The 144,179-nt window shown below is 40.7% G+C and overlaps 1 protein-coding gene across 2 annotated transcripts; it reads left to right on the top strand.

Annotated features, from left to right (window-relative positions):
- Positions 1 to 4,081: 4,081 nt before the first annotated feature.
- NRP1 (neuropilin 1) lies at positions 4,082 to 118,149 on the top strand. Of its 2 annotated transcripts, none has more exons than XM_071428688.1 (18): positions 4,082 to 4,240; positions 4,423 to 4,872; positions 8,112 to 8,286; positions 50,630 to 50,811; positions 55,275 to 55,502; positions 63,079 to 63,234; positions 65,959 to 66,125; positions 84,231 to 84,386; positions 87,078 to 87,222; positions 88,661 to 88,992; positions 93,483 to 93,627; positions 96,493 to 96,597; positions 99,565 to 99,624; positions 106,777 to 106,908; positions 110,663 to 110,934; positions 111,421 to 111,514; positions 113,086 to 113,145; positions 114,393 to 118,149. In XM_071428688.1, the coding sequence occupies exons 2-18, from the start codon at positions 4,806 to 4,808 to the stop codon at positions 114,683 to 114,685; spliced, it is 2,769 nt and encodes a 922-aa protein (XP_071284789.1). In that variant the 5' UTR covers positions 4,082 to 4,240; positions 4,423 to 4,805; the 3' UTR covers positions 114,686 to 118,149. The 2 variants fall into 2 exon arrangements, with proteins under 2 accessions (XP_071284789.1, XP_071284790.1); XM_071428689.1 differs by having other exon boundaries at positions 96,493 to 96,576.
- The last annotated feature ends 26,030 nt before the right edge of the window (positions 118,150 to 144,179 follow it).

Raw genomic sequence — 144,179 nt, forward strand, 5'->3', positions numbered from 1 at the left:
GCTTTGGTTCAGTACAGTAAGCAACAGGAAGCCAAGTAGTGATTCATATGGCCAAAACAACAGAAGAGGAGATGACACAGAAGCCTAGTTTTGGAGAGATTCTTGGGGAAGATAAGTGGAGGGAAGAAAAAAGGAAAACATTAGAGAAAAGGATATAAATGAGCACCAGACTGTATATGAAGATATTAGTAGACATAGTCATAAAGTAAATATATTTATATTCTGCACTAAATACTCATAGGAAGTCTCTATTTTCAGGCTTTTAATATTATGGATGAGTTTAATTTGTTGTGTTTCTTTTTCAAAATAATACCAAATAAAGGTGTCTTCAGCCATTGATTAATCATTTGCCAAACTTAGTTTTTAATTAAAAGTGCTGTGTGAGTACATAAAGGAATAAACATCAAAGTTGCTCTGTTCTGCTATTGTTAAAATGGAAAAAAATGGTTTTTTCCTTTGGAATTTTGAGTTTTATATTACATTATTTAGCCCAAGGCAAATATTTTTTTATGGCTGAATTATAAACTTCTTGAGAAACAGGTTTATAACAGAAGTGCAGACAATCTTCAAAAAAGCATTATAAACACCAAGTCAAATTATGAAGCAAAGATGGGCCTGAACCCAAACCCCAAAGCTAGCCACTCCATTAACTTTTACATACATTGGATTCAGATTCAGTCTTTGTAACACTAACTCATCCTTGCCATAAAATCCCATTACTGATGTGAAAATGGAGAGCTGAACAAATGTGTAAGCAGTTGCAGGATCAGGACCTAAAATTCCGTGACTAAAATGTGAGAAGTGGATTATAAAAAGAGACTTCTGAATGTTTCATTTGATGCCAGTTTATATTCAAGATTATTAAAGATTAAACATTTTCAGGTAAATATATGTAAACCAAGGATAGAATGTCTTTACTCATCATTCCAGGGCAATTCATACATAGGAGAAAACTGTGCTTATATAGAGAGAAAAAGATGGGTGGAAAAATTAGACTGGTGTCATTCATGTTATGATAGGGAAGGACATTAATGTACCAGACTCTGGTATATTTGCTAGGCCTTGAGACATCAACAGGAAAAAAAAAATAATAAAGCCCCACTGTAGAATCCAAAATGCCCCCACAGTGCTGAGGAAGGGCAGAAATCCTTTTCTATGGGCCATGGTAGCCCCAACAGAGGCCATTCCTGTTCAGCTCTCTTTGCAGCCTGCTGCACATCTCTCTCTGCAAGAGGAGGAAACACTGATATTTGAGACATAAGCATGTTGAAATAAACCTTGGGATATGGATTAGTGATTACTGGCTAGGCTCAGGTGATAAAAAGCAACTTTCATCATTATCTTACAATTTATCACATTGTACCATCTTCCCTAATGTACATGTTCTGCATTTAAGTGTTTTCTTCCAGAGAAAGGAATTTCTTTAAAATACACTAGCTACTAAAAGCTATGTCTCCATCTGCAAAAAATCAACTTATTAATCAGATAGGGAAAAAAACTGATGAAACACAATGGTTGGTTGGTTATTGGTTGGTTGGTTGGTTGGTTGGTTGGTTGGTTGGTTGGTTGGTTTGGAGCATCTTTACAGTGTACAGCTGGCAATGAATATTTCCTTTCTGCAGATTCCTAGAAATCACCTGACAGACAATGCTAATCCCAAAGCAATAGGGACATCACTGTCATGCAGTAAGTGTATTTTTTGATGCACATGCTTTCTGAGTAACTGTCACTTAGAGAATTAATCTTGGTTTCTAGAACAGGTTTTAAAACAAACATGTATGTATGTATATATTTCTGCAAACCCTTAGTAAGCAACCATCAGCAGGTAATTTCTGTTTTCAAAAATAGATTTGCTTTATTGTAAAAGCTATATTGTTGCTCAAACAGTCAAACTATGATCAGGTCAGAACCCATTTATCTCAAGGACTGTCCAGCAGAGTGAGTTTTAATAATCAGAAAGCACTGTTAACTCTCCCCTTCCCCCGTGTTCTGGGAATGCCTCTAAAAGAAAAAAAAAATAAAGGGGGCTTAATGTGCTACCCATAAAATATACATCCCAATCAATCAGGAAAATGCATAAGTATTGCAAATGATGATCCAGAGACTGCCTAAAGACAGGGAAATGAGACTGAACCCAATAACTCAATCTGACTAGTTCCAGCCTGCCTGTTTCTAGCCCGCCTGCAGACACAGGCATGGGCAGAAGCAGGGTCATGGGCAGGGGCAGAAGCAGAAGCCAACAAAGGAAAGAATTAGGTGTACAGAAAGTATAACAGGATCAAACTGCATTTGAGTGCACAATATTAGGGAACTGTAATCACGGAACAGAAGGGGAATGTCTGGAAAAAACTCAGAGAGTAGTGGTGAGAGAGTGCGCAGTATGAAACCAACAGACAGATTTCCTACAGACTTAATCTCCAGACTTCAGCTGACCTTAAACTCAGGGCTTCAAAAGGGCAGCGAGGGAGAGTGAGAGTAGAAATCTCAGACTCAGGGCTAGAGACAAAGGGATGGAGGAGGCTGGATTTGTGTGTGGTTTCTGTACACAGATGTAACACATTTGTAGTTAATCTGTGTGGCTGCAGACTGACAACTATGTTTGAAAACTATTTCAAACAAGGCTATATCTTCAGAGTGGACAGGGGTTTACTGCCATGGCTACACTTGGAGGATGACCCTGTCCTCAGTAAAATCCAGCTCTTTTCCCACGGCATCCTTCAGAAAAACTCCTTCTGGAGTAGGTATTCTCTCAGGCCTCTTTCCTGATGAAGCATTAACAGAGTTTGCCTTGATGGTGCACAAGTAACAAATTGTTTTCGAACTGCCCTGGGACATGACAGAGGCTGACATCCACCCCTGGCTGCAGGTAATTTTCTGAGCACAGACCCACCTTTGGGAACCATTGAACACTGTGTTTCAGCTTTCAGCCTTGGAGCTCTCCCTCTAACCCCTACCTCAGCAACTGGATTGCCCTCACACAGAGGGTGTGCAAAGTACTCCACATAAAAAAGCATTTGGGTTCAGCAAGGCGATCACTCCCCAGGTGCAGGGACAGCCTGTAAGGCAGGGGAATAGGGCAAGGAAGAGACAAAGCCCATAGGTGGTGAGCACCAGACCGTGCAGCCAAAGCAGCAGGATTCAGAGCCTGGTATGTCCCCGCTTTGTTGCACTCCTCTGCTGCCTGTGGTGGTGGTGGGGAGAATGCTCAGGAGGAGACACACACTCCCCAGTGGGGATTTCATGCTGCACAGCCTCCTTCGGGAGAAGAGCTGGCCCTGGGGGACCCCAGTAGCTCCTCAGCCCCTCAAGAGGCTTCATGAGAGACAGACAGAGTGAGGGGGGCAAAGCTGCAACAGGAGCTGAGAGAGACGGGAATGACAGCAAGAGTGGGTGAGAAGGGAGGTGGGAAAAGAGTGGGAAAAGGGTGGGAAGAGAGGGGATTCAGGGAGGCAGATATGCAGTGGCCAGATGAGCCTGACACCTGGGGGTACTCTGACAGGGGTCCTGGCAGCTCACCCCACATCAGCGCAGCCTGCTTTCCCTAGGACGAGAAGGGACGGTGGTGTCCCAGTGGGGAAAGGGCAGGGACTTCGAGGGACACGCACTCTCGCATGAAACAAAAAAGGAGTGTTGGAAGGGGGAGAAGGTGGCGGAGGAGGCAAAGGTGGCAGAGGGGATGGCCCAGGAAGGGACGGGGCAGAGTTCCCGCGGGGTACCGAGCCGGGAGGCGGACAGGGATGGGTGTGTGTGTGCGTGTGTGTGTGTGGGGCCGGGGCGACGGGGGCGGCCGGGCAGGGCACGGCAGGACACGGCGGGGCAGGGCCGGGCAGGGGCGGCGGGCGCAGGTGGTGCCGCCGCCCGCATCGGCTCTACCTGCAGTGCCGGGGGCCGCCGCCTCCCGCCCCCCTCTGCTCCGCTCCGTGCGTTCCCCTCGCCTGTCCCCGCCTCGGCTGAGCGCCAGAGCTGGGGCTTGCCGTGTTTGTTTGTTCGTTCGTTCTTCCGCGCTGCCGATGTCTTGGGGGGCTGAGAGGAGGAGGAGGAGGAGAAGGAGGAGGGCGGGGAGGGGGAGGGGACTGGGGCTTGGGAGACGGCGGTTCCTCGGCCTCTCTTATTGCCGCTGAGTTGCGCTCCTCTTCTCTCAGGCTGCGAGCAGGAGCCGCCCGGGCGCTTCCCACTTCCCCGGCCGGCCGGCAGTGCCTGCTGGGCAGCGCGCTCGCTCGCTCGCCTCCCGCCGGGGCAGGTGAGTGCGGGGCACGCCGGGCACCGCCGGGCACCGCCGCCCCGGGGCTCCCGGGCTCCGGCCCCGCGGGAGCCGCGGCCGCTGGAGAGCGGGGCAGGCAGCGGGGACGCAGTTTGCCAAACTCCAGCGCCAGGCTGGTCCCCGCTCACGGCCTCTTTACCTTCCTTATATCCCCTCCGCAGAGCACCCTCGCCCAGCAGAGCGCTCCCGAGGTGTCGGCAGCCGCCAGTATTTTTTATCTGTCTTGTCTGTGTGTTTGTTGGGTTTTGTTTTTGTTATTTTTTCCCCTCGTTTTTATTTGGCTTTCTAGTCTCGCTGGGAATGGCAAGGGCAGCGGCGCCTGGAGAAGGAACAAGTGTGGTTAAAGGGAGAGGGAGCCGGAGCTAAATGACAGGATGCGGGCGGCTTGAGGCACAGAGAGAAGCCAGCCTCCTTCTGTCCCCGAGACTGCCCCTGCGGACCGTGCTTTCTGCTCCTCACTCCGGCTGGAGGATTTAAGGAAGAGTTGTGCGTGGAAGGCATTTTTATTTTTTTTTTCCTCCTTTCCCTGCTGTCGGAAGGGAAAATGGATTGGGGACTTCTCCTACACTGTGCAGCCCTCACCTTCACCCTCGCCAGGGCTCTGCGGAGCGGTGAGTGTCACGGGGACGGCGGCTCTCCTCAGCTCGGGCAGATGCGGGGCCGGGCTCCGGGGCTGCGGGCGCGGGGGGCGGGCGGCGGTGCCCGGCGGGCCGTGGGACCGGCACCGGCATAAACCCGGCTGGGGGGAACTTTCTGCCCGAGGAGGGATGCGGCTCAGTCCTCGTCTGAGGATCGCCCTCCCCGACATTGCTTTCCGACTTTATTTTCTGCTTTTTGGGGTTATTGTATAAAGCAGGCTGCTCATTCTCACTAGATCAGGACAGCCAATTATCTTAATAGCGTCCCGTCCCATAGGCAATTAAACGTCTCTCCTTCGATATCTGAAAGATAATGAATGCTTTAAAGGGAAAGCTCTCTTCCCCGCCCGCCCTTTCTGTTTTCCAAAGCGTAAAATTTTAGCTCATGCCTCCTACCAGCTGTGTGTGTACCTGCGAATAGTCTGCACACGGAGGACTCTCTAGAGTACCTCTTTCCCAAGTCTGCAGTTTACGTGCAACTTACACTGTGCCAAGAGGGGAGCTGAGCTTCTCTGTGAAGGCTCGAGACTTCCTTCCAGGAGGAGAAAATCCCATAACAAATGAGTGATGCGTCTAGTTTACTGTCAGGCAACCCTTGAAAACACAACTAATTAAAAGCAGGGTGCTCCTCCTTCCCCGAACAATGCCAGGGCACTGTGAATATTTCACTGCATGATGCATTTTTAAAGATGGTCTAATTGTGGGACTGCTTGACGTTTAGCTCTTGCACATGAAACAGCTCATGTGAATCTTCCTTTCCTGAGAAATCCCGAGCAATTATTATTAACTAATTATCAAATATTTACTTTTGCCTGACTGGGTTTTCAATCAAAGTAATTAAAAGAAGAGAGCACCCTCCACTTACACTGGTATATTGTTTTAATAAGGGACTGCAAGTGGAGTGTCAAGCGAGAGTATTAAAATCACATGTTTTATGATGGAAGTTAATCTCTTTCCCAATATGTTTTGAGGAGGCTGCTTAGTTTAATCAGGAGCTTCCTCCTGCAGTGCTGTGGCACAGGAGCAAAGGTGCTGGAGGGGTGCCCCAAGCCTGGTGTGGGGATGCTCCCAGAGGTGCACTTTGCTCATCCCCCCAGCCCAGCTCGGGGTGTGGGCAGCTGCCTCCCACATAGACCCACACTGCCACCCTGTACCTCTGAGGGACAGAAGGGGGCCACCCCCATGCTCTTGTTGCTCATTTCTTCCTGTGCAGAGGAGGAGAAGAAGTTGCTGGGCAGAAGCCTCCACCACGAGTGGTTGATGTGGTGGTCCTGCTGGAGTCACCAAGGCCATTAACCTCCTCTGCAGCCTACCAGACCTACTAATGCCACCGTCACCTACATGCAGTATTAGTGTCCACTAAATTAATTCATTAACCTTATTTGGAACTAATGGTCCAAAGTCATTAGAAACTGCTCTTCTTAATCAAGTGTGAGGGAGATTGCACAGAGCCAAGGAGTCTAGCAGACCGCATTATCTTATTACACTGTCACTTTCCCAGAAGTCGCAGATTAAGGAGCGCTGGTGGTAGTGAGTCCACCTCAGCGTCCTCTGAAGTGACTCTGTCAAGTGACTAGAAGCAGCACTGCTTTATTTCAGGCATTTAACAGATGCCAGACCCTGCCATGATGTTTGCAGGACTGGAGTGGGCTTAATGAGACAAGACCGCTTTCCGAGTATGCTTACACAGGGAGGAAAAGGCAAGATTCCCTGAGAGCCCCAGACAGCGGATTAGCAAGATCACCAGTGACAGCTTTTGAACTTTAAGCACCAATGCCTTTTGTTCTGGTCAGAGGAAAACAGCCTGTTTTGCAAAGGCACGGCAGAAATATAATAAGATAGCCTTTCCCAGCAGCATGCTTGGCAGTATCTGGGATTTGACCATACATCTGAGTACCTATCAACCCCTTCCCTCCTAATTTATGGCAAATAATTTCTATAAAGAGTGTTGCTTTATGCATTTTTGATGTGCACTTCCTCATTCATTTCCATTTGACCTGTTTTTTCCTACAATAAAATCCTGTATATTTATAAATTCATGCTGAGAGCAAGGATTGCCATTTTGCTTTCACAGGGAATGTATTAGATAGAGCACTGCAGACTGTATATACCATTATTGAGATGTAGTGATATATAGTCTTGCTTTAGTGGGGACATTCTTCCTGTCCATAGTTTACTGTCTTGTTTTATTGCTCAAAATTCAACAACCAACACTTGGAGAAAGTTTTTCCTACCTGAAGGTGCACAGAAAGAAATCCATAGTAGTAAAAAAAGTGATAACACAAACCTGCACTGGACAGTGAAGTGAGTGACTGTGTAGGTTGGATGTTTTTGTCCCTTTTTTTTTTCCTATAAAGCTTAAAATGCAACCCTGACAATGCTGACCCAAAGGAGCAACTGTCACACTTTGTGATTCTAGAAACTTTTGCAACTATTTTGCTATTAGAAATAAATCTTTGTTGTTGTTCAGGGGAGGAAGGAATGAAGGGAAGAGGAAGGGAGGTTGTTCTGCTCCATTACTTTGATGCAGTCTCCAAGCATGAACAAACGTCCTTGAAAGAGTAAATAGCGGATGATTTCTGCTTCACTAGAGCTACTTTGTTCTCTTCTATCCTGGGTTTGAAGAGCACAGATAGTTTCAACCTGCCTAGATTTATGGACTGATAAAACAAAGGGAGGGTGTCCTGTGAATGAGCTTGGATCCACCAATAGAATCCCAATGGTCAGTGACACAGACCAGACTTATCCCATAGCTGGGCAGGGGGTCAAATGGCATCTCTTAACATCTCCTCCCAGCCTTTCTTGAAACTTCATACTTAAGAAGAGTACAGTTTTTGGAGTTAATTGTGTCCCATGTACCCTTCTCAGCCAACATTAACGCAGTTATGCAGGGGCAAGGCCTTAACACTGTAAGGGGTACTGTTGGAGTGGAGGACTTTTTAAAAGGATACTGTTTAGTAATGGGAGTGCCTTCTGCTGTCTGCTGCCTTTACAGCCACCGGATTTAAGGAATGGGGTACGGGAGGGAGTCCTCTTCCTCCGGTAGATAGTAGCCCAGATGCCCTTAGAAGCAGAAGAATGCTAAGTTAGCCTGAAGAAGGCTGCGGCCGCGCAGCTTTCCCACGGCAGTCTGCCGGGTCCGCTGCTGCGGGCTGTGCCCGGATGCTTGCCGGGGGCACTGAGACCAGCCCATGTGTTCCCTTCCCCCGCAGACAAGTGTGGCGACACGATCAAAATTTTAAGCCCCGGGTACCTGACGTCTCCCGGCTACCCGCAGTCCTACCACCCCAGCCAGAAGTGCGAGTGGCTGATCCAGGCGCCGGAGCCCTACCAGCGCATCATGATCAACTTCAACCCGCACTTCGACCTGGAGGACCGCGACTGCAAGTGAGTGAGAGCGCGGGAGGGAGCGCTGCGGAGCGCCACGGCGACACCTGCCGGCCGCCGCGGGCAGCGCCAGGGGCAGCTCCGCGGGCAGCTCCGGGCCGGCGGCGAGCGGGGCAGGGAGCTCTGAATGTGTGTCCGTGTGGGCCTGTGTGCGTGTGTGTCTGTGGGTGTTAAAAATGTCTTCACATCTTTCTGAGGTTTGTAAGCTGCTCTGAGTTGCGCCCGCCCGGTGCGCTGCGAGCGGGGGGCGGTGGTGATGCGCGGAGTGGGGGTGCGGTTGTGGTGAGGCACCGTTTGCTGGCCCGTTTGTTTTTGTAACTCTCTTGTTTGAGTTGGAGTTTGAAAAAGGAGCTCTTTTTCCTTTTTTACCCCCACGACTACAAGCAGCCCATGGAATAGACAGGCCGTTTATAAATTGGCAAATCTTCCTATTGCAGAGTTAGTCTGGCAATTACCCTCACCCTTCAAGGGGCGGTGGACTGGAGCACTGATAGTCGTATTTCCTTCTTTCTCCCTTTGCTGCTGATTTATAGCCAGTAGCTTTTCTTTCCCCTCCTCCTGCTCTCCTGTAGTGCCCTGAGAGGAGAAAGGAGGGAGCTGAGCTTCCTTTGTCCCCTGTCCTCGCATTCCCTTTGACCACCCATTCCAAAAGAGAGAAGGAGAATCGGAACCTCCCAGAAGCTGTTCTCCACTTTTCCCCAAATCTGTAAATCTCACAGCTTGCACAAGGCAACATATGGTCAGATCATTCCCCTCTTCAACATGCCCTCTGAATTCAGCCAGCTTGTTGCATGAAGAAAATATTTTAGTGATTCATTATTTAAATATTTCTGGACTGGACTATCATAGTTACTTAAATATTTCTTGTGTATCATAATTTTTTATCCCCTACTGATAACTGCAAGAGAGTTGCTGTTGATTAATGCTACCAGTCAAGATTTTCTCTGCCTGTCAGAAAGATTAAACTCAATAGCCAGTGGTGTTTGGTATTTCACGGTAGTATTCAGGATTTGGTCCCATAAAATGATGTTCAGTTTATCAGGAGTGCTTGTGATAGACCATGAGATGAGAGTGTTGGACTTAGGGAAAGAGAGCAAGTGTATCAAGCACTTAATTTTTACTATGCATATCTTTGTCCTATTATTTAATAACTCGATTACTTAGATCACAATTATTGTTTTTTCTTAAAATGAAGTTTTTAGTGATGCATTGTGGTACTTAGTTGCTTTTTTATGATATTTTATAACCACTTACAGATCAGCATTTCAGTGCCATAGTTGAGTGATAATGCAGAAGAACCCTGTGCTCATAAAACGAAACTTTGTGAAAATGAGTTTTTACTGTGGTGTTGGAGCTGCAGCTCATATTCACACCATATGTTCACACGCTGACTTCCCATTCTTTAATTTTTAATGTCTTGTACTCAGGCAATGGTTCACTTCTCTGTGTCTTCTTGATATAGGTTTTGCTTTCATTCTGTGGAATGCTGCTAATGCTTTACAATATTTGTCACTCTTTGCCTCTTATAGAGAAATTAAGAAATCAAATCAAGCATATTTCAGTGTCAAATCCTTTTTCTCCATTGCTAGAATGCATGTTTTTCCAACTCTGTAAAACCAACATGGTCTTTGGCAGCAGTAAAATGGTGTACAGCCTACAATTATTTGAAGAACAATTAATCTTTGTGGCACAGTGTTGTGTTAAACAGTGCTAGACTGAGCTGAACTGGGTCCAGGGAAAGGACTGACTCCCTCCCTCTGCTGCTTCCTTCTTCAGTGTTCATTGTCCACTCTCCCTGCTGCATTATTTCTGCCCCTGAAATGGAGCCCAAAGCAGTAATGAGATGGTAGTGGGTGGAAGGAAGTCTCTCAACAGGGTTGTTTGCATTGTGTTTGCAGTGTATGATGGTGATGACTTTACCATTATTTTGTCTGTGCTGAAACGCTAATTTTCTAGGCTATGCTAAATTACTCAGCTGCTACTTCATTTATATTGAAAATTGCTCTTTTTAACTTGAGAGGGATTGTATTTGTGGGGAAAAAAACAACAAAAAAAAAACCACCAAAACCTTAGGACCAGAGCAATTATTTCAGCAACAGGAATTTGTCAACAGTCTCTCTGGTCTGAAATTTCAGCATCTACTTACAAAATTCACATTCCTTGTACTGAATATTGAATACAACGGGTGATTAATGCAATAAATGTATCACGAGATTTTTTTGGTTTTCAGCTAAGTACATTTTGTTTCTCTAATATGCTTAGCTTATTAGAAACCCAGTTTGCAATCTAGAAATGTGTAATTTAGGTTACAGTCTAGTTTATTGAAAGGTTTAGCACTGGAAATTAATAACCACTTAAATATGAAATGCAGATAGAAAATGGGAGATAAGGGAATTCATGTCTGGGAACAAAAAATGTCCCATACAATTAGAGTAGACTAGAGAAGATTAGCTTGCTGGCCTAGCTCCCAAAATCCTCTTTATAATGCTGTTCATTGCAACTTGGACCTTAGTTAGCATTGAAAACAACTTTAATAACAGGGACCCCCTGAGCCCAGGAAGGGAGACATTTTGACTTTGGAAAGGTTACCTTCTTGTTCCGTAGTGCCAATAAGAAAATCAAGAGGCTTTACCTAACTTTAAAAAATATTGCTCTATATAGAGGGCTAGATGTATTGAAATGTAAAACTGGTGAAAGGTTGATTCTCTGGGGAGAATCAAAAGCAGCACATTTAAGCACTAGCTGTTACTGAATGCTGTTCCCAGTTAGTCTCTTTGTATATTAGGGTTTGGAATTAATTTAAGAATATGCCCTTGATTTACCTACTTATTATGCTATGCTTTAATGAATAAGTATTTCTCAAATGACTGCTAATAAAATTCATATATGTATGTTTTTCTGACAATCAGAACCATTTGAGTTGTTTTAAATTTCAAGTAAACATGGTGAAAATTCCTTTTTCTCTGGAAGCATTCCAAAGGACTCAACTTTCACAGTATTGAAGAATAAAGACAGGCAAATAATTAAAAATATGTTCACACAAGCTGGGTTCATCTAATAAAGAATCTTCTAGACAGGACTACTGTACCAGCATTATGGAAATACTGGGTTTCGACAGGAAGCACACAAACATGTTGACCACAGATTGTTATCAAGGACATATATAATGAAGAAATTCACAGTGTCTTTAAACATTTAGCTTTAATGAGCGTTATGCCTCCTCTTCAAGAAGCCAAGAAACAGAAATTATGGTTGTACTTTAAGAGAAAAGTAGTTTTTGTTTGCCATTTTGCCTTTTCTCAAGCAAGTCCCAAAAATAAGCATGCATTCTTGGAGTCAGGAACATGGTTAAAATGAATAGAAGAGACAAAACATATGGCCACATATTAGTTAAAATGCTCCAGTGTTTGTTGCATGTGGTAAATGCTTTTCAGCACTTAGTGCAAGCTGTACAAGTCTCGTGTTGCTGAAGTATCCTACTGTGTAAATGTGGCCATCTTGAATCTAGTAAAACTTTATACCTAGATAATAAACAAGAATGTCACTGATACAGTACTTTGAATTTATGGAACTTTTCCGGTTTCCCAGCAATGCACACTATCAGCATGATAATTTATAATGGTTTGTGACAAATGTTGCTGAGCAAAGAGGTGTGTGGTTACATTCAGATCAGATGTCATTATCTAGGGAGCAATAAAAATTTCACAGACACTAGGTTAAAAACATTAAGAAAATGAATGTGAAGCTTCAGAAGAAAAGGGCTTAAGAAAGGTGGAGGGTTGGGTAGAAAAAGCCCAACAGTGGTTTTCTTACTGACAAATTATTAACTTTGTTGCCAGACTTGACTGTATTGTTTTACAAGGTTTTCAGAGATATGCCACACAGCACTATTATTATAACGGCCATCATTTATAAATGTAGTAAATAAATATAATTCTTGCTTAACACTTGTGGATTATATACAACAGTGCTGTCAAATCTCTCAGAATGGAAAAATTGTCCATTTTGGAAACATTCAAGTTATAGGAGAGATGTCATAAATAATTACTCTTCATATTGCATTTACTAGGGGTTAGTTACGTGCATGAGAGCAGAGCTGTACAGAAATTGCAGTCAGTTATAGAATACAGAGAAAAAAAATCTATGTTTGTTTATATAGAAGAAAATGCCTCCTCCAGATCCTTGGGTAAGGAAGAAAGCCTAGGTATTCAGACCTATGGAGTGAAAGTATAGCTCCACATAACTCCCATAGACCTAATGATGTTAGAAATTCATTCATCCAGTTTACTTCTAAATAATGTCAATGGATTTATGCTACAAATCTGTAGGTATAACAAACTCAGGCTGGTAAAATAAACAGGAGCAAGGGAAGTCATGGCTCGGCCTTCCTTTAGTTTCTGCAAAGTTTAAGCTTTCATTTGCTTTTGTCTAAATCCTGGTTCCTGTTCTTCCATGCAGCAAGGTCTGCTTTGTGCAGGCGTCGTGCCTCGTGTCGGTTCCTTTTGTGCAGGGTTGGTTCAAGCCCTTTGGGCTGAGCTGATGGGAGTAAGAGTGCCCATGTCCTTGCTGCCCAGCTGCAGAACCACCAGGAGTGATCCTGCTGGGCTGCCACTGAGCCTGTCAGAAGGCTTCTGCCATCAGCTGCACACAGCAGCTGCTTCTTGACTGCCCCAGGGGCACCTGGAGCCCACACAGCCCTGAGCTGCTCCCACAAACTGCCCCAAAGTGTTCTGGGCTCAGTGCAGCCCCACTGGCCGTGGGAGCAGTGGGAGCTCTGCCCTCCACTCCCACCGAGCTGCCTCCCATCATTCACGGTGACTGTGGGGAAGGGCTCAGCGCAGGCCCCGTAGGGTGGTTAATGACTGTATTGGTTATTTGGATAGAAAATGTCAGTCAGAGCTTCCTAATTCCCTCTGCCTGGCCACCATGGGGCTGCAGGCACAGTGCAGCTGACAAGGCAGGGTGAGCAGCACAGGAGCAGAGTTGCTCAGGTCTGGGGAAGGCAGGGGTTGTGTTTGTCCACCACGGAGCAGAGAGGTCTGAAGGAGCCAAGGTCTTTTGCTTAGGTTTCCAACAGAAATATGGCTTCACTGGCTTGGCACTATCAGCTAAGCATCAGCACTGGCCTTTGAGCGAATTTCAGCAGGACAAGGTATCCAGGAGACATGGGAATGCCCCCTCCTCACTGCTGAGGGCAGCTGGAAGGATGCCTGCCCTCCCCTGCTTGCTCTGGACTGGATTCACTAATCCACCCAGCCCAAGGTGTGGAGTCAGCCACCGTGGGCTGCACTGCCCAGGCAGAGGTGGGCAGGGACCTGGGCATCTCTCTGTCAAAGCCAGAGTGGGATGTGGGCACTGACACACTGGCAAGGCCATACCTGTGCTGAAGAGGCAGCATCTTATCCTTTTTGTCTCCCTCAAAAATCTGTCCCTAAGAGCTGTTTGGGGTTACCAAGAGAAGCACTAAAGTTGGAAGTACTAAAGGGATGAAGTGGGCCATCCTTCATTCTATTCCTAAAACAAGAAACAAGTGGGTTTGGCTTAGTTTGAGAAGAGTTGTTGCAGTAGATTGGGGGCCATGTGGTATCTCATGTTCTGGGTGTACTTTGAGGGCATTTCTCTGCTATGTGTATTAAGCACATGAAAAGATTTCTCAGGGAGCACTCGGCTAGACCCAGACAGTCCTTCTGGAGACCACTGCTGTTTGGTACCCTCCATATGGCTGCAGGAAAGGTTCCTGTCAAGGAAAGGAATCAGATCAGACCCTGTGCAGGAGCAAGGAAGCAAGAAACTCTTGTACCCCAAAAATTTTTTTAACTTGAAGATTTTGCATTATGAAAGTACATATAATATCTCTTTGCCACAAGATTCCACATGTATTTGCACACAGAGAAGCAAATACTTAAAGATGAATATGCTGTTATTTTATTGTAGGGACTAAATAAGAATTAAAAGAATTTGGAAATCATATTATTTTCTGATTATACAGTGTAATGAAACAATTCCTTTGGTTTTTATCCAAGCATTTAACTCTTGTGAGAATCTCTATTGTCAAACTGTTTAACAATTTGTTCTTTTAGAGTAATGGTTTTAGTTTGAGTTTTCTCAGGAAAAGGTATTAGGAAATCCATGACCAAAGTGCCTGGTCATAGCTAGAGAGTCTTGCAGGACTGTGTTCAGGGCTGAGGGGTGGGTTGCAGAGCCCATTATTGCACTCTGTGTATGGCTGCATCCCCTGTCACAGAAAAGTCTTGACTTGGGTCTCAGTACAGCAGCACATTAAAACTATAAAACCATATACATGGTTTTTTATTTATACATCATATATGGATGTATATATGAAACATATGTATATATGATATAAACATCATATATGGATTTTTGTATTACTCTGAACACTTAACTCTGAGGGGAATTCTGTCTAGATGTGCTACAACCAGATGCCCTTCAGACAGGAAAAATTTGAGGGTCAAATGTGGATTCCCTTAAGCCTAATCCTTCATCCTTTCTGTGAACAGAGATAAACAAATTCAGAACAAAGGTCTAAGTCCTTTCTAAATTGAAACCCAGAGTTGTTGGAATTAGCTCTGTGAAACTCTCAATATGTTTTCAGTCAACCCCACACTGCTCCTCTCTCCACCCTCCTCTCCTTGGCTAATCTAATTGGAACAAAAAACTATGTGTTTCTGTTAGTTTCTTAGTTTCTTAATCATAGTTTATTGAAAGCTATAACATTGGATCATAATTTGATAATTATGATATAGAGATCTTTTTACAGCTAATGTGAACCCAAATTAAATTATTCTCTTTTGCAGTATTTCCAAGGAATGAAATTATGTCTGAAAACTAGATATACATGCACTCACATGTATATGTCTAGGCTTATATATCACACCAAACTGCTTGGATACAGGCATATTTTATGTGCACCTCTTTAGGGCTGTGCATATATGCCTGTATTTATGTATATGTTATAGATTTCTTAGTTTATGTAGAAGTTCCTAAAGTAAATCTACTAATTAAAGCCCTAATACCCATCTTAAGGCTGATAATTAGGTATAAAGAGAAAAAGACACAGGATTAGTGTTCAGATCATGTTCCAAATGCCTCTTAATTGGGTGTTTGTAATCAATCCTGATTGCAAGAGGCAGTGGTTTGGCAGAATAAAGAATGAAAAAGGCTTAGCCCTACTATTCTCTTGTTAGTTGACTTGGCCATAGTATTTTAGGACAGGATCCAGTGTTTAACAAGGTAATTTTGTCAGCCTTAGCAATCCCTATAAAACATCTAAAAATATTTTCTAATGATTTTTTTCAAGCTAATAACTCTCTCAAGCTAGAGAGTTATTTTTATCCATAATCTTAAAAATTGTTTTTGAGTGAACCGCAGGAAAGACTTTGTTCTCCTGGCCTCTATCCACCACTGGCTTTGGAAATCATGTCTGAGTTCACTGTGGGTTTTTCATTGTATTGACCTTGGTACTTTTCTCACCAAGCCACAGTTTTCCATCATAAAACCACACAGCTTGGTATAATGATTATTTCTTTATCCTGAGTAACCAAACAATTTTTTAAACAGGGTGACAGATTTCCCTCTTGCACTGTGGGAAGCAAGCACCTGGCCATTTCCAAATAGACTTTTAATTAACTTCCTGAAGGAGATTTGAGAGAAGTTTAATAAGTCACCTGCCAACTTTTTGGGAGCATAGGTCATTTGCTTTTCTGTAGGAATTCACAAAAATGTGAGAATAACTCCCTTCCCAAGTCCTAAACTTCCATGGAGGAAATTGATTTTCATGGGCAGTATCAAAGGTTTTTAAAAGTGTAACCTCAGAAATTGAATTTCTGATTGTTTCTCATGCACAAGGTACTGTGAAACTCTGTGATCTGCAGATCTGGTTATGAACTGTGTGAACTTTATAATAATTTATTTAAACATTATCAGATTGTGCATATTTAGACTCATCTTGAAGGTTAATATCATTACAAGGGTTTTATGTAATGCTATAAAATGAAGAATTCAGATGGCTCAAAAAGACCATTGAGAAAATATCTCCATATATGTAAGAGACACCCATTTAATGTGATTTCATCCAGAAGAAACTATGCACATCCCAGAAGCGCAATAACCAGCTGTTGTTCAGGAGAAACTGGGCAGTTGTCTGCTGCCTTCCACACTGACATGGAGCTGCAGTGGCCACACATCCCATGCCTTCCCTAAATACAGATGGGCTGAGCCTCAAGCTGAGTGAGCTTGGCTTAATCCCTTCCCTACACTCCCAGCACTGGGGCCCTGTTGCACATTTGTGCTCTGGGCTGCTCTGTGCCCCCACGTGAACACAGAGCCCATCAGAGCTGTGGTGTGCCCACTGCAGGTGGGGCAGGACTGAGCTCACATCTCAGCCCTGTGCTGGGGCCATGCCATTCTTTGAAAAAGTTATATTGGTAGTCTTTTTCCTTTTGTTTTTTTTTTCTTGCAACACTCTGTATTCAATTGAAACTTGGTAACCTAGAGAAAACTAGAAGTCTGTTCACACCAGAGTGATTATTCTGCCTCGAGCTTTGAGAACTGCTCCCTCAAAGCCAAAGTTTTGCTCATTCACATAAACAGTCACACTGAAGTCAATTAAAACCACAGACTCACTTGAGCAGGGCTAATGAGTAGGACATACATTTCTGGCACTACACAAATTAATAATCGCTTCTTAACAGTGGTTTTCAGATGTTTCCAGAGTAATTTACAACACAGTAGAAGATTCAGCCTCATACTTCATAGATCATGATAAATAGGTTATTAGCTCTTCTCCAGCTCCTAGGTCTTACTAGGGAAACAAGTTCCTAAGTGCATGAGTAACAATCAAAGTTTGTCTTCTTATGCCAATCTGTCATTAAGCCAGACAACTTCTACTGACTTTCTTCTGATGTATTCATCTGTAACAAGGAAAGCAGATCAGCAATTTAGAAAAGGTTTAGTTTGATCACCATGTAGAAATGCAGGCTACACTGCCTATTTCCATAGCAATCACACCACTTTGCCAGATGCAAAATGAGAGGCTTATATCCTTCATGCTAAAAGCCCTTCTTAGAGGAAATCCTAGGCTGTCGCTTCATTTGAGTAGCTTTAGCTAAGTCTAGAAAAATATGCAAAGGTAGCTCTTAAATGAAAACTCTTTTTTTTCATGTTTCAAAGTCATCTTTATAATCTCTTTTGGAGACAGAGGCATAAGATATATTAACATGGAAGGCATATGTTCTGATTGCTGAGTGTTTTTTGACATTCCCAGAAAACCCCTGGGACTTTGTGTCACAGTTCTGTAAACTTTATCTATTTGTATATTCATATCTGGGCCTAAATCCAAAACTTCTTTACATGCATTACAGCAGACAGTTTAGGTTTGTCTCCTTGTGCTCCAGATGGCAAGCAGTTAAATCAGGTACACATTTTAACCACTCCACACAGTCTAATGCTCTAATGCATTTCAAAAGTTTTCCAATGCATTCTTATAGCACATAGACTATAAAATGTACGTGTATAAAATAGATACAGGACTACATTGAGCTGTGAAGCAAGTGAAGACAGCTCCACTGATGCCAGTAGAGCTGCACCTGCTAATAGCTCAAACAAAATACCATAAGTATATCTTATTATGTTCCTTACTGGTTTCCATTTTCATTTATTCTCCACAGCTATACTAGATGACGGCCTTCCAACAGTATAATAGTCATCTTTATCTCATTTCTCTGACATCATTTTCAAGCTCCTTATTACTGTTGAATAGTGTAGCTAATAGTGTCCAAATTGCTTCTCATTCTTCTCATTATAGTAAGTCATTATTCAAGAAACCATCCTTTCCCACACAAATAGCTCTCTCCCAAACTAAACTTGAAACTTACCTCCAAGCACCAGTCTTATATTTGCCAATTAGACTCCTTCTACTGGCTATTACATGTATACTTTGCACATTTTTACACTTTTTTTACTAACTGTACCTGTGTACTCCTTGGAATTTTAATCTTTGTCTTCTAAGCCTAGTCTTCATGCACTGATTTTTGGACCAATTTAATTATTTCAATTAAGGCTTTGTTTGTGTATACTTAAAACAATTCAGCATGCACTGGGGGATGCATATATTCTAGTATAAAGGTGTCTAATGTCAGTATTTTCACAGAATAAACCTTGCTAATGTCAGCAGCTTTCAACAAAGACTGCTTTATCTAGAGAGGTTTCTAAACTGGTGAAGCTATAGTGCCTGTAAAAACAATGTACAAACCTACTTTTGTGTGACATAACTAGTCACCAAGGCTAGTAGAGGATTTGGGATCCCATATTAGCTACATTTATCAGCAAAAGTTAATTGGATCGCCTTAGTGACTGCAAGCTGCAAATTGCAATGTGAATGTAGATGTGCATATGAGGGCCTTCCTGACACATCCATTTTCTCCCAGCTTTTAGTCTTCAAACAAAAGCTTAGCCAAAGTGTCCAAGCTAAGCAGTTCCTCTGCCTGCTGTAACTTATGCTTTCCAGGAAGGGTTTTTTTGAGCTTGTGTTACTAGGCAGCTACATAAATTACTGTGGTGTGACCTTCAAGCACCTGACTTACTCCATGGAAATTATCCATATGCACACTCTCACCCTGTGATCTTCTATATGACGTGCAAGTTTCTTAGTTGTTCCTCCCCCACACCTGAAATTAAAAAGTAAAAACATGCTCATAGATGTTAAGCACTGCTCATCTGATGCTCTGAAATCAAGCTCTGACTACTCTGAAAATAAATATCTGATCCCCAGGTAACTTTTGCATGTCCTCATATGCTCAGCATAGAAAAGAAAATAAATCTTTCCTTTCAACATCCCAGCTTCAGCTCTTTCCCATCTGAGAGACACCAGATAATTTTTATTTAAATATGTAAAGAAAGCAACCTGTTTTTCATGGACTATATTCCTAATTTGTTTAAAGATCATTCTACTGAACTTAGTAGAACCCCGGTGATTTATATCATCTGAGTGAGGAGCTGACTCTACACTTCCACAGCTCCCTAGAAATTCTCAGAAGAAAGGTCAGTATTGTAGCTGAACAAATGTTAACTCAGAGTGAAGGCAGTTAAAGTTTTGCCATTCATCTGTATTGCACTTTAATACTTAGAACGAATGGGTAGGAGCTTCTTAAAAGTAGATGAAATAAAGACAAAAGTAATTCTATATGTGTGCAAAACTCTCTTTCCACTAACATCTTTAAAGAAATGTACGGGATTGGATGCTGTGGTTCTGTGACTCTTTACAGTGATAACTCTCTCCTACTGCTTGATCTTGGGACAGTCAATCATCATCTTTGTGCTTCTGCTTCCTTAGAGAGCGTAATATTTCTCTGGTTTTCAAATATCTGAGGATGTGCTTATTAGTGTTTGCAAAACCCTTAGAGACTGCTGGTGGAAATGTAAAGCAGTATAATAGTAATTTTCCATTGTTTTGTGTTGTTCATCTTCTAACTGTTAATTTTTTTTAACAATATACTGCAGTGTAAAAATGCATGTGGCAATCTTCTAACGTTCAGAAAGAAGTGTTATCCAAACAAAAATAAAGAATAGCACTCATGCTCACAAGAGACACATTATCTGTGATGAGGAGAATCTGTAACAGACATGGCACTAAGTCAAAGCTGTGCAGCAAACAGCATCCAAATGCAAGCAATTTCAGACGTGTGCATATTGCCAGTACAAAACCAGGCCATTCTGCAAATGCAGAGTCCCCCAAGGAGCAGTGAACCTCGCAGCAGCAGCACTAATGGCTGTCTTCTCATGTGTAGCAGGGGAGAGCAGCACTTTAGAGCCGCCTTGGGCAGCTGTTGAGTTATTCATTCTTAACTTACTTCTATAAAGCTGTTATTGGGTGGAAGCAGATGACACAGAAGATTTTGGACCTGTTCTGTCTGCTGTGAGGGGAGCATTCCCCATTCTTGCACACAGGGTGAAATTCTGACTTTTTCCAAGTCAATGACAAAATTTTTCCCCAGTCTTGCTTGGACTGAAAAAAAATTATTTTAGGCCCCAAAAAACCCTTTTTTGAAGAGCACTTCAGTGGTGCCAGTGTCTCTTGTAGGATTTTTCTCAGTTTGGACATTATTTTTCTTTCAATGCACATTATTCAAAGGCATTTGTACTGGTGGAACAATAATGAAATGAAATCAAAAAACAACCAACCACAAACAAAGCCAAGAAACACCCCACAACCATTTTCTGTTGTTAGAGTACATGTAATGCACGAGGTACTGTGCTGGTCATCTGCCTTGTTTCTTAACCTCCTTTCAGAACATTTTAGGCTGGTTTATGATTTGCTTGTTCCACCTGATGCCTTGTCCTTCCTTCTCTCCTCTCTACAGCTGATGTGAAAACTCAGACTCTCCTCAGTAAAACACAGCCGTTCCCTTTATCAGTTTTGTCCACTCCAAATTTTGGACATCATAAGTCAGGCCTCAAAAAATTGCGAAACTTTATAAAAGTCCTCGAATCTCAAAATCTACTGCTGGTTCCTGTTTCATTTTTTATCAAATATATTTTGGGTGCTTTTCTCTGCCATAAATGAGAAGTTTGGCAATACCACAATATCAACAGCTGATGCTTTGAAATATGCAACCAAATTCCATGCTACTCATGCTAAAAATAATGAGAGCTGGTAATGTTAGATTCTTCCTAAAGTCACAACTTCCTGATGCTTTTGCTGTTCTCAGTCATAGCCCTGAAACTCCCACTGAAGGGAAGATTTATAGAAGAAAAACAGAACCAAAGGGAAATTGAATTGTTAATTTATATTGATTTCATTGCATGACTATGTTTCTTCACCTGATGATCTATTTTTGATCACTGTATGATCAAAATTTGCAGAAATCAAAACTCATCCCAGAAAGAAAATACCTCTGAGCCTACCATCCTTTTCTCTGAGAACACATGAAATAGCATTAGGAGTTGAACTGTTATGGTGACCACCATATATTTGCTTGGCTTAAAAACCAGATTACACCAATGAGAAAAAATTTGATTGAAAGCCATTAAATACCAGGACATGACTTTTGGCTCAGGAAGAACCTGATCTGCAAATTGCTGTCATGGTTGGTACAAAGATAACACTGGCTGCTTCAGGATCCTTTCCCTGTGCCACAGCTGTCCTCTGCCAGTCCTGCTTTCCATAAATGAGGTGCACTGACACAAGAAACTTGTCTCTGCCACGTTCTTTTATGTGTTGTGCAGGCTTATGTTTGCAGGGGATTGTTCTCATTCAGATATTACACAAAAATATGGTGCAAAGCAGCTTACACTGACATAAAGGGGCCCATCCTGTGCTTAACTGTACCATTTTTTTATCAGCATGTTTCTAGTGAAGTAAATGAAGTTGTGGCCAACCACTTTGTGTTTCCTTAATGGTTTGGATCCTTCCCTGCTGCAGTTACAATAACTGCAGTGGGTCTAATCTGATGTGCACAAGCTGAGAAGTGGATGCATAGCTCTAAACTCAGGGGCTGTTCTGAAGACAAAACCAATTTTTGAAACGTTTTCATAAACTCAAGGAAATCTTAATGTCTTTATTCTGTTATTGCTTTACAATAATAATCCCAAACTGGCCTGGGAGCCATTACTCAGTGAGCACTGGCCCCTTGGAAGGTTTCAACTTGTCAAGTTTAGCCATTTTTTGAATGCACAGAGGAAGTCATTAAGGCACATCAGGCTGCTGATTGCTATTAAACTCTGCAGAGACTTCTGTGCAAAAATCAATGCCATAACAGGGCTACAAGAATCTAAGAGGTGGGAAAAGCATTTCTTTACCCTCTGGTAACTCAAAATGGACTAATAGACTTTGTGAAACTTCAAAAAAAAAATATCACCCATAAGCTAGGGGCCAAATGTAAACCTCTGTGACAAAATAATACAGCTCAGAAAGCTCCAAACATGTGAAAATGGTTTTATAATGGAACTGTCACTGCTGTAACCTCAATTGTATGTTTCTGTGCTGGGGAAATCTTACACATCTGCACATCTACACATGCACGTGCTTATTTATTGCATCCCAGGGAACACCTTTTTTTGCTGTATTGCCACTGAGGAACCTGGAGGGAAAATGCTTTTTTAGCAAGGTATGATCTTAGATAGCTGTTGGCAGGAAAGTACTACAAAAATTTTGCAGATGAGTTCCATCCCAGCATCAGAGAAAGTGTTATTTAGATGACTGTCTAGTTTTGACTTGGGCCTGAGGGGGGGGAACTTCACTGAAAAATACAACACGGTTGCAACAATTGCTAACAGTTGAAGACTTTTGTAGAAAATATCTTTATCATGGGAAAAACTAGTTTAAAGCACATTAGGAAGTTTTATTGTAAACATGTATTGTATAGACCTGGCAAAGTCCATTGTCTGAATCTGGAATGTCTTAAATTCCAATTGTTCAGTTCTCTTCCCCCACAAAGCAAAAGGGAAGCATTCAATTCAATTTTTGTCATGAATTTCATTTGAATTTTGATGATAAAATGATGAAAGGTTTATTCAATTTGAATTTTTTTATTATTAATCTTATATGAAAATAAAATTTTACTGAGTTGCATTAGATTTGTTTACCCTATCCCAGGACTATTTGGATTAGAAGGGTCTAGGAGGTCATTCAACTTACTAATCAAAGAAATTGCATTTTATTTAATGCAAAAGATAAAATGAAGCAATCCATGTAAACCAAATGTTTGTTTCCATAAAAACAAAGATCTAATTATAGTGTTTCAGAACATTTATTTCACTGACTATCCCAACCTTTCTGCTTAAGTCAATACTAGTTTGTCACTAGCTCTGCTTATTAGTTTTAAAATTTTAGATTGAACGTTTTTATTAAAAATAAGGCTCCCTTCTGTTTTTCTTTTTTAAAATACATGTAAGTGTCATGGAGGGTTGGCCTTCCCTAGGAGGGGAGGGCTGAGGGGTAGGGCCACAAGCATGTCCCTACCCAGTGATTGCAGGGCCCTGCTGGGTCATGGTCTGTCCCCTCAGCTAAGCCCTAAAAAGACTTTTTTAAAGAAAGAGCATGAAGATGAAACACTTCAGTGTTAAGGCTCAGGGCAGGCAGGACTTAGGACCAAAATACCCAATAGCTTTGGTCCAGGTGGAGGCAGGTTTTTCCCAAAGCTCATCAGGGCTGCAGCTATCAGACAATTTCCACTCTGTACCAAGGAATCACCACTGTACCTCCGCCCGTGGCAAGAGCATGCAGTCATGGCTGCAGCCAGCATGGCAAACCCTCCCAAAGTATCTGGAACCAAGACTGAGATCTGGAGAAAAGGATCAAAAATAGACTTTCTCTTAAGGACTGTATCAAGCACAGTCAATGGAAAAGCTTTTAGCAAAGGAGTTGTTAAAGGCTGTTGTAGTGTGTATGGTCTGGACCAGCTGCAGTGAGGGGGCAGATTGTGGACCATTGCCCCAGCATGGTGCTTGGGAAGGAGGCTCCTATATTCTCATTATAGCAGGGGAAAATCCACTTTTCTCGCATGGATAATTTAGAAGTTATGAATCAGCCTGTTGTTTTTATTTCAGCAGAGTACAGACAAGAGTTGTGCAAAATGAGGCTGCTGCCTGTCTGTCAGGCAGCTGTAGTTTTTTACCCTGCAGCTTCTTTTAATGTGCATTCTTGGCAAATTCTGAAGAGAAGCAGTCACAACTGTGCACTCAGACGTTAGAGCAGATCTCATTCCCTTGCCATTGAGCCAGGACTTCACTCATGCATCGTCCCTGTCTGACGCAGGCATTGAGCACCCTGACCCAGTAACCAGAAAACTGAATTGGTGTCTAAGTTAAAAGGCACTCTAAAAATATGCTCTTGAATCATCTGTTTTTGAAACGAGATTAATATTTTCTTGCAGTGTATCTGCTTTTCCCAGGTGTTAAATAGACTGTTTGCTGTCTGCTGTATTTAGGATTTTTTTAAGTAGCTGTTAAAGGCTATTCCAGACTAGCTCTACAGGGTTTTAAGGCATGAGAGACAGTTACCTGCAGAAAAGTGCCCATCTCTCTCAAATAATTAGCAATTATCTGTCAAAAAAGCTTCTGAGCTGACTACAGTGAGAAAAATACTTTTCATCTTTGGCTTTTCTGACTCTCTCCTTCCCTCTCCTCTTCGCCTCCCTCCCACCTTTCCCCTAGCATTTTTTTGAGCAGCCTTTTCCAAAGGAAACACTGATGAAAGTACCTTTCAGTGCCTGAGCAGTTCCCTCGGACACCTCCTCCCTGTCCACCCCCGAGATTGCAAGGGACATCTGCCTTTATACACACCATGTCAGCATCCTGCAGAGACATTTTATGTTTGTTGTTTCTCCAAAATAAATAAGAGCAGCACAGACGATGCAAACTGGCTGTAGATGTCCCATTACTAATAACACAGCTACATTGGTAATTGCTAATAATGATGCAGTCTTTCAGCATGGGAACACTCTCCTAGCTGCAGCGTGGATAGGGCCTGAATAGAGCAACACAGATAGTAACATTATTGCATATTTCTTTGTAGAAGAAGTTGAAATTTTGGTGTGGGAAATCAAGAAACAACATTCCTACATTTTGTTCCAATTATTTTTTTAATATTAGCAGCACAGGCATGCTTTATCTGTGAACTGTGTCAGTGCCACCTAAGGAAACACCAGGAAGAGTCTGCAAAGTGAGGAGAAGCAATTGTTTCCACTTAGCAAAGGAAGCACTTAGATGCTATTTGACAGAATTGCATTTGCCTTCTTTGGCAAGGATGACCCATTTTGATCACACGCAACAGCCAAGCAGCATCCCATTTGCAGTAAATCAGACTTTAAACATTTCTGTAGCTCCTAGACTGATTCTGGAGTCTTGTCTCACGTACCAGAGCTCCCACATCTGTACCTCAGTTGTCCGGGAGTGCTTCACTGCATTTTGCAGGCCACAAACAGCAGGAACACATGGTTTGTGGGCCAACTCCTGGGTTTCAGCTTCCTTTGATGCCTGCAAACTACGTGCTCCTCTGGGAATGCCTGACATCCTCCCTGCTTACGTGCACAACCACTCCAGCACCCTAGCGAGTCCCAGCCAGTGGCAGCACACTGTGCTGCTTTGGCCCGACTGCAGCACGTTTCCTTTGGAAGGTGTTTGGAGAGCTGTGGCAGCATGTCAAAGATAAGAGAGGCAGGAATTGGTTGTATTTGCCAAGTGCCTGCCTTTGTTGGCTCTGTCCACGAGAGCAGCCACTCTCACTTTTGAACTCTCCGATCTTGCTGCAGGTTCAGCCACAAAAACTGCTAGCTCACCCAGACCTGCAGTGTCAGGAGCAGAGTTGTCCTTCCTGCAAGATTAGGTCATATCATTATATCAAAGTCCTATTATGCCATTTTACACCATGTGGATGCAAAGCCAGCCAAGTTTCAAGTCCCAAGCACAGGTGTCTAGTAACTGTATGCTGCACACATGAAAATTAGAGCCATAAGCCAAACTTAGAAGCTAAATTTCCTGTCTTTCCCCAATGTAACACCTTTCTCATCCACAGTTATAACTGCATTTCCAACTTAGATTTCAGAAGAGTGCTGCTAATGTTTGAAACTATCCTACCTGTTGTTCCTTTGCAACTTTTTCTTTTCATCTGGCAATTCAAAACTGCTCTTAATGAGGCCCTTTTAAACAGCTGGGAAACAATGATCTCCAAAGAGGCTTTTTCCTGGCAAAAGGAGTGCTGCCCAGTATTAATTTCATTGTAGAGGGAACATGTAGCAGAAAACAGTGTTGGCACATGGGCAGGAAATAAACAGGGTATTTTGCTGCAGAGTTGTTGTGCAGAAGAAAGTGCAAGGCATAAGCAGGAATGATAAGCAAGTGTCATTCAAAAATAATCATGAGGAAAATGATGAAAAAGCATCAAAATCCACATAATTTCACCTAATTCATCTTCCAAAAAAATGTGTGTGTCATCTAATCTGGGTATGTGGGTTTTTTCTGTGGCTTATGGAGCAAAAATAAATCCCACCTTAAGACCGATCACCAGGATAAATCATTCTTTCCAGGTGCCTTTATCTCTCTCCCCAGACTACCAAGGGATAACTAGCTCAGAGTATCTCTCTGGGTTTTAGACAACTATTATAAGGTGAAATAAATTCCACCCCAAATCCTCACAAATGGCTGCCCTAAGTGGACAGGAAAGCTGGCAGTCTTAGATAGCTGCTGGAATTCATTTCTGTCATGGCAGACACAGAGCTGATTGCCAAGGTTGGTACAATATTGCCCATGCTGATGAGGAAAAAAAAAAAGTTACTACTGTTTTGAAATTTTTTGTTGTGTCACAGGCTTAATGCACTACAAGTGGCATAATTGGCTTACAAGTGAAAATTAAAACAGAAAATGAGCACAAGACCTTTAAGTTCTGCTCTTATGAAAGTCAACTTTTCTTCAAGAACTGAAAGAGTTGTGTTGCACTGTGTCACACGTTGATGATAGCGTCAGATTGTGTTTGCTTAGGCAGTGCTGCCTGCAGCACCCCTGGCTTGGCTCAAAGCCTGTGGGAGTCTGGGTGGGACAGGCTGACAGACCTGTGCTCGCTGGGCTGTGGCATTCAGTCACTCCTGCAGAGCACGGGCACTGCAGGAGCACAGGGGCCAGCAGTTAGAGATCTTCTGTATCTTTTAGCAAAGATACTTGGTACAGGACACAGTGATATGAGCAATATCCCTGGAGTGGAAGGGAATGGAAAGAAAAATACTGGAATGTAAGTGCACACAACAAAGGCTGTCTAATTCAACAAATGTCATTAATTCATTTAGACTTCCTCATTCTTCTCTCAGCACACGCTCAGTCCTGTTTAACATATGCTTGAATCCTGCTTAATATAACATAGCCAACTTACAATTAAGCATATGCTTAGTATGTGCCTGAATTAAGGCCCAAAATATTCCTGCTCTAACACATGGACAAGACTGTTTCCATTAAGATGGAGCACTGCACGCTAGGATTTGTGATCAGTACAGACCACACCACATGGACGATGAAGCACTATGAAATGCTTCTGTTCAGAAGACTGTTCATGTGCATCCATTCGGGTCTGAGCTCAAAACTCTTTTTTAATCAGGGTCAAAGCAATGACTGTCTTAGACCAATTTATGAAGCCCAAATCTTGAAGTTCCTGTTGCTTTCAAAATTCCCACAGGCTTGAAACATGTAAACTGGATGCAGTTTACATGATGGACTCCTGGCATATGGTCAGGGCAGTGTCCTTAAGTTTGTGATGTTTTGCTAAACTGTAGTAAGAGGTTCTGTTTAAAATTCAGGAAAAACAGAGGACACTGCATTTTCACTTACAGTCTGATTTGTTGTCTCTACCCCATGTAACTGAAGTAGGGTGGACTGGAACACCAATAGGTTAAGCAGTAATGACGCCAGTAATTTCTTTTGCTGAGGCTTCAGTCTGGCTAGGGACACAATGTTAATCTGGGGCTGTTTCTCTTTTTCCTTAAATAATATTTTTATTGAGCAAGAAGCGGATGTCAGAATGGCCTTTTGATCAGCTAAAAACAACAGTGTCCCTAAGGGAATCTTTCCTGTTTACTGTATGCTGCTGCATTTGAAAAATGCTAGCCTACAGTAGAGCAAGACTCCTTAACATACAAGAAGCAGGGCAAAACAGGATGAGGCCAAAATGGGAACTGTATATCACAGGAACTTGGAAAGACAGGAAGTTACAAAAGAAGTAGAAATTCTTGATTAAAAGTATAATTGTACCAGCTTGTGCAAGAGGATAATGACTTTCAAATGTCAGCCTTTGTGCCTGTTCATAATGATAAAGCTATTAAACCATATGTACTGTTCTTAATTCCATTTCTCATGGCAAGTCATTTAGGATCTATAACTATTCTGTCCACTAAAATCCAGAGTATTTATTCAGTTGTGTATTTAAACAGTAGATTAAAAGGCATGCTACCTAAAGCAGAGCCAGCCAGGACTGCTGCACAGTAGTTTAAACTGCATTGGAGATTCTGTTATAAGACTCTATTTTCAAGAGTTTAAATATCAGCCGTAAAAATTCACTCCCAGGATTAAAGTCAGCCAATGAGTGAATATTTAAAGACAAATTATTAAAATAAAAAAGCATAATTTTTACACTTTAGAAGTTTCATGTGTAAAAAAGATTAAGCTTTTCAAACATTTTTCGTAGATCTGTGACTGAAAAGTAAATCTACTTCAAAAATTTCCTCTGTAGGAAATTAGCCCTTAAAGCAGACAGTGGTTTTGTTATTTCACAAAATCAGTCCTAGCAGAAATAGTCACAAAAGTTACACTATTGAGTTTGGTCCAGCTCTGGCTTGCAGATGGAAAAACTTCGTTTGTATCAGTGAGAATTAGATCAAGGCTAACTTCCTCCTCAGGAAGTTGAAGTCTGGAAGAAAAACTAAGAGCTCAGTTTTACAACCACTGTGCTTGTTAAAATTGTCACCTATAATAACAGCAAAGTTACCTCCAAAGGGAGGAAGACAAACTCTGTGCTGGTGTCACCAAGGGTGCCTCAGCCTCACCCGCATTTCAGTCAAAGTGTCAGTGCTCCTGATCCCAGGCTGTGGGATGGTGCTGCTTCCAGACCAAAGCTGCTGATAACAGCTTCTATAATTGTAGGCACACAAAAACAGGAAAGCTATAGAATAAATTGCCATTATGAGATGGTTCAGTGTTTTTGGTGAGGAGATATTATTGGCAAATTCTGCAGCAGCTTCTGCAAATCTTACCCAGCAGGTGATATTTATGGACTGTTTACAAGATTTTCACATATGGTGTTTTAAAGAGGTTTGTAACTTTTATGCTCATCCATCCAGTTCATTTATTTTGCAAGAATCCTGCTCCAAAGGTCAGCTATGTTCTGTCTGTCTCAGCAACTCCAGGCCTAGGGAAAAATGCTGAATGTAATCTCAGCATGAAGAAGTTATACAAATGTGCTTTTAAACATGGTAGAGATGGTTTTGTGTCTTGTTCTCATATATCTCAGACTTTGTGTCTCTTGGCTTTACACATCATTTAGATGAGAACACTGTTTAGCACCTCTTTCACATTCAAATGATGTATTTGTGCTCTTTTGTGTGGAAATGTCTGTATATTTTCAACACTTCTCAGTTCATGTGAAAGCAGACAGGAATAAACCAAGGAGACAAAGATTATGTCAAAGTGGCTGAATAATACTGAAATGATCATGATGTATCTATTCTTCTTTTCAAAATCTTCAGAATAAACCCTTCTTTCCATTTCCAGCTTTCAAGCAGTGGAAGGAAATTTATTTCCAACCCCTTCCAGCCTGACACTCTGCTCTTGGTGTTGGGTTCCCAGCTCTGACTCTTCTCCTCTGCTCCAGCTGATTCATGCTTGGAGGCCAAACCCTAATACTGGCTTTTCCTCCTTACCTGACAGCAGAACAGAATACCTTCTCTTTTTTTACTGTTTCTTATCTATATAACTGAATAGATCCCAAGCTTAGTAATAAATTGCAGGTGAATTTATGCAAATGCAGCTGCTCTCATCTGATTGATTCATTTTGCAAGCAAAAAGCATGCTTGCACACAGGGAAGTCACAGCTTTGTTATGTATATCTAAAAGTCACTGTAGCTGGGAGGTATTAAGTACCTCGAAGTTATATTTCCTGTATGTCTTGCTTTAACCTGGCAGGTAGCTAAACACCACACAGCTGCTCGTTTGGTCCTCCCCCCACCCAGTGGGATGGGGGAGAGAATGTGGGGAAAAAAAGAGTAAAATTAATGAGTTGAGCTAAAGACAGTTTAATGGGAGAGAAATGGATGGGAAAATACTAATAACAATAACAGTAATAATAATGCACAAAACAAGTGCTGCACATTGCAGTGGCTCACCATCCACTGACCAATGCCCAGGCAAGTGCATGCAGCCACTCGCCAACTTTCACTCTAGTTTATAAACTGAGCATGGCACTGTATGGTCTGGAATATCCTTTTGGTCAGGTGTCCCAGCTGTGTCTCTTCCCAGTTCTTGTACCCCCAGCCTACTCCCTTGTCAGGTGATGTGAGAAGCTGAAAGTAAGTAAACACTGTGTAAACACTGCTCAGGAACAACTGAAAGATCGCTGTTATCAATATAATTTTTAGCTTAAATTCAAAATAAAGCACTGTACTACCCACTAGGAAGAACATTGACTCTATTATAGTCAAAGCTGGGACACTATAGAAGACCAGTTATAAAAATTAAACCAATACTTGAATAGTTGAATCTCTCATTCACAAAAGCAATATGATTACAGTGAAACTATTATTTGTATAATGTTTGATTTATGATATATGTGTATAATCAATTGCAAATTATGTGCTTTTCAAACATCTGCTGCAGTTTATTGTGAGTCTATTAGAGGATATCTAATATCCAGTAAGAAATGATGTGTAAGAAATCCATTACCTTTTTTCTGTCAGGAGAGCCCTGTAATTCAAACAGAGGCTGTCTATCTTCTTTTTTTATATCAGCCTTTTGGATGTGAGGATCTGAGGCTTTCTGCTGAACTGTCATGAAAATACATTCATGATGTTGTCATGTCTGCCATAATAAGCCTGTTTTTTGACCAAGGGGCAAAGCAGCTGTACAGTATGAGAAAACTGCCACAGCTTTAAAGCAGGTATTAGTTCAAAGTCATGGAAGAATGTTCTTAGAAAAATAAAATCCATGTCTTCAAGTCAAAATCACAAAATTCTTATTTTCATCAGCTACCTGGTAACATCACAAGCGCTATTTCTTTTAGGAATACAACTCAGGAGTACAGATTCCCTTTGCTTTTAGGAGTCTGGCATACCTGCTTCAGAAGCAAGTTATCTGGTTGCCCATAGGTTACACAGGGAGGTTTGCACTTTCTGGTCTTATGTGAGTTTTGTCAAACCACCACAGTTTATGAATTCCACATTCTTCACTCAAGGAATTCCACAATTCAGCTGCAAGGTATAAAAGCAGCTATTAAATAAACCTACTGCTACATGTTTATAGGTGCACTAGGAGGACTTGCCTTGAGCTAGACCTCAGCGGGTTAAATTGCCTCCACTTAAACTAATGGAGTTAACAACTTTGGTGGAGCTGTAGTGGCGGGACAGGACAGGATGCACATCCTGCAAGCAGGACCAGAAAAGCTCTGTGAGAAAGACTTGAACATATTTTCCAAGTGCAGATTTCATATTGCTCTTTAAGAGCTGAGATTCTCCACTCAGGAACATCTCTTCCCTTCCTGACAGCATCACCTTTGTGCTGCTATGCCCTCTGCTACCAAAAGTCTGAAGAGTCTGGCTAGATGCCAGAGAGGAGAGTGTGGTTGCAGAGTGCAGATTTTTTGGGTTCCCTGTTGGGTAAGGTGTCTGTCATGGTGCTCTGCCCAGGGCAGTTGTTGCGTGTCTCTGTTGGGGGTCCTGGTCTCAGACACACTGAGCGTGTTTTTCCTTTTTGTTTTCTTCTCAGCCTGGAAAAAAGTTCTGTTCTCTCTGTGGGAATTTAACTTACGTAGAGACTGTGGGATTGGGACTGCAGCTTACTCTGTTATACCTAATTAACCCTGGGAATTCATTTCCACAACAGAGAACTAGGCCAAGTATATAGGTAGCTTTACAAAAGAAAATTAGGGATTTTCAATGAAGACATGGAATATCCACAATTACATTTCATATGATACAAAATAATTAAGGGATATAAGCCATAATGGTTCATGGCACAATCCAAGTTCTAACAGATGGGGATATGATAAAATTTACCCATGGGAAAGTGATTTTGTAATTGTAGAGGTGGGTGTATTCCAGTTACTTCTGTATTTATTTTACATGAATGTTTATATTTGTATAAACATTAAGGAAAAGCATCATTCTCTAACCTCTGGGTATTTTTACCATTTCTTTAAAATACAGAAGTAATTGCTGCATACTTCTTACAGTATAAAAGGAAAAAAATTAAAACTCTTGGTTTTCCCACCCACACATTTCTCTTCACTTCATATATCCCAGCCCTCAGATTGCCCCTCCCTCTGCAAAAGCCTGGGAAAAGATTCACAAGCACATGTGAAAAATGATAGTTTCACATGGCTGTAGTAGGTTCACATCCTTATTATGTAAATGAGTGGTTTTGGTTTGGGCGTCTCTTTTGTGGTTTTTATGCAGATGGTTAAATGCTTAAAGACTGTGGGCCAAATTGTTCCTACTGGAATTTCACTGGCTTTGGCTAAACTACACCAGGAATCGAAATGGGCCATGGAACCAAAATCTATTTTTGCATATAATGAAATAGTCAAATGGGTAATGGGATTGCTGCACAGTAGCAGAAAGGAAGAAGCAGCCATGAGGAGACTTCCCTTTGTCTGTTTGGTAACTAATGAAGTACCTGGAGAACAACAGATCTGAGAAGCTTCACTTTGCTCCTGTGATCTGCACTTCCTCCAGCCAGGTAAGCACAGAGCTGTGTGTGCTGGAGACTGATTAATTAGCCCAAGCCAGTTGTAAAATCGTTAGGAAACAAGTGGTGTCTGTTTTCTTCTGCACAGGATGCCAAGAGATGTATTTAAAGTGTGAGAGTCAAAGGTCAGTTTGACATCATGTACTCTAAGAGCCCTTGCTTAGATCCCTGTTTCATGTTAGAAATGCTGTCTTCAAGCCGTGAAGTTATTCTACTTGATAAGAGAAGGAGTAGGATTAATCTGCAGCAAGGAAAATTTAGGTTAAATATTATGAAAAATGTTGTAACTGTGAGATCACTTAAACAAAGTAGCAGGCTGTCAGGGGAGACAGTCAAGGCTGGAAGTGACACTTTTCTATCAGTGCTGGTTGGGAGAATAATTAATAAGCATTTCTCTGTGAAGGGGGAGTGGCACCCAGCTCCCCCAGAGGCTTCTGCCAAACCAAAGGAGCCGACGGATCTCACAGATATGCTTGGAGCTAATGCTTATGTACAGATAAAATAGAGCTTTCTGAAAGGACTTTTACAACCTCTTCTCAGCTTGTGTTACATGTTCTAAATGTAAATTGAATGCAAATGCTTTGAGCTGTTTGCCACAAAGCAATTTACAATCTCCTACGCTAAATCTGAGCCACTGGAAATATAAGGGTCTGTAGTAATGCTTCATATAATTCTTTAGAAACGAATTGGGTTACAACAGAAAAAAGGTCTGCTCCCAGTCGCTATGATTTCTCATGCCTATTTCTTTTTTTTTTTTACAAAATTCTTGTTATAATTCAATGTCTCTAAGTTTTTAAGCAATGTCTTCCTCTATCGAAGTTAATGATCATGCTGACATTGCATTCAGTGAGAAAATGCCTAAATTAGATGCGTAGCTCAAGTTCTAAACATTCTGCTAAGTTTTTTATCCTCAAATTGTTCAGGCTTATCTCCTCTCACTGAACCAGTGATAATAAGGTATCTTTCTTTCTGTCTTTGTTCTGGAAAGATAAAATTTGTCGTTTCCTAGCATTCTATCCAAGTGCAGCAAATTGCAAAGCAAACCCCTCTACATGATTTTGGGGATTCAGTGAGTATTATGTTGATTTTCAAAATCAGATTAATCTCAGTCCCTAATTTGTGCCAACAAAATTGTCAAATCTTCTTAACAAAGGGCCTAAGAATTATTGCCTTGAATAATAACAGAAAATCTGAACTTGGCAGTTTTATAGATTGGCCCGTGTCTAAAAACCTTTAGTAAGGGTTGTTCTCCACCATCTCCAGTGGAGTAGTGTTTCATAAAAGCAAACATTCATTTTGTCCACTAACAGGGATTTTGGCAAAGTGAAGGGGGGCATAGGCAACATGGTGTTTAATCCATAGCTTTCTGTCTACTGCACCCTACAGAGCCACAACCCAGGCAACCAGAAGAAAAAGATCAAAAGGCTTTAAAAATGTCAGGCAACAGGATCTCATTTAAATTATTAGGTGAGATGCCCTCTTGGGTTTGACAATAGCAAAACATACCACATAGCCTGTTTTCTTCTCTCCCTTTATGCTGATTTTGACAGGCTGGTGCAATTGCATGTAGAAATTGTATTTCTGCTCTCCAGCAGAAATACTGGACACCATTTGAAAATGTGCTTTTGTATAACAGTGTAATATACAAAGGTATTTGAGTCATGCAGAAACTGGGGGATTTGTAACAGGTTCTTAACCCATATTGACTGAAATAAAACTTATTTGACAAAAAATAACCCAGAAACCTGCCTTAGGTGAAGCTGATAAGCACTTGGGTAACACAGAAGGGCTTATCTGTAATTCTGTTAAGTGATTCAAGTTTTAGAATTGAGCATTTCTAATTCACATACATATGCTAAAAGGCCTTTTTGAGTTTTCAACAATTGAAATTGTTAAGACCATATAAGCAGAGATTTTTTTTCTTGTTATTTGGATTGGCTTTATTGCTGAAAGATAGATACAGTTCCAACCTGATGTCATACTGCGGAACATTAAAACCTTTTTCCCAAGCTCTGTGTGTAACCTCTGTGCTGCTAAATCCTTGTGCATGAATAGTCTCACTGACGTCAGCAAAAGCAGGGCTGCACAGTCTAATTCTTAAAATAAGTCATGTTCATATAAATTCTTGCTGCTGTCGTTTTTATCTCAGATTTTGTATGGTAGAGCATATGGCCTGAATATGAGACTGGCTGAATATTAAAATTCTCTAGCTTAGTGAGTAATTCATGTTTCTAAATCGTACGAGTAGCGGATAGTACCAATTTAAAAAGCTCCAATCAGTCAAGACTTATGTGCTTAGCATGAAAGAAGTACAAATAAAAGGTCATCAATATACACATGATTAATGATCACACTTAAAAGCAGTTTGAACCATGTCTCCTAATCGTGGATTTGCATGTCTGTGTGTCTGTCTGTATGAAGGATGGGCTGAAAAAAAGAGGAAAAAGATCTCAGCACTGTTCTGTGCTCCTTACTTATGTCAATGCCTTTGTGATTCTTTACAGAATAATACAGATATTGCAGATTTAGGAAAACAAAACAGGCTATTTTTAGGATTCAATTAATATGAAACCGTGTTCACTTACCTTATAGTAACTCCCTGATTTTCTTCTCACAATTACGTTGGCTTAATGCAGATGGGCAGGAGACTGCAAAATTGAACAGAGCAGGACTTGCATCCCTAAGGATTAAAGGCATTGGGAGACAAAATGCATGTTGAGGAGGAGCAAGCTTCTGGGTGCAAAGGGTGCTGGTCATACTGGGTGAAAGGCATGTCACATTCAGAATGCCTGCCATAGCAAAGTGTTTGCTAATGTGCTCTCATCCTCTCGTGTTGCCCCAGGTACCTAAGACAATTCCTACATGGCAAATGAAGGGAGAGTAATTTATAACGTGACAGACTCATGCTAAGGCTGGCAGGGAATATCGTTAACCTCACAAGTCTTGATGTGACTGAAGAGGCTCGAGATCTGTATGGGAGACAAGTCTGAAAATTAACAGCCTCATTAATCAAATCACAATGTTTTGACAACTTCATGGTGTGTATGCAATCTATCCTGTATACAATTTAGCTAAGGCTTTTATGCAACAAGAGGTTTTTTGCAATAACTTTATGTGAAAAGACTCCACCTCACAGCAAAATTACTGGATTATCAGAGTAAAAAAGCATAATAAGATGAGATTCAAATAGAAAATTCTGCCAGGATTATGAAGGGGGTAGCACACCTCCTTTTTTCCTACTCTAATTTACTGACAGCAGTATCATCATCATCATCATCACTTATTTAGATAGTCTGGGGGAAAGCTGGCCAACCTCTCACACCTGAGCTCAGCTACTGGAAATACTCCTCTTCAAAGCAGAAATCCTTTGAATCCACTTGCCCAATGTGTTTAGTCAAGAGTGAAACAAGAGTGGATAACCTGCTGGGGCACCCTACCATGACGTGCCAGAGCACGTCCTTCAGATAACCAGTTCTCCAAAGCAACAGGTCACTTAGGGTAACTCAAAGTAACTCTGTGTCTCCCAGTTGTCAAACACCCATTTTCTGCTGAAGTACAGACTGTGCCCCAAATCCTTTGTTTTTCAGGCTCCTTGTAAGTACCTACCCTAAGGAGCTTAGGGATACATGGTTGCCTCTTCTGCACCTAGGGATTTATGTAGGGGGCTTATTAATACTTCTGAGTATTAATTGTCTAAATCCCTGCACATCTAGGCAAGGCTACATCAATGATTATTTCTGGGTTATAAAGAAGTTTTTTTGCTTGCTATAATGGGCTTCATAGAAGAAGGTTTGATGTAGTGTCAAGAGTAGCAAAACACTCTATGAATGTTTTGGAATTGAGAGTCAAAAAATACACAATATTTTAGGTCTCTTTGTTCTTGTTATTGTCCATCTTCAAGGGTAAAAATTTGAAATCACAGCTAAAAAGGGTTAGAATGAAGAGCTGTCAACTAAATATATCTATTTACAAGAGATGTATTGAATCACAAAATTAATGCCAATGTCACTAGTACTGTGGCCATCTCTGTTCATCCTGTGCCTTCAAAGTCTTTCAGGGAAATATCAATATCTGATTTTCCAGTCCAGAAAGCTGTGGCACAGGGAAGTTAGCTGACACTTGGCATCACTGAATAGCCATGGCAGATGTAAAGAGCTTGCTTTCAGCCTTCCAGTCCAGTGTCTGCCCACTTTCACCCATCAGCTCCTCTGTCCCTAAATGACCTAACTAAGCCCCATCGTACTGAGGGTGATCTAGGCTCACATTTGCATCTTAAAATACCAACTCTCTCTCCAATCTCACAGCTTTATGGCCCTGCTAACTACTGTGTGAACGGAACAGAGCTGTAACAAACCAGAAAGCCTACAGCTGACTGAACAGGCAACCCCTGGGCAGCCCAATTCCTTTCCAATGCTCCTGCTTTCCCAGGCAGTGGCTCTGATGAAAGCAGAACGACTCCCAGCTTCCAGCCTGCTGCAGGTTGGGTATTTGCATCTGCACTGCAGTCAAAGCATGACTGCAGCATCCACAGCGGTGCCAGACTCTGGCCCAGTCAGTGGCAGAGCTGTGGTGGCACAGGATTTATTGTTCCTGCTGGGGACATTCAGCACTGAGCAGAGTCCATGACATTATAAGTACCTCAGCCAGTTAAATAAAAACAGTTCAGACATGTGTTGTAATCACATCTCCAAATGCAAGGATTGCAGTTTTTGGTAGAGTTTATCACTGCTCTGAGCAGCACCATTAACAAGGAATACTGTGATTTTCCCAGAGCACAGGGCCGTGTAGAAACCTTAGGTTCTTTCCAGCTGACATATCCTTTTGTTGCTGGCATGACACATGTTTCCATGATCCTTATCCTTGTGGGGAAAAAAGAGGTAATCCTTCATCACTTTGTCTATTATCCATCTGCTAGTTCTGATTTTTGTTGATTCCCAAGTGGAATTTTTACAGGGGGAAGGGACTAAGGTTTGAAATTTTTCTCAAAGTTGTCTGGCTGGAGTGGTTCCTATAGTAGCCATGCAGCAATCATGTAAGGACAGAGGACACTTTGTGGTATCTGTTTGAGGAGTAACATGCAGTAGTTGAGGAAAAGCTGAAAAACGGGATGTTATATGCCAAATATGTGAAAATTCAATTCAGTGGAGCTGATTCAGGAATCTGTTCATCACAGAGTGTTGGTGCCATGAGTCAGGCAGGATTGTGCCACTTACAGTGGTTTGTAAGTCTCCTAACATCCCTTTGTTCAGGGAGAAAGAGGGACTGGCTTTACAGTGCCCGCGAGACCAAATCCGGGTTAAAGCTAATGAGGAACGTGTACAATTAATTTGTTGACAGGCTTTTCTGCATGTTTCAGGGAAGAGGGGGTTTATTACCATTTCCCCCCATAGTAAAAAACAGGATCCTGAATCTTGAAAATGGTTACAGTATAACAAAATGAGGTTATGTTACACCGTAAAATTTTAAAGGGGGACTAGCAGGGACACCTAGACTCGGCAGCATGAAACCCATGAGCTGTTCAGACAAGAAGGGTTTGTATTTAAAAACTATGAAAATAATGTTTCAGTCTGAGATAAAAACAAGTGGTTTTGACACAAAGGTTGAGACTTTTCCAGCTACAGACCCTCCCCTACCAGGTACCAACAGTTTCATTCAGAGTCGGGGCTGAACAGGATGCATTTACCACCTGGCTCAAAGCTGGGTGTGCTGTTGGTTATTTGGGTACTGAGAGAGCAAACCCACAGGTTCCTCTTTCATTGCTACCCTGCAAGGTGACGGGGTCTGGAGTACTGCTGGCCAGGGAAGGCAGCTCCAGAGGGGCACTGTGTGCCCTGTGTGCAGCACCCTGGGGTCTGCACCCCCTCAGACACAGCACAGGGAGGGTTTGCAACAGAAGGATGGAGGCTGTGCTGCCAAAAGGAGTCCCTGAGTCCCTCTGTACAAGTCAACCCTCTCCGTCAGCCTGCTCAGAGCGCTCAGAGTGAGGAAAGGGATGGTGTATTATCTCATTTCCTTCCCAGACTTCCTACTACTGTTTTGGGCAATTTATACCTTTAAGAATGCATAAGGCAAACAAACCTTGTTCTCCCCAGTGTGTGAAAGCCTGTCTTTTGCATTATTAAACCATAAAGGAAAGCCTGGCGTTATCTCGCACAGATTCTCTGCACGTACGAGAGGATCCGGCCCAAACACATTTCACGGCTTGTCTGTCTGAGTTAGTGTGCTGCTTGCCAGGAGTGAAGGAGAGGAAAGAATCAATGCTTAATACCACAGAGTCTTACACAGGTTGCTCTTGGATGTGCTTATCACCACTAAGTAGACAAACAAAAGTAAAACCATTTATAAATACCTACTGAAAGTGTAAAGTAAACAAAAGCCATCAAAACAGTATTTTATCCATTTAATTGCAGTGTTTCCCTCAGCTGTATAATGGTTTATTGCCTTTCAAGGCTTATTTATTGTAATTAATTAAAGAAGACTAAGAACACCACTCCCTTATGGATTACAAAAGGAAAGAAGATGCAATGCCATTTTTGTTTGCAATTCATTGAGTTACTTGCAGATCCACTTGGTCTGCCAAGTAATACATTATTATAGCCCCATGTCACGCTGTCCATTTCTCTAAGTAGAAAGCAAGGGCAGAAACCTGACCCATGAAATGCAGAAAACATATCAACATCATAATCCATACTTTCTTGGACCCAGTAACAGCTCTTTCCTGAAGAGTGTCTTTTTCCTGATTACAGCTGTCAAAGCAGCCTGTACAAGGATGGGAGAGTGGTTCTAGGAGAACATTACTTCTGACCTCAAAAGAAGCAATTTTTTTGGGAGTGTGCTACTCCTGACTTAGGTTTTACATTGCCCTGATTTCAAGGCAGGGGTCATCTCACAGCCATGCCGCTCCAAAATAGATCCAGCATCCACTGAGTGTGAGCCCAAATGCTCAGCAGACTTAAGAGAGAGTGCAGCTCAAGAAGTTGCACTGATGAGGGAGGAAAAGGAAGTGGAAAGAAGACAAACTCAGTCCCATTTAATGAATATTTCCTTGACATTTGTGCAGCTCCCGCTGGGGGTTTGAGCTGGCATGCATGTATTCAGTATGGTCCCAATTACTGAAGCCCATGAGCTGTGTATGTGTTTGTGTTGTGTGTATGTCCATTACCCTGCTTGCTTTCCAAAGTATTAAGTACCAGAAGAAAACAATGGAAAACAAATTTTTCAGCAAACCCTTGTGAATTCTGATAGGTTTTCCACTTAGTTTTCCATTTTAAATTAGTGTAGGGCAATGCACCTCAGATGCAATGCCACTAAACCCTGTAAATCTGTACCAGAGATGATGCTGATCTGCTGTGCACATTTTCCTTCCTGTAAGTCATTATCACATGCCTCTCTTTCTAAGACATTTTTATGAAAGGTGAATCACTGGGGTGGGTTTTTTTGCATGGCTGGTTTGCCCCACATTCCAGCTATAACAATGCAGTTTCACTGGGCACTGGGTCATATGGCTGACCTCAGCTAACAAGCTGTTCCTGTTTTTAGGCTACTGGGAATGTTTATTGGCCACTGTTTTCCTCTTTTCTAAAGACATAGTTATTTCTTAAGACCCATATAAATCATAAGGTCACAAAACACATAAAAACTGTGACATTCTCTGTGATACAGGATAAAAATTAACTAAATTCAGGCTTAGCAGCTTTAAACATCTATGGTATATTTTAGCATAAGATAAATACATTTATTTAAGTTATATATACTTTTCAGTTCTAGGATACCCACAATAAAATGGCAATAAAGTTGCTCAATGGGACAAACTTTTCTATCCTGGTGTTTCAAATTGGTATGCTTTAACTGTGAGCTCTATTACAAAAACTGTAAATCTGAAACACTTTAAATAGTGATCTGTTTGCAATAAACATTAAGTAATCATACTTTATAAGAAAATTATAATTCTGAGGGTAATATTGAATTTCCTAATGCAGATTTCAAGAGCAGAATCTCAGAGAGAGGTTGCACTCATGTTGGATTGACACACTGATGTGTGCAAAATCAGACTACACCTGTAAGGACATGCATAAGTCATGCATTATCCACAGGGGTTTTATTTATAATGTCTCTACTGAAGTTAGACAACAAATTAATAGAAAAGCATTGGTTGGCAATTACTATAGTTTAAATTTACACAGACACTCTGCTTCCCAGCTCTCATCTGCTTTAGTGGTTTTGAAATGAACGCCTTCCAGGCTGAAAAGTTTCTTAGGCTGTTCTCTGGCTGAGAGAGAACTTTAGGAAAAAACATCTGAAATTATTCAGGTCTTTTCTTGTATAAAGAATACAAAAATATACACAGAGAAACACACACACATATGTGCATACACGTCCCACTTGCAAAACAGAAGACAAGCCACGGGACTTTTTCAGGCAGCTCTTCAACCACACTTAGTCAGATCAGAAGTCTGGAATTTGAAAGCACCATCCTTAAGTAAATGTTCCTTGCACTGCTCTTAGGAAATATCATTCAGATTTCACAAAGCCAGGGCTCCTTTAAAGTTGCCAACCCTAGGTATTACTCATGTGCTTAAGGGTTGTTTGTTAAAGTGGCAATGTACACAACCAAATGATTTTGTGCTGAGATAACGGCTCGCCAGGAAACTTGCAGACATTGCAAGTGGGTTGATCTCTGAACTACAAATGTTTGTTATTCAGCTTTGTGTGCCTCCTGTGCCAGAGAGCACTCCTAGATGTTATGGCCAGGCACTTTGCCTTCCCAAGTTTGTATTATTAGAAAGAAGTAAGGAGATGGTTTTCATCTACATGTTACAATAGTCTGCCAAAGATCTTCTCAGCATTATGGGAATGTTTACCTAATAATGCCACGTATCTCACACACTTAAGGACTCTGTTTTCAATACAGAAAAAAGTTTGAAAGTTTGGATCTCCTTTATGTAGTTCAAACTCAGTTTTTCTTCAGTGATAGCTCAAGAGAGTCTGACCCTCCTTTCCCCAGTAAAAATCCACAGGAAAAACTCTAATAACTGCACATGATGAAACACTGACAAGCCAAAAAGTTTCAAATGCAAAGCTGGACATTTTCCAATAACTCCACTTGTTTGTACATATGCCTAATCGTGTGGCTATATACAGGTTTGAGATACAGTCTCAGCAAAAAATCAATCCAATCATTTACATGTGTCACCCTTTCAGGCAAGGAAGACCCACAGCAGTCATTTATATCACTACAGACTAAGTATGTGAAGACACTAACCCCACAGTGGATTTTCCACTTGGCCCAAGGTCTGCCCACAGGGCATGTGATGCAGAAATCACAAGAAAAGGAACAACGCTGAGAAATATTGAACTCCAAGTGCCTAAAACTGCATCCTTAATATTCCCTAATGTAGTTCCTAACTGGAAGTAAATGAAAATGCCCATCATTTTACTGTATTTACAGAACTTCAGGACATAGTTGCTATGGAAGAGAATTGCTATAACTTCTGATCTAAAGCTGATATGTATGTCTGTAATTTCCTTTCTCCTTTAGCCTCTTTTAGTTTCATTAATTACAGGTATTGGTCAGAGAGGTTGTAGACAGCCCACAAGGGACAAATATCTGAGTTTCCCAAGTGTGGAACTTATTTTATGTTCTGAACTTTCACAGTTTCATGAAAAGCTAACATCTACCTTATACTTTTAAAAGTTGAGTTCCTAAGGTTGTGATTAATATACTACATAGATTCCCCAAAGGATAATTACAAATTAATCAGTGGTTCAAACTCCCAAATGGAGTTTTATAAGGTTGCCATAACTTTAAAGCGTTTCTTTCCTCCTTTCATGGAAAGAAAAAGGAGTCACAACCGATTCTGATCTCCATTTGATACAGCTCTTTCTCTGTTCTTTCAGCGTTCGAGGAAGCAAACCCAAGGCTTCTCTAACTTACCAATTAGGCAGGCTTTTAGTGAATTCAGCAGTACATGCACAGAGCACTCATCCAACCACAAATCATTAAACTTGTTAGGCACATGAAAACAATGTTTGATGGATATAGAGGTGTACAGTGAGTGCAAGTGTGTATATATGCATGAGTCTCTGTATGCAAGTTATTTAGTCTAGTTCTCCTACAGAAATGTATTTGTGATTCTGTGTGAGACTTTGCAGCCCCTTCTTCCAGTCATTCTATAGCTTAGGAAAACTTCCAAGTTTCAAGCCTCTGTTAAGAAGCTTTATTTGAAACCCACAGAAGCCACTAGGAATCTTTCCATTATTTCAGGAGAAGCTAGACTGGGCTCTTATGCTCAAAACACAGTATATGGCTATCTCAGCTTTGTTCCTTGCTGTTTGCAAAATTCCTGTAAGACTGCTGGCACTCAGTCTCTCTCTCCTGTCTCCACATATGTAAAATGAGAATGACAACTTTACCTCAGAGGAATGTCGCAAAGCTTCACTTATAAACAGATTGGCATACTTGGATGAAGTTGCTGTACTAACAAGAAGTTTTCTGATTGATGGGCATCTCTTGGGAGGTCATAGAAACAAAAACAAAACCATATAGTCAATTTTTTTGAATTTTTTTTTTTTTTTTGCTTTAAAGAGCCTATTCTTATGCATGATGGCTGTTTGTGCCATCTTTCTTGTTTCTCTTATCACCTAGAATATCTTTCCAAATCTAACCGTGTCAAATTAGTGGCTAAATGCTAATCTAAGCTTAAGCATAACCCTCGCACCTGAAACATCCACATGAAAAGCTTGAGGTACAGTGAGTAATAAGAAAGTTAGTTTTTAAAAAATGTAACTATTTTTCCAGTCTCTAAAACCCTTAGCTGTCTCAACATAGATAAAGTAACTATTAAACAACCAGTAAAAATTAGACTGCATTTCATTTTGTGAAGAACACTGGAAAGTTGGCAAGAGGTAAGATTTTGCAGTGAAATAGGGAAGTGAACAAGTTGTAAATGACTCTAATATCTTCCAGATGGCATATTTTACTTGGGAACTGAGTTTAAAGTAATTAGAGGCATGTGAAATTCCTATAAATACTAAACTTCACCAGTTTGACACTAGAAAGCTCCTTCCTCTCTGAAGTCTTTAAACTGCTAAGTGTTTCTTTTTCCCCCACTTAAAGTGGAAGTCAAGCATTTGTAAATTTGTCTTATTTGACAGACAGAAACCTTTTCCGTGAAAAGATAGCATTTTTCTGTGCCAGAAAGTTATGAACTGAAGTTTCTCACTGAAGAGGTTTAAAATTGAAAGTTTCTTCCCAGAAGAGGTTTTCATTTTTATATACTGGGATCATTATATTATAATTTATTACAGTGTGTGGCAAGCAGTGAAATCAGTGGAATTTACTGTAACTTCAAGATCAGTCTTTTCATTGGTGAAATGCTTTTTGCAAATAGATGTGCTGAAGACCTTAGCAGATGAATTTTGCTTTTACTTCCCTTAGGACATTGTAATGCTAAAATTTCAAAACCCAATCCATAACCTCTGGTTCTTCTTCATTTTCTGCATGACAATGTTACATGCATTCCAAAAGTGAATCCTGGTGTTCTCATTTCTGTTAAAGGATTTTCCAGATTTTATTTGATATTAATAGAATAGAACCAAGTAAACACAAGGTAAAATATTCTGTCACCACTTGCACCCTCTTTAGCCATATGTCAGTGTAAACCGACTTAGATCCATTGGTATAAAGGGCCTAATCTCATTTGCAGCAGATAAAGATCTGGCTATTGTTCTCACTGGAGCTGTACAGATAAAAGTGCAGATACAATCTTGCTTATTTGGTTCAGATCTTCAGTTCTGCCAGTCCCAGGTACTCAAAAAACATGAGCCAAAATGCAAGCATTTTGATGAAGGATACTCAGATTTTAAAATAGTAATGATTATTTTTGTTACTTCTGGATTTTAAAATGTTATTGGTTAAGATATGAGGCTTTTCAGATTCCTTTGTTCAGCAGAGAATTAAAAGCTTAATTTTAAATGAAAGTGCAAATCCCAATGCATTCAATTATTCTAGAAACCAGTGTAATAACAAGAGTGCTGCTAACATTGGTTAGAATTTAACTGTTGCAGTGGGTAACTGTAGATCTTCATTGATGTCTTTGTTACATCTTTTCTCTTTTTCACTGCCTCATTGTCTTGCACTAAAATAGACCCTCAGTAGTTCATTCTTAATGGAAACCCACCGTCAGTTAATGGCATTAGTAAATTACTGAACAGTGGCCAAATCCCAATGGCCTTATTCCCAGAAATCTCTTAGGTTGACAGGACCTTTGTATGAATAACTCCAGTGAATTTTGGCCCTGGGTGAACACCATAAAAACACCAGCTCACAAAAGACCAATGGAAACAAAGGCCCCCCAAACTGACAGTACATTACAAATCATTAATCGATTGCAAATTGTGCATTTAAATATCCAGCACTTTAAAGAACTCTGGGATTTAGATGATCTGTTGTCTCCCTCAGGGGGCTGCATCTGCACCATGAATCCAGTACAGGCAAAATCAGTTTAAAAGCTCCTGCCATGGGCACTGACTCCCACTTTCCCTTCTCATGGAGCTTGCACTGCCTGGTTCATCCTAATTCAACAGTGTGCATGTCCATCCTTGGAGAAATATCTGCTGGGCATTTTAATAGACTTGAAGAAAAAAGGGGAGGGAGGGAGGGAGGGAGGAAGGACACAGTGGGGTGGGGCTTAAAAAGGGAAAAAACCCTGCAGTTCCCTTGTCACCCGGTGATCAGGGAACACTTGTGCCCTGCTTAGACTTGTTAAGGACACAGCAGTCACCCAGGATCCTCTGAGGGCTGCATGCTGCTTTCCCTTCCATCAAGGTGTCTTGTCAGGCCCACGTGTGAGGAATTATTTCCCCTTGGTGTAGACACCTGCCCTGACAGTCCCAGCTAGAGGGAAGGCTGATGCATCTTCACACAATGGGTCAGTGCCCCAGGGCCCACGAGATGGGTTTACCTTACAGGAGGCCCTGGAGACTGCTCAGGCTGCACAGAGGAGGCTCAGATGAAGAGAAATGCAACAGATGCTGAGGTTACAGACAGAAAATCAGCCCATTCGGGGCTATGCCTAATTTTTTATTTTTTATAGCATGTACTTCTTTTTTCTTTTTGCTAATAAACTGGGATTAAGGCTGGTGTCCCTCGAGTGCCTGCAGCTTTTAAGCTTTTAGCTCTGGGATACAGATTGCCTTGTGCCACAAACACTGCAGTAAATCCCACACCTCTAACCCTCAGTAACTAATGGGGCACAAAGCCACAGTGCAGAACAACTTGAAGCTCTTTATTTAGATTTCTCCTTGCGATGCCTTCTGTTCGACTAAAGTGGAGACTTGTGAGGAATAAAAAAAAATCTTTATAAAATAAAGGCAAAAGAAAGATACGTACTAAGAAGAAAATTTTCAGAACCAAAGATAGTCTGACCAAGGTGGATAATTCATGTCAGGGAGAAATTTAGCAGCTTGGTTGGATGTGGAATTAGAGTGAACAAATAAAGAAACACTTGGGAAATTTTTTCATCCTAACAGGTGAATAGCCAAAGTATTCATAACAACTATGTAGATCACAGTAGGCTGCAGAAAAATATGGTATACTTGGATGTAAATTATAGTTTTATATATTTCACTGACTGTTTCATAAGATTAAATGGCAGATATTTAGATTTCAGCTGAGTTCTGCCTATTTCTTGAAAAGGAATTTTTTAAGGAAAAAGGCAGGAGATCTCACTGCCCTGGTAATAGGCAAATGTGTAGAAGCAGAATGTAGCTTGGCAGAATGGCTGGCTTCAGGAGCAGGCAGGGCTTTCCAGCACTTCCAGCACCTCACTTTCTGCAGTACAACATGCAATGGTGCAGTTCAGGGTCTCCAGCATGTTCAGAACTGAACCCCTATGTAAGCACTGTTACCACTTACTAGAAACTGGTACTAGAAAATTCACCAAAATTTGAATTCTGCAGCTCTTTATGTTTTTCACTGCCCAGGGCTCATTTTATAGGTATTGTTTGGCTTTTTCCCTAAAACCATACCTTAGACTTTCCGAAAAAGAACAAGTTCTTTGCAATTCCTTAAAGACTTTGTAGAGGAATTCTAGATTCCCTTATCTTTCCACTGGAAATGTCTCCCAGTCATGGCTTTACTAAACCATAAAATTAGGGCTAACTAGTATGGCCTGTGCAGGCAGCAGCTGGGAGGAGCAGGAAGTGTGTGTGAGCTCTTGCACAGCTATTTATCAGTCTCCCACCCAAAAGCCTTGCACACTACAGAGGGTGCAAACAGAACTGGGATATCTGCAAAGACCCAGGCAAGCAAAAAGGGAATGCCTTTTGCACCGTGGCAAAGCAGCTCCATGAACACATTCACCGACTGTCCTCTCTTCTGGGCAGGCATCTCCTATTTTCACATCTGAACTCACGCTCGAGTCTTTCACCCGAAACTGCACTCAGTGGCTAGCACCATGTTTATATTTACATCTCTCTGCCATAAGCCCTAAAGGACTATAAAATTACAAGAAATATTTGCCACACCATTGACAGCAGTAACTGAGTGAAGAATTGCCAAATGGGAAATCCAAATTTGCAAACTCAGTATTCTGGGCTGGGTGCCAAGTCTGTCTGGGTGCTGCGGAGGTGACACATTCAGTCTTCTCACAGGGATGCCAACGTGCCAACTGTATCCCTGGCACAGCATCTTCTGACAAACTTATGGAAAAGAACTGCTACCAAGTCCAGAGGGACATGCAAGCTGCTTTCTGAGCTTCCTTGGCAGCAACTCCATTCCCAAGTTGTGACTGTACTTTCTCCTATTTACAAGACCAGTTGTTTGTGATATGCTGTGGTCTCTGGTAGGCTTTTGAAAAGTGCAAAAATGACAGCAGGATGTTGGTTTCCAAGTATAAACTAGTAAAATCCAGAGTAATTTTATTTCTCTAAGAAAAAAATAATATAGCTACTCATTTACTGCAGCCCAGTTATCATATGTTGCCACCAGTGTGGGAGAATCCAAATCCATTTGTTAACTGCCAAAAGTAAAACATGATCATTAGAATATGAAGGTTGTGGGACTGATCTCTAAAGCTTCCTCTTTCCAAATTGTTCTTCTTACCCTTTGTCTCACAGCTAAACTTCTTCACTGTCTGTCAGTAATTTTTCAAAATGAAAGAAAAAAAATTGAAAAATCCTCCAATCTTCCATGGGGCTGCATGACCTCTAACTTGCAAAAATCCATTAGAAGAAAGCCTTTTAGTAACCAAATTGTGTCATTTACAACTGCACAGCAGCCAGGAAGAGCACCATAAATTACGATTCTGTCACTACAGCAGACAATGGAAAGTGTGGGCAGGCTATTGCTATAAAGGAGGAAAACTAGGAGAGTGATAGAATTTAATTTAAATAGGGGGGTTTTGCCTAATTTACTTCATATAATAGCAAAATTGGTACTTACAGGTTACTTATTTTTTGGCTGTATATGGAAGCAAGACTATAGTAAGACTATATAACATTGTTTGTTTTCAAGGTGTACCAGAATAAAAGCACCAAATCCAAGCCTTTTGAATTTTTATCTCCTTTATATATGAAGCAAAAAAGAATGTAAAATTTGCTTAGCATTTTTATTTAATTTTTTTTCACACCATTTGAAAATTTGTCTACTGTTGAATCTTGAGCAAAGAATGGTGCCTGGGAAAATGGTGAAATAATGTCACCATGGGGTAAATGGAGCAAAGACTGTCACTGAGATGCTGTGGGTTTATGTGGTTACTCTTTCTTTTTAACAAGCAGCTGATTATTTGGAGAAAGGTTGCCTTGTTAAAAATTCTCAGCATACTTTTTTTTCCCAAAATATAAAAATTAGTAGCATGTATCCCAGAGTACTTTCAATGGTTTTTGCAGGGAACCTAGAGATGGCATTTTTAAAGATATTTCTGAGAAGGGAAAATAAAAAACAAACCAGACAAAACCCCAAAAATTCTGAAGTCTCTTTACAGCTCTTCTCCTTACTTTCAAATCTTGTTATACACATATCATAAAGACATTATAGAAAGAAAAAAAGTCTAATTTTAAAAAATACAGGCTACTTAAGTATCTGTAAAATTATCTCAGAAATGCATATTTCCGCTTTGTATTTCCACCAGTCTGCACTGGGACAGTGAAGCTAGTGAGCTGAGCAATTGCTACTAGAAAAACCAAATACATAAGAAGAAATGCAGTTAGCACAATATTTCACATATGTTAATGCTTACAGTTCCATCAGTGTCAGCTTTATTTTCTATTTGATATACACCAAAGCTGGCACACAATTTTAACTGATGAGGTAATGTCATTTTTAATTTAAGGAGCCTTAAGCTGTCCACTTTAACTAGTGATATCATCTTTGCAGCTGTCTCACAGGACTTCATGTAAACATAAGTAATGTGCCCTGGATGGTTTGGAGCAGAGTTGTTAAAAATGACATTGGTCATCATGAAGACATTTTTTTTTCCTTTGATCTCTTTAAAAATGCCAGACACACTTTATTGTCCTGTCATTTTTAGCTCTTCCTTGTATATTAATATGCTTGGAACATTTCAGTAAGCATAACAGTAGAATATAAAGGTCTAAACAAATTAATGGCAACATTTTAATGTCAGTCGTAGTAAGATAATGAAAAGTAAATGAGATTGTCTGGCTAACAGCAACTTGTTAAATGAAAGGGCAGCGTGGCTGAGACTCAGAGGCAGCAGCAAGGAAAAGCCTTTTGCTGCTGCCTGAAAGAGTCACAGTTCACAACCCAAGCTCCAAAAGCCACCACTTTCTAGGAGAAGATAAAACTGCTTCTACAGATTGGGTCTGATCCTCCTTCCTGTCTGTGGTCAAGTGAAATCATCTGCTAATAAAACTTAAGAACAGACCTGTCTCTGCACCTGCAGTTCTCCTTTCATTCTCAGTTGTATTCCTTGGGCTGGTTTAGCATCCCCAGCCTGCTGGGCTTGCTCTCCTCAGCCCTTGAACACCAAATCTGTCAGAGCAGACACTGCACATTGGCATCTCTGGTGACAGGGCTGAGGAGACCTAAAGTGTTGCTCACAGGCAAACTTTTACTAGCAATCATTATTTGGTTATTACATGCTTTTCTTTATACAGTCTTAGGTTTGATGTAAATCATCACTGAGATTTTTAGCCCAGTCTGTCTAGTAATCACATGCTGTACAAATATAAATGTAGTAACGTGCACTTCTTGATTCAAATACCTAAGCAAAGGTGATTTGTATTGAAACAATTTTTGTCTGAGAAAAGCCAAGTGCTGTGACTGACTTGTGGATTTTGTGATGTGCTCCAAACTATTTGTCCAGATAATAAGGAAAAGAACAGATTTTTCTACCACTGATCTGCAGCATCATGGAGTTTTGAGCAAAATCTAATGTTTAGGGATTTATTTATTATTCTGTGGACATATGTTTGGAGCACAGCATATGGAAATCAAAGCATTGTTCATAAAGAGCTACAGCCAAGAAGACATTTTTGAATTCATAACAGAACTTCACAGTTTGAAAAGAATGCTATGCATTATGTATTGATAACAACACTACACAGACAAAGGAACACAATTTAATAATACAGAATTGTGCTCGTGAGATTTCCTTTTTTTTTTTTTTGTTAATTGGTTACTTTAGCTGACATTGTCTGCAAGCATAATGGACACCATTCTTCCTAATAGTTCCATGTTGCCAGATGATGTCTACAGACATAATGTAGTCCATTTTAATTATTTCATTTTGCTTACATCTTTCAGCATAATGCATTTTCCAAGCAAGCTAGCATTTTTCTTGATTATCTATGTTGTGTTATGGTTTCTAAATTAATTAGGTCTCCTTCTTTCCTGGAAGTTAAAAGTTTCTTCCTTCCATTTATCTACCAGGTATGATTATGTTGAAGTGATTGATGGAGATAATGCTGAAGGACGCTTATGGGGAAAGTACTGTGGAAAAATTGCTCCCCCTCCTGTAGTGTCTACAGGACCATATCTTTTTATTAAATTTGTTTCTGACTATGAGACACATGGAGCAGGATTTTCTATCCGTTATGAAGTTTTCAAAAGAGGTAAGAAACTATTCATTTTTACATTGTTCATTCTGATTTTTACTTGCATCAGAAAGTTCACCTTAATTCTTTGGAATGGGGAAAATGCATGAAAATGCTTGAAAGGGAAAATCTTATTACTCCAGTCATTCCAAGGTGGGGTGTGTGTTCAGTGGGTATAAATCATCACGAGTCCAGTGGGTCAGCTGCGTCTGAGGGTTGACTCCTCTGCATGAAATATGGTAGTTTTCGTCAGCTGTTTGTTCCAACCATCTTAAAACCATTAGCTTTATTGCTTTCCTTTTTTTTTTTTTTAATAATTGCTGTATGATTTACAATGTTACTGCCTCAACAGCACTGCAACCTTCTGAGTCCCTGGGTTATTTTGGTTAGTGTTTTGCTCTGCGCTCCCAAGAGATGGCTGCGGGCTCGGAAAGGACCCGAGTACACGTGGGCAGCAGATGATGTTGCTGCTGCTTTCACAAATCATGTTTGGGAGGTAAAAGGGAGAAGCAGCTCACACTGATCAGGCATGACCTGCTGGATGCTCGTGCCAGGAATTAGTGCCAGTGAGCACAATTAGCTTCATGAGGCACAGAGAAACAGAGAGTGCAGGATTAACCAGACAGAGAGACACTCCCTCTTTTATAACACTCTTCCTGAGTCAATAGCTAGAAGGGCTGTAAGGTCACTCTTTTTGGCATACATCTTCTCTATAGCTGGATGGAGAGTAATAATTCATATATTCCATTCCTGGAGAATACAGGACCAAAACTCATCATGTATGAAAAGACAATAACATTCATTTTCTAGGAAAAAAATTTGACTTCAACATCAATGTTTAGGGTCATATTCACAAAAGCAGCTCAAAACTTCAAATTTCCAATGCACACCACTCCCAGTCGGTGCCCCATTTTCAGAACCAGTCCAAGTCCCTTTTATGCACCTAAACCAGAGCCAGATTTTTAGCTGTGTTCAGCACACACTCTTGGTGGCAGCTGTACTGTTAATGAGGAGAAACACAGTAGTGAAGTCTCTTTTCTATTGCTATTGCTGCTCTGCACAGTGCTAATTGGGGCCACAGACCTCTTGTTCACCATCTTCCCTGTCTGTAAATCCACTCTTGACTCCCAGAAATTCTTTTGCTGACCTCCAGGGTCACATTTTTTGAAAGAATTCAGCATCCAAATGACACCAAGCTTTCCTGAAAAAATATCTCTATTTATTTTGATATCCTTTGGAGCCTAAACTCTTGAAAATGTGTTCTGACGTTTCTCAGTGCTTATATATGCAGTACCATCTTTCATGAAGAACAAGGCTGAAACACAAGAGGAAGTGAAAGAATGATCTGTGAAACAATCTATTTTAGTAACTGAACCCTTTCAAGAAAAAAATTTTTATTTATTTCCTGACAGTGTAGTGACAACTCAGAACTCTGACAGGAACATTGTGTTTATTTCCTTGTGTGGTCATTTACATGCCTCAAAGATGCACATTTACCATGTTAAGATGGCATTATGAATGTGATTTTACACACATGGAAGTCAGGAAATGCAAAATTATGGCTCCCAGAGCAACTTTAACTCCAGTTCATTCCACATAAACTGTATATTAAGGCAGGACAGTTATCACCATGCAGTGTTAGAAAATGCCATGTGTACACAAAGGATACAAATTATCATTGCTGTGGGAACACAGCCCTATTTAACTTCTGAAAAAATGCATATATGCTGTACCAGTTTTGCATTTTAATATCTGTGCCAAATAAATCAGTTCACCCTTTTGCATAGGTGAAAGGTGAAGCTCAGCTGCTCACACCAGACAAGTATGTCTGGTTTAGCATATTCACAACTTAGCTCATCATTTCCCAGGTATGGGCTCGGGAAGAATGATCCCAAGCCCAAGGTCCTGTGGTGCTGAGCTGAAGGCTGAGCTTCATTCCAGCACACAATCTATTTTTGCCCATTACTCTTTACTTCTCATTCAGCTCCGTAGCCAGAGAGACACTGAAGAAGTTGTAAAACTAAAACAGGACTAAAACATTTTGCCCAACACTTAGCCCACATGAAATTTGCATCATTTTGGCTTGGGCAGACATTCTATTTTAGGGCGCACGAGTGACGTATTCACTAGGAAAGGATCTACACAGTTCACATTCAACATTCCTAACTTTAGTCAACTAAATTTATGGTGTAAACTGAGAGAAAAGAAAGTGTCGACCAAGAAGGCAAATGATTTTTTGGCTCAGTGACACCCACAGATAGCAGATTAAATTATCCCCAATGTCATCTCTTTTTCTTTGCTCTCTCTGTTGCCTCCTCTCTGTATTTCCTTCAGTTCATATTTCTTCCTTTGTTTCATGCACATGTACACATGTAGTTTCTCCACCTCAGAAGTATCTACTTTTGGTATCTCCACTGGAACCTTTTCTGCCAGTTTTCCATGCACATTGTCCCATGGAGTTCCTCGTAGCCTCAGTATTGATATAATTCCTGCAGCTGCTTCACAGTGTCAGTAAAGGGTCAAAATCTTTGGAGGGCATTTTAGTGAGAAAGCACCCCTGAAAACAGTTTCTGTTTCTTGCACCAGATTGATTCAAACATGTTTAAAATAAAGCAAGCTGGCATCGAGATACTATGTGTAAGAGCCTGACGAGTGAACACACTCGGAGCCAGGATCTGGCTGTATTTAATAAACCAATAATGATCCTGGCTTACATTTTATATTGCATCTTTTATTGGATTCCAAGAGGAGTACAGAGCAGTTTATACTATGAATGGCATAGCAAAGCTATTTTATCCTGGAACAGCAGCTACTGGTGGGAGTGAAGAGCAACAACCAGAATATAACCCTCCCCTGCATGACAAGGAGACAAGGGAATGACAGGGAGAGAAGAGGAATATTCAACTAATGTGTAAGGGGGTGATTTAATTATAGGCAAAATGTAATTTCCCAAATTGGAATGGGTCAGGTTACATGAGCATCAATATCCACATCTTCCAAAATATGCCATGAAGTGTTCTGAATATTGATGTGATAGTTCAAGAATTTCCTCTCAGTGTCTGTTGAAGGGCAAGGATACCTGAACTGAGTAAATTCATTCAGACCTCTCTCTTGAGTGCTGAATTTAGCTGGGAGGTGGCCAGATCTGTGGGGGGTAATATGTTTGGCACATTCACAATGAAAACATTTTCTATAGTGAAATAAGAGTATTCATATATGCAACAAGCCAGACTGTTTTCCTTCAATGATCTGTGTTAGGCATTGGAAATCCTCTAAGGCTCCTGACTACAGTCTCTAAGGATGCTGGGCATCCTCATCCAGATTGGGGCCTCACACACGCCACCCTCCAGCACAGACCTGCCTGCTGCAACCAAGCTCTGCTCTCTGTGTCCTTCCTCTGCTCCATGTCTAAGGACCTTCATTTGAGTCATGCTACTCAAACTCCCCAGGCCAGCTGATATCCACCAATGCCCCAAGTCCTGTAAATCACTCTATTAAATCTGGAGTGTCAAAAGGCAGACCTTGTGGGAAGATGTGTGGGCAGTGCCTGCAGCTGACTTCTGAGTACATCTGCAGGTGTGGGATCCACAGAGAGGATTCCTGAGGGACCTGAATAAAGGAGAAATGAGATCTATCAACAAGAGAGGTATTCCAGTTTGTCCCAGTACTCACAAAGGCAAATCCAGTGACCTGGCCTTTTATACCCTCAAATCTTCACTACCAGTTTCCTGCTCCACCAAGAGCACTGTTTGGAGCATCCCATTATGCCATGGTGGGAACATCAGGGAAAGCTGGTGTGTCAACACTGACATTAGGTGACTTCTAGCAACACTGCCTGTAATCACACAGTTTATCATGCCCACACTAACAGCAACATTTTACTGGTGCACCTGTGTCAACACCACTCAGAATGAGTCACTCACCCTCAGTACATGTACGAATTACCTTTCACATTTAGTTTGTCAAGGAGGCATAGGTCACATCTGGCAGAGTTACTGAGTCAGTGCTCCAGGAATCTGAAACCACTACTCCCTCTACTGAATTCACTCACCCGCTTTTGTAAAAAGTTCTATTTCACCAATAAAAGCCTGTCAGCCATAAGATTTAAAGATTTGAGCTTGAAGGGGCTATAATTATTTCTCTAGGGCTCTGTCGAGATTTCTGCAGCTTACACTTTCATTGTTCCCACATGACTTTGTATTTGTCATAATTTTTTCTAGAGCTGGTACAAGTTTTCATATTGTTCCATACAAATTGAAAATTGAAGATCAGACAGTATATGTGGATTGGGCTTTAAATGACTGACTATCAATAATAGGAACAAGCTGGCTGAATGATTAATGCGGCGATTAAAATGAGGTGTTTCATTGAAAAGCCACCTTTGCTGCTGGAGAGACAATACAACCTAATTTGTTTTCCAGCTAACTGCTTTGCTTAGTAGCACAGTGTTAACCCCGTTGATTTTTCACCTTCTCCTACAGGACCTGAATGTTCCAGAAACTTTACTTCATCAAGTGGAGTGATAAAGTCCCCTGGATTCCCTGAAAAATATCCCAATAGCCTTGAATGCACTTACATTATCTTTGCACCAAAGATGTCAGAGATTGTACTGGAATTTGAAAGCTTTGAGCTAGAACCTGATTCAAATACTCCAGGGGGAGCATTCTGTCGCTATGACCGATTGGAAATCTGGGATGGATTCCCCGATGGTAAGAGAAAAATGGACTGTAATATGCATAACCATTACTATGTAGTGGCGTGCAGAAGGCATAGTCCCATTTTTTAAACTGTCATGCTAGAGAGATCCTTGCTTGATTTATGTGAAGTGAGTTGAATTAAAAAGAAATGGAGAAAATGCTCTGTAAATTCATTCAGTAAAGCATATCATAGTGTGAATGATTTTTTTTTTAATGAAATATGTTCAGTTTTAACAGTTGGCTTAGCAGAAACATCTGTGTTCAGTGGTAATATGTGATGAACCTCCTACACTAAAATAAATTAATGTGAAGTCTTATACTGAGTCCTCAAATTTTCACAGCTAACCCAAGTGTATAGTCCAGACATTTCCAACAAATTTAAGAAACTGGACTTCAGGTACTGACCCTCTGACTTGCAGAGGAATTGTGTTACAGACCAGCTGCCAAAGCAGAGAATCTTTTTGCCAGAGAAAATGTGGTGTCCGTGCAGTTGAAATCATAGTGACTAAACAATTACCCAGGTCAGTAAACAGTCACTGAGTTATTCATTCAGGTGACTTCAGTGACTGGGCACTGCAGGGTTCCTCCATTATAGTGATCTCTCTTCCAACACTTTAAGCAAATCCAAAGGTTTTATCTTAATTTGTTAACTTATAATCTCTGATTAGATGGCCTCATTTGTCAGGGTGGGTGTGTTGGGTACCCTTGTGGAATGTCTCTGCCATCTCAGTAATTTTCCATTTAGTTGTTGACCACACTTGACCTTGTGCACATTCACTAAGTGCATAGCTAGATATTAGCTAACCCTATGGAGCCAGAGAGCCCTCATTTCACCTTCTGCCCAACCCCACAGCCCTGTTTTACACTGAGTCTGACAAATAAAATAGCTACATGATTTCTCTATGATTTTCATGTACAATCTTGGGTCTGCAAGATCCAAATCTCCCCTAGGCAGGGCAGCCATGTATCAACTCTCCAAGGGCCCGGAGCCAAAGGCTGCAGCTCCAGCCTATAAGGCATTGTTCAAGCTGAATGCCCAGCCTTTAGGGTGCCCAAATGCCTATATGAGCTGTGTGGAAACAGCTATGTAAAGCTGATTATTAGTGATGCCTTTTTCACTGTTTCTGTGTTTGGCATAAGCTGATAAAGAGAAGCATCTTGAAACTGTCCTTTTTCTTCTTAATTTTTAATTTGTAGCAAAATTCAGTGACTGAAGATTTATGTTGTTTGTATAGGGCACTAATTACAACTATTTCAGTTTTCCACTAGTGTGATAACCCATATTAATAGATTTTTTCGGTGTGTTTTATGAACAGCAGTGGCAGTTTCTACAAACTGCTAATCCTACATTAATATTTGATTTAAATGAAAACATAACTTAAGGAATACACTTTAATAATGCATTAAAACTTGACTGTTTTCCTAAATAAATCCCCAATATAATTTTGCTTAAAGCTTCCATTGATGCTGCAGGAAATATATGTCTTTTAGCATATATTTGTGCTTTTCTCTTCATATTTTATGCTTAATGGGTTTATCATGGCTCTTTTCAGTCCACCTCAATAAGGAGTGAAGAAAGATCCATAACAGTAGCTAAAAGACTATTTAGTATTTAATGCTTCAATTAGAAAAACAATATTTTAATAGTACAATAATGATGTCTGGAACGTTTAATAATAGGTTTATTTGTATATAGGCCAAATCTGTCCTGTAGAGCTTGCATTTAAACTGATATTTGAAAAGATGATCCAGTAAATCAATTTATGTGTAATATAACCAAAAAGAAATGCATTATTGTCAATGTAGAGGGTTTCAAAGCAGTAATTTCCTGGTTCAAAAAAGTGGCTGAGCCATACTGAAGACCAATTATCAACAGGCATTATCAGCCTTCTGCAAACTGTCTCACAAACTCTCTGCACTGAAAATGATCCTGACATCCACTAAGGGTACTTGCATGTTTACTTGTAAATATTCAACAGAAATTGTAGGCTGGAAAAAATGTTTTCTTTGATATAAACTGTTGGAGGTTGCAGCAAAAATGTTGTAGGAAAAATGTTTGCTGCATCATTTCACTGTAGGATGATCCTCAGCCAGCAGTCAGTCTCTCTTGTTTAACTTAACACTACAAAGAAAGAGGGAATGTGATTGCTTTTCTATAAATGCATGTCAGGATGAATCCCTAGGAGGGAGAACTATTTCAGCTGAAGAGCAAAGCTGGCACAGGAAACCACTGGTACAACCTGGCCATGAACTGAAGATAGAGAATGTCTGTATGCTGGAGAATATGTAGAGAGAGTATCTGGGGAAAAATAAATCTAACTTGTATCCACATGAAAATAGTAAATTTCTGCACAGTGGTAAATTATACAGTATGGCTCCCTTTGATGGAGGGAGACTCACCCAGGGTGAGTCTTTGAGCCATTTGTCCATTTCCCTTTAGCCTGTGCAAAAGTATTCTGCAGTAACTGCCATTTCCCTTTAGCCTGTGCAAAAGTATTCTGCATTAACTGATATTAACTAATATGCTTGTGTGCACTTCTAATTTGCTGGTGTACTCCCTTGCACAGTTTTAGCACACATCAATTTGCACTTTCCCAAGAAATTCCTAAGCATGATTTGGAGGACAGTGAAAGCCAGGGATCATTCTCAACAGGCAAGCTGGACATGGCCAGCCAGTAAGAGCCCCACAGGGGCAGGTTGTGTCACTCTCTTGGCCTGGTCCCAGGAGCAGTCCCTGTGACTGGCTGCAGGTCCAGAGGGTGTCCCCTGGCCCACTCTGTTTAGTGATATATCCATAGAAAAGGAAGTTATTTTTCTTTGTTGTAATGCATTGCTGCTCACATGCCCAGTTGTGTTAAAGCTGCTATTGCATTGATAGAAATGTGACAGCGTTTTTTTAATGTATGAAAAAAATGTTTATCCCTCAGTTCACATCCCCTGCTCCACAGCATCACAGCTGTGGTTTCCTGGAATGATGGCAGTATTGTAATAGGAGAGAGAGAACTATTTGGAAAATAGTTGTTGTCTCAACTACAGCAGAATTAGGTGGACAGCCCCCTGAACATGCATCTCTGGAAAATAGGCATGAGCATTTATTTGAGCCAGGCACAGCTATCCCTCTGTTCCCAGCAGGGAACAGCATCCCACCCTGTCCTGTCTCAACATCTACTTTAGGACATAGTTAGAAGAACTCTGGAGTGTCTTGTCTCATTGACTATAATGAAAGCTATGAATCCCTAAGTCAGATGTCAACTTCAGATGCCTAAGTTAGAGCAGATGAAACCCAACATAAGTAGAAAATGTTTTCACTATAGAATTTATTAAGCTATAGTCCCTAGAGAACAGCAGGAAATAAATTTGCTGTTTTATACAGCTGTGATTATTTTTTCTTTCCTTCTCCCCCAAAAAAAGCGAAAAAGTAAAGAAGAGAAATGTTCTTTTAAAGAAATTTTCACAATGATGTTTAAAAGGATATGTCAAAGTCAGTAAGCTTACATTTACATTTTACTTCTACATAATTTCTATTTCACTGATGGAAAACAATTTTCTGTTAGAGAATTTGACAGCAACTGTAACAGTCATTCAAAAAGACATAAATCCTGAAATGCTCTGTCACAATCATGGAGTCCTCAGCCTACCTGGCTGTCCTTTCAGTGAATTGAAGCTGGCAAGTGCTGAGTATTTGCTACTTGATTCTACAAAATGCGTGCTTATCTTTGAAGCATGTGAAGTTAGATTGCCTTCAAAAGGAATTCACCAAGGACCCTTCCAGGACTGAAGTTAAACAGTGGTGTAAGTGTTTTGCTGTTTCAAGAGGGGAATGCTAGGCATTCAGGAATGTCTCAAACCTGGCATTTTGTTTCGTGAAAAAAACCCTGTTGAGGAATATCTGAGAACTACAGGTGCTTGTTGCAAATATTGTACAGAAAAGGGACCTTGGTTTGAAAGAGATAACAGGTGGATTTAGAGCAGGAGAGTGAGTAGATCTCAGAACAGAAAGATATGATTTTGCATGAATAAACTAGATACCAAAAATATCTTTGCCCAAGGCACAGATATATCTCAGCCAGCATCTGCTGAGAACACTCCATTGATGACTTTGAAGAAAAATAGCCCACTCAAGAGGAGGCCTAGCTTTAGTGATGAATTGCACATATTCATCATGCAGCTCTCTTTGAAGCTCTATAGGCTGTCTACTAGAGCTCAAACGTAATTTAAAGAAGTTTACATATGGTTTGAGAACCACAGCCTAAGCATTGCTGCTTCAGTCAATACCACAAGAGCTTCCACTGAATTACAGAGCAAAGCAGAATGCTTTACTGCAGTCATTAACATCAGTGCAAATGAAGGTTGCTATTAATCTAAGTGTGTTTCTCCTGTTGTGGTTGCTTTCTACACTCTTGTGAGAAACCATTAAGATCTAAGAGCATACACAAGCTCAGTGTGGTTGACTACTGGAATGTGAGGATGGAATTAATTTTTTGGCTGTTTCTTCTTCAGCATCCTAAATTGTGTGCAACTATTTTTCAATAAAAATCACAGTGATGTGAAAATACTGTCCACAACATACAAGGAAGCTTATAAAAAACAACTTTGAAATTAAATACATGGCTAGTTAACATAACATTTGTTTTACTGTTTTAGAAGTCTGATACACCTTTTTTCCTTGCTTTTGGGTTTTTTTTGGGGGGGTTCTTAAACCTAATTCCAAAAGCTAATATTTCAGCTAGATAGGTAAAAGTGTATTTCAGTAATATTCAGAATTTCCTCATATCAATATTCTTTGTGCAGAAGGGCAAACAATGGTAAAGAAAAGAAGAACCAGTTAGGATAAGGTTTCTGTTTAGTCTTAAACCACCAGCCACTTACTATATATTCTGCACTCCGATCTGTAAACCTTCCAAAATACTTATTAAGACTAATCAAGGATTTATCCCAGCTATAGAATTAGATTCTGCATTTTGGGAAATGCATGCAAACTAGATTTCTTAGTTGTCCCTCCATCTGTTAACCAGAAAGTTACTCAGATTTCCACTGTATAATGCTGTGTCAGTGAAAAGAGGAGCCAAGGTCTCAGAAGTTGCTACAGCATGGGCAGCCAGATGAGGTGGCTGGCTCACTGCAATGCCTTTGTTCTGCAGGGAGTGTAGAAGCATCCATGAGTGAGGACATAATCCAAGTGACATTTGGAGTAGCCCTTACTGAGGGGGGCTGTCACAGCAACAGGAGGGTCCACAGTTAGAGGCTGGCCTCGTGACTTTTCAGCACCTTTTGCCCCAGAATTCCCATTTAGAACTCTATACAGTCTAATATGAAATCCCATCTCATTTCCTAAGGAATTGTCAGGGAGATGGTAAAACATAACCAGTGGCATAGTCCACCTAAACAGACAGCAGTCTCACCCTCCGAATGATTCCTCAGATGGGTTTCCTGCACAGCATTTGTTTGATGTGGTGACACATGAAATATTTGGTAATTTATTGTCATTCAAAAGTTTTCAAGGCTTAAATGGAAAAAAAGGATGGAAGGGAGGAACTTTGTGTTAGCTATTTATGGAAGAAGGAGAATTTCTATTTCATCCAGTTGTGCTCAGATCAATATCGTATTAGCTCAGCAGGCTAAGGTTTACACGTTGCACAAAAAAATTCAATACCTCTTTGTGTCATATTCTGCACTTTTTTGGCACTTGCATCCACATAGCTGGCAAAGGGAATAGTACTGTGATGGCAGGGCCAATCTCTTGAAGACTCAAATGCATAATCACTAAATATGTCTTAAAAATTATAAACCAGTGAGTCATGGGGAATCTTGAAGCCTGTCTGCTTTAAACAAAGTTCTCTTCTGTTTGTCCTTTCAAAGAGGCTTCCCTGCAGGAAATGGGAGGAGGGAGGCTCAGAGCACCATAACATGGTAGCCTTATCCTCCTTACATTCTTGCAGCTCAGAACACCATCAGCAGCTATAATCTTGAAAGCCATTCTGAGAAAGAGCAGGATCAGAGCTGTTTGCACACAGAAAATGCAAAAGAAAACAAAAGCAAACACAAAACCAGAAACCTGCAGCACCTGGAATGTGGGGGCATTATTTTATGTTTTTAAAAAGCCATTAATGGTAATAGTCTAAACAAATTTCTCTCTCTGAAAAATAAAATCATGAAGCTTTAATGATTTCTGGGATGAGGAAGAATTCAATTCATATCCTCTATAGGATGTTTCATTCTATCAATGCTTCATGGAACAACCTTAGTGGAAAAAGTCTGAATTGGCAGGTATTTCAAATGCCATGGGATTGCCAAGGCAACAGAAGAGTTACTGTGGCCAGAATATGGATAGAAAAGCACAGGCTGGCAACAAGAGCTATAACATCTGAGCTCCCTCTTTCTGGCAACTCTAGGGCCTTACAGAAATGTGTAGCTTACATAAGTAAGTATTAAGTTATTCCAAGCTGGAGCTGTTTTACTTGTTGGAAAATGCCAATAAAGGACTAGAAAATTATGTTAGCTGCAGATTTTCTTTGAACTGTGAATAATTAGGATATCTAAACATTTTACATTTTAAACTGAAAGTGTAATGGACTTCCTAGAGAAATGACAAGGTGTTAATTTAAGCCTGGAAAGCCAGTGGTGTAAGCATTAGAATGACGCCTCATGATTATTTTCATGATTGGCTCCATGGGTGGGTTTTAGCATTATCTTCTCTTATTGTTTGTAAGCACAGATGTACCACCATTCCACAGCCTAGGGACCTATCTGTAGGGAATGCTCAAGTGCTAGAAGGCCACATATGTTGGTTGTGAATTGAGTAGCTTAATTAAGGAAAAAGATTATCTCACTGCCCAGGAAATGTTGAAAAATACCAAAATCTGGTTTATACAGTATTAACATGAAGAGAGATCATGTAACTGTGTATGTGTGTGTATTCTGTGACATGAAGATATACTTAAGAAATTCTTGCTCTTTTGAAAGGATTAAGATTTCACTCTCAAATTCTTTTTCAATATTCCTTAATATTGATGATATGGGCAAGAGAGCTATGGGGTTTTGAAAGCCTAAATAAAGGGGGATGAAGAGTCATTGGTCATAGCCTCAATATGAGTCAAAAATGTTTTTTCAAAGTTTGAAATGAAATTAACAGATCATCTGCTCTATAGAGCATAAAACCTGGAAGGCACTGTTTGAACTCCTAGTACACAGCATCTTGTGTACTAGGTTGGCAAATCAGGCCATTCAGTTGCTCTTGTCATAAATTGGTGGTTCAATCACACTTTGGAAAATACTTGTGGTGCTTTGTATGAGTAGTTTTGTGCATCACTGCCCTCTCTGCACACTTTGAAGGACATTTTTCTAAATCCTGGGTCTGTACATTTTCAGAGGTTCATGGAGTGCTATCCAGAGCATTTTAGAAGTATGATTGCCAGGGTAGGATAAACAATTTATTGTTCATCGCTGAATTATTGATGGCATTGTTATTTTGAGCTGTTACAGAGGCTGACCGTTTCCTGCTGAGGGACTGTCCTTGGGAGGATATTGTAGTGGCACCTATTGTCAGAGCAGCCCTGGCAGTTTACTATTGTGTCCTGTTTCTTTGCAGTTGGCCCACACATCGGGCGTTATTGTGGGCAAAACAACCCAGGACGTGTCCGCTCTTCAACGGGGATCCTTTCAATGGTATTCTACACTGACAGTGCAATAGCGAAGGAGGGCTTCTCAGCAAACTACAGTGTGTCACAGAGCAGTGTCTCAGAAGGTCAGTATTTATCTATCCCGCAGAGCTTCTTGGAAAATGCTCTCTGTTATGTCTTCTTGCACACCAGGTGTTGTCTGAAGCTTTAAAGAAACCTTAAATAAATAAGAGGGTAGAGAAAGATTGGTTCTGTTTTCCTTTTCTTCTTCTTTTTTTTTTTTTAAAGAACAGCTGCCCTTTGAAAAGAAGTGCAAGAAGCAGAATTCTCCTTACAGTTTTATTCCACTGTATTGCCAGGAAGTTGGGATAATTATTGTGAAAAACTGTGCTGACCAAGGAAACGCAGGAATGCAGAGCAATTGAACACTTGCATTAAAACAATGAAACATGAACAATGAATGCACTATCCAAAGCCTTCTTTTATTACATGGAATAAGCTTTGATGATCGATTTCTTGAATAAAAAGAACCCATTTAATATATGTGCTCTTGTTAAACCATTTCATAAGCTAGCTAAGCTTTGTTCTGTGTTTTGTATTTTTTTCTCAGTTGACTCCTTTTCATGCTTACCCTTTGGACAGAGAATGAAATGAAGTGAGGGAAACAGGAAAATAACACGCTGTGTTACACCATGTCCTTGCAGATTTCATTGCTTTCCTCAGTGATAAAACAAACACTTTATATCAAACTCCCTCTCCTTTCTGTGTCTTTACTGAGTTTTGAGCAGATTCATACAGATTTGATGTACTTGTTTAATGAAAAAAGGGACAAAAGAAAAATGAGTAAACTGAAAATTTAGCCGTAACTCCCCATCTCTCCTCCACTCCATGCTTTTTTAACAGCTTTCTTACACACATGTAGGCAGGAAGAGGGAATGGGGACTCACAGCCTCTGTGGATGGAAAGCATTGTACCTTCAGCTAGTTTGGTTTCTCCTTATGTAGGTGCTGCTCCCATCCCTTCATAACCAGCACAAACAATTTGTGTTCCCCATGTCCCCCTCCTCCACAGTCACCCTACCCAGGCTGTAGATGCACCATCACTCTGAAATCAGAATTAATAATATCTGCTATGCCAAGATGCCTTCAGCTCTTAACCACAGGACAGCAGAACAGAAGTTGGTGTGTATGAAAACCCTTTTGGATGACAAGAGGAAGCATTTTATATGCTGCAGACTTAGACAGAGAAGCAAATTCTCTCGTTTAATTTCAGCCACCCTTACTCTTTGTGTTGTCTGGTCACCTCCAGAGGACAGCCCAACCTCATTATCCCAGGCATGTGAGGTGTCCCCAGGAGCTACTTGTCCCTCTCAGTAGACTACAGGGAAATCCAATGTGTCTGGATCAAATCAGACACTTTTTATGTATTTTGATATTACTCCCCCTATCATGTTTTGCATTCTCTGTAGTGCCTTATGGCTTTCCTGTAGGTTTCATGCAGAAGTTCCTTTCCTTTGAGTCTTGCCCTGCTGTAGTTCAGCTTCAGTACTTCACCATGTACATAATACATTGAAGCAGCACAGAACTGGAAGAGAGGGTCCTATTCCACAGGAAATGCTGTTGGTATGATTGAGTTATGGGAAACCCCATCTACAGCTCCTGTAAAATACTCTGAGAATGTTACCAAATGTAAATTTTTGGATCTCTGATAAAAGATTTAAGTTGTTTTTTGGGTTTTTTTCCCACAATACTTTAATTTTCATTGAAAACACAAAACTTTGTATATTTAAAGCTCAATTTTCCAGCTCATGGCTGTTGAAGCTTTCAGCTCAGCACCCACCCCTATTAGAGACACATCAGCTCCAGAGAAGGTGCAATAAAAAGGAGCATATATCCAACATATATCCAACTCAATTTCACAGAGTTATGTTAGCTTAATTTCTAATAAAGGAATTAATTCTATTTTATAGTGTGAAGTCCTTGAACAGAAGCATGGGCACATGGGGTTTTTTCTCTTGCCCTTGTACTGGGGTGACCTTGTACTGACATGAAGGCCCAGGAGCACGTGGGTGTGAGGATCTGTCTGAAGCTCATGGCTTCTCTTCCCTTAGTAGGGGTTGGAGCCTTTATTTTTAAAGACTGAGAGAAGAATTGAGTCACTCTGCCCTACCAACCTTTGAACTCACCATAGTGATTAGGAAGTCAATTGATTCTAAATTAGCTTGGTAATTTTTGTGTAAACAAAAAGAGGTTGAATGGAGATGATCAACTCATTTACAATGCACCACATTACAGAAGAGCTGGTAATTTCCTTAGGTCAATAATTTTGTGGCCTGAATTCAAATTTTGTTGATCTATTTCATTCCAGTGTCCAGAATCCAAAGAGAATGGATAAAATTTTAATAAATGTTTTAAGCATTTTATATTTTTTGTACTGAAGTAAATAGTTTTAAAATCAAATTATTTCATAAAATAGTCTAATTTATCTTTTCTGGGTTTTTGCATAATTTTGAGGTGAACATAGATTGTTCTATATTATGAATCCACAGGAGTGTCTGTGCTAGCCTAGGATAGACAGTTCTATTGTCCTGCACTGAAATGGCCACAATACTGGGCTAAAATATTTGTATAGCATTATTATTGCAGGAATTGCCATGGCAACTCAAATGGCAGTATTAAGAATGACACCATAAGCCCAACACTGCCTCACTTAAAGTTGCTAAAGTATTCAAAGTCACATAACAATAAATTCTTTAGATATTCATATTCAAAGCAGGTAAATGTTCTTATTATTCAAAGTCTAAATCAAAAAGCTGACCATAATAATGATGGTAATTTATTTTTCTTCAGATTTCCAGTGCATGGAACCACTAGGCATGGAGTCAGGAGAGATTCACTCTGATCAAATCACTGTCTCCTCCCAGTACAGCGCTATCTGGTCTTCAGAAAGGGCCCGGCTAAATTACCCTGAGAATGGATGGACCCCGGGGGAAGATTCCATCAGAGAATGGATCCAGGTAAAAAGATAACATTTTAAAGATGTTATTAATAATACTCTGTGGAGTTTATTGGATGTGAAGAATGCAAAAGAAAGAAAAAAAATAATAACACAGTGAAGTACTTCTACATAATTTAAGAATTGTTGCAAGGGAATAACTCATATTCCCCATTAGACAGACAAAAAAAGACTTACTCCCAAAGGCATAGAAAAAGAAAAGGTCAGGAAGATTAATTCTTCTACTTCCCACATCTATTGTTTTTTCAGTCTTCTGGGCACAAATAACAGAGATTTTGGTTTAGTGGAAAAGTCAATATTAGTTTAACATGCACTTAAAGAGGAATGTCCCAGTAAACTGAGCATGTGCTATGTCTCTAGCTGATTACAGTTAAGCATTAATACAATGTGGTGTTTTCATGCACTCAGATTTCACCTCAGAAGACCTATGTCCCTTCTAGAATGTGTTACTCACAGAATGAGCTCAATGGTCTCTGTCTGGTGGCTATTCTTCCACATCCTTAAACACAACATTCATTACCAAGATGGGCTGCCCTGGCTTTGCTCTGCTAGCACAGGAGAAATCCTGCAAACATTTGTTACCATGAAGAGACTCCTTGAGTTCAGTCAGTCTCTTTGGACTTGTTTGTTAAATATTATCAGGTACATAGCTGAATGGTACATAACTCTTGAACAGGTTCAGATTATTCATATCAATTACTGTGTACAAAAAACTATACGAGCAGGGAAGTATTAATATAATTATGTGAAAAACCATTGATTTTCCTCAATTTTAAGTTGACTTACAATACTTACCTGAAACCTAGAATATATTTCTGTTGGCAAAAGCTAAGAAAAATGCTTAAGCATATTATATTACTAATATTGAAAACTTTTTCATAGATTTGAGACATTCCTCCTACTTCTGTTATTTTCTATAGGAAATTACTAACTGACATATGAAAACAATGCCTTATTAGCCTTTCATACAAGTGTTCACACTGATGTTTCCTGTGAGGTTTGATGTCTGCAAGAAAGCTCAAAAACCTGTTGAGTAATAGTTAGAAAAGGGAAGAAAGAGGGGGAAGTCTTTCATTTCTGATCCCTGGCACACAACAGGCCTCTCAGGTGTCCTGCTTGGGGGCCCCTGTGCATCCTGAGCTCCTGGCAATTGAGTACAATGGACCTAATCAGACTTCAGAGGGGCAAAAAAAAATATCTGTTGATACTTTTTCATTATTTAGGAATAAACACTAAAATCTCCTCAACCTTATCTAAGTGCAAGGCTTGTTATTAATCATTGCCACTTGCAAGCCATGGAATGCACATGGAAAAAGGGTGGAATGCATTGGAATCAAATTCCATGTGTTTCATCTGGACGCAGGGCCGCCACTTTTCCTTTGTTTCCTTCTTTTCTGCTGTCACTTGCACATTTATGACCAGATAATCAAAACAAGAGAGTTAGTCAAATCTCATTCATGTGTTCTGTGTGCTTATTAACTTTATTAAGTTATGATAACTACGTACCTATATATTGCCTATATATCTATATATCTTAATCCTTTCACTTAGAACTAGATCTTTCTGAGAAAAAGTTTCAAAGGACTTCTTTTGACCATAAACTTCTTTAATAACAGACACATAACAGAATTCAGACTACTCCAGGTTTTATGCTTAAAGCAGCTCAGGGTACCTCAGGCCCCCTGCACATGAATTTCTCAGCCTCCTTTTCCTCCTGCCATAAACCAGGGTGCTCAGGGGCTGAAAAAACCACTGAGCATAATGTTTAGCAGCTTTTTGCTGCATTCAGCTACCACATCTGCCCAGAAGCTGGTGGTTATTTGCATGCTGTGCTGCTCATGCCACAGTTCTCATCTTCTTCACCCAGCTCCTGGTCTGGAAAGAGCAGCAGGAGCTATTTCCCTGAGCAGTCCCTTGGACATCTCGTTTGCTCCCAGGGCCCATGTGGAGGGACCAGCATCCCCAAGGCAGATTTCATCACAGAGCAATTAGGCTGTAGCTGTGTCCTGTTGGCAGGAATGAGCCTACAAGTTCTTGCTTGAAGATTCACTGTGTTGAGTAGAGATGCTTAACACTTGCTGCAGAGCACAACCTGTGCAGCAGAAGGAACTGAGCTAGTGCAGAGATTCAGTATATCATCCCCTTTTACAAGGTACAACAACTTAACTCATCTTGGGCTCTGATAATTCTTATTTGGCTCTGATTATGCTTATTTTATTGTGGTTTAGTTCTACACTGACATTGATAATTCAAACTTCCAACTGTTTCCTAATGCTTTCCTGTTAATTGACCATCTTGTGATGAGTGCTAAGGGCTTTGGACTCCCAGAAACCTCAATAAGCAGGTCCTTGTGCCAATGAACCTCCATCTTCTACAAAGTCTTGATGCCACTGGCAGTAAGTGCATGTTGTGAATTTGTGTCTGGATAAAATATTGAAGTCCCATGTTTCCTCTGTACAAATATCCCTGGGAACAGATGTTCATCTCCATAAGAGCTTACAGACAAACAACCAAGGACATGTAACTGATAAAGTACTCTGAAATTATCCATAGGAAAAAAAATTGTAATATTTTATAAAAAGCAGGAAGGCACTTGTATGTGAAGGACTGAGGTCACTTTGTTCTGCTTTGTTGTGCATGCTATTGTAAACTAGTCATTTATGTGAAGTATTTGCTTTTGTGCAGTGCAGCATAAATGGATTTTTGCTGCACAGTGCAGAACTCTAGAAGATATTCAACAGCAAAAAAACAAAGCTGAAGGATACAGCATTTCTGAACTTAGAACTTTCAAAGTGAAGATTTCTGCCTATATGCCCTTGTCTAGGAGACAGAAGTTTTGTGTGTATCAGTTAACCATTAATTTTTACATAATTGCAGGTTTCCATACCTACACAAACACTGCAGCTGGTTAAATAGAGATATCTGTCTTTGAGCTGCTAACGTGCATATGCAACTAGGGCATCTATATGAGCTGTGTACAGTCATACATGGGCAGAACAGCTTGAAAATTCAGCTCCAAATATTAATCTCCTCAGTGTGTTGGGGTTTCTTTGTATAGGGGAAATATTATAGTTCTCCTTTCTCTTCCTTTTGCCTCTCCCTTCAAGGTTAATGTTTTTGTTAAGACAAAAGAAACAGAAAACCTCGTTGAGTATCAACCAAAGGAGATTGGTATCTAGAGGACGTCTGGAGGGCATGAGATATTATTGTCTCCTTTGAGCTGTTGAAATCTTTTGGACCATTTTGATGAAAATAATTAGGAAAATAGTGTTGGCTTGTTATTAGTAATGGGTTTGCATGAGTTCCATCTGTGGACCTGAATCCTATCATTTGTGGAAAAACTAGATTGCTCCTTTGTGGCTGACAGATATGAACTCCTGAGTCCATCTGAGTTCCACCTGCTTACAGGGCTCTGTTACGTGAAAGTTGCCTTTCCCTTCCTTTCCTTAGTTGTTTGAAAATCAATTTCAAAGCTTAGATTCAAAATAACCATAGTACAGTCGCACCGCAAGTCTGCCCAGCACTTTCTCCATTTTATTTTTACCCTCAAACACACTTTGAAAATTGCTCAACTAACATGAGCTTTGGAGTGATTCCTTAATCAGAAACAGAGTCACTCTAGATTGAATTTCTTCTTTAAAAACACATTAATAAGTCTGTGAATTTTCCAATATGAATGGAATAAAGATATGCATGAGGGAACAAGGGCTGCCAAAAATATGTGTGAAGGTAGTTTATTGTTATATGGGATGTTATTAGCATCCCAACCTTATGCCCAGCCTACTTGTTTATTGCACTTATGTTTCACACACTTGACTGCCCTTCAGTTTGAAACAGCATAATTTAGAATAAAAAATAAAACCAGACCTTTAATTTAATCATGAACAGGGAACTGCCATTGCAATGTAAGTCATTGTCCCTCATTAATGTATCCTTTCACAGGAAAAATAGTATAGTGTTTCCATTTCTGTAATCTGAACAACAAACATGTTAGTAGGTATCAATTACCAGCCAGTTTCAGTACTTAGAACCAGTAAGAAGGCCCATGCAAGGGTTTCACATCTGGTTTTAGTGAAATTGTTCCTGTCTGTGGTATTTAAAATTTAAAGAACTCCTGTTATTGTGCAATTGGGAATCCTAGGGGAGTACAATGTTAATGAAATCCATAATGCACAAGGATTTTATGATTGCATTTTCAAGGCATTCCTTCAAAAGGGACAAGTGATGCCTGCCATGGCAGCAGTAATTGTGTTTTTACAGAGTAGATTTAATGTTCACGTTTAAGAAAGCAGTTACATTTACACTTCTCTGAAAAAATAACATGCAAAATCTTTATTCTAGGGGTCTTTTTGCATCTTATTTCTCAGTCCTTTGAGAAGGAGCCGCAGGCCATTGTGCCTGGCAGGACCTTGTGTCTCGGGGATGCCCCGATGGACTGCGGCCAGCAGCCCCAGGGCAGGAGCAGGGGGAGCTCCAGAGGAGCCCCCACAGGGACACTTGAAACCCACGTGTGTGGCTTTGAGGGGAGACTGATTGCCTATTACCAGGGTCACTGGGAGCCTGGGCTGCCATCAATCCTCATCGCGGGGTGGGTTTGCAAACCTACAAGGAGCAACACCTTCTGGGTACTTTTACTGCAGGATCTGTATGTTTTCTATCAAAATGTTTCTTCTAATGCATATAACACAAATCTTTGTGCTCCCACCAAGCTGAATGGCAGTTTCTGGGTGGCACAATTTTTCTCTTATCCTGTAACAGTGAGTGAGACCTCCACTTTGCCCAGAGACTAAAATGTGTTCGTTAATAACATGAGATGTTCAGTTCACGTTATGTCTGGGGTAGGAGAAAACCATAAATGCAGCTTTAAGAATCCTGGTATCAGATCAAAACTTTGCAGCCATAAACCAAAAAGCACTAGCCTGATATAAGCACTCTCTGCCAGTTCAAACTTGTTCAAAAACATTAACAGACAAAAACATGTTCAAAAACATTAACAGGGTGTTAACGTAAGTGGACAGTATGCTCTGGATTGAGCATTATCTGTCATTCTGCAGCTGTCATGGGGCCTTACACTAAGATGAACTCCTTATTGTGTGTTCTGGCTAATATGACACAAATCCAGCCAAACCAGCCCAAATTTATACTGCTGGGTTTTTCAGCAGGACACAGACCTGATACCACATATGAACCTGCAAACTCAGGGGTTGGCACAGGGAGCACCAGGCTCCCTCTGGCCTCTGCCTGCCAGTCCCTATCTCACTGCCCACCCAGCCTTTGGCACCTACAACCCCTGCAGTAATCGAGACCTCTAGACCAGACAGCCCTGGAGCATCAGCTGATCTGGTGCAAAATTCTCCCTCTGCATCTTTCAGCATTCAGGAGTCTGGAGAAAGGCCAGAGAGGTAACAATAGGTCTCCTCAAAAAACAATAGGTCTCCTCAAAGGAGATCCCCCTTTCCTTCACTGATTGAAATATCAGTTGTTTATTTAACACTAACTCTGCTGTGCAAGGAAAATATACTCCCATTGATTTAAAGCATTTTCTGTATACACTACTTCATCAGAATTGAGAGGGACCTCTGAGATGGAATTTACCTTCCACATTTGTCTTCATTCCTTTACTTTTTAACCTACATTCTTCATTATTTGCTCCTTTGTAAGTGTAACCCAGGGAGCATGCATCACTGATGTGAACTGGTATATAGATTAATACTGATTTATTTCCATATCACTTCTGAAAATAATTGCAGTTCATCATTTGGTGTCTTGACCTTTCATCTGTGTCATAGCTGATTTCCTTATCAGATATTCACTTAAAAACATAGTCAGTATTTATATTTGCTGCTGCACAGCACATTCATTTCATTAACAGGTTTATTCTTACATCAGGCAGATGTTTAGGCTGACTTTGCCCAGCAAGTTTATCTAAATACTTCACATAAAAAGCCATGGATGCGCTGGTCAACAGTGCCTGTTATTTTTATTATGATTTCTGTTTCTTTTGGAGTTTGGTGCAGAAGTGAAGTGCAGCATATTACTGTATAGAATAGCCTGAAAACTGGGAAATCTCAGCCTCCCAGTTTTCCTGGCCTTTGAAGGACAACCTAAGAGCTGGAGTTCAAGGCTTTGTGGTGGGGCTTGCCCATCATTAGGGAGCACACTGACATTAAAGCACAAAAACTGTCAGTCCTTTGTCTTCTCTGCCACTTTAGATTATAAGTCATGAATTTAGTTCATGTCATTTTACTGTTCATAACTGCACTCCAGAAATCACAAAAAGCAGAGTTAGCTTTGTGTTGAAAAGTGTTACAGTTATCTTAGCGGTCTTAACATGCTTTGCACATGGGCAAAGAATGACAAAAGAATATTCCTTTCTGGAAATCACAGCCAGCACAGACTGTGACACAGCACAGAACCGGGGTTAATTGACCCAGCAGGATACATTCATACCTTTATTTACTGTGACATGGGAATAAATGGTAGAGTTTCACAAAGGCAAGTACTGAAATTAAACTAGAGGGAGAGTGAGAAATAAAAGGGCCCTACAAAGTATGAAGGTTTTTTGATTATTCAAAGTGCTTTAAGAGCTATTTTAGTACCAGAAAGTTCCCAGCCATAGATTTATCACTCTGGGGAGGCTGGAGAGATGCTCAGAGAACTGTGCAAAACCATTGGCAGCCTTATTGCTCTGGTAGTGCAGGTGCAAAATGCAGTTTAGAAGAAAATCCTCTCTACCTCCCTCTGAAATGTTTCAACATCAGGCCTAATACAGAGGGGAGTCCTGTGTGGCTTCAAGCAATCCTGAGTGCAACATATGGAGGAGCAGCAGAAGCAGAGCCCCTCTGAGCCCCCACTGCCAGCCTAATCATTAAAATAGTTTCATTTTTTCCAGGGGATCCACTGTGCAGAGATCTGAGTAGTTTGTATGTAGCTCTGTAATTACCTGTGCATCTACTTCCCAGGCCAGCCCTACATCCCCTCAATGGCTGTCAGACAGATGGCCCTTTAGAGCTGAGATAGCAAATTAAAAATGTGTCCACCAAAAGCACTGATTCAGCAACTACTGAAATAATTTTGTACATTTATCTCAGTTTCACTAGTTGGTTCCAGGAGGGAAAGAAATTAAAATCTTTAAATCTAAACTAAAACTAGTTTTAAACTAACCACCACTGGCTTGTTTCATTTAATTTTTGGGTTTTTTTCCATCACATCTTGTTCTTCTTTATTTCACAGAAATTAAATCCACTTTGTACAAAGTGGTTCTTCTCTCTCTCTCTTTTGTTTTTGTTTTTATTTTTCCCATTCACCAGGTTCAGATGTTTGGCTTGACTCAAAATACTTGTTCTATTTTGCTGGCTTTTCAGCTGCCATCACACCAAGAAATCAGTGGTTTGTGCCATTCTGCTGGGTAGGGGAGCTCTCTGCTCTCTCCCAGATGGTTTGCAGACCCTGTGGGGGCTGAGGCAGCTTTGCCCACTCGGTACCAAACAGCACATCTTAAGCAAAACCCCAGCCAGGACCTTGTGCAGATGTGAAGGAAGGCATCTCAGAGGGAGATTTTTCTGAGTCTGGCAGAAATAAATTAATCTACGAGACTAGGCAGGTGTCAGAGTAGGGTGAGGTAAAGCTCAGGGCTAGAAGTTAAGTGACTAAGGGCAGTGGCTGGAAACAGAGCCTTGGCTAGGAGCACACAGCTGAGGTGTGTTCTAATAAGCAGAGTTATTACTGAGCTAAAGGTCTCTGCTCTCGTGGGGCCCACCCTGGGCTGGAGATGAGAGTGTGCTGCTGAGTGCTTTGCAGAGAAGATTATGCATTTTTATTCACTCTTTCCACACCTGCACAGTAGTATGAAGCTGTAGAGTTGATGAGTCCTATGGGCCCTTCCCCATCCCAGCATCCAGGCTCCAGATTTTCTGTTGCTGAGCTATTATTTACCTCTCCTGCCCTTGTGTCATCCTGCTTTTCTGTCCCAGTTCAATTCTGTTCTGCCCATTAGGTGACATTTTCACAGCAGTAGCAAAATAGGTAGAGTGAAAGGATAAATGAGATTTCTTCCAAGTGGTAAATACCTGCCCTTCAGAAAGCAATTTGTCTTCTTGCCCCCGCAGAAATAAAAGAAAAAAAAAAGTATCTTTCAAAAAGGAAACACTTAATTTCATTTTGTCTTTGTCTCTAATGTTTTCATTTAAGGTTTCAAAAAAAAGTCTTTTGAAAGGCATCAGAATAACCTCCAAAGCTGAGTGATAAACAAAAGCTGCTAGCAGAGAAAATGCAGTTTACCAAACATTGAGCTGAGATTCAGTTTTCAGGCACAACTGGCTTCTCATCAGGGAAGTACTGTTTACACATAACTTCAGCAACCAGCTGTACCTGTGGAGTCTGGTCTTTCTCTTCATTGCAGCGTTCTGTGTTGAACACTTCAGGCTAAACTCATTTCTGGTGTTGATCCTCTTGAAGATGATGAAAGGATCCATGTGTCCCATCACATATCAGACCAGGATATGTTTTAACTGGTTGTATTTAAGTTACAGATTATTGCACTAAAGTGTCTTTCAGCCATAACAGGAGCAGGTTTTTCTCCAATGCAAATGCCATTAACTTCAGGTGATGGACTGAAAGGTTAACATAGCACAGAATAATTTTTAAATGTTCTTACCAGGCCTTAAAAATTAGCTGTCCATAGGAGGGTTCCCCCCTTTCATGATATGCTTTACTAAGAAAATACATCCTGTGTTTATTTTTAAAAGCCACAGCTCTTAAAAATCAATAGTTTTTCTCTTTACATAACTGCAGACAGAGTAACTTTTAGATAGGTAGAGTGGGGATACAAAAACCAGGCGCCATTATCTGGCCAAAGAAACCCTGTAAATAAAATCTTCCTGCCTAAATTTTGGGCATGCTTTGCTGAGGGAAGGACAGAGCTGGGGGTAGCCAGTCTCTCAGGTTTGCTTTAGCACTTGGGGGAAGTTGTCTTGGTAGTCAGTGACCTGTGCATCCCTTCTGCTGCCCCACTTCCTCCTCTGGCACAGGACAAGAGCTCCACTCTCAGCAGTGAGTTTTCCAAGTCACAGCCTCAGAAGTATTTAATCTACATGTGTGCATTTCCTCAGAGCTGTGAGGAACATACCAGAAAAGTGAAATAATCTTTGCATGTGCAGTCTGTCTCTCATTTTTCACCAAACATTTACAGCACCCTCACCACACAGTCTAACTGTAGCTACCTGACATTTTTCTAGAAGGTAGTAGAAACTCATATTGTAAAAAAGCAGTGACTTGCTTGGTGACCCAGCAGTAAATTAAAATCATCATATACAATGTGTATGAAATAGAAAATCGAATTTTGATGCGACAAAACTGACAGTTCCATTTAACAGAGAATAAATGAATCCAGACTCCTGTGGATGAATGACTGATTTAAAGAGACTGTGCCGATTTTCCAAGATGAGAAAGCTGATCAAAAGAAAATACATGTATTTCCATGTGACACAGGTTGTACACCTATTCCAGTGAAATTAGACTTAAAAAGTATTATATCACAGACACTGGCACTTTTTCCTCATTTTGCTGTGATTTTTTATAGAAAACACGAAGCCTGAACTCTCAAAAATATCTGAGTGTAGTAAATTCCAGTTATTTCAGTGGAACTGACAGTGAACACAGTGATTGCACAGTCAGATCTATCTATGCCATCAAGGTGTGCTGTCTGAGACAGGAGAGATTTAATTGTGCCTAGCATATCATCCCTTGCTTAGCAGCTTCCTACCATTAGCACAGGTATGCTGTGAAACAGGAAGGAGAACTTATTAATGTGTGTTTACACATGTAGTATTGTACTTGTACTCAAAATAGCACAATTATACATCAAGCCCTTCTGCCTGTACCTCCTGACAGCAGCTGGCACAAAAAACCAAAAGAACTTAATAGGCAAAATTCAATTTTTTCCGCCCAAAGTCTGGTTATTCGCATGTGAAGAAGGCTGAATGAGAAGCTTTGGATTACTTGTTTCCCATTTGTGTATTAGTTGCTCAGTACACTTAGGGGAAAGAAAGTCCTACAATTATGTCCTTCTCTCAGAAAAGAGTGGTTCTGCAAGTATTGCTATAGAGTTTCCCTTTTCTATAGTTTCTAACACAAACCAGGGAAGGTCACATTCAAACTGCACTAAATAGTTGTCTTCATTCCAGATCAGAGGATTAAGCTCAGGTTTAAAATTAAATGTAAATTACAAATAAGTATTCAGAAAACGTTAATTAAAAGTATTACGTTCCTGACTCATTTATTGCTCAGCAAGAGTTCCTAAGTATCTTAGCTGGAGAAAGGGGCCATTCACATTCCTCCTTTTTTTTGACCAAGTCATTGTACATGTCTTAGGTTATCCATTTGCAAGTTAATGTAGTGCTGAAGCAAAGGTTTTCATTTTAAAGAAGTAATATTTCACAGCAAGATATGCTCCTGCAAGATGTAAAACAATCTTTTTCTAAAGCACTGGGAGTTAATCAGCCTTTCTCTCCATTGCTACAGAGAGGATTTGAATGGCACAAGATGCTGATTGCTTAGATCCCAGAGTCTATAGAAAACCCAATACGATTACATTTTCCACCCTTTGTTATCAGAGTTTATTGTATCTTGGCGTCCAGGTTTTAAATAGTGTTCCAGTAAGAAAAATAAATTAGGAAAAAGGTATTTTCTGAGTCTTCTGAATAACGACGGCGCTGCATCAAAGCCCCACATCAATGTGTGAGATGGAGCTTGCAAATGAGTGCCAGGGGGGTGGTTCCGAGTCCCTGCGTGTGCCCTGGCTGCGTCTCACCCTCGCGGCGAGCCCGGCTCTGCCGGGAGTGGCTCCTGCCCGCCTCTGCCCGGCTGCGAGTGCCCAGCCCCGCTGGCACACGGGGCTGTCACACCCCACTGTCACACGGGGCTCTGTGCCCCAGCCCCGCTGGCACACGGGGCTGTCACACCCCACTGGCACACCGGGCTCTGTGCCCCAGCCCCCTGGCACACGGGGCTCTGTGCCCCAGCCCCGCTGGCACACCGGGCTGTCACACCCCACTGTCACACGGGGCTCTGTGCCCCAGCCCCACTGTCACACCCCACTGTCACACGGGGCTCTGTGCCCCAGCCCCGCTGGCACACGGGGCTCTGTGCCCCAGCTCCGCTGGCACACCGGGCTCTGTGCCCCAGCCCCGCTGTCACACCGGGCTGTCACACCCCACTGTCACACCGGGCTCTGTGCCCCAGCCCCCTGGCACACGGGGCTCTGTGCCCCAGCTCCGCTGGCACACCGGGCTCTGTGCCCCAGCCCCCTGGCACACCGGGCTCTGTGCCCCAGCCCCGCTGGCACACGGGGCTGTCACACCCCACTGTCACACCGGGCTCTGTCCCCCAGCCCCACTGTCACACCACGCTCCTGTGCCCCAGCCCCGCTGTCACACCCCGCTGTCACACCGAGCTCAGTGTCCCAGCCCCGCTGTCACACCCCGCTGTCACACCGGGCTCTGCCCGCACCCCAGCCCCGCTGTCACACCGAGCTCAGTGCCCCAGCCCCGCTGTCACACCCCGCTGTCACACCCCGCTGTCACACCCCGCTGTCACACCGGGCTCTGCCCGCACCCCAGCCCCGCTGTCACACCGGGCTCAGTGCCCCTGTCCCGCTGTCACACCCCGCTGTCACACCCCGCTGTCACACCCCGCTGTCACACCCCGCTGTCACACCCCGCTGTCACACCGCGCTCCTGCCGCCGGCAGCGCCGCTCCCGGCCCCCTCGCAGCATTTCTCTTTCCCATTTGATCTTTATGGTTCCCATACTGGAGCGATTTGGTTTGCTGAATTCTGGAAATGGCTCCAGTTAAAATGGTAGTGTATTAACCTGCTGTACTGAGTCTCTTTTGTTTCTCTTTACCAGAGTGCTGCTTGCCAATTTTTATGACTACAGCAGATTTTACTATTCAAACAAAACCAGATGGAACACCAGTTCAAAGAACATGTCAGAATTAAATATTTCTTTTTTAATTAGTTGCTTCTGATTTATGCAAAAAAAAAAATTAACATAAGAGTGGGAGAATGTGCCATGAATCCAGATGCAACACAGCCCACACAAGCATTATCTTTTCTCTGTCAGAGACACAGAAGCTTTATTCTTTTCTTGTCTTTTCTTTTTTCCTTTATGTTTCTGGATTTCATTTTTCTTAGGCTTTCTGCATCTTTTCCTTCTTGAACCAGCTTCATAATGATGACTTAGGTTCTCTTATGTTTATCAGTCATACTTTTTCACCATTATCCTAAATTTTCTCCTATAGAAACTGCCTGATCTTCTTCTGAGAAAAGTTGCTGTACTCAATTCTGTGACCACAGCATCAGTAGCTCAGCTTGATAGCATCTTTTGACTCTATTCTTTGTTTTCAGGTGGGGGGAATCTTTACACTTACGTTTTTTCTTCTGCAGAAAGGGATTTGAGCAGAAGGTGAAGATTATGAGAAATATATATTTCAACTGCTAAAGAAAGGTTCATTTCCCTTTTGCTGCCAAGAATTCCTGTGTCTTTGGCTTGAATGTTTTCTCATCTCTTCTTCCGTGCTTCCCCATTTTGCCAAGTCACATAAGCATCAGTTCAGTAAAACATGCTGACTGGGGACAGTTGTTAGGCACAACTGTTGTTTGCCAAGTCACTGCTTTCCCTTTTGGGGCTTTCAGGATGTTGCTGTCAAGGTCAATGAGAAAGACTTCAGTCTCTTAAGGACAGATCTTAATAAGAGCAATATTTTCTCCCCACCTTCTTTCTGGAGCTGCTGCAAGTATCACTGAGAGTTTTACACAAAGATTTGAGGTAGTTTATAAGATTAACTATTTTCACTTAAATCCAGGATGAATATTTACAACCTGTCATTAATCAAGGAGTTGTGCTCTTGTAATGACTACTCATGTCAAGAGAATGAAGACTTTTGGAAGTAATTTTCCAACCAAATTAATTAGACTATTTTCAGAATTTCTACTGGAGCCTGTCCCATTCCTACTTAGCATTACAATCTAAGAAATTAAAGAATTAAGTCATAGTTGTGTATACCTCATGAGAAAGCATGATTGGCCAAATCAACAGCAGTGTTAAGAAAGTAGATCAACTCTTGCTTAATTAAATATTTGACAGAACAGTGAAGCGTCACAGCAGTTAATCTGACCCAGAGCACTGTATGCTATCTAGGGAAATGACACGGTTCTCTAAAAATATTTGCTTTGGTATGTTGTGTCAAGTGATGGATTGTACAGCTTTTCAAGCCACAAGAGATGCCCACAACAAAAAGCTTCCTGTTGTTAATCAAACTCCAGCACTCAGTGCTTTATTTTCTCAGGCTGTTGAACTCCTACAGTAGGAGTGCTAAAAGCTGGCAAAACTGCTCCCTTGCTACAGCTCCCTCAATGACTGTATTTTATTTAACAAGGCAGATTTTCATCCTGAAGATAAGGTCTTCCATACTACAACCCAGTTATGTATGATGACAGGAAGAAGCAATATTAATTTCAAGCTGTGTGTGTTGTGTGTCATTCTTTATCCAGCAGTTTGCTCAGATTTGCTACGTGATGCATTGTGCAAAGCTAAATGTTATTTTTTTCCTTCTCCTTAACTGGTCTCAAGTAAAATGCATATGCCAGCCCTTGCATATGTTTGTCTTAAAAATGTGTCACCCACCTGCATTTTTTGGAGACAGTGCTACAGCAATAAGAATATTTCTCCTGGATGCTAGGAGACGTAGAATAAATAGAGAGGAAGTAATTCATATGTAGAAACAGCTAGTGCCTTGCAATATGCTTCTGTAGGAAATAAATTGATTTTAGAAATAGGAACAAGTGAGGCTTTTTTGAAAAAAAAACATGAACATTTCTCTCCTGGAAGAAAAAAAATACACACTCAAGATGCTCCTCATTTTTTGTAAGGTAGGGGCCCATTCCTATAGGCAAGTCTGCTCCCAGACTTGCACTTTCAAATAAAGATGTTCACATTGCAGTGCAGGCAACTATCAAAGGCTGTGTTTTTGGATAAGGCCCTTAGGCATCATTTTCCAAGAGAGATATGCTTCTTAAACTGAATGAAAGTGAAAATTTGAAAAAAAGAAAAAGAACTTGAAACATGCTGCTGTTAGTCAAAGCTGAAAGTCTGGTCATGGAAACAAAATGTGAAGATTTCAGGTTTGGAGACAGCTGCCTATCTCAGATCACAGCCATAAGGCTTGCAATAACTTACAAAATCGCTTGCATTTTCTAAAATAAATACCAGATGTTTGTTTATCATATGTGCAGAACGTTAAATGTCAAATAATTGCAGGGAAATGCATTTGATGTTCATCTTCAAAAGTACTGTATTTCAACACCATATCTCTTCACAGTCACTCTAACATGAAACACAAGTTCTTGAAACAAAAAGGACAAGAATGCCAAAACAAAAAGCTAGTTATTAAAGAGTTATATTACAATCATATCTGGAGTAGCCTGCATCTGAGAAAAATGGGTTACCTCTGGTCACATTAACACTTGGAGACTTCTTTGGAGAGGACATACTGTGTTGACTGAAACTTATACAGAGAGGTGGACTCTAGACATAAGCTTCAAGATGAAAAAGACTTCCTGTCTGGTGGCACAGCTGTTCCAGAGCTATTACCCTCTGCACTGATTCCTCTGGGAAAAATACAGAAGACCTGTGTCTTATCACATCTACACTTTGGTACCTTCAGCTTCCAGTTGTTACCAGCAATTGATATGGTTGCACTTCAATTCTGAACAGTCCCAGTGACTTTTAGAATCTGTTTTATGGGCAACTTTTTGCATTTTATAGAAAGCAAACTTCCAAAAACCATTGGAACAAAAGCAAAATGCATCACAAAGTGATTAATGGGGGGGAGCTTAACAGCCCATTAAAATGTGTCATGCAGTTTCTACATTATTCATTTCTATCACCTTACTTAGAGAAGATTGTCACATTTAGAGCTTAATTTGCAAACATACCTAGGCACCACAGAGGGGTGCACAGTGTTGCAATTCTGTTTGCATGCACCTGGAGAGGGGCAGCTCCCCTCTGGAGGCCATGGCAAAGAACTGTCAAAGGGAAGTAAATGCCTTAAACCCTACCTCTCTCCTGGACTTTTTCACTGACAGAGTTAGTACTAAAAATTCTGAGATTCTTCTGCTTCTCTGTTGTTTTATCTCATCTTTCGTGTTTGCACTGCTTCTTTCTCACAAAACACCAATGGAGAAATGTTGTTCTTCTTTCCTTTATCAGCTTGTGAGCAAACACCCCCTGGCATGCAGCAGGTCTGGGGTCACAGCTTGCTTTTGCAAGGGGTTTAAAGCTGTGCTGAACACTCGAGCTGTCAGACTCCAGGCACTCCAGGAGAGGACTACTGCTGACATAGTTCCAGTTTTCAAGAGCACACAAAGATTTGCTGACCTGGAGAGAAAGCACATCCATGTGAAGAGATGTGCTGCCTTGTAACAAGGAGAGCCCTCCTTCCTCCAGTAATGTCTTCCTCAGTTACTGGAGCCAGGAGTGCTAATGAGGTTACCTTTCCTTACTTACTTAAAGGCAATAAATCAGAAGTCCTCTCAGAATCTCCCTCTCTCCCACTGAGAGAGTTCTGCCAGGTTCTAGGCATGAAAGTACATGTCCATATCCATTGTGTGTTTGGGACTTAATCCTGGGCAGTAAGATGGATGCTGTATGATATTCAGTGCCCTGGAGTTAAGAAGGTGTATTAAATCCCTGAATTTGGGACCAGGCAAAATTTGGGGGCCTGAAGTTTTCTGACAGGACAAGCCTGAGGCCTGAATGATCAGTGACTGGTAGCAATTGATAAGTCAGGCATCAAATATCAAATATTCCTAAGCCACCGATGTTAAATTTTAACTTGATTTCAAATACCTAGAACTCTTGCAAAAGGCCATTGCTTGACTTTATTCACAATGAAGTACTTACTGTATATTTAAAAGGCTCTACTAGAATAATTTCAAATCAGTTGGAATGGTACAGGCTTGGGACCCTAATCATTTCAAAACTGAAGAGCTGTTTCAAATTGTAAGAGAGGCAGATCATTTAAATAACTTAGCTCTGTGCTCCCTCAGACTTCCAGATTTTCAAGTGCACTTCAGCCTGGAAGTGAATGTGGTATTGGACATAACTCAGTGCAGCACACTTTACAATCAGTAGAGTACAGCTTGGAGAGCATTTGAAGTTAAGCTGAGATTGCTCAGAGCAATGATGCCCAGATTCCCCCATTAACTTTCAGATTGCAACAATCTAACATCTGAGACTCTCCAGTTACTTTAAATCACTTGATTGTTTTTGTGAGGTGGTGCTGGGATTTTATTTTTTTTTTTTAAGACTGAATTTTTTTTATCACGCAGAAACAAAATGTTGTAGTAATTCACCCCTAAAGACAAGGGCTAAAATGTTACATATAGACTTTATGAGCCTAACAAACTGGGGCAGGGGCTTTGCCCTGAAAGCCAGTTCTATCTGTCACACACAAGGCTGCTATTCTTGTGCTGGAGGACTCCAAAATGCCTTGCATATGACATGGGCACTGAGAGAGTGACACTTTGTCCTCAATAGCACTTCCTTCAGCCTTTTGAGAGAGAATGCACAGCATGTTGATTTAACTGCTCCAGTGCCTTTGGATATATGACATACATCCAGGAAAAAGGATGCCTGTGGGACACAGGACGCATATATTCTGCATCCTACGTACTTTGGAAATAATGAGAAAGACTGGGACATTCATGGGGCCATTCACTTGAGAAGGGTTAATTCAACCTATTATCCTACTAAACTCTGGACAACTGAAGTTAGGGGGAAAAATTACACTGATTAATATTTTGTGAATAGAGTCATTTTATACTGAAATTAAATTACCTGCTAAAGGTTCTCACTACAGACAAAGAGAGTGAAGAGTTTGAGCAGAGTTTTAATTGGTTTGTTGTTATGGCTAAAAAAGGCTGTAAGGAAATGGCAGAGGTATCAAAACAGTGGTCACCAACATGACTGTGAGAAAGTTTTTTTCCCAGTTTCAGCTATTTGGCAGCTGGACTTGTGCACTGGGATGAGTTCTGTTGCCAGCAGAACTGAGTAGCCAGCTACTTGAGTAGCTGTATTCCTGCACCCCACGTCATTCTCCCAAATATGCTGATACTTCTTGGATGCCAATTGATGAACTAGATAAGGAAAAGACCTGGATGAAAAATAAATAATGGGGGAGAGCAAGGTTAACCTAAATCACTTGTCCATTTGTAGTGGACAATGTAGCTCCTTGAGAGGAGGAGAGAGAAGAGTGAAGAAGAGAGATGACCTCTAATGCACATTCATGTGCATTTCTCCAGCAAGTTCAAAATGACATTGTTTTCTATTGATAGAACTTCATGGCATTTGACAGTTGGAACAGAATTACTACACCTGTGCTAAAGCTTCTTTCTGTTTTCCCCAAATACATCATGCAGTACTAGCAACTAATTTGCCTTTTTCTCAACAAAATCACACAGTGATTTGTAATTATCTTGTGACCAACTAATATACACCAGGATTCTTTTCTTCTCTTCTATTTGCAAGTAACGATCTTCTGGGTTTTAGCAGAATTCTTGTTATCATTCGATAAGTGCAACTTTGACATTATCCTAGTAAATTCTACCCCATTTCTACTGCCACAGTGTTGGCAGCACCTTGCAGTTGAGTGTCCTTAGGGAATTTCATTAGCATCTATGCAAGTGCTTAATGAAAGTATTAAGTAAGGTTGTTCAGCAGACTGGTCCTCGAGGAATTTCTTTAGTAGCTCCTCTGCAGTCTGGTGGTTCCCACTTGCACTGGTGGTGTCTCTGGTTTCTCCCTCACAGAGGAAAGAGAATTCTCTGGTGTGTGAAGAACATTCCTGGCTAATTAGGCAAATTTTCCTGAATTCTGTGATGACACCGTTTACAAAAGAGGAGATTATGTCTATGTTAATGTCCACAATATTTGGCAGTTTGCTTTATATAAAATCCTTGTTATTTTTGTAAGGCAGGGTGAGCCATTGCTACAATGTTGTTATGCTCTGAACTAGTCCTCACATTTCAAATTATTCTCTACCACAGGTAGACCTGGGCCTTCTCCGCTTTGTTTCTGGAATTGGGACCCAAGGAGCCATCTCAAAAGAAACAAAGAAAGAATATTATCTGAAAACATATCGTGTGGATGTCAGCTCCAATGGAGAGGACTGGATTACACTGAAGGAGGGAAACAAGCCTGTTGTAAGTATTTTTTTTCTTTTTTTGTCCCTCTTCAGCTGAGAAATAGTCTGTTGAACTGTTTAGTTGTTACTATCTGTTTAAAAAGGAGGAATAAGGTTTAGTCAGGTTGATCCACACTATTTCCCAAATCCAAAAGCCAGCTTGTGTCTCAGTAGTAATGGGACACAGAAATTGTTTATGCAAAGCCTAGAGCAGCTGAAAATGGTGTAAGGTGATGCCCTATGTATTGAACTCACCATAATACATTGAGTCATTTTGTGTCTTTTTCCTGGACTGTTCTGCTATTTCCCTGTTTCTCAGAGATTTTCTATGTGACCTTGAGAAAAACATTATGCAGAACTTTTCAAAAAATGTGTCTGTCTGTTATGTGCAGTGAAGCTCTGGATATGCAATAAGTCAGTGCCTCGGCTCCCTGTGCATGGCCATGCAGCACTGCTAGCAGATGATTAGTGGTTTGTTAGACTTCCAAGTATCTCAGCGATGGGGGTCATGCAGACAGATGATTAGGCACATCTTTCCATCCTTATAGATTTTTATCACCTTTCCATTTATCAGCAGATTTGCTCTCTGTGACCTCCCAATGAAACAGCTTTAGACACTCATAAGAAAAATTGTCATTATCCGCTACCATGAGCATAAAGCTCATTACTGAGAAGTCAGTTGTGCTCCAGCTCGCACATGAATAGCCCCAGTGAGGCTGTGCCTCCCTCCCCACCTCTCTCAGGATGTGCCTGAGAGCAGCATCCCCAGAGGCTGCCAGGGGCTGATGCAATTGGAATCGTTTTGTGGTACCTCCCTTCAAAACAGCTTTTTTGTGGCCCCTCTGTAAAGACACAGAAGAGCTGTACAATATCAAAGTCTATCAGTGTAACCCTATCTAGCTCTAAATATTTGGTTACTGGTTTGTCCCTGACTCATCTGTAAGGGCTATGCCAAGTCCACTACATTTATCTAATCAACATGGTAGCAGTGTTTAACAAATACGGCTTGCTTTTTTTGAAATCCTTTGGAAAACAATAAAAAATGAATACTGAAAGCTTCTCTCTGACAGGTATTATCCTGGTTTTACTGGAAGTTCTGAAAGTCAGATGATACTATGTGGGCACTGTACAGTGATGTATATAAAGATACAATAATTGACTTGCCCAAAGTCACAAGAGGGGCCGGTGCAGTGACTGGTATGAGACACAGAGTTTCCTCACTCTGGATTCTGTAATCTGAACAAATGCTTCTTTCAAAATCAGACCATGCCTGATTTTCATTACCAGCTTCAATTTGTAAACTCCCCAAAAGTGTACTTTACATGAGTTTCTCTTGCACATGCCGTCTTTAATTAGTGAGAACATTTCCTAAACCTGTGTCACTTGTACAAAGGGTTCATTAAAAAAATCGGTTTTCTAAAATGGCAGTATTTTGCTGTTGATCAAGACAAGAAAAACATATGCACCAGTCTCCCTCCCAGATATTTTAATTCAAATGAAAAGTTTGCAGCTGCAGGTCTCAAGGCAGCCATACACCAATGTTGCACTAACTACATATAAGAATCTGTGTACTTTTGAGAAAAGACTCCTTTTCTCTGTCAGATGCAAACTTTGAGAAAACTACAGCAGGTCCTCACAGAAAAAAAAAAGTTACAGGAAGGAAATGCAGTTCCATTAAAAATCTCTTACTAGATATGAAACTCTGATATTATATACTTGATCTGTAACTGAGCCTTATGAGTTGACAGCTGTGTGCTGTTGGCCTCCTTTCCAAATTAATGCAGCTACTGTAAGGAACAAACAGGAAAGTAGGACAGTGTGTGTAAGAAATGGGAGGATCTCCCATAAAAGGAGAGGGGTCTGCATCCATGGAAAACAACAGGAAATTGGTCCCCTCTACGTGAGGAAGAAGCAGGAAGCTGAATCACCTTCTTTGGACTGGAACATTGCAAGGTTTTGGCTGGGCTAGGAAAGAGTGTGTCTGCAGGATCCTCAACATGAAAGCACAGCACAGTCATGTGCTTCTGGTGGAAGTCTCATTGTTCATCTAATTTGACTGCCAGCCTCGGGGGATGCAGGGAAAATCTTGGAGCCTGCTATACAGATTTTAAATAGACTTCAATCTCAATATGCAAGGAGAAAGAAATTCTGAGACTTTGTTGAAAAGGATTTGAAAACAGGGTGTTAACAAAGCAAAGTTTGCACAATACACCTTAAAAATCTTAAGCCCAAGGTCAGCAAAATAATATCTATTTTTATCATAACCATATAGGATTTTTATATGGTCTAATTAAAATCCAAATCTTTAATTTGAGCCTGAGTTTCTTAAACTTTCTGTATTATTTGATGAGTGTACAAGAAAGAGAACTGCTCTAGTGGGGCATTGGGGGATTCTTCCAGGACACAGGAGTTGTTGGGTGACGAAGACCAGGGTTTGTCATTCCTGCATGTAGATCTGGGCATTAGGAACAACTTTTTTAGTATCATTGAACACCTTACATCTTCGTTTTTCCTCCCCAAGGAAAGCAAACTTGTCTGCAAAAGTTGTGTTAGGAGATTAATGAAATAGTTTCCCATGCAAGTCTTTTGTCTCAGCCCCCATAACCAACCCTGGTTAGACCTCATATCAAAACTGTCTGTAAAACACAGAACTGTAAACACCAGTTAAGAGAAAGCCTAACAAATATATACTTTTTCTTTCCACACAAAGGTGTTTCAAGGGAATAGCAATCCCACTGATGTTGTTTACAGAGCTTTTGCCAAACCAGTTTTAACACGGTTTGTGAGAATTAGACCTGTGTCTTGGGAAAATGGAGTTTCACTGAGATTTGAAGTGTATGGCTGCAAGATAACAGGTAGGTCTTGGGAAAGATTATAAAATATGGGGAATTTATTGTGCCTATACTGTGGGATTTATTTTTATGAGTAAAATTAATGAACATGATTTCCACCACGATCTGAATGTAGAAATGTTTAAAAAAAAGATAATAAAACACCACAAACCAAACATCCAGTGTTATCTGAATATTTTTATGATGTTCTATTTTAGTTTTAATTACTTTTATTGCAATCACTTTACTACTTCATGCAAAATTCCAGAGATACACAGTTATTTTGCAAATTCCCATGTCATTTTTTCCCTTCTAACCCTCCAGTCCCTCTCTCTTATGTCTGCTATTCATAGGTAGTTCTGAGCAGGTTTCTCAAGGAACAAACACGCATTACACATGACTAGGTTTAAAAGGATTGCAAGGTACAAGCACTTAGATCTGCAGCCTGTGCAAATAATGGTGGCTGTAGTCAAGTTCCCAGTCATGATCAGTATGGCAAAGTAATTCCTTTATATCACACAGTTACCTGTCAAAAATTTTTAGAAATATCTTTTTTACAGTTTTAGGGTTTCTGTAATTTCTACACAGTGGAAGTGCCTTTATCTGTAAAGTAGAAATACAACTTACAGTTGAAAGAAAATTATAATGATTTATTAGACTTTAGAAAGCTAATTTTTCTAGCACATTTTTTGCACTTAGTACAGTTCAATGGCACTAATTTTTAATATTTAGGGATTTTTTTTTCTTTTAAAGTATTTCTTTAGTTTGAAAATGTTTCTTAGAACTGGTTTCCATACAGAAGGAAAATATGTTTACTGATTACTTTGTTAGAGAATTCCAAGCCATTCGATAAAATCTTTTCAGATTAGATGTAGGTAATCAGATCTACTGTTTCATTCTATATTAGAATTCTTAATTTCTTGTGAGCAGGTACTTCTAATTTATTTTTTATCTAGGTTAATAAAAGAAGCAACTATTTAGCTTCTGTGTCACCTGAAAAAGTCTGAGAGACAAAAAAATGCATTAGGAAAATCTCAAGTGCAACAGTAAATTATATTTTAATGTATGAAGATTTCCATTTTCAATGTAACCAAAATTAGGTAATCTGGAACCAGGTTTTGGCTGGTTTTGTAAGTTTTCTCTGAGGAAATATTCACAAATTCAGATGGCCCTCCACTCTTTTAGCAAGAAGAATAGAAAACAAGAATAGAATAGGATTTTCTGATCCTTTTGGTTCCCACCAAGCCAAAAATACTTGTGGTATTTTGGTACTTCCTGCTAAAACTAGGATGTGCAAGTTTGAACAAATGAAATTTCTATACAAATCAAATAGATTACTTTGAATATAAGAAATAAATAAGTAATTAGCTATGATAGTTGAATTGACCAACATGTCCTGTTTCTGTTTTGGCACTTGTTCAGAACAACTATTTAATTTATTTGGATTTTTTTTTCTCTGTAGATTATCCTTGTTCTGGGATGCTGGGTATGGTGTCTGGCCTTATTCCTGACTCTCAGATCACTGCATCTACCCAAGTGGATCGAAACTGGATCCCAGAAAATGCCCGCCTGATAACGAGCCGTTCAGGCTGGGCGCTGCCCCCAACCACCCATCCGTATGCAAATGAATGGCTTCAGATCGACCTCGGTGAGGAAAAGATAGTGAGGGGCATCATTGTCCAAGGAGGCAAGCACCGAGAAAACAAAGTGTTCATGAAAAAATTCAAAATTGGCTACAGCAACAATGGATCGGATTGGAAAATGATCATGGATTCCAGCAAGAAAAAGATAAAGGTAAGGACAAAAACTGCACTGAAGAAAAGTTTGCATTACATTTCTACACATCTCTGTCTGACCTTAGGAAGGGCACACAGCTGGGGTGAAGCCAAGTAGGAGAACTCCAAGGGCAGCAGCCCTGAAGGAATGCTGTGGGAGCTGTCCCATGCCTGAGGGCAAGAGCTGGCCTTAGGACATTTACCTCTCTGGCAGCAAGTTTTGCTGATTCAACATTTAGTTCAGGCTTGACTCCTGGCAACATGGGTGCCTCTCTGGCTCACCATTTACTGCAAAATCCCATGCAAAGGGATTTTAAAGTCTACTCTAAAAAGCTGAACTCTAAAACTGAGAGTGAACAAACTTATTTGAGACAAATTTATTTGAATTCCTTTTTGTTTGCTTCTTTCTGTTAGAGCTATAGAATGAGAATGGTGCTACTCAGCTCAATGGGGTACCTCAACTGTGTTTCTCAACTGCCTGTAGATTGCTTTGAGAGTTTCACAGGGTCTCTGTAATGATCTGATCCAAGTCCCTCCAAAAGACAGTGATGAAATTTTGGTCATGTTATCTCAAGTGAGAAGTACTATTGTACGCTCACAAGGGAAGCATCTTGGAGGATGCTTGGGAATCCATTTCCAAAGGAGGGCCAAATGAATTGCTGGGTTAGATTCCGAGGAAAAGAAAATAATTGTGGCCCAGAAGAGTTTCTGGGAATGTATCTGTTTTGATTTGGTTTTGGATGTATGCATTTCAGGACCTAAATTACACTGGGGATTTAGCTTATTTACACCAAGTCCCATTGAAGTCTTCCATCCCATTTTGCTATCTCTGCTCACAAAGTGCAGCTTTGCCTCAAAAGGCGCAACTCTTTCTTAGTCTTCCTACCCAGTTCCTTGAGGAAATGAGTAGGCATGCAGCCCTGCTCACAAATTGGTGCTGTAGTACTGAGATGACCAGGGAATCATATACCAAAACGTGCCCTCAAAAGGCAAATTGTTGTGGTGCTTGGCAGATGGGATCCTGGGAATTGCTCCATATCTCATCTGTGTTAGTTTGAAAATTAGATGTAAAAGCTGTTTTGCTGTATAGACTCATCCATTGGAGGAACCTGTGTTTCCTTAAAGGAAAAGCTGAGTGGGCCCATGGATGTAGCTTTTCCAAGCACATTTGGTAAATATTGGACTTCATTCTCTCCTGTTTTAATCTCACTGAATATGTCTGCATTTTCTCACTTTTCATCATTTGTTTGGGGGATTAAAACTAAATGGATTCAGCCTTTGCAGTCATCTCCTTTCTCTTGTTACCATGAGTTTTGACTTCATCATAAAGTGTGAAGGGAGTGTAAATCAACAATGGGATCTTACCATTTTCTTTCTAAAATAGATGTTGTTTTGACATGTACTTCTACACTGTGGCTCAACGAGGGAAAAAAATAATGCCATATGCTTTCGAAGCAGCGCGCCGTCTGCTGCATGGCTTTCTGTTTTCTAATACAGGCACTTGCCATCATTGTCAGAAGTTAGCAGTTTGACAAGAAAACTAGTGTGCTAACTAATGCACTGAGCCCATCCTCAGTTTTCATCACCACCAGAAATTAACTTTCAAGATTAATGGAACAGAGAGGGCTGGACTTCAAATCTCTTGTGGCATAATTATAATCCTTCCTAAAAATTCATTATATTTAATAAACTTTATTCCAAAGCAAAAGTCTTCTTTAAAGAGAATAGGATAAATCCCATGATTTTGGAGCCTGAGGAATTTAAAATGTTAATACTGGAATGTAGTGTTTTTAACTGTAAGTAGAGCTGGATGGGACAGGATGCTATAATGAGTCACAGCAGGAACATGGATTAGAAACAGCCCTGTTATATGAAATGAAACACATCGTTTCACTTGGTTAAAGTTGTGACTTTCAATAAACAAACAACTGCATTTCAGAGAAGAAAGAGCAGTGACAGGCTAAACATAACCACAGAATGTGTCCAAAGGGTGAAACATCACCTTGTTTCTTAACATGATCTTGTCATTCATGCCTGCAGCTGCTTTCACAAAGACTGCCATAACTCCTTCCTCTTTGGCTGACCCAATTTCAGCTGGTTTTGAGTGTGCAAAATGTTTCCCCCTTTGAGTGCTTTAGCTCAAGCACTCAAAGGAGTGAAAATCACAAATCATCAAATAACCATGCAGAACTCCATTTCAAGATCCAATTTGTATTTCTTGTCCATGGGCTTGCTTACTCACGCTTACTCCATAAAGTAATTTTTCTCTTTCATGGTTCTTTTCCTCCTTCCACTTTTTATGGGGGTAGGATGAGTTGCTTTGTGGGGGTTTTTTGCTGTTGTTTTTAAAATTCCTCTCATAATTTCTGGTACAAGAAACTTCAGAACACCCTGCCATTTGGAACATCCTTTTAAAATTTTTCTGCAATGTTTATTTTGATTTTAAAATAAGTTAGGCAGATTTTTTTTCTGCTCACAATTTTAGTTCCTCTTTTGTTTAACTATTATTTATTATATCTTATCTTTGTCATGGAGTGCAGCAATTTGTGACATAGCTTATATAAAGGACACTCACAAGTGAAGTTTTGCTGTACACTCCTCTCTCCTCTCCCACAAAGAGTATCAGTATGTGTTTTAAATGAACAGTCAAAATTGAATCACAGGCAGCTCTGCTCTACAAAGGACAGTGATTCAATGTAATTCTAGATGCCTATTGAATCCTAATGTCTATGTGTCAGTACTCCATAGTGATGTCTTTTATAAATCAGTTTTCATTATTATATGTTGCTATTAAGACTACTATTAAAAAAGGGAGCAAGGATTCCTCAGATACGTGTCTGTCTACTTTTTACACATAAAATGGCATTCATTCTTTTTCATATAGTAGGTAGCTTTTCTGATCATTTGCACTATATTGTTATTCAAATATAATAATATGTAATTCCATGTCAATTAGATCTGACAGGCCCTCTACACATGAATTTGTGACAACTGTCTTCCAAGCACTGACAGTACACTGGGTCAGCCAGTGCCCCTTGAAGCCACCTTGGAGGTGCAATTTCCCTAGGAAGGAGGAGAAGCGGCATTGATGTTAAAATTTTTTTGTTTTTAGTTTAGTTCTTCACAGTCTCCCATCACCATTGGATTTTGCAACTGGCACTCTGTAAACAGTGGCTGGAAGGATTGTGATCATAATGCAGAGGTGTACAGTAAAAACAAGGACGGCTTTTAGAACTGCACTGAAAGTACAAGAGGCAATCGGGATTACCTGTGCTGGCTTTCTGCCTTAGGAATTCAGCCAGCTTTTCCCATGGCCTCTGTTTTCTCTGCTACAGGTGAATAGAAGGAGTTCATTGCAGGTTGGGTTTTGTTCTCATCCAAAATGAAGGGCAGCTGACGGCTTCTTCCTGAAGAATGATTCCGGTTTCACAGCAATATCTTAGAAGTATCTTATGGTAGCATTCCTAATCTTAAATTTGAACTGCAGTTCAGAGATGTTTTTTAGAGTTTTGCCATTTCACTAATTCATGGAAAATGTGAAAATACTTTTACTTCATTGTTATATGCATTTCCATATTTTGTGCTTTAAAGGCTTTTGTACATTATATTCTGAAGGCAATTTTTGCTATGAAATAGGCATTTTTTGCTTTTTGCCTATCTTGGGCTATAAAGCTTTCATGCCAAGGACCATTTCTTTGTTCAGTTGATTCCTTCTAAGGACTGCTCATCTACATGGAGGCACTTGAGGCGTTGCTGAAAGTCCAAATTATAATGTGTTCTATTTGCAAAAGATTAGTGAAAAGGAGAAACTGAAGGTATCAAAGAAATGCCATTGAGAGTTGTATTATGTCTGAAGAGCCCAAAGTGCGATTCAGAGATGAGATTTTTTGTCTGAAACATACATTTGCTGACCTGCCTTGCCTGTTGGATTATATTGCAGTTTTTCAGGAAGCAGCTTTTTTCTCTTTCTTCTAATTCTTCTTCAATAGCCAGCTCACTGGAAGAACTCTTGCAGCCACTGCTCCTGAAGTTTAATTTATGCCTTTTGAAATAGCTACAACTTGTGAAGCTCTGTCACTGGGGGAAATCAGATTGAAATTTTCTCTTGAATACTTGGATTATTATTGTAACCACTTAAAAGGTGACAGGATCTTCACCTCAGCCATTTTTTACCCTGAGAAGTGTTGGAAATGTCACCCAGTTAAACCTCAGATCAGAGCGTCATTTAAAAACATGTCTCATTAAACACTCAGCTCTTGTTATGACCCTGATGGATTAGTTGCTACTGAGTTTATGAAAAATGAAATGCATTACTTTTCCGAGAAGCTTTAACAATGTATTTTCCATTCTCATTTAGGATAGGAATGCCTGACACTTACTAAGCCGTTAGAATATGGCCTACGGCTCACCTAATTCAAAGGCTGCAGAATGAAGGAAAAAAGATGAGTGTGGAAAATGGACTCTTCTTTTCTTTCTTTTTTAACAAGTAGCATTTGTCATGCTTTGCAGACTTTTGAAGGCAACACCAACTACGACACGCCTGAGCTGCGGACTTTTGAACCCGTATCGACACGATTCATACGTGTCTACCCTGAGAGAGCCACGCACGGGGGACTGGGGCTGCGAATGGAGCTGCTGGGCTGTGAACTTGAAGGTAATTGCTCTGCTAGAAATGAATGCACTTTATTATTTTCATAAATACATTCTCTACTTGGTCTGCTGCTGAAGACTGCTGTGTCTGCACAGGCAGCACATCGGACTCTCACTTCCATGACTGCCATTAGTGCTGGTTCTTGGCCTATTCAGCTCCTCTCTGCTACATTTAAATGCACCCAAGGCACAATTATTATTCTTTTTCCCGTTCCTTTGTTGAATCACAGTGATATTCTCCACATGGTTTTCCATCCCCTTAAGCATCCTTATGATTATACTTTTGAGAATCATAGAGCTATTAGGAGAGAATAAAGACAGGAACTTAAATTTTATGTTACCATGATACAACCCTGGAGGAGATGTTTTCTGAGAATGCAGAGGGAGCTTTGCACTAAATATAGTAATTACATCCCTCTATCCTTCAAAGGGCCTGAAAGTCACACCACAAACAATGGTAGGCAAAGATCACTTGACTGGACAGTGTCTGTGGTGTTAGTTTTGGGGGCTAAAGGGGGCCTCTTTGTGCTTTACTAAGCTTTAATTTTGCAAGAATATGTAGAAGATGAAAGAGCAGGAAAAGCAAAGTTTAGACATTTGTCCTTGGACTTTGACATGAAGTCCGCTTTGATTTTTGTTATATAAACATAATTATTTAACTTCATAGATAACTACAGATAACACTATATGAATTTAACAATTTTATCTGGTGGATGATGACACAGTGGTGAGGCTTATAAACCACACAGCTTAAAAATACAGAAAAATAAACCATATTATTTGGGGTTTCATATGACACCTCTTATAGAAGCAGCTGAACCCAAGATGAATGGAAACAACTGCTTTACCTCCATTTCTTTCTCACCATTTCTCCCCCAAGAGGGAAGTGTGGGAGGCATTTGCTGTGAGAACTGATGAGTTCTGTGTTGTTTTTTTTAGTTTAGTGATTGAGTTAGTATGATTTTACTTGGCCCGGAAAGTGGGGAGGCTGGAAATACTTCTTAGTTCCCGCAGGAAGTCCTCATTTCCTGTGGGAATACTTAGTTCCTGCAAACTATTGTGCTACTTGCTCAGAAAAAAGAAAACCCAGCACCTGCCTTATGTAAACTCACAACCTCTGGGCAAGGCCCTTCAGCCACAGGGCTCCTGTAGCCACGCAGCCATCCAGGAGTGAGTCTTGGACCACCTCACAAGAATATATTGCTCAGTGAGATGGAGGACCCTTTGCTTTTAGGCAAACTGTAACAGCAAGGACATTTTTGTTTTTCCACTGGGACACGTCTTTTCACATTTTTTCTTTCTGCTATGGTATACTTTTGATGTATGCTCACCTGTAGGTCACCCATGGACAGGCGAGGTCAGTTCCCATTTGCCTGTGGGAGAAGCACAATAATTCTTAATGTTGTATAATTGCACCTTAAGGAGGGAGTTGAATGAAGTCACTTGAGATTTACTGAGAAAGAAAAGAGTTGAGATGAGAAAAGAAGCATGGAAGTTGGCACAGAGAGGAGTAGAAATCAGCTCTCCAGCAGTAATGAGCAAGGGCAAGGTTTGTGTGCTTGAAGCATCCCAGGGGGGCATACATGAAATGATGGCAGAGATGTAGGCAAGCTTGAGGCTATACAGGGACACAAAGATCAAGATAAGAAACTTAACTGGATGTAGAAAGCTAGAGGGATCCCCCAGAGGGGATTTTTATAGCAATGTGGGTAACAAATGTTCTGCATAATTCATAATAGGTACAGAACTGTTTCTTTAACTAGGGATAGATTGAACCTGTAAAGCATAGGTCAGGGTCCTAAAGAGGCATGTTTTATCCCATAATACAGCTACTTGAAAAACTACCACCTCTCCTGACATTTTCAAGCCAAGAAGTCAGTGTATGTGATCTTCTGTGGCCAATGGATGCTGAGGGCAGTAGAAGGGAAAAGAAGAATCTGCAAAAGACATACATTATTGCATAGCCTATAATGAGTGAAAAAGATTGCTGATGAAAATAACAGTAAGTGAGAAGAGACAAAAGCCTGGATCACATTCCAGGAATGCTTAACTGAAGACAGGGCACTATATGTGTGGCATGAAACACAAACGTAGCACCAAGTCTCTGTGTTCTGGTTTTCCAGATGTGGTGTGCTTTGCAGATTCTGGGCTATGTGTTTTCTGGCATCTTACACAAACCTGAAGCTTTTAACTGTAATAACAAAGTTCAGACATTTACTGGTTAGGCAGCAGCTACCGGAAAGTCATCACCAGTAAGAAGCAAGCAGGTGGCCAGGAGGGATGACTGACATCACTGATGTCTTATTTATTTATAACTTCAACAGAAAACAAAAGAAACACCTTCCATGTGTCCTCATTGAGCACAAAATGATTCCACATCACACTGGCTTCCTGCTGCTGTTACCAGAACCGTGCTCAGACATTTCCTCCCTTATGTGTGCTCTGCAGAGAGGTTTCTTCAGCAAAGCATTGGGTGCTAGGGAAGTACCACCTTGAGTATGCACCCCCCCTGCTCCTCTGCACAGGCCCACTCCCTGGGACTTTGCAGAGCAATAAAATTATGGGGTCTCTACCCCACACACAACCTCCAGGACTCTCATTCTGCCTTGCCAGGCTTTCAGTATTCCTTGATAGGAACAACAAACACCCAGTGAATAGATAGTCTGGGGCTTTGCTGCCCAGCTCTGCTCAGCCCTTCAGTGCAGGAGGCAGAGCAGATACTCCCCACTCCAAAGAAGTACTAAGCAACCTGCAAAGTAGAGTTGCTTCAATCCTCAGACACAACACATGGTGCTCATCAGGATGTTACTCCCAGCTGCAGGATGGTTCTCCAGTTCGTGTTTTAACTGAACAATGGATTTTGTTTCAGCTCCAACCGCTGTCCCTACCGTTTCGGAAGGCAAGCCCGTGGATGAGTGTGATGATGACCAGGCAAACTGTCACAGTGGCACAGGTGATGACTACCAACTGACAGGTGCAGAAACCATCCTCATTCCATTGCAGCTTCATTGTAGCTCATATCCATCACCAGCTTAATGTTTGCGCTGATTTAACCACTCAATATTAATGGACATTAGTATGCAGTTTGTATTGTTAGTGCTGTCAAAACATGGGCATCTGCCTTTTATATATGACAATACTTTTGATTGTTTTCTCAGCTATGTAATTTTTGAAGAAAATAATAGTGACTACATGGAAGAGAGGGCAACTTTTTGAGTGGTAATTGTGTCTAATCAAATAGTCTAATCAAATATTCTAATCAAACTTTCTCTTACTAAGAAGAAAAGCTGGACAATACTCTTGAGATTTATTATCTGAGATTGAAGAACTCGGAATATTGCTTGGTTTACACATAAGTTTCCTACCTAAAACCTAGTATAGGACTCAAATCTCATTCCCAAATCTTTCCTAGACAGAAACAAAACAGATTTGTTTCATCAGAGTGCACTGCCACATACTCACACTGCCAGAAATATTTCCATGAGCTTCCCTGCCGATACAGCATTACAGCCACAGAGGGGCTGATGTTCTCCAAGCTGCTATCACCAGCAGAAAAGTAGGAGGGGGAGATGTAACATAAACTGCATCTGAAATAGAGGAAGCTTGCTAGGTTTCATATCCTCACACTTCTGCACAGAATCATTAGTTCTTCTAAGGCAGCTGACACTGCACCTCTATGCTTTTGATCTCTTCTTGGAGGTCACTTGTTCCACAAATCTCTGTGTCTGTTTGATTAGATCTATACATCTGCAGTAATTGAGGTTGTTTTTAGATGCAGTGACACAATTTATTTCATCACTGCTCCCTGATGTGCTTATCTAATAAATGTTTATTGCTTCTTATATCCATGACATAAAATAGCATTAAAATCTGGCAATAGCTGTCCAAGAGGTCATTGGGTGAGCTTAGGTAAGAGATTGGCTTTTTGGAATGAGCCAAGTAGAACATCAGGCAGCAGATACAAATGAAAGTGAAATTTCAATATCAAACCCTTTCTGAGCTTGCCAATATTTCCTGTAATTGCACACTGCAAATCATATATTGAAAAACAATTCTTGAGTGGAAAAGACAGTGCATGGTCACTGTCACTGCTTTTCAAATCAGTGTCTCAGATTAACCTTATTCTTTTTGAAAACAGCCATGAAGGGAGTCTGATAAAATAGTCTGTATTGTGTTAAGGTAGCTCAGAAAGCTTTCAATGTTACTAAATAATGTAATTTATTTATTTATTATTCAGAAAAGAAAGAGGCAGGTCAGGGAACACTAGAGCTTCCTGCAGAGCTCTACATCATCTTGCAAAGCCCAATAGGTAGAGACAAATTGCACATAGAGGAGGCTCTGTCAGGGAAAGCAGACAGATCTATGCAAGCACCTTCCATGTTCATAGTCTCTGCACTTCAAGGAGCTCAGGACTCCATCCCACATGTCCCTTAGGGAACGTTTATTGAGCAGAAAAAAAACCTTCTGGCAGTTTCTGCTGGTTGTGCTTAGGGGGCAATTTATAATCTCTAAGACAAGGGAACAGCTGCCAGCCTTCCTGAGCACCATCTCTTCTAAGGAACTGAATGTTTTTCAGTATTAATATTGAAAATTACTGCATTGCCCTCCTACAAAAGTGCAGACACTGAAGTACAATTTATTTTTACAACACCTAGAAACCCTAGGCAGTGCATGCCCAGTTGTTCTGGACATTGGAGAAATGCTGCATTCTATATATGGTTTTACTTATAAATGCACCGAGCAAAATGCACAGAACTGATTTTACCAATAAATTAATTGTAAACATTCTTTTCTTCCTGCAAACTGCATAGGAGGCAGGTGTGTAGGTCTTGTGGCCCATTAAGGATAGCAGGGCAGTGCAGAGGGGATTTCATGAGTGCCTTGCCCTCTCTTTCCTGTTCCCAGTGCAAGCGTGGTGCCACTGCAGAGTCGCTGCCCTGACAGCACTTGCACATATGTGAGTGCCACAGTGAGGCCTCCCTTGCAATTAACTCTAATTGTGCTGTAGGCCAAATTCCTTCCTGCTCTATTTGGACCCCATACAGAGCTACTCTATTTGTGTGGTATATAGCATTTCCCATCAGATCATTCTCACAAGTATAAAGCTGAGACAGCTTGGGCATTTATTCTCATTGGAAGTCATCATAGTCATCCTTTCTATAATGCTTTAAGCACTTGCTTGCTGGAGAAAAGAAAAACAGGAGTCATTGACTGGTAATCAGCACCCCACCGTGCATTTATAATTGTACTAATTTCCTTTTTGTTTCCTTATGAATATGAGGCTTGCTTTAAAAAGTCAAGTATTATAAAAATATCAATTAGTAAGCTTAGGAGAAGGCCATGTCCTCACTCACCTCTTGTTTATCTGCTTGAAGAAAAGGACAAAGGGGAAGTCCTTAATTCTTCCTTCTCTTTGAGACAGAGGTGAAAACTACCTTAGACTAGATCCTAAAGTCTGACAATTTCCATGCACCTCTCCTGTGAGCTGGTCTCACAACACAGCTATGAAACAACTTACAGGGAGGCCCAGTTTTACCTCACATCCCTGGTATGAGAAACAGCAGGTCATGGGTAAATGAACAAAATAGTGACTCTTAGGAGGTGTCATGAAGACCAGCTGCTCACTTCCCATGTGATTTGGAGCAAATCAGTGTCTATAAATCAAGGACAGTCACAGGGACATGTTGTGGATAATTTAGTTGGTGTTTGCAAGGACTCCAAAGATACACAGCTTTATTTAATGAAGAGTTCTTGTGGGGCTTTTTTGATAAAGAAAACCAGACTTTTAATGTCATATTTTCATGCTTAAGGTCGCATACTCAGTTACCTACATGCCTAATAAAGACAGTAATATTTCAGGTTTATATATAGGTTATTCCTAATGACTGCTGTGTCCTTTGTTGTGTCACATGTATCATGATACGCATAATTTCTTTTCCAGGTGGGACTACAGTGCTGAATACAGAAAAGCCAACAGTAATTGACAATACATTACAACCAGGTAAAAAAAATTTTCTTATTAAAACCACAATAAATTCCATACCCAAATTTCATGCCAGAGACAAAATAATGAATTGCAGCACTTCCTGACTTACCATTCCTTGAAGTCTCTGAAGTAAAGAAGCATCTGGTCTCTTAGCTCTGTACAGTAAATATTTTATTCCTTTCATCCACATGTAGATACAGCAGAGAACAAGATTTCCTTCTGCATCAGCAAATGCCAAGTGCTGACAAAATTAAACTAACTTAATCACACAGTGCACTGTTTAAATGTGGCATGTCAGTGACACAAAGTGTGTTTGCAAACTCCAGGAAAACAAAAACAGCCACACAGACCCACTCACTATTTATATTCATGGTTTTACAAAACTAAGACAAGTAAAGTTTGCCAGTTTTTTCCATCAGGGAACTGGTAGTTCTACAATATTGTTTTCTAGCAAGTTTTCTTGAAATGGGATTACATAAACTGCTACCATGAACTTGAAAAGGGAAAACCAAGTTGTCACTGGCAGCAGGTCCTTGTTACTTAATACAATAGCTAGAAGCTTTTAAATTCCTTAGTTTGCTGCTTCCTCAGCTTTCATACCATTTTTTTAATATCCTGTACAATTTACTGGGAGTGGGGGAGAGGATGGATTTGGGCAGAAAACCCAAACTCCAAAAACTATAAGCACTGGTTAAAAATCCTTTGCACCAATGATTGTGGAGCGGTAAAGAGGTCAGTTTTCAGTTACTCCCATTTCCTCCATTAAAGCACAGTCAGGCACAGTCTTGCAAGTGATTTATTAACAGGGTGGGTAAATGTTTATCATTGTTTCCTCAACCATGTGACACAATCCACTCTTGCTTCAAGTGAAAGAAAGGGACTAATAATGTAAAAAAATTCCTAAAGGACACTTATGGTGTTGATCTGATTAAGAAATAGAGCTGACTTAGCTCAGACTTTGTTCCCACTCTCGGCCTCTGCATTCAGATATTGCAGAGGCCAATGCTTTTACTCTCCTCAAAATTTGTCTCCAGGGTCACCCAATTGGCTAAGTCAGCATACACTATTTTTACCTCTGCCCTGCTTTATGAGCAGAGGCAAATCGTGGAGCACCAGTGCAATGAGAAACACAACAGTGAGCCAGTCCCCCCTGTTGGGACACCTACACCCTGCTCTTCACAGTCAGTGCTGCTGAAGGGCTGGATGGCTGCTGCTGACCTCACAGTTCTGCAAAGGGGCTGGGGATGCAGAGTGAGAAAAGATTCTGTGCTGTGGATTTACAGCAAAGCATTTTAATTTTTATGTCTGAAATTATCTGTTAGGTTTCTATTTTGATGACATTAAGGATTTTTTACAGTTTTTGAACGATCTTGCATTTAAACAAATTGCAAATTGAGACGGTGCTTCTGTGCAGTGCAGTTTCACTCCCTCCCCAGCAGGGCCAGCTGCTCTGCAGGTTGTGTTCGATCCCCTTGGCTTGGGCGGGACTCTCCAGTAACAGACACTGTTACTACCAGAGATTAAGATATCCTCGTTTTCTCTCCTTACTTCCCTCCTGCACCACCTTTGCTTTCTCTGGGATGTGCCATGTTTTTTCTCTATTAAAGGAGTTTCTGAGGCTCTGTTCAGAGCATGCCAGTGTTACTTCCCTGCATTGTGCTCGTAGGAACCATTTCCTTCCGGGGAATAAGGGACGAGTTCACATCCCGAACTCCAGGCTGCCACATGGCAGCACATTACAAAGATCATAGATAGAGATCAGCCAGACGCTAATAAATAAGAATAAGGTTTCCAAAATTTCCAGCTTAAGATATAAAGGTTTCCAGCTGCCTCATAATCCCTCACTGAAAACCAGCCAAAAACTCCCAAAAACGGGCAGACAGAAATTTCCCTCAGCATGGGGAAGCCCCTCCTGGCCTGGAGGTGGTATAAAGATTTCCCTCTGCCGAAGGGACATGGCTGGACCCGAGTGCCACAGTGAAACACAAGGAGAAGGGGCCGTGCAGCTGGGAGCAAGTCTGGCCTGTCAGCCACAAATAACACAGTTTAAACTGCCCTTGAAGTTCCAGGGCTGCTTGGGGGCCCCTGGCCCTCTGCTGCCTGAGGATAAGTGCACTCTTTCAGCTCTTCTCAGGATGAACAAGGTAGGAATTTAACACATCAAGGACTGAGCCTTCAGCTTTGGCCTTAATTCCCTTTAAGGCTTGGTTTACCTTAAGATGCTAACGCACCATGAGGTAAATGATGAGCTCCAAGCCAAGGAGCTATTCCAGATCAGTTGCAGTTTGCCAGCTCCAGTGGGTGACCCTGCACCAGGGACATGGTGCCAGTGGTGGCCACAGCAGCTTGTGCCACAGTGCCTGGGGACAGAGACCGAGCAGCCCTCTCTGCAGCAGCAGCAGCAGCAGCACATGCCATGGCACAGGTACTCTGCACTAGGTGCCAGCAGCACGTTCTGCTGTCCTTCTGCCTGCATTCCAGCCTGCAAATATCCCTAATCTCGTTATCCCAGACTAATGTGCTTGTGTGTGTCAAAGCCTGAGATTATCCTACTCCAACCAGCTTTCATACACTATGGAAACAGTTAAGAGCAAATAGCTGGAAAGCCTCTGTATGTAAACAAACGGTTCCATCAAGGAGACGTTTACATTTCATTTCAAGGGGACTCAATTGAAATAAAATAAAAAGAATCGTGATTTCAAGCTGCTAAAAATGTTTAAAGGTTTGGATTTTTATTTTTTATTTAAGAGAGGATCTACTTTCCTCCTCAAACTTAAAAAGATGTCTTTCACAAATCCATCTGTCAAGGTAAATACCTCCGTTCTCAACCCTAAGACTTTCTAACATCTAGTCGTTTTTGAGCACATATTTTTAAATTCTAAAGGACTATTTGAAATGCTTGTCTCTTAGCTATTTACATACAGAGCAAGCTGTTAATTTACATTACGTGCTCTCAGTGTGTAATCTGAGTCCTTTGTAAAGAAGACTGTTCTGAGAAGTACCTTGTTTTTCACACATGTAATAGCTATGTCAGAAAAAAATATAACTAAAAAATCTTGAAGTTAAAATCTCTGCTAAAAATAATCTAAAGGTAGAATAGGTCTGATTCTCATTTATGCTGGAGCAACTTTGTATCAGTAAAGGGATATTAAGGCCGTTAAATTATCATTTACTATCATTTAAGGTAATTCTGTGCTGCCAGCATAAATGGTATAAAAATGCAAATACAAATCAGACCAAATATACCACTTTGAAGTGGTCCAAATTATGTGTGTAATTTCCTATTTTAATGTTGATTTACCCTTTGGCAAGAGCATCTTAGAGTGCATTTTCATATCATTTTCAATGCCATCATGCTTCTTCTTGCCTCTTGTTGAAGGAGTTATAAAAATATGTCAAAGTCTGTGGGCCACAAAAGATTAATGGACTCGCAAGAAACTCACTCAACTGGATTTTCAAATTACTTTCTTGTTCATGTGCAGTAATGGTCCCAGCTGTGAGCAAGATGTGGTCAAAAAGTACAGCTGTTGGTTATTCTTTGAGAGGATAAATCTGTTTTAATTCAGTATCACGTACCCTACATTTTGAAGAAGGCATATGGGATTTTGTCACACCTCCCTCTCAAATTCTCATCTGAGCTGCTGCTATTTGATGACATAATAGCTGGTTTGCTTTGTCCTCTCCATACACACAAACCCAGAGATCAATCACCTATTGGCAGGAGAATTATCCTAGCATGGGAACGGGCCAGCAATGCAGAGGGAGCCCAACAATTGCTACTCGTCCCCAGTTTCCTTCCTTCCACCAGAGCTGCCAAGCTATAGCCCAAGGACAAAGAAGAGGACAGATTGCCTGCAGCTTGCTGTGAGCTACTGTATCAGCCCCCCGGGACCTTTAATAGAAGGGCTGAACTAGCCTGCCTTTTCTGGGGCAGATCCATTGTCCATACTGAACCATAATGAACCTATCCTGATGCTACAAGTGTCCATTATTAATTGGCTAGCAGGCCTATTTTTCCTTTTTTATGAGTCCCTGGGAGAAGCACTGGAAGAGACATAAGAATAGGCAATAAGAGATGGCATGTTTAAGAAGCTCGTAAAATAAGAGCACTCTGAAATGCCTTGCCATTGACCTTCAATCCCGTTGCTATGATTGTCTAAGGAACATAGTAACACAATAACTTCTGAGAAAACAACAGGAACCTAGCAAGAAACAGCTAACTGTGTGCAGGTTACTGGTCAAATTCTCCTCAGTTTCAGTGGATTCTACTTCTGCGTGGAAAACAAGTTCATTTTTATGCTACACCATGCTGTCTCTGAGTCTGAAGCCAAGGAACACAGGCATGGCCAAAGCATATCAGACTTAGGCTCTTTGCCAATTTCCTGGACTATATATTTCAAATGAAAGTGGAAGAAAGTATTTATTAGATGGAGCTGTGAAATTTAGCTCTGTTTTGAAACTCTCCTTCTGATCCCAGTGTTCAGAACTGTCATCAGAGCATGAAGTAAAAGGCTTTTGTCACTTCCTGGACTTTAGAATGAACTATTAAATTCTGGATGTTTTCCTTGTCCATGTCAATATCCAGTTCTCTTTGAATTGTGTTCAATCTTAGCAGCATTCAATGGAGCAAGTACCACTCACATCATATGAGGATTTTTTTCCTTTGATCCACCTTGAGCTTCACTGGGTATCTCACATTACTTAGGCTGTGAAATGGAGAAACCAGAATATTGTTCTGTTCTGAGTCTCTGGATTCATCATTCATTTACATACTTCTCCTATGTATTCTGCTATTTATTTTTTTTCAGAGTTGAACAATACCAGTCCTGTCTTTGTCCCCTGTGCTCATTTCTGCTGTGTGGTATCTTCAGATGGATGTGATCTATCTACCACTGTTCTCCTTTCTTGTGGTTTGAATACCACACAGGCTATCAGTACTTTGCTTGATATAATCCTTTGGGACTAATAAGATTAATTTTGTTCCACATTTTCTAAAATCTTTTCTAAAGTTCTGTCTCATGGCTCTGATGTTAAAGCCATGCAATATAGCTCTCCCTGGGCCTCCTTGACAATGAAAGGCTATTTGTCACAATCTTAAAACTCTTTAGTTCATTGCAATGTCATTCTCTTTCCTTTAAAACCCCCCTTGATTTTCAGATGTCCCCTTTTGGGTAAGATGTCTTTGATCATGGCCCCATTGTCTAGAAAAAAATACCTAATGCGCTGACGAAAGAGACAGAATTCCAGGATTGCCTTTCTGCACTCATGTGTGCATAGACTGAGTTCTGCTGCTTCAACATTTTGAGCCCAAAGAGAGGTTATTCACCACAATCTGCTTTTTTCCTAGAAAGGGCTAGGGTGCTCCAGGAAACATCTTTCCTCCACATTGAATTCCTGTGCAATTCCAGACATTATCTGTTGAATTCATTTGTTCCCAGCTAGGATGCTGCATTCGTGACAATGTGGAGTAGACCCCTCTGGAGGCCAGCAGGAGACAGGGGGGAGGCAGGCGGGGTGGGGAGGATGAAAGGAAGGAGTGAAGAATGAGGGCTCAGTGCAGAGAGACACCACAGCACAGCCAAGGGAGGCACTGACAGGCAGAGCAGAGGGGCAGGAGCTGCCACAGGCTCAGATGTCTCTGCTGACAGAAGGAAATTTTCTAGGGGCCAGAGGGGAGAGGGCACGGTGGCCACAATGCAGGAATCCAGTGAGTTGAGAAAAAACTGTGTCTGGGAGCAAGGGCCTGCCAAACAAGGACACAGCAGGCAAGGAGAGAATGATAGATGAACCCTTTTTATATCCATTCTGTCTCAGCCTACTCACCTGAGGTTTTGTGTTGTTAAAATTATTATTTTAGTTTACCTTCCATTAAAATCTGGGTTGTGAGTTCAAAAGCCTAACCAGCCTTCCCTGGCAGCTCAGTACATGCAGGAGGTCTTTGCCTCTTTAGACTGGAAGAGCTCCACCTCAAAGGTATGGCCAACTGCAGGTCTCAACACACTTCCCAAATTTCTCATTATTTTCCCACAATAAACAAGCACATTCTAAGAGTCGCATTATCTTTCCTGGCTTTTTTTATTAATAATGGGCAAAAAACACAATTCTTCCCTCAGAGCTGATATTGATGGAAGCATAGAGTCCTTTGTTCTTAGTTCATACTTGCACAAAGCATCTCATTAAAGTAAACCTAAGTTATTCCTTTAATAAGGCGTGAGTCATGCCTGAGAAAATACTCCAAGATTTGGTCACATTGCTCTTGGGAGAGTATTGCTCTACTGGGAGTTGTCACTGCTCAAGGTGAGATAAAAGTTCATATCAAGGGGGTAGGAACCAAATGCTCAAAAGATTTCAAACTGCTTCTGAAAATAAGAAATGCAAAGGATTTATATGCTATCTTTGTATAATCTTTCAATTGAAATTCCTAGTTCTATTGAAGAAAATAAGCTACTATGTATTAAACCTTTGGGCAGAATTGAAAAGAAGCTGAAAACAAGATATGATCTCATCCTGACCATAATACCAGACTTCCCTTATTTTATGCAGAGCTTGTTTTGAAGCTTATTTTGAGTTCATTTGGCAATCAGCCACATTTGTCCCTTTTCCCTCTCAATTTGTCCATTTCAATGCTGCCATCTTGTGGGCCTACTTAACTGTCTGGAAGATGCTGAAAAAGTTCCTTATTGAAGCCAAGAACTGTAGACTTCACCAGAAATCCTTTCCTGCCAAGGACATTCCATTAATGTTTCTGGTTGTTCTTATTTTTTTTCCAAATCTCATTGAGAGTTGCAAATTGTGGCACCATTACAGTGCAGAGATATTGATAACCAGAAAATACATCTGATAAGTAAGCCAGAGCTTTCTTTATGAGTGTTTTGTGCTGCAACGTGGTTATCAGATAATGTGGGCAAATCAGAAGAATTAATCTAACCACAGAAAAAAAAATCCCATCATAGGGATCATAAAGAGACAAGAAGCAACCACATCTTTTGCAAAAAGTAGTGATTTTTCAAGTTTCCCAAGAGGGCTGTTCTTGCTGTGGCTTCCCAGAGTCTCGGGAAGGAATGGTTCTGCTAACAGTCAAATGTGTGCATTTGTTTTGAAGTACAAATTCCAAATTATGCGATTAATAACCACATTTCATCCCCTCTTTTCTATCTTCCTTTGCAGAGCCACCACTATACAACTGTGGCTTTGGCTGGGGGTCCCAAAAGACTTTGTGCCACTGGGAGCACGACAGCCAGGTGGATTTGAGGTGGGCAATCCTGACCAGCAAAACCGGGCCGATTCAAGACCACTCAGGTAATCATGAGTTCATGATGTAGCCATTTCACACTTGATGAGATTGTTCTGTTTAATACCAATGTCTTCCAAAATCACAGGAGAGTGAATTATGCCTAAGATACAAAGATGGTTCTCTAGTAAACCTAATCCATTACCAGTAATCACAACTGACTGTAATTGTCCTTTCTGTTGGGGAATAAAGATTGCTTCTTGTCAGGAACTGAAGATATTCCCTTCCCCTGACTTGCCTTTGGGTAATCATCACCTGGGGTAGAAAAAAATCTGAATGACCAAATATTTTGCAAATATCACTGACCAACTAATACAGTCAGTCAGTTAATGACCTCACATTATTCCTGTTTGTAGTTACAGGGGCTACCTACCACAGGAAAGTGTTATATGTAAGTGAAACTTCCCAGATGGGTGTGTTATCACATCCTTCTCCTTTCCAGCAGGAGCTGGGGATTAGGGCCATCCTCTGCTCACAAACAGTTTTTCAAAAAATATCATGCTGGGGAATTGATTGGTTTGTTTTGCAGTAACTAACTCATAGCTCAGCATAATTAGGCAATAAATTTGCTGCAGGCTAGTGGAGAAGGGAGGGCACCGTGTGACCTGCACAGCCTCTTACTTTAGTGTTCTCGCTTGCATACGTGCAGATTAATCAAATGGGTTGAGATGATTCCCCCTTCCCACTCCTGCTACCCTTTGCTTAATGAGAATGACAAGGAAATTAGACAAAATTGGACTTTTTAAATTCTGAGACACTTTCAATTGAATCTTAAGACAAGTACAGTAGTTTCAGGGGAAAAAAAAACTTGTAATACTTTGACTATAAATGGCATTGTACAAATAAATGGCATCAAATTAACTAAATGCAGTTAGCTGAAGTGAAGGCTGTAATGGTGGAAAAATTGATGTAAAGTGAAATGGCTCAGTAGGATCTGACATTGAAAGGAGGTTAAAAGCTATGTTAGCCAGAGACTGACAAAATCTAAAAGGCATGCATAAGTAAAGCTCTAATTAAGACAATGAAGACAGAGTTCCTGACCTGGCACTGCAATAATATTCTGAAAATGAGAGCTATCTGCACTTTGCCATCAAGGATTATAGAGAGAGAACCTGTCTTCAATCAGCAGATGAAGAAATTATATTCTTCAAATGAGATTTTGGTGTTTCCACTGTGCCCTGCTAGTACAGAAAACTTATTTGTTCCATGAGCTGTAGCTTTAGTAAATCTTAAAGGCTGCCCCTTTTTCTTCTACTGCACTTTCAGTATTTTCCAAAATTCTCGTTGGAGTCTAAGGGCACCTTCACTTGCCAGGTTTGTGACCTGCCTGCCAGCAGGCACAGAGTGAGTGGGGTGGGTGTGAACACAGACCATGAGCAGCCTGAATGGCACTCATGTCCCAAACAAACCCTCAGCTGCACAACAAGGCCACCCTGTGTATTGGGAAAACCACAGTGAGCAACTCCCAGGCACATCTTTCTCTCAGACATGTGTGTAAAGCTGAAAAAATACACAGAGCTAATCTTCAACAACAATTGCTTGTAGATGGCAGGATACACTGCATGTCACTTCAAATTATATATCTTGTGATGAAATCTGGCCAGTGGTAGGTCTTCCAACTCAGACAGCCATCCTAATGCTGTGATTATTTTCCTTTTTTCCTCCCTCTGGATTTCCCCATTCTTTGATGAGATTTGCACATTGTGCTGCTCTGCACAGAAGTGAAGTTAGTTGGAAAGAATGTATAGACATAAGCATTCCTGCTCAAGAAGCTGGACAAGATGCTACTGCAGAAAGACAGGGGGGGGAAAAAAGCTTAAATTTTTTTACAATATAACATCATCTTCTATACAATTCTTCAACATACATATTGGGCTGGATACCTCTTCTGCTCACAGAAAGATCCAAACAAAAGAAAACACCCTTGTCTCATGTAGGAAGAAGTGTGTTCCTTTCTTATTTTTTAGGTCTAGGCTCTGGGTTTAACCCACTCCTCTTATTCCTGGTTCCCTTCTCACTACTCTGTCCTTCTTATGCTTACCAGAGTAGCAATGCTCAGATTCCTGTCTTTATTGGTGCAGGACTATATCATTGCAATCCAATTATACACTATTCACACGAAATTCAAGGATATTATGTATAGGCAAAGACCAATGCTGCCAAAATACGACCCTTCCAAAACAACTTTTGCCTCTTTTTACTTTTCTTTCCTTTGAGTGTTGGTATAAACAGAGATATGTACACTTATTTCAGCAATACTCAAGAAATAGTATTTTTTATTATTACTTTTATCCTTCCTACTCTCAATAAGATGATGTCAATAAACGCTGACTCCATCCTTTTGTGTGAGTGCATTGCACATGCAATCTGTTCTTACACATGCCAGGATTAACTTCATGTTTTTCCACCATGACTCTCTGCAAAGACACTGTTCAAAAGCTGACTGGAATGGATGTGTGGCTGATGTAATTCAGAAGCACATCTCTATAGTCAGTACCTTACTTAGCAATTTTCTGTTACCAAACTAATCACACTCCCACATGCTTCTCTCTCAGTGTGATTGAGAAAGTAAGTTTCCAAGTTAAGGGTATTAGGTGTTCAGATTTCAACGAGTATGAATCCATTATGCCCCTGAGAAAGCTATAATCAGCTATATAATATATTATAAGCTATAATCTTACTCTTTCAGGAAAAAGGCTCATAAATGTATAGAGCCCAACATACTGTTACAAAAATCAAGGGCATAATTCTGACACCATCTGTGACAATGGTCAGCCTCTATTTGGGAACATGCTTTAAATCTCATTTCCTGATCTCTGGCCATGGCTGTTCAAAGCCATTTCACCCTTCTCAGTGTTCTTCCCATTCTAGTCTTGCCCCTTGAGCACAGATTACTTCAAACAGAATTTTGTTTTAATAACTCTTTGCACAATTAACATAGAGCAGGCCCTAGGGATTTCTCTCTACACTGCTGAACCAGGGATGGCTGTTTTCAGGAGGTGCACACTGACTAATGGAGCACATAATGCTGTCTCACCAAACATGCTTGTGCCCCCTTCCCTTAACAAAACAAATGCCTTGTGTGTTTCATGTGATGAGCATGTTGTTAGGCTTCACCCTTGGCACAAAATATCCCAGTGAACAGCAGAGGAGATGGCCAGAGGAAAGGGAAGAATAACAAAATTGCTTGGGTTGGACAGGACCTTTAAAGATCATTTAGTCCAACCTCCCTGCAGTGACCAGGGACATCTTCAAGCCTGACCTTGAATGTTTCTGGAGATAGCGTGCCTTCTTCCTCTCTGGGCAACCTGCGTCAATGATTCAACACCCACCAAATTTCTTCCTTATATCTTGTCTGAATCTACTCTCTTTAGTTTAAAACAATTACCCTTTAGGCTGTCACTATGGGTCCTATTAAAAAGTTTGTCTGTCCTCATCTTTGTTGTAAGTCCTCTTTAGTGGCTGAAAGGCTGCAGTGAGGTCTCCCCAGAGCCTCCTCTTCTCCATGCTGAATAACCCCAACTCTCAGCCTGTCCTCAGAGGACAGGTGCTCCAGCCCTCTGATCAGCTTTGTGGTCCTCTTCTGAAAGCATATCAGCTTTCCTAGAGCTCCCAAAACAATGCACTCTGACTCTCGTTTGTGATGTTTGACCCATAAGCATGGAAAGAAAGCAAAAGATACGGGGTGGTCAGGGATTCTTATGTTGACAAAGAAAATTAAAGCTGGTGGCTATTCTTAACACAGTTCTTCTGTCACAGTAGGAGATGGCAATTTCCTTTACTCCCAAGCTGATGAGAGCCAGAAAGGCAAAGTGGCCCGGCTGCTGAGCCCCGTGATTTACTCGCAGAACTCTGCCCACTGCATGACCTTCTGGTACCACATGTCGGGCGCGCACGTCGGCACCCTCAGGATCAAACTGCGCTACCAGAAGCCCGATGAGTACGACCAGGTGCTGTGGACCCTGAGCGGGCACCAGGCAAACTACTGGAAGGAGGGACGTGTTCTTCTTCACAAGTCTGTGAAACACTACCAGGTGAGCTGGGCCGTTCCCCACTGAGCTACCACGGCCAAGGCCAGCAACACCTTGCTGGTTGTGTTTTACACACCACAGTAAAAGATGTCACTGAAGGATTTATGTAGACAATATTACACCTAGAGATGAGCTACGCTTGCTGTGACTAATAATAGTGAAATATTTCATGGTATCTCAGATTACTGCGATACAAACACTTTCTTATCACAGGCCAAATAAATACTTTATATATAATTTATCATCAGTCACAAAACTGCCTCTTTGCCACAGTTTTGCTGATGCAAAAGTCTTTCATAAAGTCCTGTCAGTACATAATTTACATTTGCCTATATAAGTTCATAAAGGCAATGCAGATTTTCAGGCCACGATTGAAGCACAAAGTGTGACCTCAAGTGAAGATGTGTGTTAACAACTAATTAAGAAATCTTGACTGCTGTAGTTGTATGCTAAAATGAAAACAATGTGAACTCTATCTTGTTTTTCCAGGTGGTTATTGAGGGAGAAATTGGAAAAGGAACCGGAGGAATTGCTGTGGATGATATTAAAATTGACAATCACGTAGCACAAGAGGATTGCCGAAGTAAGTGTGACTATAAGAACACAGAGTCTCCTCCAAAATATTTATTTTGTTTTGATAGCTGATTTTATCTGTGAGAAAGGGATAGATAATTATTAGCTATGTTTCCACTGAAAATATCCTGATTCAGCCCACAGCTTTATTCATTGCAGTGCCGCTGGTGTCACCTTGGTATAGCAGCAGTTTGGATCAGAATTGGCATCCTACTGACAGGGGTCACAGCATATTCACAATTTCATGTCTCTCCCTGTATTTCATATTGCTGCCCTCTTTAAATTTCTCTGCTTTTCCTGTTGCAGGACCCTGTTTTACCTAATGCACAAAATCCAATTTTATTTCTTCACCCTTTTTAGATGACTTACTACAAAGCCTTCTTAATTTTTCCTAAAGGGCCATATCAAACCCTTACAGAATAAGCAGATAGGGTGAAAAGGCCCCTGCTCTGTCCTCTGCTGTCCTGTCCTTCTGAGTTTGCTGTGGCTCATTTGCTGTAGTCATCAGTTCCCAGACATGTGGGACACAAAGCAACGTTAGGACATGGCCTTTCCCATATCTGAGCCAGGCTATTCCTGAGATGCTCTTTGAGCCCTTTTATTCCTGGCCGGTCTCGAGTTATTGCAGTCACTGCTGATCATATGCACATTGCGTACTGCACGTAATTTGGCAGCAGCAGCCCCAGATAAACACAAGCAACAGAACACTGTCCTTCATAGCAGAGATGAAACAATTACTTTTATATAAAAGAGGGAATAGAGATGAGAACTCGTAGCATTAAGAAGATAAATTTATTCTGTGTGACTTAACAATACAACTAAGTGCAATAATAGAGGGTGTTCCTCACCTTTTGTAGCTAACATCCTTTTGAGGGTAACATGACAGTCTTCAGCTATGTGGTAATTTCACTGCAGGATGAGGAAACAATCTCTTTTTACCCCGTGGTCCAACCACTGGGTTTATCAAATGCCTCCAGGTTGGCAGTTGGCAGGAAAGGGAGGCAGGACACACTGCTTAGTCCTCCTGCACTGTCCCCAGTGCCAAGAGAGGTGCTGAGACCACAGTGTCTGCATTTAATTGACTCCAGCATGAGAAAGGAAAATAACTCCTTTCCTACCTCCGTGTTTTGGTTGTTCAAACCAAATGTTGAGCAAAGATTTCTGCCTGAGGGAGCTAAACCCAAAAGCCCAGTCTGAAATCCAAACACAAGTGGTCTCACTGCAGCCAGTGAAACTACTCTTGTGATTAACTATGCCTATGCTGATGAAGTGTTATGGAATTGGGCTCCAAAATTGTAAATACAGTGAACGAGATGCTAATTCATCACACTGATTTCTCTTTCCCAGGCATGGAAAACCCCTGCTGATAACTAAAACTGTGCCAAGACTGGGCGGAGGGGAGTTTCTTAATCTTTCTTTTTTTCTCCATTAATTTTCAGAGCCCATTATAATGAGCAGCTCTGTCAAGCCGCCATAATGATGCTCTGACATAGGAAAATCTGCCATACCATTATTGCCAGCATGATAGTCAATCAGTGTTTGTAACCCTAATAATCAATGTCAATTCTTTTGCTTCATTAGAATCAACTGATGTGGAGAATGAAATAGATGAAGAAGAAGACCCAGAAAGTAATCAAACAGGTAAAATTTGCGTTATTTCTTAAAGGGGAATGAATTTTAATGTGTATTTTAATGTGAATTTTTGCATTCTATTTATTTATTTATAGATTTGTTCTCTAACTGCATATTGTATTAAGGCGTTATGATTTTTCTGGAGGAGATGATCAGATTTACATTTATTTGAGGGTTGCAATAGTTTTATTCTTCCATGTCATATGGACTTTTGTCCTTTTTATTATTTTTGCCTATCTCAAACATTTGAAATTTCATATACCTAATTTGTTACATTATATTAATATACATGCAAGCACATTATAGCTCCTCAATATTTTGTTACCTAGAAGGCTTGTCCACTGCTGAAGAAAGCTCTATCATTATATCTTACAATTTATGACTTGCACTGTGCCTCAGTAATTAGGCTCAAAACTCTCAGATTAAATGTTTCACAGACCTGGCTGAAAATGCCATTTTATGACCAGTCTACCAAAGCATTATCATTTCCAATGATGATAACAGTAAATGGATCATTAAATGGATCATAATTGTCATATTGTTCCACTAATAAAATATACTTGCATTTTTCAGGCAATGAGCTTAATTTTTTTTCTGTTACCATCAAAAGGATTGCTATAATTGATTTCAGTGAAAGAGAATGAGTTTGTCCAAAAAGACTTTTTGGCTTTTCCAGTAACAATTACAGGGTTTGCTGCTTTTGGATCATTTTCATAAACTAAAAAAGTTGAGGGAAAACATTATGATACCTAGTGAATATTTTACACAAGAGGGCAGAGTGCTCTTCTGTGTCAGTTCTGCCACTATTTACACTCCAACATCCAATCCTAAAGCCATTGAAGTAGAAATAAAATGGCTGGATATTCCCAACCAATGTCTAAAGTTCTAACCTCTCACTCTGAGCTGAGTAGGAATTGATTAACATTTTTGAGCTATATACTGCAACATGGCAAAATATGATTAAAAGACCTCCTTATTCACTCCCAAGACTCCCACTTAATCCAAGGCAGAACCGCAGCTCTACTAACAGGCATCAGATTTAAAGATTGGAGAACAGTCTGGAAAAAATCCACAGCTATTTGGGCCACATCACAATTTTCAGCTATTTATGACCACCTTGCAGAAGCTAGATTTTAAAACTATGTAAAAAACTTATGTTAAAAAAATTGATGGCCTTCTCAAAATTTCCAATTCATTAAACAAAGTTCTCGCTGGGATCAGTTATGAAAATTTTGCAATTCTTTATTCAATTTCAGGGTTTACACCTCCATACCGTAGCCCAGGTGACGACTATGATGACAACATCTCCAGGAAGCCAGGCAATGTCCTGAAGACCCTAGACCCAATCCTCATTACCATCATAGCCATGAGTGCACTCGGGGTGCTTTTAGGAGCCATCTGTGGAGTTGTGCTGTACTGTGCCTGTTGGCACAACGGGATGTCGGAGAGGAACTTGTCTGCACTGGAGAATTATAACTTTGAACTCGTCGATGGTGTTAAACTGAAAAAAGACAAACTAAACACACAGAATTCATACTCAGAAGCATGAAGGCGTAAAGCAACTGGAGAAGTCAGAAAATCGGGATGGAAGGACATAACTCGGTCGTGCTGGGGAACTGTTGATCTTTTACTGTACAGGCTGAAAAGTGCATTGATGACACTGAGCCAAGCTTTTCTCAGGAGCTTCAATGAGTGTGTAACCGATGAACATGGACAACAATCTGTGTTAACAACCTGAATCATGTACAGTCTGCTTTTTCTGTTGGTTTTATTTGAAATAATCGGATGCTGGTGTTGAGACCAAGTATGATTGACTTATAGTTCATTTTGTCTTTCTTTCTCTCCCTCTCTTTTGTTTTCCTTTAATGGATAATTTCGTTTTTACTGTGCAAAATCCAAGATGCTGTCACAAAATGTATCCAGTGGGGTCCTTTGGATGGACATGCTGTCTATAGCTCAGTGCCCAGAAAATATTGGAGTAACAGCAATTTAGTGGACTTCTGCACCTGTATTTGTGTATAATTGCTCGTGTTGTGCATAGGCAAAGAAGGGTTAGGATGTTTTTGAAAGTACTGCTGCATCAGTACCGATATAGCGTGTCAGCTCTGTTTACGAAGCAATACTGTCAAATTTTATTGATGTTTTTCAGTGTTGTACTAAATTTTGTGCTTGTGAACTCCATAAAAGAGTATGTGCCATCATCAGACACAACTGGTAACCAAGTGTACTGCCTAAAAACTAAACAAAAAAAGTCCTTGGCACTGGCTAGTGTATGTCCTCTCAAGTGCCTTTTTGTTTGTACTGCTTCTCATTGTGTTAACATTAACTACAGCTTCTCTGCAGTTACGCCCTTGTCTTTAATCATATTCTGATGGCTCACTGACTAAAAGAAAAGTATATTTTAGTGTAAGAAAACAGCCTCAGCCAAGGCAAGGGCTAATCAGATTTGACAACCTGGCTTGATTGTTCTGCTTTCTGTATTTCAACTTCATGTCTCTTGACCCTTTTGTATAAAGCTGCAATATCCCCTTTTATTGTTCTTTCATATAGAATGTATTTTCAAATGTAAAATCTCTCTCCCTTTCTCTTCTCCTTCTCTCTCTCTTTGTCTCTCTGAGTAGGTTTCATAAGCATTTGCCATTGCCAAGGAAAGAAAACTTCAGCTTTAACTTGCTGGTAATGGCAAAGGATTTTATTAGAGTTTGTGTTAAAAAATAAGGGAAAATTCTTAACTTTATCCTCCAAAGTCGAACTTTGGGTTTCTTCTTAACAGCATAAAGTGACAGTATCCTTTTTCCTGATGTCATGAAACACATCTTTTTTCCTGAAGAGCTTGCCTGTTAATTACACTGGGGAAAATGCTTCCCTTACAGAAAAGATTGCCTTTAAAACTAGAAACTTTCCTCCTCTTGCCCCTACCTGAACTCGGAGTTCTGTTCTCTCAGTAACCTATTTTCATGCTAATCAATGCTAATTGGGCTTAGGAGTGTGCACTGGGGGCAGAATGAAATCCTGCAATGTATGTAGGGTATGTTCCTACCATCGTGTTATATCCAGTTGTCATTTCATAGCAGGAGGTTTCTGCTTGACCACAAGTGCAGGCAGTGACCAATGCAGTGAACTGAGAACTCAAAGCCGTCAGGAAAATGTGCTTGACAATGATGGGGCAATTTTTTAATATTTTAGGGCAAATACTATTGGTCAAATAATATTCAACAGCCTATGCAGCTGGTCCAACAGGGTAAAAAGAAACAAGAGCATGTTTCCCATGGGGTCCATGCAAGGCAGTGAGAGAGCAGAGGGGTCATTCCCCTCCTGCAGGTGCAAGGGGAGCCCCTGGGTTTCTGCAGTGACCTGCACACAGCACAGCCATAACTGGGGGCAGCATCAGCCTTCCCCTGGGTATCCATCAACCAGCAGAGAAAAACAGTGCAAACGTGGGGAAAGGAACATCCTACCAAGTGCTGAACTCATGGTTTTCCTCATTGAAATTCCTGAGTAGAGTCAGGGAAGTGATTGGGACTTTCTGAGTTAGTCTTTTCCAAAATTGCTTTTGTAGAAGAGCAATAAAATATCCTGTCCAGGATTAGGATTAAAGAAGGGCTAATTCAGCCTTGCATTACTTGGAGCAAAAGAATCCACCCCTATCTATACACCAAATGCTTTGAAGTGTATAATTTCACCAGTATGAACTATAAAATAGAAAAATATGTAGAAAATCCACTAGTAACCCAGAAATGGAAGAAAAAGGAGGGAGACAGTAGGTGAAAATGAGGTTTGAAGTTGAAAATATTTTAAAGGAAGTCCCAATAGAAAAAAAGCATGGAGACTTGCTACTTCAGAGGAGCCCTAAAGGCAATGACTATCCCAAAAACCCAAACACCCACTTCAGGTCATCAAGCCTTAGATTGATGGAAGAGCTACCTCCCCAGCCTCTCAACCTTGGGTCCTCCAAAGGCTGAGACAGTGCACCTAAGGCCTGAACGTTTTGCCTAAAAGTTAGTCTGTGAGTTGTCCCAAGAGACAGACTCACTTTGTCAGAGGAAGGATTTGCATTGGTTTCTAACACTGTAATTTGACCATAATGGCATTGCAGCAGCTAGTTAATTAACCCAAAGAAGAAAAGGATTTTTCAAAACTATTTTCAGCGGACCACCACTGTGTGAGTCAGGAAATAAGGGTCTATTCTCCTTAGCTGAAAAACTTCTAGTCCACTAACTTGACTAAGAGTTACATGCTTATATTGCCTTGAAGAGAAAATCCCACTGGGGAGCCCAGGCCCAAAACCTTTTGAAATATTCCCACTGATTTTCAATAGATTCCGAACCAGCTTTGGGTCTTGATCTATTTGAAAAGAAAAGCTGGTATTTGGTGGGTTTTTTCCTTCTTTTAACATACTGAGAATTGTGAACATAAAAAAATTATCTCCTTTGTGGTCTTCAGACATTACTATGATAATGAGGATCTAGCACTGAAGATTAGATTTCTCTGAAGGTAATAGAATTAAAGTTGTCCTTCAATAAAGGAAAAATGATACTGCAACTTTACATTGAAAAGTATCTTGCACTGATAAATATATTTAAAAAAATTATATGTTTATAAAGTTATTAATTTGTAAAGGCAGTGTTACAAAATGTTCAGTTTATATTGTTTTAGATTGTTTCATAATTTTTAAAGTGTAAAATAACATATTTTTTTCTTTATTGAAAAACTATAAAAATCTTCTGTAGTAAAATGATTTCATTTTACTGGTATATTATTGCTTCATGTTTTGTACCATCATAAAACTTTGTGCAAATTTTTTTTACAGAAATTTTTATTTTCTATGACAATATGACACTTGTAAATTGTTGATTCAAAATGAACAGCGAAGCCTTAACTTTAAATGACATTTGTATTCTCAGACACTGAGTAGCATAAAAAAACCACATAGAACTGAACTGTAATTTAAATTTCCAAACTATGACTACTACATTCCAAAGAAACAGCTGAATTAAACATTTTCATAAAATATCCCATAGCTGATGTATTTTATTATACTAAAATGGATTGGTATTATTAAATGGATGGTTTTATTTAGCATCTTGCAACAAGCACAGTGTTTCAATCACAATTCTATTTGTTAGTAGGCAGCTCTAACAGGCACCTTGTGGGTTTGTTCATTGTTTAGGATAGAAGCATTCACCTTTGCCTGACCCATTCTCTTTCCTTGCTGGAAGACACTCCTGCTTTTTCACCAAACAGCTGGGATTTAAGAGGACAGATTTGCCACCACTGCCCCTGGCCATGGGCTGCCCAGTGTAACACCCTGTGCAGGTGTTACCCCCCTTGGGCAGGGATGGGATTTACTGCCAAGTACTGCCCATTTTTGATGTGTTACTCCACAAAGTCTCTGCTCCTGTATTAAATTTTGCACCAATAAGCTCCCTGCAAATTTCATGGGGAGTCATCAGGATTTACTCAGCCATGGCCAAATTTCCCAAGGCAGAGCACAAGTTGGTGATTGGAACAAATGCAGTCAGGGTAGCCTATTGGGCCTGGTTTGGCATCAGTTGGGTGCCAAACTCACCTGTGGAACACATGAACACATGGTCATGTGCAGAGAGACCTTGACAAAGCTTGCATCCAGACCAGAAGCTTTAGCTTCAACATTTCCTGCTTTATGCAATACTTTCTTATTTTGTTTCCTTTTAATAGTCAGCGCTCTGCACATTAAAGTTTGACAAATCTTTTCTTTACATTGCACACATGAACAAAGCACAGGCTGTCAGTATGTCATTAGGTGCAGTATAAACATTTTACTTCAGCTACTTTACTTCTCATGGGAAAAATACTGTGCTTATTACCATATACTTGATCATTGTTAACACTTGAAAAGAATGCATTGAATCTTGTCTCCTCAAGGGAGCAGAGCTGTGTGTACCTGTTTAAAACATGAGATGGAACTCAGCAAGCACCTGAGCAAAATCCCTGCTCAGAGTAGGGATTGTTCCCAAAGGGTGGTTGTGAAAGTTGCTGTCCATAGAACCACTATACCCAAATTCACTAGAGGTATGCTTCATGGCACTCTGTTTGCTTCTGTGATAACCAGCCAAAATTAATGGCAATGGAATTGATCCGTGAAAAAGGGAAATCTATAAAGTCAATCTGTTGAGGATGAAGCTCAAGAAAGAGAGACAAGTATTTAAAGTTAAGAAAATTCTCTTTCTTTCATTCAGGGATTTGCCTAGAAGCTTAAAGTGCTTGGCACTAAACCTTCAGTTTTCCACACTAAATGGGCTGCATAAAGCAAGAACAAAAATAGTGCAATGGCATCTGAGTTACTTTTCAGAATATAACTTCTAAACTTGAAGAAAAAGAGCAGATGGAAATAACAGATGGGTCAGCTACAGACAAACAGTGCCAGAAGTGCACAGCTATGAGGGTCATGGTCTGTAACAGGGGTCTTTGGCTGGTAGTAAAAGCAAATCCCTTTATTATTTCTCCAATCAAATGTATCACTCCACATCCAGCAGCCACATAGCCAGTCCCACTTCCTTTCCTTTTGGCAGGACATAAAATTGCACAGCAAAAGGCAGATGCAGAGGAGAGGGTGAGGGCAGCACTGCTGGTGTAAGTTTGTGTGAGGCATGGAAATGACAGCAGTGCCCACCTGTGCCACCTGCCCTCTGGAGGGAAGCCGCCAGTCCTGGTGGAGATGAAGCCCCTCCAGCCTCAGAACCTACCTTTTATGAAGTGTTTGAAGACCTGACAGGTGCAAGATAATACACCCATAACTTTGACCCTAATAAGTCTTTTCATGTGTACAATTAGTCCATTCCTAAGTCAGTTCTTCTAAGCCACTTTGCCAAAGTCAAATGTCAAAGCTGGGTTGGATTTTTAGATTGTCACATCTGGACATTTCATCACAGAAGTAATTCCCTTCCCATTCCTTAATTGTCCTGTCCTTTGCAATACACTATGCCTAACAGCATATTGGTTCAAGCAACATTAATTTATTAGAGCTTTAATTTCCTATTTTATATCATTTTATCCCTCAAGTCACCCATAACCACAATTTTATCTACAAATGTCTGTTAAATTATAACAGAGTACATCTGATTTTTTTTTTTTTTGCCATGGGATATGTTATATAGCTGTTTTATTTGCTGATTAGTCCCCCTGTAGTCCCTAATTGCTTTTCCACAGTAGGTCAGTTCTCCATATACATTTCCATTCTCATAACTACACACAATCAAGCTCTAATCTTATCACCTCAGGACTGATGGTGTCTCAACGTTTATAACTGAAAATCTCATTAAAAAATCTTCTGGCATTTTTCACAGATGGATGGAGTCTTATCATGTGTCCAAACCTAATTCCATCTTCAATAATCATATTCTCCTATTTAAATTTACATTGTTTTTACTTATCTCTCAGACATTTGATTCATGTCCCTGTCATCGTACTGCAACACTGTGCGCCATGCACTGTATTTTATTACAGATGGCTGTGTTTCCATAATGGGTGAGGTGGGTCTGAATTGAAAAAGGAATTGCAGTCTTACTGAAGCACTGTTGCTACCAGAGAGAGAGGGCAGGTGTTTCTCTCAAGTGTAGAAGGTAAGGACAAGTTTTGGCAGGGTTTGGCAGGTGCTGCCATGACAAAGACTGAGGGATTCAATGTTGAGAGTCTGGAGGATAAAGGGCTTGCCTGAGGAAACAAGTAGTTCTGGTGACAGGAGTTGCTAGGAGAATTACCAGGAAACTCCCTTCATTTTGATTACTTCATTTTCCCTGACAGAATGAAAAAACCAACCTCACAATTCTAAGAAAAAATATCTGCAATATAAAAATGTCTCTGGCATCTGCCAGGCACTTTTTAAATGCACAGGCATGGAAGAAGGGAGTGGGGGTACCAACCCATCTGTTAGCTGAACCTAAATGGCAGATTACTTAACTCAGAGAGGCAACAGGTGTGGATGTGGCTTTGAAGATCCAGGCAGCATCTCGGGGCTCTAACACTGGCATTCTTCATGCATCATTTTCATCTTGAAATCTCTTCTTTAATCCCTTTCCTTTATTCCCTTTCCTCTGCAACATGTTGGTTTATGCCACTTGTTTCAAAATAAATTGCCTGGGCTGAACTACTGGTTTGTGTTGTCTTCTACTATTAATATATTTTTCTGTTGTGCAATTTATGCTTCCTTAATTGCTCAAACACTTTTATAACATTTCTCTATGCATTACTAAGGAATGAATACCATGAAATAAGCCACCCAATGCCACACACACTGTGTGTCAGAAGAGAGAAGAGCCCCCTTTTTCCAAAATCTCCTCTTCCACATCCCTGCTGGGGATGTGTACTCCATGTCAGAGACTCAGACACTACATCTTTAATAAATAATCTGCCTTCCAGGGAGCCTCAATGCTTTCAACATCATGTCTGATATCTTTGCATTAATTAAATATTTATGTCAATATTCTTACTAAATATTTACTTACTAACTTTATAACTGTGAGCATACCAGAGTGGGTCAGTGGGTCACTCTCATTTTGCCTTTTGAGACTACTAAGTAGACCACAGTGTTTCATCTTTCTCTACTTTTAACCTGCTAATCTATGTTTCTCATAGCTCTATCATCAAGAAAAACAAACAACACAAAAGAAAGATAGCTCTGTCCAACTTCTATTTACACAACTGAAAAAAATCCACTGAATATGTAAAGAAATAAAAATTTCTTTTTATTTTAAAATGTGTTTTTGTGGAGTGAAGAGGAAAGTCACCAGACTGGTTGAAGATGGTATTTGAGATGTCTGTGAAGCAGTAAGGAGACAGCCACTGAAACCTTCTGAAAATTAACCTGTAACATCTGGAAAGGGTTAACAAGTCTGCCAAGTGATGAGAACACAGGAATATCAAAGTAGGCAAGTATTGGTTTTACCCCAAGCATGGCTGAAAAAAATGGAAGAAAAGCAAGAAAATACTGAGTGTTAAGAGTAAATCAAAAAGGACCTTCTTATTCTTGGTTCTATTAGTTTCTCTTTTAATCAGTCTTCAGAAGATGGGAGGCAAAACACGGAATTGACTGAACTACAACTCTGTCCTACCTACAGCTTACATGGACTATCCATGTTCTAGAATTACCAAAATCATGGCTCAGGCCTGCTACTTCAGCTAAGCAGAAAAGGGCTGTGAGAAAGGGACTCAGCTGAATTAGAGGCAGAAACAATGAGGTGTGTGGTGGTTGGTTGAATTATGTTTGTTATGATTAAAAACTATGTAGCTGATAACCAGCTAATTGCCTTAAAAGGCTGGGTTTTTGGAATAAAGGGCTCTCCTTTGCACCTGCCTGGGGACCCTGCAACATTTCAGAGCCTCTCCTTACAACCATGCAACTCTGAGACTGAGAAGGTGGAACCATGACTCTTCATGTGCAAGATCACAGGCCCTCAACACCAAGCCCTTTGCATGTTCTCCAAACAGTTATATGCAGGAAGTGATACCACTTTGTACTCATAACCTGCATTTCAAATGCATTTTCATGCCCTACACCACATTCTCTTCCTTTTGCATTTCTTTGGTCTTTCTTCTTAAGATGAGGGCTGCCAGTTAAGCCACATTTCCCCAGGCTCTGTCTTGTATGGTGCACCCCAGCTCCCATTTACCAGCTTGGGAAGCCCAGTGTAGGACCAGATCTCCCATTCTCCCAGCTGATGCTGCTCTGCTGACCCAGCCTCTCCTGCCTTGATGGTTGTTTTACATCACTATCTTATTTGTAAGAGGAGGTTACTGAAAGTTCACCTGAAATCCGGACTCTTATTTCACTGCCATAGTCTCCAGGTGACTAAGGATCATCTTTGCTACTTTTAACAAGTCTTTTCACAATCTATACCCTTTTCTTCATGCGTACTGAGGTCTTAAAGTGGTCAACTTAAAGCCATATATCTTGATAAAGTGGCTGAATTACTGCTGCTGAATGGGAGGCCATTATCTACAATTAGTTTATGGCTCTTAATAGCCATTATTGCAAAAGATGGATTTCTCAATAGGGTAAGTGTCTTACCGAAGATCCTGTTAGTAGTCCTGCTTATGAAAACCTAAATCGTAGCTGCTTTCTGGAAAGGATCAGGTTGCTCTCCAAGTGAAATAAAACATTACCAGCTTATTACTATGGGTAATAAATAGGTTATATGCATTATAATAATCATTATAACCTAATATGAGGACTATTTTGTTCCCTGTGCTGTGTACTGTATGCAAATGCATGCAGCACTAGATAGACAGACTGAAAAAATGCTGTGAGGATGTCACCATATGGTTTAAAAGAAAAATACCAAACATCTCACAACTAGAAGATGCAGTAACTTGCCTCAGACTAGCAGCTTTTCTTTCTGTGTTTACAGAAGGTGGCTAGAAGAGTTAGAATGTGTGCCTGCCAATTCACTGGGGAAAACCATGGATTTATGAATCTCCTTGAGGAAGTGCCTCCTGATGAAGGACACGAAGGAGCAGAGAGTAGAGGCAGAGTAGATGGGGTCATGAACTTCATTTTACTTCTCATCATGAGTAATAGTGCTAAACTGATAGTCAGTCAGATCTCTCATTTTCTTTAATTTAACGCCATACTTCTTGCTCCTTGCATTACTGACCCCACATTACAACTGAACCATGAGTTTTATTACAATGCTAAGCACTGCTTTAAATGCACAAGAAGATTTCACTGCTTTTTGTACTGAACAGTTATGTGTGGTAAGTTTTGTTCTTTTCACATGAAGAACCAATTCAGAGCTAACAACTTGTATAATTTTAATCAAGTCTCATTTCACACGGGTTGTGAACTTTAATATAGATTACTGTTTCTTCTGGGTTTCAAATACAGTGTACAGTTCATCACAAGCCTGACCTTTGTGGTTTCATATGGGCACATATTTGCTGAAGTCACTTCATTAGACATCAATGGCAATAGAGCTTTCAGCCTTGTTGCCAACTTTCTTCGGAGCTGCTGCTGATTAACAATATATACATTTGAACCAATGTCACATCGTTCATGCATTAAATATTGAAAGCACACATATGTACATATCTGCTGAGATGCAGCCATGGTTCTACATCAGAAAGTGAAGGAGCACTAGAAGCCCTAGAATGGAGGGTTTGCCTAAAAGTAAAGGCATGTGCAGTTATTTAATACCTGAAGGTTTTACTCAAGCTTGTGGATTCCTTCTGATTGTGTAATGCATTTAGAAATGCAAAGAGCTTCTCTACAAGCAGAAGTATTTTCAGCCTGTTCTTTCTGCTCTTTTAGTTCACTTCATAAAACTCAGATTTGGGAAAGTCTTAAATGTTCGGCAACTACTTTGCTCTACTATTTTATGCATATAATATTCTTTGAAATAAATGAGTTTGTATTTAATGTTTATATTGTGATAGTCCCTACAGGATCACAATTCATGGTCCTGTAAAGCTAAGCAATATTAGAAGATGCAGAAAATGCTTTCCAACCTCACACAGAGGAGCTGTAATGGCTGCTGTGACCACAGCTGGCTCTGAACAGAGAGTCTTCATCAAGCACCTTTATTTCCTGCTCTGTCTCCTGTATTTTCCAGAGCAGTTACTGAATTTTAGGATCAATATATCAAAAGCATTAGATGGTAAGAAAAATGTGGTCAATTAGTCTTCAAGAGTAGCATCCAGCTTATCTATAACTGGCTATGTTGGGCATCATGTCCACAGTGTAAGTTTCATTCACTGTTTCAAACACCTACCTGATGGGGTGAATTTTCCTTTTACAGCCCCAGTTTCTCTTATCTGTACAGTAGCTTGAATTAATCGTTTGGATTTAAGGGCCTATATTTTCGATGGATAAAATTAAATGAAAAAAATTCCTAAGCATTTCTACTTATGTGCAAACTAGTTGTGGCTTTGTTTGGTTTTACCAAGGACAAGGATCCTAACTGCTTTGACTGATTTTTGTCATAGCTTGTTTTAACATCTGGAAGCATTGTGCACCTGCTAGTAGGAGAGCAGAAGCAAAATTTCACCACTTAGGCCATAGTAGGAGTCTCAAAACCCACTAGCCCAGGTTTGGTAGTGGATGCAAATTTGAAGTTAGGTAGAACACTGGGTCCTTCATCACTGTGTCAGCCACTGCTACCTCCAGATTTATGATATGCCTTGAAGAAGAAGAAGCTTTATCCTACCCTTATACTTAGATAGCCTTGGGTCTAGTCATGTCTTTATTCAGAGTCTAGAACTATGAATTCAACCTGGTTTTTTATAGGCCTGCTAAATTTGCTTCCTAAATTGGTTTTGCTCTGGCTCTACAAGGTAATTATACTGTTTCCTACAGTGCTGCAGTTCAGACCTATAGTCACCTACCTCACAATCATCTATTCATTTTCTCACTTCTTTTTGTGTTTTGGTTTTGTTCTGATCTATGTGTGTAACTTCACATAAAGCTGAGGGTTTTCTTCTTAGAGATTTGCTCTACCTACAGTTTTATTCTCTTGTGACTCTGTGAATAAAAAGCATCTATTTTAGAGGTGCAGCTCTTAATTCTCTCCAGGAAGTCTCAAACTTCTGTAACTTCCAGCTTTATTTTATAACTTCACACACATTTCTAACCATTACTTTAGATGGTTTGTTAAGTATTTTTCTCAGCAACAAGGATACTTATGTCCATGACAGGCAGCATGAGGATGACCCAAAATCATAGTCTGCTTTTAATACAGAAGAAGGCTTAGTGAGTATATTAATGAAACCTGACAAAACCCTGAAATGAGCTGGAAGAAACTATCATCAGAAGTGTTAGTAAGAATTATTACAGTTATTATTATTGACACCACTGTGCTTGCAGCCAACCTCCAGTTCTTTTCTGATCATTTTTTATTAGGAAAAATCATATTTCTTATCTGAATATATATTTTAACAAAAGGGCCATGACATGTCTTCTTTCTTTTTGCACTTATGTGGGCAAACAGGACAGGTCCCAGTAGATGCCATATGAAACACCATCTTGAGGAAGCTTGTTCTGATATTTTGGTGCTTGGTACACCAAAGAAACACAGGCATTCATATTATTTCCATGTTACTTTGCAATATTTTTTCAAATCTCTACAGTTCATATTATAGTCACTTCCAAGCACAGTTTCTGTTTCTCCATCCTCACTGTGCAGAATGAAGATAAAGGTTTTCTGAGTCTCTCTTCAATCATTCTAAAAAAAACTATTTTTTTCTTTTATGATTATTGTCTCAGCTTGGTGCATGTTCTAAAACAAATATGAGTGTGCACAGGAGGCATCTGTGATCTCTTAGGTGCATGTGTTAGTAAATGTCTGAAGATATTGTGCAAACAGAATGCACAGACTATAGAGAAATGGAAAATGGCTAGTCATTTCCAAGCCCTTTAAATTGGAGTAATCAGACATCCCCAGATCTGCTGAGCTATGTTGAAGCTGGAGAAAGTACAGAGCAATCAAAATGTCACTGCTCTTCCTGCTAATGGTGCTGCCAGACCCAGTTTGACAGGTCTTAGTCAACTAAAGATGCACGGAAAGTCAGATGGAGCTTTTTGAGAAATGTTCAGGGCTACTGTTCACTCTTGCCAGCTGAAAAACAATGTCAGTGCCTTAGAGGACTTCTAGCAGAGAAGTAGTAATTGCCATAGTAAAAAATGCTGCAGAAGGAATTGTTAATTTCCTCTGCTTCTCCAATCGGTTAACATTAACAAAGTTAATGTTAACCAACTGGAGAAGCAGAGAAAACTGGTCATTAGCAATTCACCCAGACTTTCAAATATGAAATAGTCATTGTAACTGTTTGCACAGATCACAGCTTCAGCCTTTTATCATAACAGCTTAGCTATATCTCCTAGCACTGAATCTGTTTTTACATTCAATGCAGTATATTTGTTGACTTTACTGTACAAAAACCAGGATCTGTAAGTTTGTAATGTGCATTAAGAATGTAAGAAGCCCCCAGATAGCAAGTTTCAAACAACTCCTGATGCTGGCAAATACACAAAGCCACTTTTTATATCATTCTCTAAGGTTAGTAGCTCCTCATTCCTCAAGCATTTGAAATAACTTCTCTCCCTAGCCGTGCTGCTTGGTGCATGACTGCAGCAGGTATGGGTTCACTTCAGGCACGTAACTCACAGACCTCATTAAACATCCAATTTAGCTGCTCTGAATTACAGTTTGTGAGAGCTTATTTCTCTCAGTAGAAAAGGAACTTTAGAAGACAAGTCTTGTCTTCTCCTCTCCGAGTCAGTTCCAGTGCTCAACTCCTGCTGTAAATTATTATTCAGTGCAAGCCAAAGTCTCAAGAACTTGCTGGCCTGTTTGCTATTGGCAAGCATATCACAATCATTCAGCAGTTTTTCAGGTTTTTTTAAACTCTTCTGATCTTTATTTCACTTGGAAGGAAAAAAACAGAGGAGGTTGATTAACATGGATCTATCCAAGATTTCTGACCCAAGAATGTGGTGGCCATCATGTGCATCAGCAAGAATACTTTAAAATAGATCTGTAAGGTTTGGCATCATCTCAATATTCCAAACACAACAAAACTATATGACTCTAAAATCTGTTTGATGGCCATTGGTAGTGACAGGATTTGTCTTTTAAAATTCCATCTCACCTCTAGAAAAATTGAACTCTACTTGCACCATAGTTCAGATCGTAGAAGCTTGAATTCCACCTTCCAATAAATCATTATCTTTTGACTGCAAAGACTTCACTCTTTTCCGAACACCGAAGAGCAATGCAAGTCCAGCTCTGAGAATTAATATTCCAAAGACCATGGGTATTTTTAGACCTCTAAAACAAACTACCCCCATGGAGTGAATAAAAACATACCTTGTCAGCCAATCAAGATGAAATGATCCCCTGAAGCAGGGATTTGGCACTGTGAGAATATTTTTAAAGCTTGCTTTGAAACCTGCTTGAACACAAGCTCGAGTATATTGAAAGAGTTACTGAGGAGTAGTTAAAATACTATATATTTTATGTGTGACCCTAGATTCTACATAGATATAATAATTAAATATAAGTGAAGAGAAATAGTTCATTAAGCAATGAGTGTAACTGCAGTTTCCTAACATATGTCTTCATCTCTGTACAGACAATGGTTTCTATTGTTTTCTTTAGCTTGTGAAATAGAACCAGCTGTCACCAACACTGTTGCCTTTTCACAAAACAGAGCATTTGGCTCTGGCAAATTGTTCCATTTTTCTAACTATTCAACATACAGGTTCATCTGTCTCTTTCTGAAGATTTTGCACTGAATGGCTAACAAGAAGACACAGAGCTTAGTCATATTACTGCCTTAATTAAAGAGGGTGTTACTAGAAAAGTGGATTTAATCCCAGTGTTTTAATTGAGTTCTAGCTTGGCACAAGTCCACCTGTCTGGATTCAATTGGTTATAGTTTTTTCCTTCTTGCTCCAGACATTATTGTTTCCTGCTACCATTGAACTGCTGCAGTGATTCTCCCCTTGCATCTGAGCAAACATAGAGGCAGTCCTAGAATACAGAAAGTCTCCTGCATAAAAAGGATGTAACATAAAGCTACTATTTCAAACTGAAGCATTTCTCTGCTTACATGTTCAATTGTCTGAGGAAGGCAGTTGTGTTCACACTCTGGCCCCATACTGAGTGTGATGGTGTAGCCACAACATGGAGCTCAGCACAGACAACTCAAATTAGTTCAGAAAGGCATCATATGTCCTGTTAGCAAAACCCAAGTTAGCACTTCAAAATCACACTGGACAGGTTTATACATGGTGCAGTGACTTCAAAATGTCACAAACAAGGGGGACAGAGATTTCCCACCCAGAGTCACAGAGTGGGTGAGGCCAAAATCCCAAATGTATTGACAATGGGCAATATTTTGCAGCTTCATTTTACTCATGTTTAAAAATCCTAACTAGTTTAACACAAGGCTTTCAGAGGTGTAGATTTCTACTGCTTCTTCTGCTATTAAAAATCTTCTGCTATTAAAATTCCTATGTTAGTTGTCCACAGGTGGTAGATTTCCTAGAAGTGGAGGGGAACCCAGTACAATCCAGGGTCAAGTTCAGTTGATCTTAGGGCAGAGAGGTCTCTGAATCCTGTAGATAAGTATAGTCACCAGGCTATCAGTCAGTCACCAAAAAGAAAACAAAGCAACACGAAATGGGGGTCTCATTTTTTTTCCACTTCACCCAACAAATTTTAAAATTTGATATTGCAACCTTTCAGGATATTCTATGATCCTATTCCATGATTCCATTTGCTGTCTCTAGCCAAAGAGTTGCTCAGGAATATCATGAGGAAGAGGAAAAGACAAGGGTGGAAAGAAGCAAAGAAAGGAACATGGAAGCCAGAAACTTGAAAGGAGTGAGTTAACATCCTCCTGCAAAACACCAAAAAAGAGATCAAGCGCCGAGTCACAGCAGTGGGATTCATCTTCATCTCTCTAGTCATTCAAAATGGGGTCTAAACCAGCCATGTAATTTCCTCCTGTGAGTAGAGATGGGCACCTCCACGTGGCAATTCAGCTCACAATTCTCAGGTGTCTGTCTGGGTAAAATTAACCCCTCATGTTCCAGCAGCCATGTAGCTACAGCCACCTCTGAATCAAGGCTCCTTGGTTCATTGAGGGTTGAAATGTCAATATATGCATTGCTCACCATTCTCACAGCCTTGATCCTCTCTCACATCTAACTTCTATAGCTCATCCTTTTAGTCCCTCCTTCAGACATAGGAAGAAACTCTTGAAAGATACGTGAACTTTTAGACTCAATGAAATTTGTTATATTTTAGAGCTACTGAAAAACAGACTGGTTTCAGCACAGGCACCAGTACACCTGGTCTGTACCAGTATAATGGCTCTGTTTCCCCTGAGGTGACATATGTGAAATACTGAGACTACACACCCTCCCCACATGAAAGCAAATACTGAGAACTGCACATGTTTACCAGCCTGAGAGTCCTGCCACATAATACAATTCTGATCTGTCAAGCACTTGCCAGTTTCACTCTCTGCAAAGAGCATTTTGCCACTCTCAGTTTGCCCATCCATTCTGCTGCTAAAAAGAAGACTTTTGCCAAATAAGATTAGTAATAAAGAAGGGGATATTAAGGGGGTGGGGGGAGGGGAAGAGTGCTACATTTCTTACTGAAAATAACTGCATAATTAAATATCACAATGTGCATTGTTAGGCCTGTTGAACTTACTTGACTGCAACATATTATGAAACTAAACTCATTCACTTACCTGGCAGGAGGCAAATGTCTAACTCAAACTAGCATATCCCCAGATTCATCTTTATAGAGAATTATAAGATAACCAGAGGCATGTTTTTTTTCTGTTGTTTTAATTTAGGATAGACCCAGAAGACTTCATACTGAGCAAATTCTGGAGATTAAAAAATGCTTTCTAAACTCATCTAAACCTCAAGGGCCCAATATCCTCATGATTTTGAGAATCACCCCAGCCTCAGCACTCAAACAGCTGGTCCAGAGAGCAGCTCACTCTCTCCTCTCCTCTGCACAGATCTACTTCTTCCCAAAGGTGAAATCATGATTCATAACTGCAGTTTTGCCATACTTCTCTCTTTCATGACTTCTACTTTTAAGATGATGCCAATGCCACTGGCAGGGAATTTTCCTCCATGAGGCTGTTCTCTCTTCTCTGTCTAATGTGGTAGAGATCTTGTTATTTTGTGAGTTACTGTATTGTTGTGCTTTATCTTCAGCTTCTTCAAAGGCTGGAATACAGGCTGACTGCCCTTAAAAATCAGTGATATAGAAGTGTTTTCATTCTCTAAGCTCCCTTACATCAGTTAGACCATTACTTGGGCTGGTTTTTATTTTACAGTGATGGAAGGAGGTATTACAGAGGAGGAAATGATAGCCCTATTCAAATGAGAACCTAAGCTTCAATGCTCTTTTATCAACAAAGACAAGTTACAGGCACTGAACAAACTTTCCTATCAAATTTTCATCAGACATCTTCCCCTTCACCTTTCCTTTGGAATAACTGTGCAGTTTTCCCTCTCCCCCACCTGCCAATCCCACCAGTCTGCAGGAGACTCAGTTTTCGTCTCACACATTCTGTGGCACTACTAAGGCTGCAAGAGGATCTGGGAATAAGAGAAACTGCAGCAGCCAAATTCCTTGCCTGTGCCTATCATGGGGATCGTGTCAGCTGGGCATGAAGCTGAAAGTGTTTCTCAAAGTGTAAACAGCTCCTCACTTTCAGAGGTGGCCTCCCAGAGTGGCACCATCACTTCACAGTCCCAGCAGTCAGTGACCTCAAGGCAGGGCTCCACACACAGTTTGTGTTACCATTACACCCAACATGGTCTCACTTTCCTACACCAGACAGATGTACCAGACCTGGGGAGAACAGCAGCTCAGACTAGAGGACAGGAGATGTGTGTGGGCAGGTAAGAAGGGCACTTTGCCCATGGAGGCCTGCTGGGGGCAGGAGGGATGATTCACACGTGCTTGTCTTTCCCCAGCTCGGGAAGCTCCACGGTGTGTGAGGAGCCAGCAGATTGCAGAACTCACCCGTGCCATGTGGCACTCGGAGGGAGCAGCTGGTGGCACTGCAGGTGCTGGAGAAGCTGCTGCTGCCTGTACCAGCTGCTGCTGCTGCCTGGCACTGCCTGCCTCTGCCAGGGCTGCTGCTGGACCAGGCAGGCACACACAGCAGGGATGGTGGGCCAGCAGCAGCAAGGTGTGATGGCCCAGGCTGTTTGGAGATGTGGGGGTGTGGGGGAGGCAGTGAGGGATTCGAGTTGTTGGGGGGGTTTGTGTCACTGTCTGGGGGGACATCTGGGTCGGGGCAGTGGGACTCATAGGATGGCTGGGAGAGTCACTGGGGAGGGAAAGGCTCTCAGCCAGATGAACATGTTGGATTGTTGCTTGCAGGACCTGGCAATCTGGGCACCCCTGTCATAAGCATTTAGAGGCACTTTGGGTTCTGTCTTTCCCAAATGAGTACTTGTAAGTCGCCTTGATGTTAATGAGAATTACATGCACGCATCAGGGAAAGAATAGTCCCTCTACAATGGGCATGTGACAGCTAAAGAGCATCAGTCAGGAGGGAAACAAAAGAGGTCATAATTTATGTAAAAGGTTCATTTTTAATGTAAATTCTGCCCCCAAATGTTCTGCTTACCAGCCTGAATATGTGGTATTTGGCAGCGGAAAATGAAAGGGGTGAAAAACTCACTGCTGGCAGGTAACTGCATAATGTGATAGATTGATTTAAAATCCTTGTCATCTTTCTTTTTCACCTGCATACATAACGATCCTCTGTTAGTCATTAGGGCTCCTTGTACCTTCAGCACTCTAAAAAAATATTGGCTTTGAAATGATACTTCATTGTTAAGGAATTTTTGTCAGCTAGCTCCATTTATCGATGTATCAAAGCCATTTTACAAGAGATAGGCTCCACTTTGGCACGGAGAGCGCATACATTACACGCCTTGCGAGGACTCATCTCATTCCAGCACTGAGTGGAAGTGCCAATTGCCACCGCGGTACATAATGAGCCCTGTCACCCGCGCTGGGGACAGCAAGAGACGGGCATGAATCAGCCCCCAGAGCTTCCTCCCGGCCAGAGATGAGAGGAGCAAGGGACACCAGGGTCACAGCAGACACATGCTTGGGGCACTCTGCTGCCCGGAGGAGCAGGGGACTCTGCTGTCAGGGCTCCCAGGTGAGGGGGAGCATATGCCACCAAGCTGCAGCTTTCTGTTGTTCTGTTTACACCTTCCTCCCCCGACAGTGAGAGCCAAGCCAGGAAACACTCATTTCTGCAGCCATATGTGTGTCTGCAACGAGGGTTTTTTCAGCGTATCGGCGATAACTGAGGGTGTCACCCTGCTTTGTGAGCAAAATTTTGTAGCATAAGCCAAACAACAGAAAGACTACTACCAGCAGCTACCTCCAAATCTGTTCAGGCTGTCTTGGGAATTAAATCATTTTTCTTTGTCCTTTTGTTTAGATCTTTACCTTGTGTTGCCAAGCAACTGCACATGGAAGGTTAGTGGCAAAGCTCTCCTTTTGGACCAGGCAGGTAGGAGATCTTTGAACTGAGTCGATCTGGTATGGAAAAGATAATGATTAACAGAGAAGAAAAAGCTCGTGGCTGTTTGGACTTCTTGTATTTTCAGTGCATCCTAGAAACAGAGAATGCTGCAGCAGAGATAGCCAAAGGCAGGGCTTTCCTGTGCATGGGTTATTACTGTGCAAGTTCAAGGAAACTGAACCCAAGTGTAGGCTATGTCAAAAAGAAAATATCGTTGCACCAGTGATTTCCACTCTGAATTACCCTACCAACAGGCTTTCTCCCTCAAAAGGAGAATCTAAATTCACTGCCACTCAAGCACTCATAGTCTGAGCCTCTGCAGCCCAAGAAGGAATCTCTGTCTCCATTAAATCACAGTGAAGCTATAAACAATGCCACAGCTTCCTACCAGCAATACCTATTTCACCTTCCAGGTGAAAAACCCAATGCCCACAGATGCTCTGTGAACTGGGACATGTATTTTTTTAGCCTGAATGTTCATAGCTTAAATAGTAAAAGAGGAGCCCAAAATTCTGTCCCAAACTGTCTGCCACACTCAATTTGCTCAATTCACTGAGCACAGTCACAGGAGCTGAGGAGTCCTGACCATTAAGCACTTCCATACCCAACCATCAGGCTCCTGAGCCTGGTCTTTTCCATTCACTGCCTTGCTTTTTCTTTTAGGAATATTATTAATGACCCTAATCCTGTTTTCTAGTTACACCACATAACATCCATGTGTCTCAAGGCCAGGATTTCAAAGGACTCACATTATTCCTAATTGCATCCTTCATTTTGTAAACTCCTGGGTTTATAAGGTATTAATTAGATTGGCCTAGTTAGTACTATTTTCAATTCATGATTTTTTCTATGCCTCATATATTTGGCATTACTCCCAGGATCCACTGCTGGCCTCAGGACACTGCACAGGGACACTTCCAGCTCTCTTTGCAGAGAAGAAACCCAATGAAAGTCAAAGCTTTTGCACCTGCAGGCTCAGAAGAGCACCAATAAAAGTGTTAGTTCAAACAAGCCTCTTGAGTTTTTAAACCAATCAAGCCGTACAATGACATTAGAGGTTCTGATTTTAATACCAATACTAGTAAGTTGAACTAGTGTGAGCTCAATTATTTAAACTCTGGTCCAGACATAGCCAGAATAAAGGAATTCATCTCCAAAAGCTATACGTGCTATTTGTGCCTCACTTAATCTCCAAAGGCCAATAAATACATCAGCAGGATCATGAAAGAGCTATGCATGGAAGCCAGAGACTCAGTAAAAAGAGGGTTTCATTTCTGCTGGTTTTCTATGGGAACCAGAGGGAACATGAAAAAAGCCATAAGAAAGGCAGAGAACTGCTGAGGGCTCATGGGATGACTCCAGTTGAGCCAAATGGAGCACAACCTCTCTCCCTCTGTCTCTCTCACTGAACAAACCTATTTAGAAGCTAACAATATTCTATGTTCATCATTCACATTGGGAAAAAAGCTACTATTGCAGATGAAAAACTATACCATGATAAAAAGAAAATGCAATCAAGCCTAATTTCTGTCACACCATATCATAGGTTCAGTCATAAGAGCTGTGCTGAAGCTTGGTTAAAAATACTCCTATGGTATTTTGCAAAGTTTGCAGGCTGAACTGACCTGGCAGTTTCTGTGTTTCTATCAAGTCTAGCATCCTGTCTCAGAGAGACATTTATACCAGCAGCTTCAAACAAGACATGAAACCTCTCACAGCAAATGATTGATTACTGAAGGCAAACTGGCTCAGCTTTGTAACAAATTCCCCATATGCAATAACAGCATTGTCATTACAACTCATGTATGTTAAAAACCAAGTCTTTGCTTTATCACTAACAGCATCATGGACCTTTAGCAGCTGTAGAACTGCTGCCAGCTCTCTCTAACTATTTTCTGAACACAGTAAATGTTAGCTTATTTAACCTAGCAAGGTAAATACAGCTGTGAGCTTTAAGAAAGAGTAAATATTCCTGTATGGTTAAAATTGAGGAGATACAAATTTAATATCTCAGCTAAAACTATAGAAATCCATCAATGTGCCAACATCATAATGTAATTGTGCACAGCCCAACTCACAGTACTAATATGGTTTAATTTTTCCTTCAAATTTTGCCTGAAATTAACAAACATTTTATTCTAGTTTGATAATATTTTATTTCTTTTAATTCAAAGTATTTGTGTTCATATACATGACAACCTCTTCATTCTCTTCTAAACAGGAAATTACACTGTAGAGTTCTCTTCTAAAATCTCTGAAAAAGTTCACACCTACATGCACATATGCATACCTGATTAGGGCTGGGATGGAGTTAATTTTCTTCTTAATAGTTGGTACAGTGCTGTGTTTTGAATTTAATAGATAATAATGTCAATAACACACTGATGGTTTAGTTGTTGCTTGTGGCACTCACTCAGTTTTCCATGTTCTGCCAGCAAGCAAGCGTGTGCAAGAAACCTGGAAAGTGCACAGCCAGGACACCTGATCCAAGCTGGCCACAGGGATGTTTCATGCCACAGAACATGGTGCTCAGTATATAAACTTGAGGGAGCATCCAGGAACCACAGGCTGCTGCTCAGGGGCAGGCTGGGCATTTGTCTTTGGGTGGTGAGGAATTGCACTGTGCGTCACGTGTTGGTTTAAAGTTTTATTCCTCTTTCTCCCTCTTTTCCATTACAATTATTGTTTTGTTGTTTTCATTTGTGTTATTAGTAGCATTATGTTTTACTTTGTTTCAATTATTAAACTGTTCTCATCTCAACCCACAAGTTTCAATTTTTTTCCAATTCTCCCTACCCAAGGGCAGAGGTGTGTGAGTGAGTGGCTGTGTGGTGCTTAGCTGCTGGCAGGGGTTAAACCACAACACAGTATTTGTTGTTAACTTGTATTTCTGTGTGACACTATGTGTTCACACCTGAAAAATCACTTTGTCAGGAAAGACAATAATAAATTTCTCTTTGCAAGAATTCTGTGTTTCCAGAATTCCCTAAACACCATTAAAACCTTTCTGGTTCTTTGCAATCCATGTTAATGAATAATAATTATACATTAATAAGAATACTCTGTGGTATACAGCAATTCTAGACAGGCCACAGACAGATCAAATTGTACCTTTAATTGTGTTTTAAAACATGCAAAGTATAAATTCTCTATAATGCTTTTGAAGCTAAGAGGGCTAGGAGGATGTTGCGGTGGCCTCTGTCCTCCTGAGGAGAGATGAGAGAACTCACTGACAGGAAACCACCAGATAAATACAGACATAGAGTTCAAGGTAAGTGTCTTAATGAGTTTCATGTTAATTATCCTCCCTCCTCACACACACACTGCTTCTTAATGGGCAAAGAGACCAGTGTGGCTGAGCACATGTCAGATACACACGTGTAGCTTGCCTAGAAGCACCAAAGTCTGGAGACATCAGACACAGCCTAAGAGAGGCATCTGCACCAGGGGCTGCTGCCACCAGAGTGAGACAAAGCCACCCCCAAAGAGGTTTGAGGAATAAACCAGCAAGAAGCCCTTGTACAGGCTGGCAGGCAGAACTGGCAGCCTGTGGTGCTGGGTGTCTGAGCTGCAGAGCCTCCTGGTGCCAAGAGATAGGGACAGGTGCTGAGCCTGCCAGAAAAGCAGGATGCAGGATCTAAGGGTTTGTAGGGAGCAATCACATGCACACACCAATAGCTGAATTACACTGTCTGTGGCCAAGCAATTGCCAGACACTGCTTGAAACTCAAGGTCTCCTCTGATGAACAAGATACCTTCTTCAGATGATATTCAGAGACAAGGATTCAAGGTGTGGGGAGTTATTGGGAACACTGGGATGAGCTATGGAAGGGTGCCTGTAACTACTGGGGCACCTTTGTGGCTCTGCAAAGGATTTTCTCCCCTTCAGGAAATGTCATGCAAACAGCTGAGCACTCAGACCCTCCTGACATTCTCCCCACTGGCTTCTCATGCTAATAAATTCTAATTTAGCAGAGTACACTGATCTTGCTATTTTAACCTTCCAGTTTTCTTCGTGTCATTTTTTTTTTCAAGAAAGATATTGGGTTAATGCAAAATGCTGTAGTCAGGAGATCAAGAGCTTTCTTTTCTGTCCCCAGTTCTGGCACTGCCTCCCTCCATGCCATCAGCATTGTCTCAGGGCTCTCACCCTCCCAGTGCCCACAAAAGACTGTAATGCTTCACAATTGGAGGAACTTGCTGGTTTACAATTGACCAGCCCTATATAAAAAGCAGGAATTTTAAGAGCAAGAAACTCTCTATAAGCCATATGGCATTAACATTAATATATTAATAAATTCCTCCCTAATTGTAACAGATGCTCAAGTCAGTAGTTTCACCATACAATGCAATGCACTGTTATGTCCTTTTCTGTGAGCAAGAATAAGCCAGATGCTTTTCCACAACCTACTGGCAGAAATATGGTGCTATACAGCCAGAAAAAGCATACTTTACCTTAGCTACAGATGAACATCTACAGAACAGCTTTTTTAATCTATCTTCCTTAAAACTCATTAATTTTGACAGAGGATTTTCCTACTGATGTCTATCCAGATGATCAAATACTGTTGGAGCTGAGATGGGTTCATCATCAAGGAATATGAAATTCCCCTGATGTTACAATTATATTTTTCTTATTTCTTTCTATAATACCATTAGACAAAGGAAAAAATTAGTGATTTTCATTTTTCCTCCATTAACTACTTTTTCTCTTATTTATCTTCTCTATTCACTCTCATTTATCTTTCTTCTCATTTCCTCAGAGAGCAGAGTGCTAACCTGCTTTCCTACTTCACTCATTAAATATAATTTTAATTATTTTTACTTCACCCATACCTGTTAGTTCTCTAAAGTTCTCTTCCAGCTGCATAAATTAGCACCTCACTATTCTAATCATTCTCTGTTGCAAATATCACCACCTAATTTTGGCATTTGGTTCTTTGATCCTTTAATTGGCATCTACTGCTGAATCCCTGTGGGGCTACAGACCTCTGAGTAATTCACATTACCAACTTTACCTGACAATATATCACAAATTGTTTAAGCTCCCTGAAGACTGCATGGCCACCAACCAAGTGTTATCCCACCATCCCAGGATCCCTGGGTGCAGGTTCCCACTCAGCTGCTGCCACTTGTGCAACCACACAGTCAACCAGACCACAGCTGCTCTTTCAGCTCTTTGTGCCTTTTTTGGGAGCTAAATTTTCTGCCAGATCATGCCCAAGGGAGCCAGCAAGGAGATGAGCAGAGAGGGAGAAAGGCTGGACTGCCTTTTTTGCCCACAGGGCACACAGGAGGATTCACAGCAAGTATGAAACTGCCATCTGCTAAGTGCAAAAACCACACAGTGACAGGAGGAAATGTGCATTTAGATTCTTTCCAGCTACCACTTTTCTGTTTTAATCACAATCACAGTTTCATGTGGGCAGTGCATTGCCCTCGTGGGGAGAGGATGGCTTCACTGAACTGTTGAACTCCTCCAGGCCCTCAGATCAGCCAAGAGCAGAACACACAACAAGAAAGGGGCAGGTTTTGCAATCCTCAGTCATCAGCTTAGCAGGAGTTTGTCTGGAGGGGAGGAGGGAAAGCCGTTAACGAATGGACCTAAAAATAAATGCAAGCGTTTCCTGGCATTGTTTTCTGGTCCTCTGTATTCCTCCCATGAAGGAAAAAGAACAGTGGGATTCATACTGCATTTTAGTTTGTTGTTAAAATTCTGATCCCAAGAAAATATATGACAGGACTCGGCAACAAAAGCAGGTCTTGGATGTGACCTTCACTTCTGCTGTCCCTGGGGTTTGTAAAAGGGAAAGGAAATCACCCAGCGTTACCAACACCCCTTCAAATTATTAGGTACAAGCTTAGGTATCTAAATACCATACACTTAGAGGACCTTCTTTCCTCCAAAAGCTAGGCCATTTTTACCGAAGAAATCACTACATTACTTTTATAGGTAACATCTTAAACTTTTCCATGTCAGAGAATATAATGAAAGCTCTAATTTTTTCTTTCAGTATATTTAAGGAACCTGTCAGAAATTCTCCCACATCTGCAGCAGCCAAATATACAACTTTTCTAGCTATGTATCTATCTATGTCACAGGAGAGGCTTAAAAAAGAAGCAGCAATATTGATCTTTCAGAAATCTATACAAAAACTATTTAGGTTCATCTATCTTGGATACCATAATTATAGAGCACAGCTCTGTCTGGCTGTTAGGTTCCTCAAAACAAGCTGAAAAGTAGTAATTTGAGTATTTATTTTCCCTTTTGGAGTACCTCATTGCAATTGCCCTAAAGATAAAAAATCCACTTATTTTCCTAATGGTTTTCAAAAGCAAAAAAAGCCCATTTTTAGTGGGAGGGCTGTACAAGATGTGTACAACAGGCAAACTCCACTGGAGTCTGGATGTATCTGGGCTCTGTTGTGCTGATGTAGCAGTGTAGGAGTTTTCTCACTGTTGCCCTTCTGGTGCCCTCACCCAGCTGCTGTGGGGGAGTGAGCCAGGGTCTGTGTGAGGCTGAGCTACCTACCAAGGTCAAACTAAAACAACTTATTCCACATTTTTTTCTGTCCTAGTCAGTCTTGACTACATGTTACAGAGCTTAAGAACCCCCAGCTTATTGTTGGCTGACCTCATAAGACCTTCAGTGCACAGAAATAAAGTAAAACTCACTCGCACAGTTAGGTGAAAGACATTTGCTTGACTAAAGGTTTCCAGTGTGGGGAACAAGAGCCAGTTTAACTGGGATTATTTGCTGCAGGGATGGCTCCTCTCCTCGTTTGATGCTTGCCACATGCTCGTCCTGGTCCTCTGCTCCTGCAACACCAGCAGCTGCTTCAGCTGTTTCCCCCAGTGCTCTCAGGCAATTTGCTGTCCCTTGCACATCTGCTGGCATCCTGAATCCTTTTGACCTGAGTAAGCAAGTCTCCATCACCACCCTGACTTCTGCTAGACAAGAGTTACAGGTGCCCAGAGCCACCTGCTACTCTTCCATCCTTCATTGAGTCGTATTGCTCTTGTTTGTTACAGACCAGAGTGCTTTGAACACAAGACAAAGATATTATCAGCATTATTTCTGTGTACATATCCTGTTTCAGTCCTTTTTTCTTTTAGGTCCTGCCCTCATTGTGACTTCTCCATGACCTTACCACTTGCTCTGTGAGAGTGCCTCTGGTTATTGTGCTTCTAAGCTTAGATGCTTTCCTGTTATTGCTTTACCTTGATCTGCTGCGTGCGTTCCCAGCAGACAAACAAGTGGAAAAAGGCTGAACTGTAGTCAAAAAGTATTAATTTGGAAGTATAGCATATCTATCTGAGGGACAGGGGAATGAAAAAGATCTCTAAACCAAGGAAGTGGATTATATAATAGAAAATATGTCCACAGCTTCCCATTTTTCTTCTGATGCAGTTTCACATGACAGTTCAGCTTACAGAGATGATCTGGATGCTGTCCTTCACCACTGACCAGCAAGCGTTAGCTCAGGAAAGAGGCTAAATATTACATAAACTATTATCAGAGACAGCTTTGTAAAATATACACCTACAGGGCTGCCCCTGTTTGAAGTTGAACTCTCCATCTGACAGATGCCTGTGTTCTGCTGAGGACAGGGTGTTCCTGGCTGCCTGGTGAAGCTGGAGCATCATCAGTGGAGGCAGAGCACAGCGAGGAGCCTGGAGGCAGCTGCCATCCTCTGCACTGATGCAGAGAGCAGCCACCAGCTCTAATCCCTTCTCCAGCTCCTGTTCATCTCCTGATAATGTAATTACTTGATCAAGCCCCAAATTCATCAAAGACAAACTCGATCTCTGAGTCATGATGTGATCTTAGGACAATGAAATTTTTACAGTAGGGATGAAATGCACTACAGGAGCTTTTACAGGAGCTGGGAACAGAACATTTTTGGATGCTGAGAATTGACACTCTTCTTCCTGAAAAAAAGACAAGCCTCAAGTCTGATTCATAGAATAAAAATAAACATTTTCTATAAAGCTATGAATATAATTTAAAATAGGAATGGACCACCATGATAATTTGTTTTGATCTCCTACAAGGTAATAACTATATAAGTTCCCTGAATTCTAGGTTAAAAAAAACAGTGTGACAATATTTATTACAAGCCTGTTACTAATTATCCTCCTTACTAATAAATGGTACTTTCATCAGTGAAAATGAAAATAAAATATTGTCATTCTACAGTGAATGTAGTGTGGATATACATTAGTTCATTTTCTTATAAAATGTTGGATTTACAGGTCAAAATTCATATCAAATTGCAAATATGTAAATAGAGATGTTCACTGTTCTGACAGCCTTTAGAAATAATCAAATACACATAGTGCTGGCATCATTGAAAACCTGTATAGAAACCTGGTTTGTATCCAAAGTAAATTAATCTCTTTCCAAAATGCATTCTAAATAAGAATTGATTTGGTAACATTTTAAAATTGTATTATCAAGAAAGCCAGGTCTAAACATACCATTTTAACTTGATTTGCCATTTCTCATTATCATTTTACTATTTATTTTGTCCCATTTTTCAATTGAATGACTTAAGTATTGCCCTTGAGATGCTCCTATTTATAGCATATCTTAGAATTTATTAGGTTCACAAAAATTCAGTCAATGATGTTGACCTTTACAAGAAAGAATCACTCAGACTCCTTAATTCCATTTCACTGCATTGCAGTGGTAGCTATCTTTCTCCATTTTATCTAAATTTAACCTATTTATTTCACAATCCTAAGGTTCCCTCAAGCAGGAGGACATTTTTAAACTTCAACTTTTCATAGCCTCTTTATTAAATGTAAATTTCCTCTTTTTGTACTTTCCCTTTTCACTGAAAACGAGGACAACAGAACAAAAAAATCCCTAAGATCTAAGAAAACAAAATTTTGGTTAGTGAGGTATTGTAAGGTATATTCTGCAAAGACACAGAAGCCTTTCATTCCACAAAAGCAGGGACAAGTCCAGACCAGGGTTAAAAATCAAACTGAAAGAGTGACCATCCAGGGCACCTTACAGTAATGTGGATTTTCTGCTTCAAAATTAATAGTAAGAACACTAACTAAGACTAGGAATACCAGCACACAAGGGGAAAAAAAGGCCAAAACAACTCATGCAAAACTGAATTAACTCAGTAGATTACCAAGAGGTTAAATAAAATGTCTGTGCAGGGAAGAACATACATCACTGAAAAGCTTCAGCATACCAAGTAGATAATGGGACTGTGGATTCATGGAAAATAAGGTGATGGCAGGTTAATTAACCACATTTCATGTAGCCTAGAAAGATCACAAAAGGGGAAGAGTCTCAGAAATGATAGTAAAAAACCTATATTTCAACTTTCAAAGGTGGAATTGGCATGGATTTTGTTTGCATAGCTGTCACTGCTGAATGTTTCATGGTGGGTTCAGGAGTATGTGCCCAGTGAGAAATGCCTCAGCACAAAGGTTCTTTTAGAAACTCAAGAGGAGCTAGAAGGATGGCAAGCCCAGACAGAATAATGGTATTTACTCAAGCACAACCAAAAGCAAAAGCACCAGCTCCAGTGCAATGACACACAGAGGAGGCAGGTATTTATCAGGGCCATAAACTGACTTTGTCACACCTAAGGGTCAGCAAAGTTCATCCTTCCAATCTTTCTTCTCACTTTCTTATGATTATGAAAAAAAAGTGGCAAAGCAGCTCCCTCTTTGCAAATATAAGACCCTTTTTACCTCAGAAGCCATCTCTGCCACCCAAAGCCACCCCAGGATCCTGGCTGCTGGGAGAGCCAGCAGAGCAGACAAGGACCCAGCCCCTCTGAGGCATCACAAGGCAAATGGAGTGATGACCAGATCAAGCCTCTGGAAAACTCTGCTCCTCTTAATTTTGGAAAGTCAAACTTACCAGTTTACAGCGTGCACTTGCAGACAAATGGGTGTTCCCTAACAGGCTCTGCAGGGATTTGAGCACCACACAGTGTGTGGTGCTGAAGGAGAAATCCCACAGCTCCAGTGACTGCAACTACAGTGTCCAGTGTCTGCCTGGTAATAGCAGCTCAGTTCTATCCCTAAAAGATGGGGATGAAAGATAAGGACCATTTCATTTTGTAAGACACAGATTAAAACAGAGATCAATAATAAAATAAAACAGTGAGCAATAATAAAATTGTGACAGAAAACTAAAAGGCAGGGTTTTTCCAGTAAGGCCAGCACCTTCTCAGCTGTTCCGGTGAGACATGTCTGTCCCTGTCTATCGCCTTTGCCATGCTTGAAAAACCTCCTTCTTTTCTGTCAGGATTTTCCAGTGACAGTATTCTCTGTGACAAGTCACATGGCAATGTGAAAAACTAGATTATCTTTTCCATTCCTCCTTGATGTTTCCATGAATCACATATTCATTGGATCCTTCTGCTACTTTTCCCAGGAGAAGTATTTTAGTGTGGGGAGGGTGAAAATAAAAGGAAGGTGAGATTTGTCATCACACAGACAAAAAACTCTGGAGTGTGCTATTTATGGGGCACATCTACCTTCTCACTGACCTTACTTTCTCTGCACATTTATATATCCATTAGAATTTATTAACTATGAATACATTAGGCTCCAGGTGCATAACATAGTGTCTAGAAAATGTATTTTAATAAAATATCCCAACAGCATGTCCAGATAATGCCTGCAATGTCCCCATATGTCTCACTACACAGATCACACAACTTAGTATGTCCTGGTAATATATGAGCTGCAATGGTATCATCAGCTACACTCATTACCATTTAAGATAGGACAAAAAGGTAAGCTCCTATTAAGTGGTTTTGGGTTTCTAACTGTTCTATTTGATACTTAAGAGCATAATATTTTAATTAAGGGGGTTGTTTTCCCATTATGGAAATAATTTTGAAGCAACTTTCCTCCTGGTTGCTTAAGCAGGTTCATTACAATGCAATGCAATTTACCCAGCTGGACAGGTCTGCAGGTGGCCAGAAACCCATTAGAGA

Source organism: Agelaius tricolor, unplaced genomic scaffold, assembly GCF_023055355.1.
Source record: "Agelaius tricolor isolate 1412-34295 unplaced genomic scaffold, bAgeTri1.0.p SCAF_6, whole genome shotgun sequence".
NCBI classification, from domain to species: domain Eukaryota; kingdom Metazoa; phylum Chordata; class Aves; order Passeriformes; family Icteridae; genus Agelaius; species Agelaius tricolor.

Coding starts and splice junctions, on each gene's coding strand:
- NRP1 (XM_071428688.1), top strand. CDS start 4,806: ATGGATTGGGGACTTCTCCTACACTGTGCAGCCCTCACCTTCACCCTC. Junction 84,387..87,077: donor AGGAGGGAAACAAGCCTGTT/GTAAGTATTTTT, acceptor TTCCACACAAAG/GTGTTTCAAGGGAATAGCAA. Junction 106,909..110,662: donor GCCGATTCAAGACCACTCAG/GTAATCATGAGT, acceptor CTGTCACAGTAG/GAGATGGCAATTTCCTTTAC.